Here is a 144,179-nt window from a genome sequence, read left to right as displayed (position 1 = left end):
GCGCAGGTTCAATTGTACACTCCAAAGAAAACAGCAAATTCTCTGCTATTCAAAGGAAACCAGAATGGCTCCACGTGTTGCGTTCACCACAGGAGAGGGGTGTCATGAGCTCCGTTGTGACCCGTGAGAACACGCCGTCCTCTCCGCAGTGGGTCCAAAGCCTGCTGCTTGGAGCCATGTGGCTTTCTCTGCAGCACCAAGAGAGGTCTCCTTCACGCCACATCCGTACCGACACTTTGATTGGAAACCCAGCCCTTGATTAAAGAGCATCTACAAATAGGGACTGACGTATTCCTCCCATGATGGCCGGCAATGAAGAAACCAAGTGCTCTCTTGAACTGACCGTCTGACACTGACACTAGATAATCCCTTTAGTCCCCCCCCTCCCCCCTCTCTCTCTCTCGCTCTCTCTCTCTCTTTGTAGCGTCGCATGTCATCATCATAGGCGAACATTCAAATAAATCAGGCAAACAGTCAGCAGAAAAAAACACAGTATCTACAGTAGCCTACAAGCTCACAACGCATGTTGTGGCGCGTTGTGAACCTGTTTTTTAAAGGACCATTGACACCCCTGCGGGGGATGCTAGTCAATGCAGTATGGTTTAAGCTGTTAAAGTTCCCACAGTCATGTGAACTGATGGTCTGACTTCCTGCCTGTCTGACAGGCAGTCTATACATTCCCAGCATTTGTTATAAGCTACAGTCTACTTGTCCTATAGGCTACTCCTGCAGTACTAATACACAGGGTTTGGTTTGCTGACAACAACGTATACAACTGACCCAAGTGCTGACTAGATGTCAATGATATAGCCTACAAGCAGTGGTTCCCAAACTTCTTTTCAGGTCAAGGACCCCCAAATTGACATGTAGCCTGTTTGTTCTGCAGACCCCCATTTGAAAATGTTTTGTGCCCAGGGACCCCTCAAACATTTCCTAAAAATATCAGATGTACACAATGTGACACGTTGTGAGCTTCTGTATCTGCATGTTTTGAAAGGCCATAGTATGTAATATGGATAGTGTGGTTTGATTTGGGGCGTGTAAATTGGACCACAATTGGGGGAAGGATATTATTCAATTTTAGCTCTGCAATGCAAGTCCAGTTTCATGTGTCCATGACCTTAATCTGTGGCCAACTCTCTCACAGTGCTGTTAAGTAAGAGCTGAGCATTAGCAGAAAGCTAATTGGATAATTCAGCAGAAATAACGCCAGGCCCTGTTAGCTAAGTCGTTGTTCCAGAAGAAGCCTCAGAGGTTAAAGTACCACAAAAATTATGCTATAATAATATTCATTGGTGGATTTTCAAATTAGCATTATCTACTGGCCAATGTGGCCATAGGTGACATTTAATTTGGATTTTTTTATATCTCTGTTTTGTTGAGCCATGAATCTAAGCAAAACTTGTACCTGCAAATGTGTCCACCAGAGGGTGCTGAAGTGAGTTCCCACAAGGTTGCTTTTGCGTAGGGGGGGGTGGCAGTGGCTCAGGGGTAGAGTGGCCGTCTTAGAACATGGACGGTTCCTGAAGGGTTCCCAGTTCGATCCTGGGCTCCCCCAGAGTTAGTGTCAAAGTAATCTATCAAGATAGATTCTCTGATAGAGAGGAGGGTGCTGTTTTTTACTTGATGATGGGTTCCCAGATTGGTGTCCTTGAGAGGAATTGTAATTTGGCTACCCTCAGTGAGATTGGAACTAAGAGACACGTCTCTTAGTAATGAGACGTGTCATTTAACGGTGCAGTAGTCTATTTCAAATCAGCAGTTTAATTTAAGAGAGTACAGAGGGGGATTAATCCTCATGGTGCCTGGTGCAACGTCCTGTTTCAACCCCTAATTTGTCAGTAGGGGAGCAACTTATTTATGTCTACAGCATACCTGCCAACCCTCGCGTTTTAGGAAGAAGTCTCCTGTTATTTGACCATGTCTCCTGTTCCAGAATGTACCCCAAAACAGGAGATTTTCACCCTTTTTCATATTTGTAAGTAGCCTTAGTAGTAGTTTCTTCTTTTTCTTTTACCATTTCTCAGTTCACACTTTTTGTGTGATAATTAGGCTAATGTGTCAAAGACCCACTGATATGCAGCCACGGCCATTATACTGTAGTTCCTGTGCTATTTGATATGGGGGGGGGGGGTATTTGATTGTTCTTTTTGTTGAAAGGTGTGAGATCTAGCTCTCTCTCTAAAATCAAGGCGAAACACCTGAAAAAAGTGAGTCCCATCAAGGCGAAACACCCGGAGGAAAAAAATACCTCATGCAAATGAGGTCCAAGTCAGCCTAGAATCTCTCGATTACAGACAGATTGGCCTTCTAGAGGTCTGACTTGGACCTCATTTGCATGAGTTTTTTTTTCTCCGGGTGTTTCGCCTTGATGGGACTCACTTTTCTCCGGGTGTTTCGCCTTGATGGGACTCACTTTTCTCCGGGTGTTTCGCCTTGATGGGACTCTCTTTTCTCCGGGTGTTTCGCCTTGATGGGACTCTCTTTTCTCCGGGTGTTTCGCCTTGATGGGCACTCCTTTTTCCAGGTGTTCCGCCTTGATCTTTTGGGACTCACTTTTTGGGGATTTTTTGGTATTTTGGGACTCACTTTTCTCCGGGTGTTTCGCCTTGATGGGACTCACTTTTCTCTACTATGTTACATTTTTTCTGGGGGAGGACCCCCAGACCCCCCCCCCCTCCCCCCCCCTTAAAGGGTGGGGCCATTGCATGCCGTCGTACAGATATTCATCATGACTGCATTATTATTAAAGATGGGTCTTACATTGCTTAAGTCATCAAATCAATTTCTGTGTGCCTACTTTTTGCAGTCATCTCCTGTTTTCTGACGGGCTGAGGTTGGTAGGTATGGTCTACAGTGAGAAATAGTGTAGTGGTCTTAAGGGCAGTCTTTCAGTTCAGAGGTTCCATGTTAAAATCCCTGTTCCCAATTCACTTCTGGAGTAAACTTTGACATTTCCAAGGCTAAAATACAAGAGAACAATTCAAAAGCACCAGAAAACATTGTATTGGCGCTGTGAGAGATGGTGTGTAGTGGTTTAAAGATCAGTCACTTTCAGCTTAGAGGTTCCATGTTAAAATCCCAGTCCACCTAGAGTTCATTGCTGGAGTACTTTGACATTTTCAAGGCTAAAATACAAGACCCTGTTTCCTGAGAAGTAAAGGTGTAGGCCCAGGGTTATGTCTGAAAGAACTCTGTCCAGCCATTCAGTTCAACCGACTTTTTTCTGGATTCCAAGAATTGACAGTCACCTGAAAAAAAGTCAGCTGAATTTCACCAATGGTCCTCCATGTACCTTGACAGCATGGGACTTGAACCTGCGATGTGTCTAGCAGAGGCTACCGATCAAGCACATCACCCCACTGAGCCAACTAAGGCACCTTGGAAACTCTGCGTTGAGAGTCTGAGCTTTAGACCAATACAACATTTATCACTGCAAGTGTATTCTGGTGCTTTTATGTAATTATTTTGTATTTTAACCATGAAAATGTAAAAGTTCTATAGCAACGTGGGAGGGACTGCGATTTGAACATGTAACCTCTGCAATGAGAATCTAATCTTTAGACCACTACACTATCTATCATGGCAGGTGTTTCCTGGTGCTTTTGAGTAAATCTTTTGTATTTTAACCTTAAAAATGACAAAGCACTATAGAGCGATGTTTTGTAGGAGGCCTTAGATTTGAACATGGAAACTCACCGCTGAGGGTCTGATCAGCTCTATACCATCTCTCACTGCAAGTGTCAGCATCAAAGGGAGGAGCGCAGTTCAGGAAGTGACCTCACTAATCGTCACGTAAAAGCTCAGATAGGTGTCATTTCTTTCCATCCTGAATGACAAGCATTACATCAATATAAGTCTCACAGCCTCGATCTACCACTCATCTGGATACAGCCTCTATTAGCGACCCATCTGGATGGTGTATTATGTTCGTCATTCAACTCTCAGTCTGATGTTCCCGCTAGTTTGCCGGTTCGAATCTCACTTAGGGTAGCCAAATTCCCATCTGCTGCGCTGCTTATTGATTTGGGATTTTGTATCCAACATGACAGCCATGTAAACAAACACACAATGTCATGCAGCTAAACACTGCTTTCAAGAATGTTTTTGGAAACTTTTGAAGCGAGAAATAGACGATGCAGTAACCGAAAATTAATTCTATTTGATCAACACTTCCTGACTTCATGTTGTTTTCTGAAGCAAAGTGTTGCGCAGGACAGTACGGACACACCTGGAATAAATTAATTGAATACTTTTTACCATAAGCGAGGGAATACTTTGTTTTGTTGTAACTTTTGGGTCAATGTATTAATTTAATCTGGATAATCGACAGCGACCCGGTCATTCCAGGGCAATTAAATCCTTCTGCTTCGTGTCCAAAATGAGGTTTACTGGTTACTGGTGAGTTGAGAGGTGTGTTAGATCTGGATAATGACTGCTGAGCTCAATAACACACCACGTGCCTAATTAATCATACCCTATTTGTGACTCAGTCTAGCTGACGGGACCATTTAAGGATACATTTGAGAATGTGTCATTGTTTGCCATGAGGGAATTGCAACAAGGGAAAAAAAACGAAAGAAGAAAGAAAAAGTCCCCCCACCCCGGGGGGACATTCATCAAAAAAAGTAGCAGCTTTACAAGCTGAAACACTTTGTTTTGAGCTTATTGGTCAAGACATGGGTCTTCAACAGGGGGTCTGGGACTCCTAGGTGGTCCTCAGCGTTGGGTTAAGAGATTGCCATCTTCCTTGGGAAACATACTGGTGACCAGGCTCAACACAGATGCTCAGAACAAATACTTACAGTGTAAACATTAACCATGCCTTAAAGGTGATACACCATGAAATTTCACTTTTCCTATTTTAAAACCTTTTTTTGGGGTCCCACTAGCACCTTCTATCCTCACAAAGTCCCATTTCTGGTTTTGAGAAGGCGAAGGTTAAAAGTATCCCACGGGTTCTCAAAACAGGCTATCCAGATTTGCTGCCGATTGTGACGTCATCTGCCGATTGTGACGTCATCATTAAAAAAAAATAATAATATTTTTTTTTCAAAAAAACTTTTTAAAAAAAACATTTTTTTTTCAAAAAGATCAGGTTCAGGCCAAAGGTGGTACTGCAGCTGAAATGCTCAGAGCCATTCAAAAATGAGAGAGGCTCTCTATTCAGGAGTGGTAATTTAGCCTCAAACCTTTTGAAAAACGTTTTTGGGACATAAACAATATGACATAAATACTTTTTAAATGCATGGTGTATCACCTTTAACTAGGACAATTGAGATTCCTTACATGAACATAAAAAATTCTAACGTTTTAGCGCACCACCAAAAATCAGGTCATGCCCCATTTATTGCAGACATATTAAGCCTAAGAGAGTCCTGTGTGCTATTAAAAGTTTGTGAACTGGAGAGGGGCACAGAGGTGAGGTCAGGATGAGGTCTCATCTGCACCTGCACAAAGGAGTGGGATTAAAAGTCAACTTGAAATTGAGAACATTTTCCCCCAAACATGGGGAAAACTGCATTTTGCTGCCACCAAAATGTGTAATGCCCTATAGCAGTGGTTCTCAAACTTCGGTTTTACTGCTAGGCGTTGGGAGCTTGTAGTTCGGCTATTTTCACAATATTTACCTATGGAACCGAGTAACGCTAAATGTAATTCCAAGTGCTTGTCAGGTGGTTCAAATATGTTTATTTTGGGGGTCAAGGCCTAAAAAGTTTGAGAACCACTGCCCTACAGCACCAGCCATTAAATATCATCCCTATCCACACAGAATTCCAGAGAAGCCTTTTTCTTACCTTAATCTCAGAATGGCAGACATCTGTCGTTTATAATAACTTAAATCTCTCCACAGTATTTTGTTTCTCAAAAGGGAACTCTGGATGAAATGACGGGTGAAATCTCACTTTGCAGGACTTCCAGAAGTACAAACACTGTGGAGATATTTAAGTTACTATATGAACGACAGATAAAAAGGTCGAGTGATATAAATAAGCGATTTACTGCAGAACCCCACCGCTCATGCTCGGAGCTGCGGTGGACCCGGGACGGCGTTATAAAAATGTTCAATTGTAACTGGGATTAGATTATGGTAAGAAAAAGGCTAATATGAAATTCTCCTTTAAAACCAGTAATGCTATTATGTCATTTATACTTTGGGTATTCAAAAACAGCAGATATGCAATCTCATAGACCACCTTCGAGCTATCATATCGATTTTTTTTTTACAGCAAGCACTTTCAACTCAAATCTTTGCTTCTGGGAGGTTCCTGGAACAATGTATTTTGAGAGTAAAATGTGAGCAAATGGAACTTTTGGCCTAATGGTGGGGCTAGAGGAAGGGCCAAGGGGGTCACCAATACTGTGAGGCCATCACATCAGGAACATTAAACTACACAGAAAATTGCATGGCAATCCAGACCTTTTTTTTATACTAAATGTTCGGTGAACGATCAACACCATCAAGCAAGAGTTTTCAAACATATTGCAGGTGGTCCCTGGCCATGCATTCAGAAAAAAATAATAATAATAATTTGAAATGTATTTGCAACTCTTCTTCATTGCATGTGATTAATAATATTTTGAGAGAGGACTTGGGCTGTCCAGTGCTTAGTCCAAGTAAAAAAAAAAAAAAAAAAAAAAAAACTTTTGTACATAGTTGATTGTATTCAAATGTGGCTGTAACCAACAAAAATGTTGTGCTTCTTGCCAAACGATATCCCTGCTCTTTACTGGTAATAAAATGATCCAGCGACACAACAGTGGTGGTCCCCAGATTGCTTGTAGTCAGGATGGTGGTCCCTGGGTCAAAATCAGTTGAAAAGCCCTGTCTTAAGAGCCCCACTCCTAGCTAAAGTATTGGGCAGATATGAATGACAGCTGAACTCTCAACAATGTGTTACAAATATTTATTATGAATTGATGCTGCTAAACCAACAACGGGAGGACCTTTGATACCTGACACTGCCTTTTGATGTGCAAATATAAAAATAGATCATTTGCCAATATAAACTGTAATACAAGTCTAAAATGTGTGACCAGCTCTGTACATGAGGATACTAAAAGGCTCACTTATAGAACATCAGCATTTCACAGTTTAACCCATTTAGAATGCTTTAACCAGTGAAAAATAGCAGATATACAAGCTCGAGCTTGTAGATCTGCTATGTTTTAAAACGTCTTGAAAATGTGTACAAATCTTTGAATATATGTATTTTCAAAGCGAACGTTTGTAACTCAAATTTTGCTTCTGGGTGGTCCCTGGAACTAAATATTTTGAGATGGGGGTCCGTGGCCAAATAAATATCATTTTGGGGGTCCACCACATGAAAAAGTTTGAGAACCACTGACATAGTAGTCCCTCAAGAACAGACTAACTGAGCTCCATTTAAGTGAAAAGGACCTTTTCTTTGACGATGGCTGGCCAGATTGCTGACATAGAAACATAGGTTTTTCAAAAAATCTTATAGAATTGAGTCAAAATTCTAATTTTCACGATTTTTCAAAAATAGCAGATCTACAAGCTCGCAGCACGGCACTTGGTGCCACGCTGCGAGCTTGTATATTTTTCAGTAGTTAAAGCATAAAATAATGATACACAATAATGTGTACCCATTCTAAATGGGTTTAAATATGTAATAATGGCCAAACAACACAAGTAAATTAATTCTGCTTCCAATAACTGATGTCTAAACATGTCTAACATGTTGCACCATCCATAGAAATGTATTTTAACACCCAACTGATGTTTTCACCTGTCAAACGTAGTGATACACCACCCACTGAAATGTGTTTTTTCTTTTTTACAGTTACAAAACTCTTTCAAACCAATACAAAGACAAATGCAGTGTCAAAATAAATGCAAACTCAATTCCTCCTTGGGGGAAAAAAAAGGATAAGAATAAGAAAATCCACTGTGAAATACTGACATCTAGAATACAAAACAGAAAAATAACCGTACACCCTGAAACCTTGACCGTGCTGCCTTGGATTGTGAAATGATTGCAGATTTCAATAATAAAGTGCAACAGATTGAAAATTGCGCTTCAAAACAAAAAAAGAAAAAAAAAGAAAAAAAACACCTAAAATAAAATCAAACCAAATTTCAGAAAAACTAAAAATATTACTAAAACAAATCTCCAACTGTATTTTATGAATGAGATCACTCAGAGAATTAACACTACTTCCAATAGCAGTTATAAGTATTAAAACAAAATAAAATAAAAAATAGACTTAAAAGCTGATCCTAGCGACTATTAATTAACAAAGCCACACTTTAGAACATTCAGAATAGTTTGGATAGCTGTGTTGCGTTTCTTCCACTATCACCGCTTGCTATGGCTGGCAGACCTGTACTTGTATTACTTAACTGTAGGAACAGTGACGTGTATGTGATTTTGAGATCACACGTTTGTTGGGTAAATGCTATTAGTTGCATTTAAATTGAGACATGTGTCTTCTCTGGACTCTGGAGCGCAAGCATGATTCCTGTTCTTGTGAAATGTCGTGAGAGCTGAGCAGATGACAATGCTACCCAACTCTTCATTTGAAATTACAAGATAAATAAATGCAAGCAAAGTCCTTGGGCTGTGTTGTTGAGTTTGTCTAAAGAAAAGTTGCCTCCTCCTTATTCTTTTGTTCAAGCGCACTCCAACAATGATCAATGAAAATAAAAACACAGCAAATTAAAAATTAAAAAGAAAAACTACAGTCAAATCACTTCTGCACACTCTTCTTCAGCTTCTTGACAGCTGACTAGCGTTCTCCCACTCTGAAGGAGATCTGAGAAATGAGCAGGACCACAGCAACTGAAGCGTTGCCATCATAATGCAAATATCCATGGGTACTCCTTCCTTCCTTGCCTCCTTCTGCCAGGGGCAGCGCTCCAATTAACGTCACTTAGTGTCAGGGGAGCTCCAAGGACCAAGATCCCAAATAAATCCTCAAAGGCGGAAGCACAAAACGAGGTAAAAGGTTTCGCTCAACTATCCCAGCTTCAACCGCTCCCTTACTGAAATGATACAGATCGCAATATACAGGAACCGACAGATCCTCCTCTCAACCAGTGTCCGCATTGTCTGTCCGCACGCCTGCACACGTACGGTTTTCATACTGAAATTATATAAATCGCAATTTATAATGGCTAGTTGGGCTGAATATGTTAAATGAGCAGGTTCTCGGCATGTACTGTTGTGTTCAACAGTTGCTCACTTCAAGATATTCTGGGGTTGCGTTCAAACGAGTTGGCAGCTTTTCAGTGTATTCATTCGCCTGGTCCTCCCCCGAAAGGGGAGGAGGCAGGAGGTGCTGATCCTTGTCTGCTCCTGTGTGTAGAGCGGAGGTTACAGTAGGTCCAGAGCAGAGCGTCCAGGCTAGGAGGAGGTGTTATAGGAGGCGGGGACGCTGCTCCTGGCCTTGCGTTCGTAGTTGACCAGCCGCTGGCCCACCAGGTACCTGGGATGAGAAGAGGTCATGTCTGGTTACTGGGATGCAATCAGAGGCGTCATTTCAGAAAGAAACAGGGGGTTCGGGATGGGACGATAATCGTTATTATCGTTTATCGTGATAAAAAACTCGTATCGTGGCGGTTTACATTTATCGTGAAATTATCCTCCGTCATGCACTGGGATCAATTCACCTTTTATTTGCCAAGCTGCATATCGGGTACCATTTAAACCCTCTATAATTGGTAAAACGGACGTGGAAATAAGGTACTTGATATAGTCTTTTTTTCACTCTCTATCAAATCACTTTGCCAAACAATAGACGATCTACAAGCTTGTAGATTGGCAATTCTTTGGCATTAATGTTCCGCCCCAGGATAATGGATGTTGCGGATATTTTGATTATCACAATTTCTTTGGTCACAATAATCGTGACATGAAGCTTTCATATCGTCCCATCCATAATAGGGGGCGACAAAAAATAAGATACCATAAGCCCATTTCTAAAATGGTGAAAATTGTTGATCTACAAGCTCTCAACACGTCGCCAAACGACACATTGAGAGCTTGTAGATGAACTATTTTTACTATTTGTTTAGGGGCGAAAAGAGAAAATGTTTGAAAATGTTTTCTGGTTATGATCACATTCCCAAAATTGGGATGCCACGTTGACAGTGGTTAATAAATGAATGGTCGCATACGATAAAACGCTTAAAATTATGTAGAAGATGTAGAAGACGATTGTGATGGCATACAATATTTGCGTGGTCCGTGGCCAAATGCACAATAGTTTTGGGGTACTTGACGTGAAAAGGTTTGAGAACCACTGCTTTACCGTTGCATCACAATTATAACCGCTGTGTTTGTTTGTTTGGTCACAGGGTCTGTCACAATTATTACATAATCGTCTAATCCCAATTATTTGAGGTAATCGCAATTATTTTGCATAATCGTCATAATCGTTTCCATGTTGAAAAATATTCATATAGTTTCAAACATTTTCAAAAAAGTTGTGGAAATAGCAGATCTACAAGCTTTTGGATCGGCTATTTCCACTATCAATATTCTTTTTTAAGTATAAAGTTGTCAAATATGTCGGTAATTTCTTCGTATGTTTAGGTTATGCGTTGTATCTGCCATGTTGAACTTCAAAGTCTACAAACCTAACAGAAATGTAATTGTCAACTACAAAAACACAATCGCAATTATTTGAGACAATAAATCGCCTTGTAAAATGTCATAATCGTGACAGACCTATTGGCCGCCTGTGTGCGCGTGTGTGCGAGCACGTGCGTGCGATGGCTGTACTGACTTGTCGTTCTTGATGTGCTCATACAGGCGCTTGAACTGACGTATCTGGATGTACAGCACGGCCAGCAGGACGGCCAGCATCAACAGGCACGGATAGATTCTCCTCTCAACCAGTGTCTGCATGTCTGTCTGCACACCTGCACACGTACAGTAGGGATTATAGAGGTTTGTGGGGGGGGATCAAATGAAAATGGAAAGAAACAAGAGAAGAAATTGGATCAGGGTTCACACTTGGGTGTCATTTCATGAAATTTAAAGTTATACCATGTAACTTTTTTTATAAAACAAATCTTAAAATTGTCCTAACTGTTAAATTGCTAAAGTTTTAGAACACCCACTCTGTTATTTTCAGCTTCTGAAGCCTTCTCTTTATATGTTTTCTATGAGTCGTGAGGGGGGTAGAATTTCCCGGCAAAATGATGTCATCTCCCACATGATACACTACCGGCCAATCACAGCGAGTCTTGCTGTCTCTAAAGGAAGTAGCTTCCCTCAGCAACTGTGTTTACATTGGTGAAGGAATCTCCCTCAATCCTGGTCTAAAAATGACGGAAGACGGCTCTACGGATGCGTATCGGCGAGGCGGAGGTGCTCGCGGCGGCCGCGGTGGTCCGCGGCGACTCCGGCCGAAAAAAGCAATACCGCTACTGACCACTAGTTGAGCAGCTTCCACAGTACAGCTTTAAGCACAAGCTGTAAATGCCCAAAACGTCTCAACCCAAAAAAAGGACTCCTTTAGATATTCATTTGTCTACTGTAAAAAACTGCTGCATCGGTTTTTGGTCAGAAATTAGTTCTTGCCGATTCACTATCTTTTAGGTGCTTATCTTTCGTTCAACTCGACAACCAAAGCTCAACTCGGCTTGTAAGACCACAAAAATGTCTGATAAGAACGTCTAGACTCGATAGAAGTCTCAAACCTACTTCTTTAGTGTTACATCAATCAACTTATAACAGCTGATACAAAACTCAGAATATTCTTTTGACAAAAAACAACATTAAACGTGTAGTCATGCTTTAAAAAGGTTAATGTTGCGGCAACAATATAATTGTCTTTTATGTGAAATTACACTTACGCCGAAAGTGTGTGACGTGTACTGTCAAAATAATCAGGTTTCAATTGTATCAGCATAGTACTGTATGTTATGTTGCTGTAATTGTTGCAGTCATTGATTACGGTTTATGGATAGTATCATGTCAGATATAATAGAAGGTGGAGGAATCAGTCACCATGGAATCACAAAAGGGCAGTTGCAAAAAAGGTCACATTACAACAGCATGACTAATACTTTTAGAGTGCTACAGTTTGTACTCCTAACCTCCTAATCTTCTCATGACGCATTTGTGATCTTCTAGATTGTCTACTTTCGTTGTTTTGGGGGAAAATAAATAAAAGATAAATATTTGAAACTTTCTGAATGCGCAAAACAGGCACACAACAGTGGAAAAGTGTTTAGCAATCCATAAAACGCACAATGAGAGATATCTCAAGTATTCTTCCATCACCCATCAAACTATAGAAAGAGAGATATGTGAGTGAACTCTGTCTCACCCAGCAGTGGAACTATTCCTCTGGAGATGGTGTAGGGCAAACACAGGGCCAGCAGCAGGACACCAATGACTGGGGCAGCCAGCCTTCGCACAATGAAATGCAGGTCAATGTGACGGATACCGTTGGCATAGACCTACAGGGGGGGAAATACAAAGAGACAAACAGGCTCATTTCAAATACATTCCAATTCAATTGGATTCTGTACCATCAGAAAATCAATCAATCAATCTTTATTTATATAGCACATTTCAGACAACGAGCCGGTACTCATTTTGAGAGAGACAATTTGTATCTGATTGTCGACGGTGCTTTGCACTAGATTAGAAACACTAAGAGGTGTTGACAGTTAGTTACTGCCAAAAGAAGACATTGTGGTGTCAAAACATTTTTCAAAAATATCCTAAAAGGGAAACTCAATTCTTGCTTCTAAAATATCATTATCGTGGCTAACAGATCTTCGAGGACACCCAAACAAGACTCCACCATAATAGATTAAAAGTGAGACAGACGAACGCAAGTTCTTAACTGCTCAATGACGCCATCTCTTACGTACCTGCTCAATGACTGTTTTGAGCCACCACTGAGGCCCCATGAGAGTGATGGCAGCGATGATTTTGGCGTGGAGCACGCCTAGAGCCCAATCCTGCAACACGATCAAAGTCACATGGTTTATTAGCTTTGACTGTCAGCCTGTAAATGTCCCCTTTAAAACCCGTTTAGACTATTGCATATTATTATTTTATGCTTTGTAACTATAAAAAAATAGCAGATCTACAAGCTCACAGCGCGGTGCGAGCTTGTAGATCTGCCATTTTTAGAAAGATCGTGAACATTTGAATTTTTACCCGATTTTGACCCAATTCTATAAGTGTCTTCTAAATCCTTCTAAGGTTTTTTAGAAAACACATGTTTCTACGTCAGTTGTTCTCAAACTCTTTCATGTCAAGGAACCCTAGAATTATATGTAGTTGGCCGCTGACCCCCGTCTCAAACTATTTTGTATCAGGGACCCCCCAGAAGCAAATATTTGAGTTACAAATGTTGATGAGACATTCAAAGGTTTGCACAAATGTTCATGATTTTTCAAAAATAGCAGATCTTCAAGCTCGCAGCGCGGCACGAGCTTGTATATCTGCTATTTTTCAATAGTTAAACCATTCAATAATTCTAGGCCTAAATGGATTCAAAAGGGGTAAAAAGTGTTGTGTATTTTTTCCGCCTGATCTGTGTTTGTGTGGAACAAACAAAGTCTCACACAGCCCTACCTGCCAGGGGTAGAAGAGGGGCGTCTGGTCTAGGGGGACTCTGAGCGGAGCCACGATGACCAGCTCAAACAGCAGACCCAACAGAAGAGGAATCACTCCAGCTAACATCACTGCCACTGCCACCGTCTTTACGATCTACACACGCACGCACACGCACACGCACGCACACACACACACACACACACAGGGTCAAAACGTAATACTACTAGTTATAGCGCATGATAGTTGAAAACCATGTAATTCTAGTACAGGGGTCTTCAACGTTTTCAGGCCAAGGACCCCTTAGTTGAGAGAGAGATGAAGCAGGGCCAGGGACCCCCAAAACCTGTTAATAGATTCCATGTAGTTTCATTTTTGACAGTACAATCATCGTTTTATTTTGGATTCATGTCAATTTGTGTGTTCAGATATTTAACCACTTGAACAGTCAATACTTAATAAACTTGACCTTTCACTCTGTACTTAGTCTACTCTTTTTCCCCCTCTAAACCAAACCTCTTTGCTGAAAATAGCTGATCTACAAGCTCACAACGCCTCGCCTCGCAGCTCAAGGCATTGTGAGCTTGTAGATCTGCTATTTTTGGCATATATAAAAGGGGGGATTTTTTTTTGTATCACACAAAGATTTGGAGGACCCCCTGTAGTAACTCTGAGGACCCCCTGTTGAAGACCCTTGTTCTAGTATTTGTGGTTTTCACATCCATCAACCCTCAGGCCCATGAAACCCTTTCAAAAACCGCAACAAGATTTCCTATAATGTCATTATCCCCAAATTAAGGAATTCCTGAAATACAGCATGTATACTATTTACACTTATCACAACAACGTCCGACAGATAAGATGCATTTGATCTAAACCAGCTACATTCAGGGTTCCCACACATCTTTACCAATTCATTTCCAAAACTTTTCCAGAATATTTAACCCGATTACCAGGACTATATAACAATAATTCAGCTCAATAACGAGTCGCTTACTCTTATGTGCAATGCCCAAAGACAGGTAGTGTATGCCAGTGGTTCTTAACCTTTTCAGGCTGTGACCCCCGAAATAATCATATTTGAAGAGTTGAGCAATTCTGTATAACACGGTTTTATTGTAAAAATAGCCGATCTACATGCTCACAACGCCTCGCAACGCGAGGCGTTGTGAGCATGTAGATCTGCTATTTTCGCAATTTCTGCCTCTAATATTTGACAATTTGGCCAATGTTTAATTTGACATTAACAAAAAGTATTAACAAAAGTTTTAACAAAATCAATAACCGAAGACAATGCATAGCTATTTTTTCCAGGACCTTCCAGGACCCTTGATCAATTCCCAAACTTTTCCAGCACTGGAAAAATATCTTTCTAATTTAAAAATATTTCCAGGAATTTCATGACCGTGGGAACCCTGTACATTGGTGTCCATAATGCTGCGCAGTGTGTGCGTTACCATGAGCGTCCACTCGTGCACTTTGATCCAGATGATGTTGGGTCCCTGGGGCATCCAGGCCAGCAACACGGTGATGCCGCGTATGGACAGCCAGCAGATGTAGAGGCCGCTGGCCGCCGTGTACAGCTCATGGACCTTGGCCCCGCCCATCCAGAAGGACATCAGCCAGCGACCCGCCGACACTGGAACGGAGACGAGGAAGATACAGAAAGGACAGCTCATCTTAGTTTTTATCCTTTTTATTCTTGCACTTTTGTATTTTTATTATTATTTATTTTTTCACCTAATGAGTTGGTTCCTCCTTTCACTTATGTATAGAAACTTTGGGTACTTAGAAAAGTGAAATATAAATCTGATCTATTATTATTAATATCGAACTAGTCTCGCGTAGCCAGACAACTATTCCACAATCTCCGAATGCTATATAGAGTCTGGAACGGCAGCTCCCGAACGGCGAGTATCAGAAGTAGCCGCTGCTGCACTGAACTGTAGTCCCATTGGAAACATAACAGAAACACAAAAGCTCAGACAAAGTCATTCGAGCGGCATATTCTTGTTATGGGTGTATAGTAAACGTTTGAAAACATCATGGAGGTAACACCAATAACACCAGAGAAAGACGAAATAACGCCCCCAGAAATATTGAAAGGAGACTTAACGCTTCCAGTAGGACATGTTATTGCTACTGCACCAAGGGAGCGGTTGCGTCACATCCGCTTTATCTCGCACTCATCGTTTCTATTTCCGTGCCCCAGACTGTTGATGGGAGCATTTCCCAAATCGCAGACTCAACAGTCTGGCCACGTGAGACTAATATCGAACTAATCATAAATAGTCAAGCCTAAATGACAGAGTAGCCTGTCTTCGTATTATGAAAGTAGGACTGTGTGAGAGATGATGTTTATAACCATTTAATCGATAAAGGATCATCTAAAATAAATGATATCGATGTTTTAGTAATCTTCAATCTATTCTCCAAAGTATATAATAGGGCATAAGTAGTTAAATGATGTTCATTGATAAAAACATCATTGGATTTTTCATCTTTTGATGTCTTTTCTTCTTTTTAGCATTCTAACAACATCATACTCCTTCGCTGCGGCAATGACCCAATTCCTCCCCGTGATCAATAGCGTTTATACAAAACACAGATCTAATAGAGACAGAGAGGAGCAGAGATGTGGCCGGAGGAGAAAGCATGATGGGGAAAGAAATGAGATGAGAGGAGGATGGAATGGAGGAAGACAGAACGTGTGAGGATGGATGGGAGAGGAGGGAGGATGAGGAGAAAGCGGCGAGCTATTAATCAGACCACTCCTCTGTGCGTGTGTGTGTGTGTGTGTGTGTGTGTGTGTGTGCGTGCGTGCGTGCGTGCGTGTGTGCGTGTCTGTGTGTGTGCGTGTGTGTGTGCGTGTGTGCGTGCGTGTGTGTTAGGGCATTCACGAATAGTGATTTTTAGTATTCAAATTATTCGACCTCAAAGTATTCGAATATTCGACAGGACTGGCCAAACTGTCAAATATTAACACTTATGTTGCTATGATTTTTTCTCTTCAATGTCCCACGTTGCCATGGTTACCATAGACTTCCATGTAATTGCGCAATTGTGTAAAAAGTGCACGCCCATGCCTAGATGATGCACCACGTGTGTAGATGCTGTTCACAGCTTTCAAACAAAAACATCCGCTTGGAAATCCGTCCGGCATTCATGATTTATGGGCCATTATGTTTTCTTCAGATGTAAACAAACATGGCTGCCATGTTTGAAAGAATGGGTTGGTATGGGGGTTAAACATGCAATTTCGCAATCGCGATCATGCCTAATACATTTCTGGAGGTCCAAAAAACTTTTTTGAAAAAATCTTTTTTTGAAAAATTATTATTATTTTTTTTTTCAAAAACGGCCCAAACTCGGGAAACTCGGGGTTGGCACAGCGTTGGTACCAATACAAACTCGGGAAACTCGGGGTTGGCACAGCGTTGGTACCAATACAAACTCGGGAAACTCGGGGTTGGCACCAGATATGTTAAGTAAGCAAGAGGCGAAGATTGTGAAAATAGCCGATCTACATGCTCACAACGCCTCGCAATATCTATCTGTGGAACCGAGTCACATTAAATGTAATACCTACAATTCCAAGTGCTTGTGCGGGTGGGAGGTCCCCAGTTCAAATATGTTTATGTTGGGGGTCACGGCCTAAAAAGGTTTGAGAACCCCTGGTAGAGCATTAACAAATTCACCCACCAGGGGCATTGACAACTCATTCTTATGACTTCCTATTTAGCCAAGCTTTATAAACTATATATTTTTTCAAAGAGAAAACAATAAAAAAATAAAAATAAGCAAACATTCGACTTGTCGAATAGTGACTTTGATATTCGAATATTTGGTGAATGCCCTAGTGTGTGTGTGTGTGTGTGTGTGTGTGTGTGTGTGTGTGTGTGTGTGTGTGTGTGTGTGTGTGTGTGTGTGTGTGTGTCTCTCTCTCTCACCTGGCAGGGTAAGGCATGTAAGACTCGCCAGCAGCAATGTCACACACATGAAGACAACCAGCAGCAGGATCTGGAAAAACAAGCCTTCGTGAGTTCTTTATGGCCGTAACCATTAGGAAACACCGAGCCATTCATCTGGGAGCATTTCAATTACTGAGCTATCACGTTAATTGATGTGTCTTGTAAAGAGTGCTACATAAACTAATGTTGCATGACATGCCATAAAGCAGGGGCCTTCAACGTTTTCAGGCCAAGGACCCCTTAGTCTACTCTAGAGACAGATGAAGCAGGGACCTCCACAACCTGTTCATAGATTCCATATCAATCATCAGCGTATTTTGGATTCATGTAAATTTGTATTTTTTAGATATTTAACCACTTGAACCGTCAATACTTGATAAACTTGACCTTTCACGCTCTACTTACTCTTTTCCCCTTCTACACCAAACCTCCTTCCCAAAAATAGCCGATCTACAAGCTCACAACGCCTCGCGCTGCGAGGCGTTGTGAGCTTGTAGATCTGCTATTTTTGGCTAAAGTTCTCAGAATATGGACACTAGGGTTCAAGTGGAAAGGAGAAAAAAACTTTCTATCACTCATAGATTTGGAGGACCCCTATAGTAACTCTGAGGAACCCCTAGGGGTCCCGGACCCCCTGTTGAAGACCCCTGCCTAAAGCAAGATATCCACCAACAAACATTTTTTGCCAATAAAATAACACACAGCACAGCATTTAAATTCTGTATGATTACTTAAAATGATTTAGTTATTTACACAAAATGGCATCGTCTACATTTGAGGGACATCGAATTGTGCATTTCAGGGGGATCATTTCGTCCCAGATAGATGAATAGCGCTGAATTTCAAAGCACTCCAGATGGTCTTAGAAGAACTGAGCGAATGGAGGCTTAGAAAACTGGTTTCGCTCAAACAGCTTCACACGCGGTCTGCTTTTCAAGCTGGATCATGGTCTGCTTTTCAAGCGGGATCATGCCACAGCCAACAGCACTCATAGAGCATTCATGCTTTGCTATGATAACGTGGGCTTAGACATTCAAAACGTGGGCTCAGACACAAATTCAATAGCTACGTGAGAAAACCTTCAAATGTACTGCCATTCAAAATAATCCTGCCCATACCAAGTGCATGTTGTTCACACAAACTAAGTTGACACAAGCTTTCATTTGACACTGAAAAGAAACCAAATATGTTTTTTTTCCTAGAGCTCGATGATGCCAGATCCAACAGTTGGGAGAGTCCTAGTCCTAATATAATGATATCCTGAGCTAACCACTTGTACGTCAGCATCCATATTCTGGGGGAACATTAGTCAAAAATAGACAATCTACAAGCTCACAACTTGTCTCACGCTGACCGGTTATGAGTTTGTAGATCGACGAAAAAGATTTGGTGTAGATGGAAAAAAGCAGCCTATAAGCTTACTAAGTCTATAGGGTTTAAATCAGGGGTCGTCAACGTTTACAGGCCAAGGACCCATTATTTGTGAAAGAGATGAAGCAGGGACCCTCACAACTTTTTCATAGATTCGATATAGTTTCATTGTTTGACGGCACAATCATCATTGTATTTTGGATTCATATCAATTTGTGTTTTCAGATACGTATTTAACCACTTGAACCGTCAATACTTAACTTGACCTTTCACTCTGTACTTAGTATGCTCTTTTTCCCCTCTATGCCAAACGTCTTTGCCAAAAATAGCCAATCTACAAGCTCACAACACGCGTTGTGAGCTTGTAGATCTACTATTTTTGGCTAAAGTTGGTTAATATAAAAAGTGGTTAATATAAAAAAGGAGAAAAAAGTTTCTACCACACAAAGATTTGGAGGTCCCCCTGTAGTAACTCTGAGGACCCCCTAGGGGTCCTGGACCCCCTGTTGAAGACCCCTGCTATAGGGTTTAAGTGATCAAACATCAACCACTGTACGTGATTGGCTGTCCAAGCCGTCACTCACCTTGAGGGGGAAGTGGATTGGTCTGTAGTAGGGCTGAAAGCCCACCGGCCCGCCTTGCTGCAGGATGGCCTGATGGGCAGCGTGAAGCCCCTCCCCCAGGCCGGGGATCCCGTTGTCGTCGTGGCGACCAGGAGGGTTGTTGTTGTTGTTGTTGATGAACTGGTTGTCCTCTTCGTCGTGGTCTCCCAGCAGGTATGAGTGGAGATCACTACGGAGGAAACACACAGTGAGCGCTAGGGCATTCACCAAATATTCTAATATTCGAATATCAAAGTCACTATTTGACGTTGTTCACCGAAGTCGAATATTCGCTACTTTTAATTTTTTATTGTTTTCTCTTTAAAAAATATATAGTTTATAAAGCTTGGATAGATAGGAAGTCATAAGAATGCCCCTGGTGGATTAATTTGTTAATGCTCTATACCAGGGGTTCTCAAACCTTTTTAGGCCGTGACCCCCAAAATAAACATCTTTGAACTGGGGACCCCCACCCTGACAAGCACTTGGAATTGTAGTTATTAATGTGACTCGGTTCCACAGATAAATATTGTGAAAAAATCTACATGCTCACAATGCCTCGTAACGCTTAATATTTGACAGTTTGGCCAGTCCTGTCGAATATTCGACTATTCGAATACTAAAAATCACTATTCGTGAATGCCCTAGTGAGCGCCAGAAAACTTTTGCGTGATTTACTCCTGAAGGATGTGCACTTTACAGCAGTGCTACAGAGCTCGTGAGACTATGCCAAACACAACTATAACTTGTTGCAATAAAGTGCTCAATTCCTTTGACACGAGTGTGTCTCGTGACTTCTAGGGTTTAGTAGGGTGTTACTCGTCCTCACAGCATGTATCCAACGGTGAACGTCCAGGCGTGGACAAGGCGTTTGAGCCACTGGCGTGTGTGACCCTGTTCCAACAGCGCTGGCAGGACCACCTGCAGTAACAGCAGCTCCAGGGACAGCTCACTGACGGGGGCGTCACTAGGGAGACAGGAGACAAAGCAGAGGAAGGTCTTGTTCACTTCATAATGTTTAAACGGAAATGCAGGTTCATCTTTCTCTATGGCAAAATGGCACAATCAATTCTCCATAATCTCTTCATCGCCTTGGTTTACGACCATGGAACATGCAAAAAAGAATTTCACTTGAGGCCTCGGATGCCGGCCAAGATTTAGTATCCCGAGTTGTAAAAATCTCATACATTTTTCATCGGTCCACACCGCCAAAGATGCGATTATCGTTTTTAATTTTATTTCAGTGGTTTATGATAGTGGGCGCTACCCCGCGAGTGACAACAGAATTCAAATCCCAGAATACAACAGGAAATTACGTCATCCCAAAATTCTCCGCCCCGTCTGCCTCCATGTAAATGGATTTAGAAGAGTCTATTTATCTCAGATTTTTTCCCTAAGGACCCTAACTAAAGAACAAAGATCACAGTTATGATGTCATCTTTCTGGTGGAAAGAAGACATCACGCAAAAATCACATAAGAAAAGGTATGAAAATCATATTTTAGCGCGGCGAAAGTCGCTGTTTTTTCTTAGCAATCAAGGAGTTAATTTGGGGATACTAAATGGCTTTGGTGGGTGCAACTCATGTTTCTTTTCTTTTGCCGTCAAAGCGATTTCCATCCCGGGAAATCCATCAGTACAGAATGAAGTTGTAGAAGCGTGGTGTTTCTTGTACCTGTAGAGCATGACGTTGTACGGCAGGAAGTCTGGCAGGAACAGCTTAATGATCCTCACAGGAAGCCACAGCATGAGCAGAACTATGGAGCCAAACACCACCTGAAAATGATGCACACGCACAATAAATCTAGCTATAATGTAATCTAGTAGGAATACAGCCATACAGCAACACAAAATATACAGAGACTAGTCCTTGCCGGTTCGAACTTATGTGCTTCGAATTAAGTGCAATATGGGGTGTGCAGAAACTGTGCACAGTATAAACTATGAGGGATTGAATGTAGGAGTCTCAGAAGTAATGTTGGAGAACCCAGACGTATCAGTGATGTCAGTCATCTCCAAATTTGGGCACTGTTTAGTATCAGTGATGTCAGCATGCGTGTATATCAGACAGCAGACATTCGGTAGTTTATTAGTAGGATGAAATTAAATAAAATACTTGCACTATTTTTAGTCACACACACATGCACGCACACGCAAGCAAACACACCCACACACGTACAAGAATACCTTGTGTACACTTATACACACACGCACGCACGCACGCACGCACGCACACACACACACACACACAGAACTGACCACAGAGAGAAGGAACCTCCGGAGGTGTCTGTACACAGGGAGGTGGATCATCTCCTGGACTGGGTTGAAGTCTGGGTCATTAAGGTTCCTCAGGAACCATAGCACGCCAGGCCGCAGCACCTACGTTAAAACAAAAATAAGTCAAGCGTGTGACTCCATTGGAAAAGAGAAAAACACCTCTCCAAAGAAGAACTACAAGTATAACCTGACTTTGCACGTCTACGAGTAAAAAAAGTGGCACATTCACAAAAAAGCTAAATATTTCATGAATTATTTTCAGTAATTTCATGAAGAAATCAAAGAAATTCCATACACAAATGGTTACAAATACTGAAAATAGACGATCTACAAGCTCACAATGCGTCGCGATGTGATGCATTGTGAGCTTGTAGATTCGCTATTTTCAAAATATTTTTAGACATTTTACACAAACTGTGAAATGGGACGTCCTGCATAATGAGTACATTCTACATTTGGTATTTAAGTAGGATGTGTTCCAGCACAGGAAAGTGTCTGGAGCAACACTCACCTCTCTCAGCAGAAGGATGAAGGAGGCAAAGTAGAAGACGTAGACCATGCCGACCAGCCAGTGCAGGAACATGGTGGTACCGGGAGCAGAGTCAAAACTCTGCTCCCTGTCCTTCAGAGTCGCATCGAACATCTCCTGCAATGGACATGGGACATTTTATATACTGTAGGTACATTCATTATAGAGTTTCATCATACTTGGCACTAATTAGTTAGTACATAGTGTATGATCATTCAGTGTGTCAGTGAGGTTAACCACTTACACCCTCTCATTTGAGTAAACTGGGCCTGAGTTGTCTCTTTACTTGGACCACTTCTTGCCAAAATAAGCTGAAGCTCAGAATGCGTCACATTGCTACGCATTGTGAGCTATCTTTTGACGGATGTTCCTGCAGGTGTTCAAGTGATTAAACCAGCGGTTCCCAAACTTTTCAGGTCGAAACCCGACGTTTGCCCGGGACACAAACTGGTGAAAACAGCAGATTTACAAGCTCAGAATGCGCTGCGTTGTGAGCTTGTAGATCATCTATGTTTTTGAATTTATAGAATTGCTTTGATTTTTATTTTATGTATTAATGAAATTACTTTGAACAATCAATGATTTTTTTTTCTTTTCATGAAAATGTTAGCTTTTTGGGTAATATTTTTTGGAAAGGTTTTGAATTAATAATAGTTCAAAACAAAATGTAGGAAACCAAAAATTAAGGGACCCAAAAAGATGTGTCCACGACCAACAAATGGGTCCCGACCCAGTGTTGGGAAATGCATGAAACAGATGAAGTGAGTGATTGAATTACCAGAGAGCAGATATCAAGCCACCAGCCACAGATGAGTGGGAATAAACCAATCTCCATGACGACGAGTAAGGACACCTGGCATAAGAAAAAGAAGAGGAAAAGAATTGCCCTGCTGTGAAACCCTCAAAGTTAAATAACAATACGGTGCTTCAAGTTCATGCTCTTATGATATTTAGTCGACTAAAACTAGACAAAAACTTTTCAGATAACCAAAATGTAACTAAAACTAAATACATTTTTTCAAAAGGCTATGACTACATCTAAAATCATCATTTTCTCCCTCCTGTTTACCTTGACAACAATGTAGCAGACACCCAGGAGACGTCTGGACCTGTGGAACCTCACCAGTGAAGCTAAGGCCTGGGACAGACAACCGTTAAGGAAGCATACGATACATCATCCTGGAGCACAACCACCACCAACATTTACAGAGTGTCACAGAGGAGCATTTCCCTGTGTCGATGGACTCCTCATAAAGGAGCAGAGGATTTTTTATTTTTGCAGTTTTACCCCTTTTTCTGCCCAATTTAGTCCAATTATTAGTGCCAATTATTTCCTTGCCACACACATTTCTGTGTGTGTGTGTGTGTGTGTGTGTGTGTGTGTGTGTGTGTGTGTGTTGTCACTGCTGCTGTATCCCATTGGCAGGTGAGCCAATAGGGGAGCCCCCACCAGGAGGACATAGAGCCTCCGTCCTACTCCTCCCGCCCAACACTCCCTGCTGAGAGGCGCGCAGAGCTTGAAGATCGGACTATTTCACAGAGGGGTTTTTTACAAGGTAGTTAAACTAGCTGTACGGCAATGCAACTCTTTTCCCCCAGGATCTAGTGCTGACCTTCACAGGTCCTTCTCTATTCAGAGAAAGAATGGACCGTAATGGAGATACAGTACATAATACAGCCCAGTGTTGCTCTAACTATGAGCAAGGACTAAAAATGGGTCACAGGCTTCCCTGTTCCTCCTGGATACCCATATGACAATAATGCACATTTAATAAGCCCCCGCCATGAAAAGACACTACATTTGCTTCGGTTTGGGTCTCTCCATGTTAGACTACTAGCTTGTTAAATGAGCCTGGGTTCCAGAGCAGGACAAGACATTAGTTAAACTTTGGTCCCCCGATGACAAGACTAGAACGCTCCAATAGGCCTGACTCACAGTGAGTCACTAGATTAGCTCCATTAGCTTTTTTTAAATATAAATATATAAATCAATAATGCGTTGTGTGTGCATAATCCTATATTAAAATTGCGTGGGTATAAGCCTAATTTTATAGACATTACAACACTGGATCTCTCTCTCTCACACACGCATGCACACACACACACACGTTTGTCCAATGTAAAGGATACATGGCAGAAGATGAGGGAGCCAGCTAGAAGGATGTATCCCAGAATGGTGGTGATGAGGCCATCAAAGTGGGACGCTCTGATCTGCAACAACAAGAGGATATGACATCGTCAAAACAGTGTCCATTCAACCAACGCACAAAAATCGATCCAAAATAGCACCAAACGATCGACGCCCGATCGATTGCTCAAACGGTGCGACTGGTGTTTGCCCTCGTGCGGTGATGCTGTGCACTTACATGTTCCTCAAAGCCGAGTCCCACAACCGAGAAGTGGCCAATGTGATACGGACAAAAGGCTACAGTAGAAAAAAACAGAGGTAAAGGTCAAGATCATCACTGTACTTCCACCCACTCAGGAAGGTGTCAGCACATCCACCCAAGTATCACCACACCGAAACGTGAAATCCTATAACCGCTGTATACTATGGTGATATGGATGTATGTACTGTATGTGTGCGTGTGTGTGTGAATTTAATTGCTCTGCACCTACCAAACACCAGAATGAAGAGAGTGTTCAAGGACACGACCCAGAATACGTGCTCCTGCAGAGGACACCAAGAACACACAACAGCATTCATTCAATGTCTTGTCTAGGCCTAGAATTATTGAATGCTTTAACCAGTGAAAAATAGCAGATATACAAGCTCACAGCGCGGCACCGAGCCAAAGCGAACGTTTGTAACTCAAATTTTGCTTCTGGGTGGTCCCTGGAACTAGATATTTTGAAATGGGGGTCTGTGGCCAAATAAATATCATTTTGGGGGTCCTTCACATGAAAAGGTTTGAGCACCACTGACATAATAGTCTCTCAATAACAGACTAACTGAGCTCCAGTTAAGTGAAAAGGACCTTTTCTTTGACGATGGCTGGCCAGATTACTGACAATAGAAACATAGGTTTTTTTCCAAAAATCTTAGAAGGATTCAAAAGACACTTATAGAATCGGGTCAAGATTCTAATTTTCACGATTTTTCAAAAATAGCAGATCTACAAGCTCGCAAGCGCGGCACTCGGTGCCACGCTGTGAGCTTGTATATCTGCAATTATTTTATATTTAAAGCATAAAAATATTGCGTCATAATGTGTTCAGGCCTAAATGGGTTAACATCACTATTATATTATAGGTAGTCGTACAACAGCATTCAGTTTGAACATCACTAAATAGCTCGTGGCACAGCAGCAACCACGGATACAATGTGTCCTCTTACCAGAAAAACTAGGGAGCCGTCCAGACCCAGCATCTGATTAAAACAAAGACAGAGAACACCGGCTCATTAATACTATCTCAATTTACAATCACAATTTAGGCATTTAGCCGACGCTCTTAATTCAGAGCGACTTACAATAAGCACGGTCAGCGCAAGGTGATACATAAAATAGCATAGAATAGTCATCTAGAATTGTAGATAAGCCAAACTGTTCATTCCACAGTTTGGGGGCCAAAAGGAAGAAGAGTCTGGGACGAGTGGAGCGCTGTCCCGGTTGTTTAATCTCATAAGATCTACATCAGTCACATGACATGACGTGTTCAAGGTCACTATTGTCATGTCTTTCTTTACTCAGTCATATTGACCCGGTGGAGTGGAGGGTCGAACAGACCAAAGAGATGTGGGAAAACTAATGGAAAACTGAGGGAAAAGAACCAGTGAATAACACAACACACACAGTGATGCCCACCCTTTCCCAGGTCAGTTCCTCTGCTGCACGGTCCCACTCCAAGGCATTCCAGTTCAAGTCATCTGCAGGTAGGAGAAACAGACACAATGTAAGCCAGTGGTTCTCAACACAAGGCAACCATGTATTAAATAAATGGTACCAGGGACCCTCAACATAAGGGAAGATTTGTCAAAATTGTCAACATTTCTTTTAAAAAATAGCCGAAAAAGAAAACAGGGCTTCCACTTCCAGTCTTTTAACTGTTCCCCCATTTTGCTGGAGAGTGTTGGGGACCCCCCTCGAACCCACTCAATTCAATTCAACTGACCTTTATTGGCATGAGAAACATACGTTTACATTGCCAAAGCAAGTGTCACAAATAAAATAAAAACTGTTGAAAATGGGGGACATATATACAGTTGGAGGGGGTACAGCATTGTGTAAACAGAGCTATGTCGCATTGTGTCGCATTTATATATATATATATACAGGGCATAAAGCTTTTGGAACAAATAGCTGCATTGTTTTTTTCTCAATACAGTTTAAATAGTATAAGAAAAAATAACTCAGATTTGAAATGCATTTTAAGGTAGCAGCTCTGTTTCATACTGTATGTGCATTCAAGGACCCCGCTTTGAGAACCCGAGAAGTAGGCAATTGTGTAGGATTTGACATAAACGAGGAAAGGTAATGCCAAGTGCCACCTTACTTGCAGATTGATACCGGTAGGTAATCTATGTATGGCCATGTTTAGATGACAAACGGGAAAGACCCTTTGTGTTATCACTTTCTATTCTGCATTTAGACCACTGGTCTGATATTTAATTTTACTGTTTCCTCTGGAAACAAATGTCGTCCAAATGGGGCCTACATCAACCAAAAAATATGTCATTCGGGTCCTCTGATCAAAAAGACACACTGACCTTGACCTCCATTGTTGCCATCGGCAGCTTCATCCTCCCTCCCCTCGTCTTCGTCGTCGTCGTCCTCCTCATCTTGGTTGTCCAGGTCGGCCTCGTCCCCCTGGTCCCCTGCTTCCTCTGGGTCATGTGGGGCGGGGTCCTCAGGGGGGTGGGCTGCTGCTGCTGCCGGACCCTCGGGGCCAGCCTGGGGGTCTGCGGCTGCATTACCGCCTGCATCCTGTGGAGGACAGCAAAGATGTCAAGGTCTCCCCTTAACTCTTGACAGTTAATGAAAGGGTCAATTTTGTCTCCTTAGTACCAGTCTCCCCGGGAGAAATAAATCCTAGATCAACAAATCCTTGATTAACCCTAAACTAAGCTTTATTTGAACCGTCTTGGTGCAAACCGCCCTCAGTCGACTATCTTCCCTTACAATAAATACCATTGTCGTGTTTCTGATGCGGTCGGAGCGGAAATAACTTTACATCATCACATGACCTGAACCAACGACTGGAACCGTTTTATCCGTGTTCCTTATCAACATTCGCTCAATAGTCAGCAACAACATGATAAAAACAGAATGGGAATGTATTATTAAAAAAAACCCTATGGGACTTTGCTTTTATTGTATTGTATGTGTTGTTTTGTATGTATAAAAAAAAGAAAATAAACAGATTGTTTAAAAAAAAAAAAACCCTATGGGTTCCTCCCTCCGCGTCACCAGCGCCCACACCCTAGGTGGGGTTGGCAATAGGGCCTTTCTGTGTGGAGTTTGCATGTTCTCCCCGTGTCTCCCAGGGTTGATGCCCTCAAAAAAACATGCAGTAATCCTGGTCTCAATAATGCCTCCCCCTGGCCAGCCGGGGCGCCTGATGGAGGGGAAAGGAACTGGTTGGAATAACGTGTTCCTTCCACGCGCTACGTCCAAACCTGGGAAATCTCCAGTCAGGTGAAAAGAAGCAACTTGGACTCCTCATGCATAAAAGGAAGCATGAGGTGAGTCCGTTGTCTCCCCAGGCGCGGCAGAGGGAGAGCAGACCCCAGGATTACATAGACAATTGGCACTGGGTGAGAAAATGGGTTACAAAATTGTGGGATAAAATTCTATAAGGGAAAAACCCTATGGGGAGTATAAAGTTAATCTCACCTTAATTCATAACAGAAATGCAAGAGAAATTGTAAGTAATCCTAAAATAAATGGCAACATATTAACTTTTTCGCCGCCGTTGACAGTCCTCACCGTCATTGAAAGGGTTAATACCATGGCGCCGTTGACGGTGAGGACTGTGAATCTTACTGTATATACAGTAAAGATATTATTACTTACTTAATGTCGCTCCGGTCCCGCTCGCATCGGTAATGTCGGCGATTTGTTTACAACGCACGTTGGGCGTGCACGCGAAGTGAAGCTCCTCAATGTTAAGTCAATGGAGAGGCCCATAAAGAAACTTCATTTAAACAAAATAGCCATTTTGAGACATTTTGCAGCAGATCTAAATGTAAACAAGGCACAAGGCAGGGCGCAGCCATCTTCATCTTCTTGTCGCACACTGTCATGTGACTAGATGACGTAATCGTTGCCGTCAAGTGATAATCCAAAAAAACAAAAACAACCCCCTTCCGGCCCTTCAAAATAATAGCGGCGGCCGACGGAGGAAACGACGTGGCGCCGAGGCACCAAGCAACCTTCAGATTAAGAGGCAGTAGATGTGTTAAGTGGAAAATTACATAGATACACAGTATAACATTAGAAAAGAAAAAGAAAGTGCGTGTGTTCGGGCACAGACCTGTTGGGGCCCCTGGTGTTTGCAAACAGAAAAGATTAACTGGGGCTCACCTCATTGTGTGGCGCAGCAGCAGCAGGGCCGTTTGGGGGCTGGTTGGGAGCAGCAGCAGCAGGCTGCTGGTTCTGCTCCAGCCACTGGGGGGCGCCGCCGTGCACAATCTGCTCCCGGAGCCACACCAGACTAATGAAGGCACACAGTGTACAGGTCACCACGAAACAGCCCTGCAAGCAGTCTGCTAGCAGGTTCTCCCTGTGGGGTGGGGGGGGGGGGGGGGGGGGTAGAAGATGAATTACGCTTCTGGCAGAAAACACATGTTACCACAAGACGGTTTTCTTTTTTTTTTAAGCCATTTAGAGCTAAACACAAATCTGTGTAATGTTAGATGTGAACCGCTTTAACCATTATTTTATGCTTTAACTGTTAAAAAAAATAGCAGATATACAAGCTCACAGCGCGGCACTGAGTGCCGCGCTGCGAGCTTGTAGATCAGCTATTTCTGGGAAAAAAAAATTGTGAACATTTGTGCAAGTCTTTGATTATTTCTGACCCGATTCGATAAAATGTCTTCTAAATCCTTCTTCTAAATCGGTGGTTCTCAAACTTTTTCATGTCAATGGACCCCCAAAATTACATATATTTGGCCGCGGACCCCCCATCTCAAAATATGTTGTTCCAGGGACCCCCCAGAAGCAAATATTTGAGTTACAAATGTTCGCATTTAAAAAGATATATTGAAAGACTTGCAACAAAAAAATTATCAAGATTTTTCAAAAATAGCAGATCTACAAGCTTGCAGCGTGGGACTCGGTGCCGCGCTGTGAGCTTGTATATCTGCTACTTTTCAATAGTTGAAGCATCAAATAATTCTACGCCTAAATTTAATAGAGGGATGGTGAAGGGGAGGAAGAGAGAGAGAGAGAGAGAGAGAGAGAGAGAGAGAGAGAGAGAGAGAGAGAGAACTAGAAGCAGTGCTCTTCCGAGCACAGGTCTCCACCAGGCCGTGCGTCCTGGTGATGCTACTGTATAATAGGCCAATGTAAAAAGGGTGGCATATGTTCTTCACCTTAGATCTTTCATGGCAATCGGACGCTGCATGCATGATTTGAAGCATTGTGTTCCAAAAATGTGTTTTGCTAAAGTCTACCTGCTAGTGGCGCTATAACAGGCCAATGTGAAAAAGGTAGAAATTGTTCCTTGACCTAGTGGGAATATGTGTGGCAAATTTCACGGTAATCGCAAGCTGCGTTGATGATTTGAGGCATTTTGTTCAAAAACGGAGCAATCCTGCAAACTTTGGAAGCTAATATTAGCCAATCAGGATGGAATATGAAATATCAAACGGATCGGACTTGATCACATGACTATAGAGATACTGTGTACCGATTTGCGTGATTTTTGGATAAAATCTCAAGGAGTAATATCCAAAAATGTGTTTTACATAAGTCGGCCCAAAGGTGGCGCTATAAAAGGCTGATGTGAAAAATGCAGGGCAAAGGTTTATCCTTAGCCTCTAGGGAGTGCACTTACAAAGTTTGAAACTGATCCGAGACAAAAATAACGACTAAAGTATAATTCTAACACTTTCCTTTCAACAACAAAGAGAAGAAAAATGTGTAAATAGTAAAAATAGTAAAAAGAATCACGGAAACTGGGGGCAGAAATTCTCCTCTGCCTACAAAATGATGTCATACTTAACAGCCCCATAGGCACAGCACTTTGGACGACTTCTGTTGTTTTAAATGTGCTATATAAATAAAGTTTGATTTGATTTGATTTGATTTGATTTGATGGACAAATGGGCGGACAGAGAGAATGGCTCTGTGGCGCATGGACTAAAGCTAAAGAATATCTCACGGCTGAAATGTAAAACACAAACGAATCAAGGATAGCGTGAAATGAAATATGGAGGAAAGAAATGCGGAACTTACGTTGAAAGCATGTCTAACGGCAGGGTAAGAAGAGAGCTCACAGAGCCTGTAAATAAACACTTGTAGATGCGACCTGGTGACAAGGAAACAGATACACAGTTGATGTTGGTGGTGGTGTTGTTTTTTTGGGGGTCTAACATCAATATCAATCGAGCACCACATCAGTGATGATTTTGTCGACTAAAGCTATAAAGAAAAAACGTTTGTCGACTACCTTTGTTCGCTGACAAAAACTAAATAAACGATGACTAAAACTAAGACTAAATATATTGGCAATTTCGTCAACAAATAAAAACTAGACTAAAATGTTAGGGAGGGATTAGTGAAGAAGATATAGTCATTTTAGGTCTGGTTGCGCTCTGAAAATAGCAGATCTACGTTGTGAGCTTGTAGATCGGCTATTTTCAGCATGCAACCAATTGTAAGGTCAGGCATTTCGACGCCATCAAGGCCCGCCAAAATACATCTTTGACTAAAGTCTTATGCTATTTAGTCGACTAAAACTAGACTTTAAAAACAACAAAACATTTCAGGTGACTGAAATATGACTAAAACTAAATGGAATCTTATGCAAAAGACTATGAATAAAACTAAATCGAAATTCTTCTGTCCAAATCAACACTGCACCACGTGTTCTCAGCCACGGTGTGATGTGGCAGCACTTACACGCTGTGAGGGGCACCACCCCCAGCCAGGCAAACGCCACCAGTGTGTAGTGGAACCAGTATCGGATGGCCGTTCCCACGCTGGTCACCAGCCCCGCAAAGATGTCCTGGACGGGCAGGCGAGACGGCATGTCTGGAGAGTAGACTGAAGGGAGGGAGGGAGAGAGAGAGAGAGAGAGAGAGAGAGAGAGAGAAGGGCTGAGTTTAGCATTTGTCTTTCACCTTCATTTATTCAGGATGGTCAATTGAGAGCCAGCGCTCTTTTCCAATGACGCACTGGCAGTAAACATAGCATTCAATTTAACCCATTTAGGCCTAAAATTGTTGGATGCTTTAACTATTAAAAAATAGCAGATATACAAGCTCACAGCGCGGCACTGAGTGCCGCGCTGCGAGCTTGTAGATCTGCTATTTTTGAAAAAGTCATGAAAATGTGTGTATTTTTAAAGCGAACGTTTGTAACTCAAATTTTGCTTCTGGGGGTGGTCCCTGGAACTAGATTTTTGAGATGGGGGTCCGTGGCCAAATAAATATCAGTTTGGGGGTCCTTCACATGAAAAGGTTTGAGAACCACTGACATAGTAGTCTCTCAAGAACAGACTAACTGAGCTCCATTTAAGTGAAAAGCACCTTTTCTTTGACGATGGCTTGCCAGATTGCTGACATAGAAACATACGTTTTTCAAAAAATCTTAGAAGGATTCAAAAGACACTTATAGAATCGGGTCAAAATTCTAATTTTCACGATTTTTCAAAAATAGCAGATCTACAAGCTCGCTGCGCAGCACTCTGTGCTGCACTGTGAGCTTGTATATCTGCTATTTTTCAATAGTTAAAGCATAAAATAATAATACACATCAAACACTAACACAAATAGATGACAGATTACAAACACAAATGGATTACAGGATAATCGACATTGCAGACTGTTCAAGTACAGCCAGAAGCATGATTTATACTTGTGTAGCGCGCCGGAGTCATGCACTGAAAATGGGCGATCTACAATCTCACAGCACGTTGCAGCGTGACATGCTGCGAGCTTGTAAATAGGAATGCTCGATACAGGTTTCTTCAATTTCGATCCCATATATATATATTTGGATATTTCCCGATACTTTACCGATACCCGGTACAGTAGGCTTCATAGCAAGTATTAAAAAAAATCATCACCTTTCAATTAAAGCCATTCATTAATTGTAGGATAGGCTTCAGTTCAAATAACAGAGTGCAGTCAGTGCAACTGAGTGCAAAATGCAATGGCAACACGTGTCTCGTCTCAAGAGTGGAGGAGCGACGAAAAAGGTTTGCTGGATAAGATTGTGGGATAGCGTTTATTTTATAAGTATATGCTAAAATGTTTGGTTATGGGCTTACAATTGCGTGATTATATTGCATATTTATACGCAAGAGACTTTAATATTATTATTTTGTGTCTGTGACTTGGATCGGTGACGTTGGGTCCGATAGCCGATATCCCAATATGACTCCGATACCGATAAGATAACGGTGCTTCCCTACTTGTAAATCACCTATTGTCCGGTACGCGACAAAGAATAACACTAGGTGGGGTGAAACATCACCTCAATCCTACGCATTTCCTAGCATCAATGCACTGAATGACTTTGAATGTAATTGAATTGAAATTGAATGACTTTTAGAGTGAATACAAAGAAAAGAGAAGTAACACTTACTTGGTGTAAATGCAAATCGGTGTTTGCATAATTCACAGTATTCTTTCCGGCTGTGCTTGAGCCACTGGAGCAGGCTGTGAAAGAGAATGCATAATGAGTTGTGTTGTCTGCCTCCTTTGGCACATTTCCATGACTAAGAACTGTTGAGTTCCTCCCTGCTGTCCAACATCTGCAGGGAGCACTGCATGCATCACAACACCAGCCAGGGAGAAGGTGCTAGACTCTACTGATCTGATGTAGTCTGGAGAAACTATGGGTGATGACAGCCTAATTAACACATAATACAGGTTTGGCATCTTCCTTATTTGGCAAAAGCATGGTTCTGTCAAATTAAAAAATATAGAAATAACCAGTGGTATAAAGTAACTAAGTAGATTTACTTAATTAATGTACTTAAGTACACTTTTGAGATATTTGTACTTTACATGAGTATTGTACAATTTCCAATAGTTTTACTTCTACTCCACTACATCTCGGATCCAAATATTGTACTTTTACAACACCACAATTATTTGAAAACTTTAGTTACTAGTTACTTTGCAGATATTTTAAAACATCCATAAACCACTTTAGCGCTATTTTATACTGTGGCTATTTTCTACTGTGGCTATTTTCTATTTCTACTGTGGCTATTTTCAAACATTTTGTACTTACTTAAGCTTAAACGGTCCTCTGTGTACATTTTCCTGTTAAATCCTATTTAACGGTCCTACCTCCTATGTACAAGGGTGTAAATGTATATTCTGTGCATTTTGTTTGTATGTGTATGTTACGTGTTTTTTGTTTTTTTGCTTTTACCTGTGCAGCACTTTGGTCGACTAAGGTCGTGTGAAATGTGCTCTATCAATAACGTTTTGATTGATTGATGCATGGCTCCAATGGAAAGCAGTATATCTGTGTGTATTGATATCTATGGATGAAGACTAGCTGGTGGTGGTGAGCTGAACATACCACTCCTGATGGATGAACTTGATGCTGCCGGTGCAGACGCAGGGGTAGAACAGCGGCTTGTCGTGGGTCCCCTCCGACCGGCACACCCGGCAGATGTCTCCTGTTGGACAGCGATGGGAAAAGTGTTACTTAAAGGACCTATAGTCAACTTTTTCTTGAAAAATGGATGCTAAAATAAAATAAATGTTTCGAAAATATTTTATTAAAAAAATAAGCTTCATATGTGTTTCTATTCTAAAACGACCACAAAAAGCGTAAAATAATTACAAAATAATCATTTTGGCCATTGTCAGACCGACACTTTGTTTACATTCTAGTCTATAGACTAGGATGTAAAAAAAGTGTCGGCCCTACAATGAAAAAGTTGACTATAGCTCCTTTAAGTAAAACTATCAATACTGCAACGTAGAAGTACTCTGTTAGTAGTAGAATTTAAAATGTACTTGGGTAAAAGTACAAAAGTATAGAGCATCGCAGTGGACGTGGTTTACTGGTCCCACAAAAAAATCTCCTGTTCATTTCCTCATAGACTTTCACGAAGATATTTATAACAATTATGTTAAGCCTAGATCCAAGCCATCCAGGAGTGCAGGGAATCATGAACATGAAACCTTTGTTTCTATGAAAAGAACATTTTGAAAATCGCTAAACAAAGGATATTTATTAAATGTAGTATATCAAATAATTAAAATTTAAATATAAAAATATGTTTTCATATAGGATCAAAGGTTTTATGGTCATGATTCACTGCCATCCTGGATGGCTTGGTTCTAGGCTTAACATAATTGTTATAAATATTTTTGTAAAACTCTATGGGGAAAATGAATGGGAGATGTTTTAGTGGGACCAGTAAACCACTTCCGCTGCGATGCTCTATTGGTATCAAAATGTACTTAAAGAAAGTAGAAAGGTATTTTTAGGAACCCAGGTCCCTGACTTAGGAGACAGATACAAAACATTCTCACTGTGCTGTAAAGTGACACCTGAATTTCCCTTTGAGTGTCAATAACGACTCTTAATAGGCCTATATGATCACAGCATATCTCATGTTAAATGACAGCCACTTGACAACGTAATCTGAGTGATGCAGACTGCATACAGGGTGACAATGCAAAACACCACTCCTGAAGGATGATCTAATCAGCCCCAAAAGGGAGCAAACTAAGAATATTCCCTTCAAATCGAGATAATAAACCCCCACACAGCCAAATTGTTGTCGCTGTATTCCTTTGTAACTCTGTCGGTGTACAGAAGTAACCAAATGGACAAATAAGGGTAAGTACAGACAGACTGGAAAGGTCAAGTTTATTATTGACGGTTTAAGTGGTTAAATATCTGAAAACACAATTTGACGTGAATCCAAAATACACTGATGTTCGCGCTGTCAAACAATGAAACTATATGGAATCTATGAAAAGGTTGTGGGGGTCCCTGCTTCATCTCTCTCTCAACTAAGGGGTCCTTGGCCTGAAAACACTGAAGACCACTGTCTTATGGTGTTCACATTTAGCAAGGTACTAAACACATTGCAGAGAAACAGTGCAGTGCAGGCTGCAGTGCCTGGGTAAACTATAGGGTCACAGGTCAACCACGAACCTGCATGGCAGCTAGTATCACACTGTTCACACACAATCACACAGTTAACGGGGAACATGCCAACGGGTAGAACGTGCACTGGGTTGAATCCAAGCCGGGTTTGGTGGTTGCAGTTTGCACAGAACTTAAAAACATAACAATAACAATAACTAAATGATGTGTTATTGGCATTGATTGATTGATTGATTGAAGACTTTATTAGAAGTTTGCATAGGAAAAGGTACAGTTTCATGACGGTACAGTTCACTGGTACAAGGTCTACTAAAAGGAGATCCATGAAAAGACTAAGCTTATTTCCACTGGAAACCATTGAAGTATCTCATATAACATTGAATGACAGACAAATAGAACACAGTACTATGCAGTAGATATGTAAAGAAAAACAAAATAGAAGACAGTAAGTCAAAACAAACAGTATATACAAAGAAGGGGCAGGGGAGGGTAGGGTTGGGCTAGATTCTTTTTTTACCAGTTGCGAACGGCTGCTGCCTGTAAGTGGTTTTTCAGGGCAATTTTAAAGGATGCTAGTGATCCACACTCCTTTGTGGCCTTCGGTAAGGCTTTCCACATTTTGGTGGTATAGCAGAAAAAAGAGTTTGACCCTTTGTTGGTTTTGACTCTGGGTTGAAAGTGATCTGTGGCGCTGCCTCTGGTGTTGTAATTATGGACATCCTTAATGTTTATAAAGTATTTTGACAGGTACTTGGGTATCATAGTGGTGTAGTGTATCTTGTACACCAGGCCCATTGCAAGTTGCTGTACTCTGTCAACTACTCTGAGCCACCCCACTCTTAACTGGTGAGTAGCGGTGAGGTGAGTCTGATAGGGAAGTCTAAGCAGGACCCTAATTAGTTTATTTTGGGCTGTTTGTAGTTTAGTTTTCAGGGCTTGTGGGGCGTCACAATACCATACGTGGACTCCGTAGTCAAAGAGGGGCTGGATTATTGCACCAGCTATGGTCTTCAGTGTGTTGGAATTGACCATCGGGGCGATCCTCTGTAGGAAACGAGTTCGTTGGTTGATTTTATTTATTACTTTAGAAGTCATCTTTTCACTGGAAAGATTAGCTTCAAGGATACATCCTAAGTAAGAGATTTTGTTTTTTCGTGTTATGACCTTGTCACCCACTTTGATTGTGAAGTTATCAACTTTTTTGAGGTTATGATTTGATCCAAAGAGGATGGACTCTGTTTTACCCAGGTGAATTGATAATTTGTTGTCGTTAAGCCATGTGCAGATCTTACTTAGTTCAGAGTTAAGTGTCTTCTCAACCTGCAAGTGGTCCTTGCCCGAGACTAGGAGAGCCGAGTCATCCGCGAACAGGAACAGGTTGCAGTCACAAGCAGATGCCATGTCGTTCACGTATATTAGGAACAACAGAGGTCCCAGTATGCTACCTTGAGGAACACCACAGTTTACCGGGAGGGGGGGGGACAGGGTACCGTTAATCTCCACCACCTGTTCCCTCCCCACCAGGTAAGACTGCATCCACCTCACTGCTGCGCTGTCAAGACCGATGGCTTTTAGTTTCTCAATCAGAATAGAATGATTTACGGTGTCAAATGCCTTCTGGAGGTCCATCATGACCATGCCGCTATATTTGCCGTCATCCGCTTCGCGTTTGATTTGGTCAGTCAAATAGAGAAGGCATGTGTCAGTGGAATGAGATTTTCTGAATCCAGATTGGAACTCGTAAATCAGATTATTCTCATCGAGATATCTTGCTATCTGTTCGTAGACTATTTTCTCCATGACTTTGGATATGGAGCTAAGAATGGAAACGGGACGGTAGTTTCCAGGGTCTAGTTTGCTACCTTTTTTATGCAGGGGGGTTACTTTTGCTAGTTTGAAGTCCTGTGGGACATGACCCTGTTCGATGGAAAGGTTAATTATGTGGGTAATTATTGGAGCAATGGTGGCGGCTGAATCTCTGAGAAATCTAGCTGGAATTTTATCAAGGCCAGTGGCCTTGTGTTGAGGTAGGGTTATATAATGTGACAAAGGACGTTTGTGTGCTTGTCTTCTCATCTCTAGCACATTGCAGAGGAGATAATATAACAATCAGAATCATAAAACACAACACAACAATGGATTAAAGACAGTGGTGGAAAGTAACCAGTACATTTACTTAAGTACAATTTTTAGGTATTTGTACTTCACTGGAGAAATTTCCAATAGTTTTACTTCTACTCCACTACATCTGGGATTCAAACAGTGCTCTTTTACTCCACTAAATGTATATGAAAACGTTAGTTAGGCTACTATAGTTGCTTAGATTTAGATTATTATTCATTTATAAAACATTAACCACATCGTCCCTATTTACATGTCGGACATCTGAAAGTCGCAGATCTACAAGCTCATACGTGTGAGCTTGTAGATCAACTATCTATCTACTTTTAATATAGGCCTACATTTGAAAACTTGAAATGGGATATTTGCAACTGGTAAAAACAAACATGGTCCAGACTCCAGCCCTACCCTCCCCTGACCCCTCTTTGTATTTACCTACTGTATGTTTTTATTTTGTTTGTTCTTTTTTCCCTGACTATATAGACTGCATAGTACTGTGTTCTATTCGTCTGTCATTCAATGTTATATGAGATACTTAAATGGTTTCCTATGGAAATAAGCTTAGTCTTTTCTAGGATCTCCTTTTAGTAGACCTTGTACCAGTGAACTGTAGCGTAATGAAACTGTACCTTTTTCTATGCAAACTTCTTCAATCAATAAATCAATGAAAATACTTGAAATGGGATATTCTGCATGACGATTACTTTTTACTTTTGGTACTTTAAGCACATTTCGATACCAATGCCTTTGTACTTTTACCCAAGCACAATTAAAATTCCAGACATTGAGTATTTCTATATTGCAGTATTGACACGTTTACTCAAGTAATTACATTGTAACCCTGATAAACACTAACACACAACAATGGATTAAAGAACAGCTGTTAGCCCAGCATGGCTACCAGATAGCAACACACACACATAATTAGCCACCGTTAGCTGGCTGTCTGGGGCAATAACCAGGGCCCGTTAGCATGCCAGCACATTAACACCAATAACACAATATAACATGTTCAACACATCAGTACAGTACAGTATAGGTTTCGGCTGACGGCACGCTAGTATTATTAGCATGTCGAGGCTAATATAATCATAATAAAGTGTACTACCAACCTTCATCAGCGGTGTCCATCTTGGCTGCTGTGGTCCGTCCTCTGACTCTCACACTGCTGTCCACATTCAGTCAATAAACACAAATAAATAAAAAAGAAACCGATATACGGCTATGTGAAATGTAAAGACATGTCGGGCTGCTGCTCCACTCTGTGTTTCAGCGACTTGTCATGGTTTGTTTTGGGACGTTAAAGCCCACACAGAGACGGTGTGTCTCTGTGGACCTACGGGTATGATAATGAAACGTTATCCGATCCGCGGACATATCTTATAGCCCCGCTTTAGCACATGCACGTCTGCAGTTTCGCCGCTAGATGGCAGCAAAGTACGCAGGCATAGTACATCATCACAGAGCCAGTTATAACCCGTCTATGGTTATAACACTCGCATGACTAAACAGATCATTTTGACCTGTTTTTGAGATTTAGAAATGGATTTAGAATGCTCAGGATGGAAACACTCAAAACATTTTATTTCATATTTACAAAATGTCTCAAATGGTAGGGGAAAAAAACAAGACTAATTGCTTGTATGATAAGGCCCAAAAACCCAGCCCAAAACAAACTAATTAGGGTTGTGCTTGGTCTCCCTCCTCTGACCCACCTTACCGAGCATCACCACGAAAGCGTGGGGTGGCTCAAAGTAGCTGACAGAGTACAGCATCTTGCAATGGGCCTGGTGTACAAGATACACTACACCTCCAAGATTCCCATGTACCTGACAAACTACTTCTTAAAGGTCAAGGATGTTCACGATCATAACACCAGAGGCAGCTCCACTAATCATCATCAGCGTAGATTTAACACTAAACAAGGCGCTAACTCGTTCTCCTGCTATACCATCAACATGTGGAACGCCCTTCCACAAGCCCTAAAGGAGAGCAAATCCCTAGCCTCCTTCAAAATTGGTATGAAAAGTCACCTTCAGACAGCAGCTACCCGTGACTTGTAAATAGACTAAGCCCCCATGCTCCCCCCCCCCTTTTTCTCTGTATTCTGCCTTTTGTATTTGATGTTATGCTTTTGAAACTGATATTATCCTAGATAAAGTACTATGTTCTATCCGTCTGTCTTTCAATGTTATATGAGATACTTAAAGTGTGGTTCCTGTGGAAATAAGCCTCGGCTTTCTAGGATCTCCTTTTAGTTGACCTTGTACCAGTGATTTGTACTGTCATGAAACTGTACTTTTTTCTATTGCAAACTTCTAATAAATTCTTCAATCAATCAATCAAGGAAAAATCATGAAAGGGAACATTTCTCAGTTTCCTGAGCAAACACAAACCACCTCAAAATCTCAAAATCAGGTTCAGTCATGCGAGCGTTAAGTCATGGGTCTTCAACAGGGGGTCCTCCAAATCTTTGAGTGATAGATCATAGAACGTTTTTTCCCCCCTCCTTTTTTATATTAACCCCTTGAACCCTAGTGTCCATATTCTGAGAACTGTAGCCAAAAATAGCAGCTCTACAAGCTCACAACGCCTCACGCTGCGAGGTGCTGTGAGCTTGTAGATCAGCTATTTTCTGCAAAGAGGTTTGGTGTTGTTGTTTCTGAAAACAAACATTGACATGAATCCAAAATACACTGATGATTGTGGTGTCAAACAATGAAACTATATGGAATCTATGATAAGGTTGTGGGTGTGCCAGCTTCATCTCTCTCTCAACTAAGGGGTCCTTGGCTTGAAAACGTTGAAGACCCCTGAGTTAAGTGTCACATTGTTGTTACGTTTTTAATAGCATGAACACACAGCAAAATCGATTGTGGGAAGGAAATGCACATTTCTTGCACAAGTATTGTACGGAAACACACATATTGGCATAATCTCTTTGGCGAGATATTTTTATTTTTTTTATCTGTTATAATTTACAATTTAGGGATTTAGCGGACTTAAAGAGTAGTTCACCCTAAATGTTTTCCCCCTATTGATTACTCACACCATGGAGACTTGAGTTCAATATTATGTCTTGTATTTGTCTATTCCTAAGACTATCATTTGATTAAAATAAATGTACCCCCATTGATTTCCGGATGGGGACCCAAATCCCCATAAATTTACTATAATCACATTTTTGTCTTACGAAAACGTTGGTAGACCAAGCACCTTCAGTACCTGTTATATAATTTGTTTAACAAGACTATGTCATTTATATTCCTTATACATTTCCAGTCTCATACAAATTCTTAAAATAGTCAGGAATGGGCACAATCTATAAACAATACAACATGCACTGTCTGCAGCTTGCACATTTGATTTCAGTTGTGACAGATGTGTTATAAGATGATGATGATCTCCGACTCCATGTTTGCAATCTAGGAACCCATTTGGAAAAAGAAAAATTATCGTTTTGCTCCTGGGGGGCACCACTTTTTATACCTATTTTTAGAAACAGGAACGTGGTTTAGCTCCTCCCATCTCTTAGTCCACTTCCTTCCAGGTGTTTCTGTGTTTATTCCTACTAACACCACCCACTACATCAGGGTTCCCCAATAGGCGGCCCGAGGGCCATTTGCGGCCCGCGGGGGGCTACTGTCTGGCCCACACCAACCCCAGTAATAATGGTGGTATAAGAGCAGCAACACAACACTAGTATATCGTCGTTGTCGGGTGGAAATCTCGTATCTCCAAATTTATACGTTCTTTCGCAAATCATACAAGGCAGTCGCACAAAAGTAGTGAAAACAGCAGATCGGCTGTTTTCACTAGTTTAAATCTTTTTTTAAATGATAAGTGCAAAACGAACGGTTTTGGACATACAAGATTTTCACCCGAAAAACGACGATATCTGAACTTTCGCTGGTGTAGCGGGAACGCCACCGTCGCCCCCTGCAATCTTGTGGCCCTCGGCTTGGTACCCTAGACATAATTCGGCCCTTGGGGAAAACTAATTGGGGAACCCTGCACTACATGTTTAGAGGCAGTATAGCAGTGCTGACGGAGAGTCTTGAGAGAGATTTCAATGTTTGTTATTATCTATTCTACACATCTGATTGTGATGTGTGATCCGGTTCTGTTGCTGTGGTTCCGTTGCGTGATTTAAAGGTTTTGGCGTCATACACCCAGACAGTGTCGATGCCCTCCCCGGCGGTGTGGTCTGGAACCCAGGTGGGGAAGGGGAAGCGACAGGCCACCACCTTGGCCGTGGGCTGCAGCTCCCTGCCCAGCTTCAGCTCCAGCTCATCCATCTGTCAACACAGTGACAGAGAGATAGACAGTGGTGTATAAAGTAGACCCACACACTTTTACCAATGAATTTCCAAAACTTTTCCAAAACTTTTTCAGACTATTTAACCCAATTTCCAGGACTATATAACAATAATTCATCGTAATAACGAGTCACTTACTCCTATGTGCAATGCCCAAAGTCAGGCAGTGTAGCAAAATAAAGCGTGCACGCTGCGAACGGATCGTGGCGTGCATGCGGATCATGCACGATGGACACGTACGTACGTGCCCACGTCAAAAGGTAAGAGAATTGTGTCAGGGAACCCTCAAAGTCGATTTATGGTGGCAGTAAATGAGTTAACAAAATCAATAACCAAAAACAATGCATAGCTATTTTTTCCAGGACTTTCCAGGACCCTTGATAAATTCCCAAACTTTTCCAGTACTGGAAAAATATTTTTCTAATTTAAAAATATTTCCAGGAATTTCATGACCGTGGTAACCCTGGCAATCGCATAATTTCCCGCATAATCAGCCAAATGAATATTTCACAACTTTTCGCATATTTCGCAACTTTTCGCATATTCCGTAACTTTCCGCAATTTCACTGCATAAAATCACATAAAACCCTGGATATTTCATCGCAAAATCAAGAATTGTGGCCCGCATAATCAATGATTTTAGTCTGCATAATCCAGATTTTTGTCTGCGTTTTTCTATAGTAACTAAGGACATTTACCCAAGGACACTTTTGAGGTATTTTTTACTTTACTGGAGTATTTGCGATTTTCAGTGCTTTTACATCTACTCCACTACATCTCAGAGACAAATATTGTACTTTTTACTCCACTACATTTATTTGAAAACTTTAGTTAGTTACATTGAAGATTTAGATTATTACAAAACATACATTAACCACTTCGACCCTATATATACTTTGGCTGTTTGAAACTAGCAGATCTACAAGCTTGTAGATCTGCTATTTTCAAAAGATGTTTACATGACGAACTTGTGAAATGGGACAGTGCATAATGAGTACTGCATACTGAGTGCGTAATTCTTCAAACTCTGTAGTATGACAGTATCTCTGGCCAACCAGAACTGAAGATTCCTAAAGATTGAAGGATTTAAGAAGCAGCCCAGCCCGGTCCAATTGAGACACTCACCATTTGAGGGACTCCAAATATGACAACGTTAGTGTACTGAGAAAAACTGACCTAGGAAGAAGGAGACAGTGAAAAGATGCTTAGTCAGTATTCTTATTCTTATTAATAATAATGATGATGAATTCATTTACAATAACACACATGTATCACTGTGTGCTACTGAATACAACAATATAAATAGTAAAAAATAAAAACATTGAAAATACTGTATCTAGTAAGATATGAGCAGTTTAATTAGTCAATATTCAAATATGATAATTAAAAGCTCTGTTCTGGTCTGTTCTGTTCTGTTCTGTTATGTCTGTCTCTCTTTCTGTCTCCCACTGAAATGGCACTTTTAGCAGAATCCGCCCTCTTAAGTAGAATAAAAGTGCGTGTGACTGTGCCCTTTGAGATCACTTGTTATTCCTAGATCAGTGGTTCTCAAACCTTTTAATTTCAGGAACCCCATGACTCTGATGGGTGACAGACCTGTAAGGGTCCATTTTGGAACACACTCACAGAAAGGAACCCTGAGAGTCCCTGGACCACCCCACTTTGAAAACCACTGTCATAGAAATGGTATCGGTTCATCTCTAGTGAAATCAAGTAGCCTCTCAATCCATGACAAACTGCACAACTGTGACGATGGGTCCCCAGACTGTATTATTATTGAGCCCTCCTCAAATCATCGTCTTTTACTGTCACTGACCTTCCAAAGGTCAGAGATGTGGAAGGAGGTGGATGGACGCACCCCTTCTCTCCAGGCCTTGTAGCGTGAATACCACACCAGCCAGGGGTTCAGCTCAAAGCCAGATGCTTGAAAGCCGTGCTTAGCAGCCGCTATCACCTGCGGTAAATGGATTTATGACAAAAAGGAACAGTAGTTACCACTGACTGAGGTATATATGTTTTTACTGATCAGGTGAACTCATTGCATAAACATTAGAATAGCAACAAAAACTAAAACGTACTATCCTCCCATCTCCGCTCCCGATGTCCACCAGTGTCCCTGATCTGCTCTGGAGGACCTTGAAGACGTTCTGGACCTGCGCGGTGGTCGCGGGGACGAACGGAAGACACACTCTCCTCAGAGCAGGGGCGACGAACGGCGCTGTGACCGCGTACAGGGCGACCAGCGAGCCGCCCACTATCCCTGTTACCACCAGGCCTATCCTCTGCTTCATCCCACCTGCTGGAGAAGTGCGGACACGTTTTACTTCAGTAAAAGTATCAATTATTACTGCACAGTAGAAACACTCTGTCATAATGTAGTACGGTGACGCCACACTTTCATTCTACCTTTGTAGGTGGATGCCGCCCTCATAGGTCGAATAAAAGCCCTTAAAATTTAAAGTCCAGAATTATACTTGAGTGTAAGTGCTAAAATATTAGTATAACTGCACTTAAAGTACAGAAAGTAGAGAGTACTCAAATGTATACTAATCTTTTGAAAATGGCAGATCTACAAACTCACAAATTGTGAGCTTGTAGAGCTGCTATTTTCAAATGGCCGAAATGAAGTGGTTAATGTATGTTTTGTAATAATAATCAAAATCTGAAAAGTGAACTAGTTACTAAAGTTTTCAAAAAACTGTAGTGGAATAAAAAATACAATGTGTGCCTCTGAGATGTAGTGGAGTAGAAGTGAAAGTACTGAAACCTGGAAATACTCCAGTAAAGTAAAAGTAATAGCGGTTTCATGCTAGTAGAAGATTTCTGCAAAAAAAAAAAAAACGCTCCATTCTCATTGAAATGCATTGGGGGGGAATGTGGAATCCACTCTCATAGGTCCCTGGAACTACATATTTTGAGATGGGAGTCTGCGGCCAAATACATATCATTTTGGGGGTCCTTGTCATGAAAAGGTTTTGAGCACCACTGACATAGAAACATAGGTTTTAAAAAAGAACCTTCAAAGACTTTCACGATTTTTCAAAAATAGCAGATATTAGGCAAGCTCGCAGCGAGCACTGTGAGCTTGTATAACTGCTATTTGTCAATAGTTAAAGCACAACATAACGCAGTGAATCCTTATCCTTGTACCCAGGGCCCAGAAGTTGGTGCGACACCCCTGTATTTGAGTAAACTAGCCCTTACCCGTTCAAAGATATGAGCTCTGAAATGATGTGCAGTGTGTGGGTTATGGGGTGGGGTGTGCACTGTGCACACAGTATATGAGGGATGGAAAGTAACTTTAACTGGTGCTTACATGATAATATGTAGGAGCATCAATGTAAGAAATACCCGTTTTGTTTAATGGCTACAGAGATACTGTGTACCGATCTGCATGATTTTTGGACAACATCTGTAACAGGGCCAGACAACCCCTCCCCCCCCCCCCCCCCCCCCCACACACACACACACACACACACACACACACACACACACACACACACACACACACACACACACACACACACACACACACACACAGCTAGTTAAACATGTTGCCTCATGCTAGATGCAGAAGAGATAAGCCTCATGCTAGATGCAGAATAGATAGTATATACACCATAAAAATGCTAATAAACAGCATACGATTTGTGAAAGTGACAAACGGGCTTCACAGTTATGTTAGGTGTGTTCATATGCTAATGGTGATGCGATTTCAGATCAATTGCTCCAGCCACTGAGGAGAAACGCTGTTACAGACACTCAGACAGACAGACAGATATTTGGAAAATTATATGTTTGATGTAGACCCTATTAGTTACAGGAACTCACTGTCAGTGGAGCTGCTGCTGGAGGAGGCAGGCGGCGGATCTGTGTCCAGAAACACTTGTTGTTCTTGTGACATTTTGTCAAGTTTAATGTCATTCAATCATTCAGCATGTCTACCACAGTCATTACGTTCGTTCACATCCTTAATGGTCACCGTCAACTTCTTCTCAGCAACAAACTAAGAATGGACATCATCACGAACAGTGCATCCTGGTGTTGATTACAAAAAACAGTATTGTTTGAAAATAATCTTACATTTATTCAAAAAGGAAAGGTATCGAAAACACGGTTCAAGATCACTGTAGGACAGTATTCGTACGTCGCTGTTATTAGTCCGAGTAGATACTGTGACTATTAAGCATTGGTTCCTACGAACCAGACTGCTCTTCCCTTTCGACTGATGAAGCCATGAAGGGCAAAAAATAAACAAATAAATAAATAAATAACTGATATGTCATACATTTGTTATTCCGCACAACAAATGTATTTATGATATGAATAATGCATTAGCCTATAGGCCTATTAGCCTTAGATCAAGACTCTTATCATGTATTTTATCAAGTCTGACTCCATAAAAGACATCTATGATAGTCTTGGTCCAATGCTAGCATTAAACATCAAGTAAAGTGTTACAAAGACAAGGAGCCCAGAGAAGGAAAATAATAATATTTATTGAAACAAACAAATTCACTGTCAAATAAACCAGGCAATAGAAAGGGTCAGATTCAGGTAAAATAAAACAAATAAAGCGGCACATACATGAACAAACGTAATACAATTTCACTATTACTCAAAATCAGTGGTGTAAAGTAACTAAGTACATTTACTTAAGTAATGTACTTAAGTACACTTTTGAGCTATTTGTACTTTACTTGAGTATTTCCAATTTCCAATACTTTTACTTCTACTCCACTACATCTCGGTTCCAAATATTGTACTTTTACTCCACTACACTTTTTGAAAACTTTAGTTACTAGTTACTTTGCAGATATACATTATAATATTATAAAACACGCAAGGACCACTTTAGCCCTATTTTATAACTTAGCTATTTGAAAATAGCCGATCTACAAGCTCACAACGCGTCGCATCGCGACGCGTTGTGAGCTTGTAGATCTGCTATTTTCAAACATGTAGTACTTTTACTTTTGGTACTTTAAGTACATTTTGAAGCCAATACTTTCATACTTTTACTCAAGTACATTTTGGATTCTGGACATTTACTTGTAACGGAGTGCATCTACAGTGCAGTATTGATACTTTTAATTAAGTACAAAATGTGTGTACTTTTTCCACCACTGCTCAAAATCGCTTTATAGAAACAAAAGACACAGATACAGATCATCATCATCAGTCAGTTGGTCTGTTATAACATGTCGCAGATAACTGTGGTTCGTGACCCATTTGTGGGTCACAGACCAATTGTTATGGGTCACAACTCAATTAAAAATGAAAAATTATTTTCCTACAAAAACTTTAATAAATATTTTCAAAGATATTCCCCTCCCCCTTATTAAAAAGAAGAAAAAGAAAAAGAAACAAACACATCTAAGAAATTCCATACAAAATACAATAATAATTAGGAAGTAGTGAAAATAGATAACCTACAAGCTCTCAACACAGCCACGCCTTGTGAGCTTGTAGATCTGCTATATTCGGGCGAATGTGTAATTTCTCTTTTGGGTCACACAGGCTAAAAAGTTTAATTTGAACCCTCCCATCAGCCTGGTTCCAGATTTCATTACAGAGCTGGCCTGGTAGGGATTTTGAGGTCCAGCGAGCCCGATTCAGCGCAACTGCGACCGAACCAGGCTGAGGTGGAAAAACCAGCAGAACCTGTACTTTACCATGCCGCCCGTACCATGCCGTGCCTTGCTCAAAAGCTTAGGGGAAAAGGATTCTAAGGTGGTTCCAATCATACAGTTACTTAGCTGAACAGAACAGAAAGTATATATTAAACAGGGCTGGCGAGGTCCTTTCGATCCCCATTTCCAACAGAAAAGGGAGCCGAAACCCTTACCAGTACCAAAGCTTACCAGTATGGCAAGATTCGTATAATGCTGTCAAGCACACACCTTTCTCTAAGTTTTAAAATCAGTTTCTGATGATAGACATGGTCAAAGGCCCGGGAAGGGTCAATAAAACCAACTAAAACAGAGGAATTCTGTACTCTTTCAGAGCATGAATACATACAGTAGATCAGTACCATGCTTGGCCTTGAACCAAAACCGATTGTCTGTGGTACCAAAAAAGGAACATATACCGGTAGTATTAGTCAATCTAATAAAACTCTTTCTAGGACCTTGGACAATACACTTACTAGTGCTATTGGTCCAAGCTTCCCACCTTGCCAGCTTTGTCATGATGTCATAACCAGTCATATTCTCCAAATACCCCTAATATGTACCTTCTATTCTATTCTGAACAGACCACAGATAAATAACTCACTCAAAAAGGGCAAGGCCTTGAACACAGTGTCTTCCCAGCAATGCTACAAACAAAGGTGTAGGATTATATGTATTTGTATGTATTTTCTGTCTCGTCTGTATTTTCTGTCTTTTAAATCTAAATCTAAATGCTGACCCTGGGAGCTGAGCTCCAAGATTTCCAATGCATAAAGTCTATTCTAGTCTATTCCTACTAAGCCCTCTACTGTTTTTGCTCCACAATAAATATCTTCGCTGAAAATAGACAATCTAAGCACTCACTATACGCGTGACACGTACGTTGCGAGTAGATCTGCTACTTTTGCAGAATGTTGGCCCCCAGAATATGGATCAAGTGGATCTCTTTCTTTCCTTGATCTGTTTGAATCGTGACACGGTAGCAACGTCTCACTTTGCGTTTGCGTTAGAAATGGTTGGACATCCCGTGGTGCTCCTCCGTCCCTGATGAGCCCAGGTGGAGCTGATGGTGTTGGACGTGGTGATGGCTGGTGGTGGGGCCGTCGTCCAGCATCAAGTCGTCCTCGTCCTCGTCTGGCTCGCAGCCGTTCACCCCATCCTGGGAGCAGGGATGGGACCATATGAAAATGTCACATCACGATCAAAAATACCCCCGACAACGATTATTCGAGGGCGGAACATTTTCCAAAACATCAACAAGCTCACAACGCGTCGCAGCGCCACACGTTGTGAGCTTGAGATTCGTGGCAAAGATTTGTGACAAAGAGATTTGGTAGAGAGTGAAAAAAAGACTGTATCAAGTACATAAGTACGTTTAAAATAAAAGGCAAATAAAAGGTGAATTGATCCCAGTGCATGACGGAGGACAATTTCACGTCCGGATCAGGAATCCATTCCCGATCCGGACGACCTTTGCCGCATGTCACTCCCCATCTCTCCCCCCATTTCCTGTCAGTCTACTGTCCTATCAATAAAGGCATAAAAGCCCAAAAACGAATCTTAAAAAAAGAAAAGATATCGCTTATCGTCCCACCCCTACCTGGGAGTAGCTGTGCTTCATGACCAAGATGCTCCTGGGGCCAGCCGGCGTGGCGTGCTGGGACCCGGGCGCAGGCGGCGGCAGGAGCACCGTAGGCCCCCCGTCGGCCTGGATGCTGGTTTCCCTCACGCTGAGGTTGCTGCGGCTGCCGTGCACACTCCCGTGCACACTCCCGTGCACACTCTCGTGCTGGGAGCCGCAGTGGTGGTCGCGGATGCACTTTGAGGACGAGCGGCGGATCTTTTGGAACTTCTCGAAGTCCGAGGCCATGGCGGCGTCGGCGAGGTCACCTGACGGGCGGCGTAGAGTGCAGAGCTCGTAGTGTGGAGGATCGAAGTCCGGATGGAGAGCGTCAAAGTCATCTCTGTGGACGGAATCGGACAGAGTGGAACGTGCATGCACACACGCACGCACGCACACGCACACGCACACACACACACACACACACACACACACACACACACACACACACACACACACACACACACACACACACACTTGAGTTTCAGTTTAAACAAAAGTTAAATAAAAAAAATATTGATTTATTGATTGAATACTTTATTAACAGTTTGCCAAAAAAAGCACTGAATTACAATTTCATACAAAAGGATGCTAAAAGGATTAAAACCCAAGAAAGCACTATGGCTTGATTCCATTGGGGTCCTTTGTATTCAATTCATCGAACGCAGTGAACAATTTACTCTACTGTTGCTTGATTTGGAAAGTCTAGCTGAAAATAGTCCCTGGGGAACATATTGATTTACGAATGACATTCAAACATTCATTCAGACTTACAGTATTAACTGTGCATTTATGTTTGGCCAAGACCAACGTCAATATTCAGCTAAGTATAATTTTTTAATAACTTTGGAAACGTCACCAAACACTAATTCTAAAACTAAATTAGACATGAACAGAATAATGTTCTATGTTTATGTAGGCTACGGTAAATTGGCCAAAGCTGTGAATAGAGAAGGACAGGTATGGTATGGTCCTCCCCATTATACTACCTGACCTGTGTATGATGTATTTCTTGCGCGGCTGTTTGATCTGGATGATGCAGGAGATAATGAGCATGATGACAGTCAGACCACACGTCACCCCAATGAAGGTGAGGTCGCTGTTGTCCAGCTTGTCCAGGAAACTGGGCTTTCTCTTCTCTGGTTATAGGAGGGAAAGATTCCTTTGTTCCAAATATGACACTTCAACAATAATACAGCAAGAGTGTGACAATTATTTGGTTTACCAGATAGTGGATTTGTCATAACTTTCAGGGACACTTTTCCATTTAGTAGTACATGATAAGATACACATTATACTCGATATAACTACTGTACAATACTACAGGTGGCTAATTCCCTCTTTTGCACTCACTTTCACTGGGTACCCGTGGCTTAAAACGTGATTTGATAATTGTACAGTTTGTTTTTAATTAAATCACTGAGCATTTGGCATAAGGCCTCCACATGTGTGCATTAAACTTGGTAGTTAGGCAAACTACCTTCTTCTTATTCCATTGTGGTCCTATGTATTAAATTCATCAAGACATAAAAGACATATACTGCTGCATATTTAAGGAATTACCCAGTATCAAAACTAGGAGTGGTAAAATCTACAGAAAAACAGTGGTGGGTAATTTATTTTTGGCAAGCTAGAGAAGACTTGTCCAAAGGTCCCGTTGCAAATTGCAGACAGGTGCACTTTTATGGCGGTTTCGAAGGGAGGGAGTCACTATTATTCATTTGCTGATGTGGAGTGTCACATTACCTTTACAGTGGTTCTCATCCCAGGGATAGACACAGTTCTGGATGCCATTGCACACCAGTGTTTTGTTGATGCACATGTTACTGTGACAGAAGAAAGTGTCATCGTCACATGGCGCTGAAAGGCAAGTAACAAACAAACCAATGTGGAGGCTATAAAGTCACTGATTGAATTGTTGACTTTATTGACATTTTGGGATTCTATTGGGTGGCACAATAATGGACAGTGGACCGGAGTCATTTAACCCATTTAGGCCTATGAATTATTGAATGCTTTAACCAGTGAAAAATAGCAGATCTACAAACTCACAGCGCGGCACTTTTGAAAAAGTCGTGAAAATGTGTGCAAATCTTTGAATATATGTATTTTCAAAGCGAACGTTTGTAACTAAAATTTTGCTTCTAGGTGGTCCATGGAACTAAATGTTTTGAGATGGGAGTCCGTGGCCAAATAAATATCATTTTGGGGGTCCTTCACATGAAAAGGTTTGAGAACCACTGACATAGTAGTCTCAAGAACAGACTAACTGAGCTCCAGTTAAGTGAAAAGGACCTTTTCTTTGACGATGGCTGGCCAGATTGCTGACATATTATTGTCCCATCCCTACCTTGGAAAATTAATACATTTGAAAATTTGTGAAATGAGACATTTTGCATAATGAGTAGCCTACTTTCGACTACTGGTACTTTAAGTACATTTTGATACCATTACTTCCCGACTTATTTCTAAGAGTATTTCTACATTGCAGTATCAATATGTTCTCCCAACATTGAATAGTAGTGTGTAATCTTTGCCCCGGTAGCGGCAGGGCTCTATGGATACAGAATGTCACATGTTTAGTCTGTCTGCTCATCCAAAACTTTGTTTTGGGGCTTTTATGCATTTATTGATAGGACAGTATACTGACAGGAAATGGGGGAGAGATGGGGAGAGACACGCGGCAACGGTCCGCCGAATCGGGAATAGAACCGCCACCAGGCATCTATGCCTATGTGGCAATGCCTAAGTGGTATGTGCCTGGACCAGTAGGCCAGCGGGTGCTCCCAAAACTTTTCTTAATAAGATATTGCTTATATGAAATTTGGAATTTCGTCGTTGTCGGGTGGAAACCTTGTATCTCCAAGTTTCAAATGTGTCCATTCTTTCGCAAAGTAAAGCCCCGCTTCATCACACAAGGCCGTCGCACAAAAGTAGTGAAAACAGCAGATCTACAAGCACACTTGTGTGCTTGTAGATCGGCTGTTTTCACTAGTTTAAAATCATTTTTAAAATTATAAATGCAAAACAAACAGTTTTGGACCTACAAGGTTTTCACCCGCCAACGACGATTTGCTGGTGGAGTTTGTAAATTATCTGCAGCCTTTCATCCAAAGCCACTCACGTGAATGGAAGGTGGTAAAGAGGATTTTGGCCCTGCTCTTCCTGCTCCTCTCGTCGGCCCACAGCCGCACCACACCCACGGACGTGTCCAGCATCACGTCGTTGGCCACGGTGGAGCAGAACTTGTTCCTCAGGTGCTCCACTGAGCTGCTCCCGTCGTAGATGGCCACAAAGTTCCTCTTGCAGTCGTTGGAGTTGTGCATCTCGTACTCCAGGAAACGCACGTAAACCTGGAGTCGTGGACATTAGGGCATTCACCAAATATTCGAATATTCGAATATCAAAGTCAATATTCGACGTTGTTCACCGAAGTCGAATATTCGCTTATTTTTATTTTTTTATTGTTTTCTCTTTAAAAAATATATAGTTTATAAAGCTTGGCTAGATAGGAAGTCATAAGAATGAGTTGTCAATGCCCCTGGTGGATGAATTTGCCCTTTATACCAGGGGTTCTCAAACTTTTTTAGGCTGTGACCCCGAAAATAAACATATATGAACTGGGGACCCCCACCCTGCCAAGCACTTGGAATTGTAGGTATTACATTTAATGTGACTCGGTTCCACAGATAAATATTGTGAAAATAGCCGATCTACATGCTCACAATGCCTCGCAAAGCGAGGCGTTGTTCGCCTCTTGCTTTCTTAATATTTGACAGTTTCGCCAGTCCTGTCGAATACTTTGAGGTCGAATAATTCGAATACTAAAAATCACTATTCGTGAATGCCCTAGTGGACACGATACAATGTCTCCACGATATGCCTTTTCAGAGATGTCATTAATACCGCCTGACACTGTGGTTCCCCTGACACATCACGGTGACATGTGATGTCACCTGTGATGTCACCGTGATGTGTCAGGGGAACCACAGTGTCAGGCGTATCACTGTGATGTCATGGAAACCACTCTAACATAATCCATTGTATGCCCATATATGGAGATCCCTGATGTCATCAAGATTAAGCCCATATCTAACTGGACTTCATATGGGAATGCCCATATATGGAGGAAGACAGCCCTTATCTGTGTGGCTGGTTCAGACAGGAATCTCCATGTATGGGCATAAAAGGGATTGTATGTTGTGATGTCATGAAAACCACTCTAAGAGAATCTCTTTTATGCCCATGGAGATCCCTGATGTCATCAATATTAAGCCCATATCTAAGGGATCTCCATGTATGGGCATAAAAGGGATTGTATGTATGGTGTCAGATGTCATAGACATCATAGATCTTTCACATAACAAATAACTCTCACAGCATATCTCCATATACAGTACATGGATCTCCATATATAGCTACCAGGGGTCTCCATATATGGGTAAATGGTCCGATATACATCATTTGCGAGATGGCCAAGACATGGCGCCCTGAGGCGTCTTACTAGTATATTCTGCCTCATTTATATTTTCTATTTTGACCATCAGACCATGTACCTTATGTATATTTGACCACGTCCTTTTATCTGACTTTGTTTCTATCCTCTATTCTCATGTCTATTTCCAAAACGGCTAAATATTGGTAATAGCGATGACCCCTGAACACATAAACTATTTTAGTTTAGCCTCAACTTTAGCAAACTGTAGTGTATGTCATTTTACTCATTTACACACAAATACATCAGGAAATGTGCCCCAAACATCAACAGTCAATAACCACAGCAACAATAACTAGTTAACATAACATTGCATACATACCCTGGCTCCTGGTGGAGCCCTAATGTACCATCTGCAGTCAACAGCATCCTTCTCCAGCGCCGGGTTAACTCTGCTGATCTGGACAGAATCTATGATGCCCTCTGGACCGCTTATCTCAAAGTCACACGCTGGGGAGGACAGTGTTGTTTTAAGTCATGTCGACCAGTGATTCTCACCCTTTTTTCAAGGACTCCCTGTTTGATATTTCGTTAGGTCATACATCCTCTAGGGCAGGGGTTCCCAAACCTTTTTGTCTCAGGGCACCCCATAAATATTGTTTTAATCCGAGGCAACCCTACATTATAATTTTCACTCCCAGCACCTTATATTTATAGCATATCATCGGTGTCGGGTGGAAACCTTGTATGTCCAAAACCGTTCGTTTTGTGTTTATCATCTATAAAATGTACTAAACTAGTGAAAACAGCAGATCTACAAGATGTACTAAACTATCTATAAAATGTACTAAACTAGTGAAAACAGCAGATCTACAAGCAACGCCTCGCGATATCGTCTGTTTTCACTAGTTTTGTGCGACAGAGGCTTCTGCCTGACAGTAATGATATTTTAGTGATTATGTTGCGAGGAAAACGTTGAGATAATAGCCATTTTGGTTAGAACTGACTGAAAATAACTGTGTACTTCAAGTTTAAAATGATACTAAATATTTTTTCAAGTGTCCAAATAAATTCCAAATATTATCAAATTATCTCGCGGCACCCCTGGACTGCCGTCGCGGCACCCCAGGGTGCCCCGTCACCCACTTTGAAAACCCTTGCTCTAGGGCCCTAGGGGATGTACCCTCACAAAAAGCAGTAATCCTGGTCTCTATACTGCCTCTCCCATGTCAGCTGGGGTGCCTGATGGAGGGGAGAGGAACTGGTTGGAATAACGTGTTCCTTCTACATGCACGTCCTACCAGGGAAACCCCCCTCACTGTCAGGTGATAAGAAGCGGCGTGCTCACACCTCATGCATTGAAGGAAGTATGGGCTCAGTTTGGGGCTCTCCCCAGGTTGGCAGAGGGAGAGTAGTGCTGCCCAGGATTACAGTTTAGGCAATCAGAACTGGGTGAAAAATGGGTTACAAAATAATGGGATAACGACAAAAAGACAACAATCTATGTCAATGAAATGCACCTAGGGTGCAAAGAAATTCTATTTGTTCTACTGTTGAAATACTGAATGACAGTATTATACAATTTTGACCTTGATTGTGTCTTTGAGACATAACTGTATTATGCAATTTTGACCTTGACCATGATTTTGGCATTGACCTTTTGTCTTTTTGACCCAAAAGTTACTTAGCTTTTTGGGGAAGCATTGTACCATGTGTAGGCAAAATCTAAAACATTGATCAGGAAGCAGAACTAAATGTATGAAAGTCAAGTGACTTTTATATTTTGTATAAAGCCCTAGTTGTGCAGTATGACTAATGTAATAACTGATACATAACAGGTAATATTTGCACATTCTTTCGAGATATCTTGTGTTGTCTACTTACGAGGCAGAGGTGGGACTTGTCCAATATCTTTGAAGTCAGGGTCTAACAGCATGGAGGACATCAGAGTTAATAAAGACAATAACTCACTTAAACGAACAACAAGGGTTCATGTTTTAAATAGTACGTAGAGTAAAGAAAAGATGAGTGTTCATTTCTTTTTGCATTTACTATTTTCTATTGTTTTAGCTATTTTACAGACTTTTATGTGAGTGGGTGGGAGCATGCGTGGCTAATTATGCCTTTTTAGAAAATAAACCGGCGACTTAAAAAAAAAAAAAAAACTATTTACTGTAGGCCTTCTAGCTCCCAATAAGTCACAATATCCCATGAAAGTGGTAAGTGACCTGACCATAGGCTCGAGCCCTACACAGTATAGCCTACTGCAGGGTTCTTCAACGTTTTCACGCCAAGGACCCCTTAGTCAAGAGAGAGATGAAGCAGGGACCCCCACAACCCATAGATACCATATAGTTTCATCGCTTGACGGTACAATCATCAGTGTATTTTGGATTCATGTCAATTTGTGTTTTCAGATATTTAACCACTTGAACCGTCACTACTTAATAAACTTGACCTTTCACTCTGTACTTAGTCTGCTCTTTTTCTCCTCTACACCAAACCTCTTTGCCGAACATAGCAGATCTACAAGCTCACAATGCCTTGCGCTGCGAGGCGTTGCGATCTTGTAGATCTGCTATTTTTGGCTAAAGTTCTCTGTCTCTCTAAGAATATGGACACTAGGGTTCAAGTGGTTAATATAAAAAAGGAGAAAAAAAAGTTTTTATCACACAAAGATTTGGAGTAACTTTGAGGACCCCCTAGGGGTCCCGGACCCCCTGTTGAAGACCCTTGGCCTACTGTGTAGCGGTCGAGTCAGTGGTCACCTCCCACATTCCCAAGATGCCCCGCAGACTTTCATGGGATTGAAAGAAGAAGGGTCCCCAGTCCCCACACCACACTCATTTGGTTTGTGCACTAACTGCCAACAGACCAACAGACCCCACTTCTAATGACATGACATTTGTATTCATCAGCAGCATAGCCAGAATGAAATGACAAAATAGAATAATGACAAAGAATATTACAAAACATAATAAAACAGCAACATCTGGGTACATGGGTTGCATAAGATTCCTGTTTAAACCACCAGTAAAGATGGGGCAAAAATGTGTAGTGTGGAGAGAGGATGGAGATATTATCGAGTCCTAAACCTTTGTGCTGATGAATCTGGTATAGCTATAGGTGGATTATTACTCCAGCTTAGTCCAGGACAGATTAGGGTCCACCAGACATGAAAAATGTCATCTCCACAGATGCTACTGGCTCCTGGCTTGATATTGTGTGAGAGTGAACAAGTGTTGCACTACCCTATAGTACATTTATCTTAAATTGAAATATATTATCTTTAATTTTTTTCACTCTTTTTTACGCATTGGTTTGGAGAATTGGAGACACCGGTGCCGTACCTCTAGCTTTTTTGCAATTATTTAGTATTTTGAAAAACATTTTATTTTTGGAGCGGTGAAAGCGCTCCCAATAGACAGGTATGTCCGTGGGTATGTCCGTGGCTGGGTGGCTGGGTGGCTGGCTGGCTGGCCGTGTCCGTAGCCTGGCAATACCTTGAGTGGCCACACACAACACACTAGTTAAAGGAGGGGCGCTGTTTTGTGCAGGCCAGGCACACTCACCACTCACTCACACAGACACACACACACACACACACGCACGCACGCACGCACACGCACACACACGCACGCACGCACGCTCAGATTCACCGCTCCACTTCGAACCGAGGTTTGATTTTTTATATATCTTTTAATTCAAATAGCCGATCTACAAGCTCACAACGTGTCGATGTAGATCGTCTATTTGAAGTATTTTAAAATGTTTTTCAAAATAGTAAAAAAAAAAGGCAAAGAATTTTAGGGATAAGGGGGGGTAAGGCTCCTTGAAAATAGGACAAAAAGATTGTTTTTGAGGGTAAAATTAACCAGTCAGGGTTCTTTATTAATCCTCACATTTTTCTTAATTTACGCAATCTAAGCCATTTACTTTTGCTTGATTCAGATTATTCAAATTTTAAACGGTGTACATCTCTGTGTGCGGATGTGCATGTACGTGCAAGTGCGTGTGAGTAATACACAAGGCTTAATCTTTGCATTGTGTGCATGTGACAAAGGGGAAATGTGGGGCGAAAAAAGGTTTAAAATGGATCCTGTAAATCTTCTCTTAATCTCATTCATCCTGAAACAAATGCTCCATGTATTTAAGGATTAACGATTAAAATGCGGACGAATATTTCAATATGTGTTGCCTTAATTAAGCAGTAAAACTACTGTTACAGTACAGTACAATACATTATTTTAACCATTAAGGTGCACCAACAACGACCCAATCATGAACACAAAATAATCTAGAACCTTTTGAGGTTTAGAACTGCAATTTCTGTCCAAATTATATACAATGTGTATACAGTCAAAGCTCTTGTTTTAAGGCTGATCTGAGCGTTAATCCTAACTTGAGTCAATTGTATAGTATTTTGTCAAAATAAAAGCACATAAAATCTGTAGCGTGGAGAGAGAGAGAGAGAGAGAGAGAGAGAGAGAGAGAGAGAGAGAGAGAGAGAGAGAGTTAATTCATTCTCTATCCTAACTAAGTTACTTCGAGGTAATGCTTACGTTCTGGGCTGGTAACCCGGAGCCGGAAAAAATATGTTTTTGGTCGGAGCGAGCTGTTTCTCTATACGCTGTTTCTTACTGTTTGCTTACTTTGTAAACTAACTCTAGAACCACAGCTCGGATTCACATGCTGAGCGTCGTGCAAGATCTGTGCACGATGATCGTGCACGACGGACACGCACGCGCCCACGTTAAAAGGTAAGGAAACCGTCACAATTTGACCTGATAATATTTTTTGGGTGGCAGTAAATATTAATAGTAGGCCTAAGCTAAAAAAAACTAAAACTAGTCATTTATTTTTACCACTCACCTTGTGTGAAGTTGTATCGGGCAGAGAAGCCGATGGCCTCCAGCTCGCTGTCGGCCACAAACTTGATGTAGAGATACCGCCCGGTGGAGCGCACATACAGAGGGCTCTCCCTGCCACAGTAGCGCCCGATGATGGGCGAGAACCCAAAGGGGCCGTCGCGCACCTCGATGTGGTCAAACTGACAGTCCCAGGAAGCCTCAATGAAGAACTTCTCTTCAAAGAACAAGTCGATGCACTGTCGGGGGGAGGCTGGGGAGAGGAGGAGGAGGCTTCTTTTTTTACCAATTGGAAAAACTGTTGAATCAAATTTTTTTTCACCAACTAAAAAATATATATTGTTGGTTATCGGGTGGAAACCTTATATGTCCAAAACCGTTTGTTTTGTATTTATCATTTTAACAATGTCTTAAATTAGTAAAAATAGCTGATCTACAAACACACAATGCCTCACATTGAGGCGTTTTGTGCTTGCAGATCTGCTATTTTCACTAGTTTTGTGCGACAGTCTTGTATGATGAAGCAAGGCTTTACTTTAAGAAAAAACGTACAGATTTGAAACTTGGAGATACGAGGTTTCTGCCCGACGATATACGGTATAACCTCAGGGTCCTATCTTCCACCCAGCACAATGGCCATGGAGCAGCACAATTATCATTGCTATTTTTTCAACCGACACACAATTTTACAACAACTGCACCCAGTGCCCAAATTCTGGGCCCTGGGTACAAGGATTCACTGCGGGCCCCCCATGAATGTTCTTCATAGGGGGAGGGGGTTTAACCCATTTAGACTGGTAACGCATTAGTATGCATTATTTTGTGCTTCAACTATTGAAAAATCTTGAAAATTTGTGCAAGTCTTTGAATATTTCAAATCCTTCTAAGGTTTCTTTTAAAAACCTATTTTTCTATGTCAGTGGTGCTCAAACCTTTTCATCTGAAGGACCCCCAAAACGATATGTATTTGGCCATGGACCCCCATCTCAAAATATTTAGTTCCAGGGACCCCCCAGAAGCAAAATTTGAGTTACAAATGTTCGCTTAAAAAATACATATATTCAAAGATTTGCATGCATTTTCATGACTTTTAAAAAATAGCAGATCTACAAGCTCGCAGCACGGCACTCGGTGCCGTGCTGTGAGCTTGTAGATCTACTATTTTTCAATAGCTAAAGCTAATTAAGGCCCCTCCACCTTGGGCCCACTCAGTCTCACTTTTCCCTTGTGACACCTCTGTCATTCCCTACCAAACATGGGTGATGCCTCACCTTCTATGATGTAGACACATTCCCTGTCTGGTGGGTATTTCTCTGGGTAGTTGGGTGAGCTAAAGGAGCCGCCATCAGGCTCTTTCACCCAGGTCTCGCCACACTCTGCCGCCGGTGTCACCCCTGAGTTATTCTTCACTGCAAACACAGGAATACAATGAACATTGCACGCAATTGCACGAACACTTGTTTTCTAATCTGTAACATGATTCTAGGGAACAACAGATTCAAGGTTCACTAAGGTTCCTTTTATTTGTCATTTACATGCTTTACATGAAAACTAAATGGAACAATGGAAGGGTTTTGTTAAAGGGATGTAGTAAATGCATGCACAAGCATAGTCCCATATCTGTTATAGTCATAGAGTTATAATAAGTGGTTATAGTCGCCTTTGACGTCTGTTAGAAGTTAAGGCTATCACTATACTTATGTATGTACGCTTCCTGGTCACAGCGAACCAACTTCCTGCCATCAAAGGAGAAAGTGCCCTTTTTGTATGCCTTTACATAATTTCATGTGGTCTTTTGGTTAGCTCTCTGACACTGGCACGCTCAACTCAAAGGTAGATAGATAGATAGATACCTTTATTATCCCAAAATTCAGGTCTTCACAGTAGGCTATGATACAGGATAACACTTTTATCAATGCACAGCAGATTCTCGAAACGTGGGTAGGTGTGAGAGGTTTCGAGTTATGTGAATGTCTTATTGGGAATACAGAATTGGGAGTTTGAATATATGGTTTTATAAACACTGTTAGAGACATGTGTTTTCTTGTATGCAACCATAAATCAATTAGCCTACACTTTGTGTAAAAATAAATCTGACAAGAAACCTCTGACTCCACACATTGCTAAGTGGTAAGTAACAGCAATTATGGAAAAGATAGGAATGTTGCAGGCATTGGGGATTAAAAGGTTATCTTGAATGAACACACGTGCACGCGCACGCACACACACACACACACGCACACGCGCGCACACACACACACACACACACACACACACACACACACACACACACACACACACACACACACACACACACACACACACACACACACACACACACACACACACACACACACACACACAAAAGATGCATGATTTCTCAAATAATATATGCCTTGGTGAAGTTTTGCGTGCAAATCATGTTATTGCAATTCACATACTGTACCTTGAGCTTTCTTTTTAGTAGCTGTGGTAGTAGACAACCCAGGTATGATGAGACATACGACTATAGCTGTGAGAGTAGAGAAGATATTCATTTACAATTAGGCTGAAGATGTAAAGTAAGTGTCCCTTACTTAGTAGTCTATTTGTGATTTAGCAGGTATTTGATGAACGTTGTTTCACTTTGATATGTGATCATCTATTCTACAAACAGGCTTTAGACATACACTCACCAAAGAGCAGACATTTGTGCACCATCTCTGTTCCGCGAGCATACATTCACTCTAATATTGCCATTCAATTCTTGCAGAGACACTCACAAGGTTGCTCAAGTCAGAGTTGTTTGATCGGAGTCTTACCCACGCCGTGTTATACAATATGGATAGTGATAAATCACCAGCTTCGTAAAATGGGAAAATAAATCCAGGCCGATATGTCTCATAAATCCACCATGAAGATATTCAGTCTCTGCACCGAGAGGTTCATCATGTTACCCTGTCTGTTGACTTCCAGCGCTGTCCATCCAGAGCTCAATGGATTAGACTCCTGATCACCACAAATCTTCACTATAAAGCTCCACCTATAGTCCAGATAATCCTATAAAATATACCCATTTGTGTCCAATTCAGAATGAAACCGAGGGATCATCTGAGATATCATTCGGCCTTGTATAAATCTAATTAAAACCCTAGCCCTATTAGCTAAATTATTATATTATTATTATTAAATCCATGGAGTGAAAATAAAATATTGTAACTCATGAAATACCGGTACTCAAAAAGATAAAAGCCTAATATTGTCATTTTAGTGCTGTAGAAATCTGCAGGGCCTACATTAGCCACAACAGAGGAAGTGTAAGCTCTGTAACCACAACTCAGTTTGCAGCGGAAGAACACTTGCCAAGAACTCAGCTTTTGTTTAAAGTTAAAGTTGAAGAAAGGTTAGTTACACAGATGAATGCACTATTGGCGGTCAACTTCATGAATGAGAGTCAAAGGACGTGTTTTGCTCTAGTTACCAGACATGGATAATCCAGGATGTGTTAATGGTCTGAACCCTGAACTCCATCGACCATCTACACCAGTGGTTCCCAAACTTTTTAGTTTGTGTGACCCAAAATAGAGATTATTAGACATTTGCCCGGAACCCAAACTAGTGAAAACAGCAGATCTACAAGCGTTGTAGATTGGCTATTTTCACTAATTCTTAACCGCTTGTTTTCTAATTTATGGAATGTCTCATATATTTGTTGTTCAAAATTTTTGGGGATGTTTTTGAAAAACATCTTTGAAATAATAATTAACTCTTATACTGCCAGATTATTTATTTATTTATTGGGTCTGGTGCCATCAAAACGCGGCTTACCTTTGCAACGTTATAGTAGATTGATAGACTTTTTTTTTTTTCTTTTTTGCCTTTCATGCCTGCCTGGTCTGCACTTTCACAGACCAGGCAGCAGAGGGCGGCGTAATGCCATTAATGTGAATTTGGCCGTTCCGTCTTGCCATAGATTGGGAACACACATTGGCCACAAAGCCCCAGGGCCAGAGAATATCAACACGGAAGAGAATTGGTCTCCGTTGATGTTAACGCATAATGGATTTTTAAGACCATCACTGCTCGCCATGTGATTACAGTACACGGCGGCGCGACCCCTCATCAGCTTAAGGACATCAACAAGGTAAACGAACGAACGGCCGTATTGGCGCGGCTCACTCTCTAGAATTGGGGCGAACAGGAACGTCCAAAGCAGTATAAGAGTTAAAAACAAAATGTAGGAAACAAAAAATTAAGGAACCCATAGAAATCTGTCTGCGACCCACAAATGGGTCCCGAACCACTGCTTGGGAAACAGTGATCTACACTTCCCTCCGTACCTACATATACAGCCACCACCGAGGCCAAAAACACCACGACCATGAACTCAGAGACCCTGCGTGATCAGGTTGAAAACCCTAATAGACAAGGAGTCACAGTCACACACGCAATCAACCACTGAAAAGAGATGTTGTTTACAAAATCAGTGTTAGATAACTGTGATCTCAATATAGATTGTAGACCAAAACAGTTGTGAATGTGATTTTTGTAAAACCAAAACATCAAAATCAAGCATCCCTTGGAAGATACATTCAAATCAAAACACATCCAGGTCAACCCGCACGCACGCGCACACACACACAGACACACGCACATGCGCACACACACACACACACACACACACACACACACACACACACACACACACACACACACACACACACACACACACACACACACAATAGATATTTTAGGACTGTTTTTACAAATCCCATTTTCTGTTGCCATTTTTAACCCCAAACCCAAGAACTACGAGCTCACAACTTGCCGTGCTGCAGCGCAAACTTGTAGATTTGATATTTTCAGTACACAACGGCGGTGTGCGATTAAGTTTAAATCCTAAAGCCTAACCCCACAACGTAACCTCTAAATGATCAATCCTAACCTTAAACTCAACCCAAATGAAATGTTGAAACTGGTCCTCCTTTATACTATGACGTTTGGCCCTCACAAGTGAGTAATACAAGTACCCCACCATGAACATGAAAGTCATTTCTGTTACAATATCAACTATTATTATTTTCTTGAACTATTATTGTTTTCTCTCAGGTGCATCTGTGAAAGAACTTCGGATTAGCCAGACAACAGGTAAGATCTTTACTCTCTGATGTATAGCCAACAATTACAGAGTAATCAAATGGATAATGAGATAATGAATGTTTAAGGTTTTCTTTTCCCCAGTTCAGTGCACCTCTAGTTTTCTGAGGCCAGAAGTCAAGTCTGCATGCCTTTTCCTTTGACAGACAGGAAAGCTGAATTTGTGGGGAATAACAGGACCGCTCTAATCCAACGCGTCAGAGAGGTTCTGTGTCTACCAGATGACCTTCTTGACAACCACATTTTCTCAAAGGGGACGTACGACTGCATCAAGGAAGCAAAGACCAGTGAAGAACAAATGAGAATAATGTTTGACGCTGTGCATCCTAAAGGAAGAAAAGCAATGTCAGTATTCTACGATGCTCTGCAAAAGTATGAATCCTTTCTTGTTGAAGATCTGGGTAAGAAACGACTACTTAAAATTCCGCTTTCAGTCCAGTTTGTTAGAATTCAGTTTGACATGCTTTTACCTTTTGTTTGTTTTCAAATTCCAGAAGAAGCCCAGGGCAGATAATGATGCGTTATTATCTCCCGATTGGAGCTGAAAACCTGATGACCTCCTGGACAGATCCATACAACCTGATGGGTTCTCTCTAAAGAGCAAAGAGAGAAATGAGAGGAGAGAGAGGGAGAAGAGACACAGACAGGACATAGAGGACATGAGAGACTTACGAGGCAGAGGCCAGAGTGGAAGCAGAGAGAAACCTGATGAAGGTTCTTCTGCCTGCAATACAGAACATCATGACTTCAAACACAAAGATACTGTACAGAGAGGGACATTTGAAACATACTGGACAGACATGAAGATGAGCAGTGTGTGAGTTCAAGTCCAGGAATTGCATCAGGCTACTTCATTTGGAAAACAAAATCATTTTGTAATGTGAAACCGTATCACATTTTAACTAAAACATTATGTTACACCTACATAAAGGTCATGGACATGGTGAAAAACATTGTGAATAAAGTTAGCTTCCATACCATTATGTTCAGAAATGTACTATGGAGGTATGAGAAGATACAAGATATCTACTTGGTAACTTGAGTGTGTAACATGTTTAAAGTTTAACATTTATTTTTTTAAATCTAATTATGATATTATGGTTACATATTGTCGTTGTCGGGTGGAAACCTAAAAACCTTCCTTTTTTTGTTATTATTTTAAAAACTATTTAAAATAGTGAAAATATCTACAAGCACACAATGCCTCACGTTGAGAGGTGTTGTGGGCTTGTAGATCTGCTATTTTCACTGCTTTTGTGCGATACTTTTGTATGATGAAGAAGGTCTTTAATTTACGAAAAACATACAAATTTGAAACTCGGAGATACAAGGGTTTGGCCTGACAGTGACGATATCCTCTTATTAATGGCTACTGTACAGTACCTCCTACATGTGGTTCCTAACCTTTTCCTCTATCAGGACCCACTTGAAAATGTTCACATCTTAATTTTAATGTATCATTACTGTAGTAGGCCAAACATCTTACATTCTCCAATACCTATTGTTAAAAAAGTTTTCAACATTTATGTTAACTAAGATTTGCGTCTGCGACACATTTATTGGCAAGGCACCTGCCCTACCGTGAATGCAGTTTTTACTATGGTGAAAGAAATGTAGGCTAAATGCCCACTTTTCAATGCCATACCTGAAGGCAGTATTCAAGAGAATTGCCTTGTCCAAACTCTCCTGGACTTAAAAACAGCAGCGTTGAAAGAATTGCAACCACTGTGTAGAAATTAATGCTGTACATCACCTCTTCAGTATTGCCTTTTTTATGCTTAGTTTAGTGTGGTATCAAGTTCCGAAAATAGCCGACCTCCAAGCTCACAACGTGTCGCACTATTTTCAATATTTTCACTAAAAGGCCCTTTTAGAAATTTCAGCCCCTGCCTCTCTACAGTATGTAGGGGAAGTATTCGCACATCCACTAGATTCAGGTGCAGGTGCGTAGGACTGTGAACACTGAAGAAATCATGAAAAGATATTTCATGAACAAAAACTCCCGCACTCAGCTCTTGCTCAGCTGCTCATCTTTATTTCAATTGACAGACGTTTCGGTCCCCCACTAGACACTCTTGAAGTAGACACTCTTGAAGAAGGTCCAGGGGGACCGAAACGTCTGTCAATTGAAATAAAGATGAGCAGCTGAGCAAGAGCAGAGTGCGGGAGTTTTTGTTCATGAAATATCTTTTCATGATTTCTTCAGCCCCTGCCTCTCTAACATTCTCTGCATGTCCCTGTAACTGAGGAAAACAGAGAATGTAATAGTTTGCGGACAGAGCTAGTCGTTTGCTTTCACTGCCAATGCTGCTGGATTACATGTAGCTCTGGTGAGTCTGGTCCATAGATTTGAAGAGGAACTCCTGTGTTGCATTAAATTTGTGTCTGTCATTCAATGTTATATGAGTTTAAAAAAGGGACCCCTCAATTGGGTCAATTGTGATCTACTAGCTCACAACACGTCGCAGCGCGACGTGATGTGAGCTAGTAGATCTGCTATGAAGGCTTTCATTGATCTTGTATGGTGTTTATCCTTTAGTTGACCTTGTACCAGTGAATTGTACTGTCATGCACCTTTTCCTATGCAAACCTCTAATAAAGTCTTCGATCAATCAATCAATCAATCAATCAATCAAATATGTTTGTAGCTCCAGACAGATACATACTATTTATTGTTTTAGTTCAAATGGGTCTTTTGACATTTAAGGACCCCATGGGAATCTGGGATATAGGGGTCATTTCCGGTGATAAGCTTAGACTTTTTACTTTTTACAAATTGCAGACACCTGTAGTTTTTGAAGGAAGGTAAGGAGTCACACTTTTTTTATGCCTGCTCGTAGGGCATTCCACATTCTGGCGGCATAGCAGTAGAACGGATTTGGCCCCATTTTGGCCCAGAAACTGGGTTCAGTGAGATCAGTGGTACATGGGTATCCCTGTTTTCTCGCATATCTTGAATGCCAGGCCCTTTGCAAGTTGCTTTACTCTGTCCTGAGTTCTGGGTCTAAGGCCTCTTAAGTAACCTGACCAATTTGTTTTGAGTGGATACGATACAATTCGAAACATTGCAAAATGCTGCAATTCTGATATTCAATCAAATTCAGATTATTATTTTTGTATATATATTTTTTTTCCATAAACATTGAAGCTTTAGTTTGGGAACCTTTTGCTGTGGATGTTTACAGTAAAGCATTTTATGTCCAGTAGTGGTATTTGTTTGAGGTTACAATATGCAATTGCAGTTTTATTATTAGGCTACATTGAAGGCTGCATCCTGAACCTGAGAAAGAGTAGTAGGTTAGATTTGAGTTGGCCATGATGTCAAGCAATGGATATGTATTGCCATAATTGAGTTGTCATGTGGGGGACTACATAGTTTTTTTTTTTTTTTTTTAAATATAGGCTGTGTGTGTGTGTGTGTGTGTGTGTGTGTGTGTGTGTGTGTGTGTGTGTGTGTGTGTGTGTGTGTGTGTGTGTGTTTGTGTACGCGCGTGTGCTTGTGTTATCCCACCATAATTAGGGTTGTGCTTGGTCTCCCTCCTCTGACCCACCTTACCGAGCATCACCACGAAAGCGTGGGGTGGCTCAAAGTAGCTGACAGAGTACAGCATCTTGCAATGGGCCTGGTGTACAAGATACACTACACCTCCAAGATTCCCATGTACCTGACAAACTACTTCTTAAAGGTCAAGGATGTTCACGATCATAACACCAGAGGCAGCTCCACTAATCATCATCAGCGTAGATTTAACACTAAACAAGGCGCTAACTCGTTCTCCTGCTATACCATCAACATGTGGAACGCCCTTCCACAAGCCCTAAAGGAGAGCAAATCCCTAGCCTCCTTCAAAATTGGTATGAAAAGTCACCTTCAGACAGCAGCTACCCGTGACTTGTAAATAGACTAAGCCCCCATGCTCCCCCCCCCCCCCTTTTTCTTTGTATTCTGCCTTTTGTATTTGATGTTATGCTTTTGAAACTGATATTATCCTAGATAAAGTACTATGTTCTATCCGTCTGTCTTTCAATGTTATATGAGATACTTAAAGTGTGGTTCCTGTGGAAATAAGCCTCGGCTTTCTAGGATCTCCTTTTAGTTGACCTTGTACCAGTGATTTGTACTGTCATGAAACTGTACTTTTTTCTATTGCAAACTTCTAATAAATTCTTCAATCAAAAAAAAAATGTCGATGAAAACCTTGTGGTCCCTTTGTGTAGCTCCACAGTCCATCCAGGAGGGGGCACCAATGGCAAGTAGACGCTCACGCTACGAGTCTAGACTCTCCTTGAATGAAAAGCCTGGATCCCGAGGCTAAAGAAAGAAGACCATAACTAAAGATAGATGATGACTCCTGGAGTCCTTTAAGTTTGTTGTTGGGCAGAGTTGGCAAACATTTAAACTAGTGTCATTTGGACAAATCTAACTGAAAACAAGCGGTCTAAAATAAATATGGATTAAAAAAACTGCCACGTGCACACATTGTGTGCGCATTTCCTTTTTTAATTTAGCACAAAGCATGGAAAGGGAAACATCAATAACCGTTCCATAAACGATAACAAAAGCTGCCTTGTTGGCGCGTGTTTGCTGATTATGCAAATAAACAGACAAAAGTAGCCTACCAGGAAGTTTCGGTGTATTAAAAAAAGTCCCCAGTTAAGTTCCTCATTCTGAAGTGTAGTGTGTTGTTGGTCATTTAACCTGACGGTCTGTCAGTCAGTCCACTCTGATCAATGAGACGCAGCTGACCGTCGCTCTGAGGACTTTTATCATATTAAACCCTTTGGATGAACACATCGCCAAGCCAGGGAACACAGACAGGTAGGAGGAGACGTTACCTTCACGCGTCCTTAAGTGTCATTACAATACTTGGCTTTTACATCGGGAGCGAACCACAATGTGCATAGCTGTAGTAGCCTATTCTATTATGTGTTGATATTCTGGATGCCTAATAGTAGCCTACTGTAGGTGCTTGCGAGTGACACGCACAGAGAGCAGTGGTGTAAAGATTAGATCCTGCAATGTAGAATTTAGAAACACTCTGTTACTGTTACTTAAAGCAGAAGTAAAGACATTCAAAATGTGTAGGCCTACTTGAATAAAAGTACAAAAGTATTGGCATCAAAATGTAATTAAAGTAGGCTATACCAAAAGTCAAAGTGCTCATTATGCAGAATCCATAATGTCCCATTTCAAGTTTTCAAAATCTTTTGAAAATAGTAGATCTACATGCTCACTATAATTCATAATGAATGATGCATTGTGAGCTTGTAGATCTGCTATTTTCAAATGGCCAAAATGTATATGTTGAAGTGGTTAATGTAGCCTATGTTTTGCCTATAGATGTAGCTGCTGACCTGTTGTGACATCACATTGTTGTGACATCTCATTGTTGACATTGTGACATCACATTGTTGTGACATCACCTCATCATAGATCAAACCCTGGCTATCCATAAAGGTAGACTGGATTATCATCACCTAGATCTCCATCTCCAGTGGAGATCCCTATAATGTTGTCAATATTATGCCCATAGCTTGGAATGCCCATATAGGCCTATCAACATTATGTGATTCTCATGTGGTCTATAACATAAGACATCTATCATGTCAGATGTCAGTATCCATATTTGGGAAAATATTTTGTCCACATTTTGTCCAACTTAAACAACCAACTGTAACTCAAATCACACTTGCAAATTCATTCTGCCCTGTGCGAATTCCCTCCTCCCTTTATGGTGAGGTCGCTTTTCGGCCTTAGGCGTCTTACTGGTAATTTATGTTTTCAAATGTAATGCGGTAAAAGTACAATGTTTGGATCCGAAATGAGTTGGATTAAAAGTATTGGAAATACTCAACTCAAGTAAGGCCTACTAATACCTCCAAATTGTAATTAGGCCTACTGTAAGTAGGCTACAGTATAAGTAAATCACTTAGTTACTTTACACCACTGACAGGGAGCCTATATCTATTGATCGATAAACATGATCTGAGTGGTGACATTCAATGTAGCGTGCAGACAGAGCTTACCAGGGGTCTTTAACGTTTTTCCCCACCTACATAATATTGTATTAAATTGTGTTGCAGATTAAACATTTTCATAGATTATGGCGTCATGGACTTCATGTCTGTTTTCAGACATGTAACCACTTAATACTCAACACAAACTTGACCTTTCACTCTGTAGCCTACTTGGTCTGCTCTTTTTTCCCTCTACCCCAAACCTCAAAACAGCAGATCTACAAGCTCAGCGTTGTGAGCTTGTAATGTTGGGCCTTATTGCTGGTTTGTCTTGAAGAGTAGGTCACACACTACAGCCATATATTATAAAACTTTGTAACAGGTATAGTTAGTTGCATACAAGAGTGGGCACTATAAGGAAGAGTGCATGGTTGCCTCAATGTAAAATTTGTTATATTGTTTCATATCTTAAATAATTTAATATTAGAAAAATGGTTTTAAGTACAGTACATCATTATCAGACTTAAATTACCCTTCAACTTCTTGTTTATTCACCAAAATGACTGGATAGGCAGGTTTTGTAGCAATTTGCCGCAGTTGTAGGAATATTCGACGAATTGTCAAATGTTCAATCGTGTTTTAGTCATGTATTGTATACTTTAGACCATGTTCCAAATGTTGGACCAAATTGCCAATTTTACATGGGGGTGCCCACTTTTCCTTAATGTCCACTCTTCCTGTTGCCATTTAGTTTTATTGGTAGGCTTAGCAGGCTATTAACCACTGTGTCAATGTTGTAATAATCAGGAAGTTGGTCCTCATTGAATATATATTCGATCTTCATATAAGTCATAGTTTAGATAAGGATGGTACATTGGTATGTGTGTGTGGCGTGCGTGTACGTATGTGCGCATGCGTGTGCGTGTGTGTGTGTGTGTGTGTGTGTGTGTGTGTGTGTGTGTGTGTGTGTGTGTGTGTGTGTCAGACACAGTGGCTGCTGCCTGCTAATCTCTCCAGAACTTCTCTTCTCTCTGTCAGTGGTTTCCTGACGGTCGTGCAGTGCCTAAAAAGTGCTGACATGTCGCTGATGTTGTCTACTGTTTGTTTGTTAATGTTCTCTGTTATGAAGAACAGAAGAAGGCCGTCTGAGGGAAGTTCTTTCTTCAGGTTGTCAGTCAGGGACAGTTCACTGTCAACCATGCGTAGCTGTAGCACATTCTGTTCCATGGCAATGCTCATTTGTTTTTTGGATGCAACATTTTATGAACTGACATGTGATGCAATTCAACACGGATATGATATAATATGATACGATGCATTGAAATGCAATACTATTTGTTCTGACAGTGTATCTGTCTGTCTGTCTTTCAGAATTTCCCATGAGATTAATAAAGGTCCAACTTCATCACATGTCTTTGAGAATGACTAAGCGTTAAATAAATTATACTTTAGTGCAACCATGTTCCTTATAATAATCTGCCCATATATGGAGATCCCTGATGTCATGGTCTATGACATCAGACGTCTATGATGTCACATGCCCATATATGGACATATTGTGTCATCAGTCTCATGTGGTCTATGACGTCAGACATCTATGATGTCAGATGTCCGTCATCTCCATATATGGCCCTGTCTGTCTGGCTCTCTTTTATGCCCATGTATGGTGTTCCATGTCCAGGCACGTCTGTGACGTACTATTACGTCAGAGTAGACGGACATCAGGCAGACAGACAGACATTCTGTAAATTAATATAGATTTAGATTAATTACATAGTAAATGCCAACTGAATACAGGTGTGCCGGGCTATCAACTGTACCAACAATTCTTCTATTTGATTAGATGTGTTTATTTTGAGCCCTGGTTTTTGGCATGAAAAACTGCTTGGCAGGTTAAGTCTGTCCCACAGACACTATTGAACTACTATAGAATTACCATTCTGTAGGCCAGTCCAACCTCATTGGGAAAGCCTACTTATTTTAGTGATTTGTCCCACAGTAAGCACGAACAATGAAGAATGCATATACGAGAAAATGCGACATGGAACACATACAGTAGCCTACAAGGCCAGGAAGGATGCATAGTTTATACTGTATGTTAAAAGGGAAATAATTATTAAACATTTAGTCAAGGATTGGATTGGCCAATACAATTTGATTTTGCTCAGGAAGAAAAATAAGTTATTATTTTGTTCTCTGTTGGGTCAAAAGTTTGAGGAAACAGTAAATGTGTCAAGCTTCCTCAAGGGAGAAAAAAAAACAATAGCTTTTCCGGGAGGCGAACTCAGATAGAAATCTATTTTGACTATTATTTCTACAACTAGAACGTCAGGACACAATAACAGATTAATAGACTGTCAGAGCTTCTTCCTCTCTGCTCTCCCCTCCCCCCGAGTCTCTCTCTCTCTCTCTCTCTCTCTCTCTCTCTCTCTCTCTCTCTCTCTCTCTCTCTCTCTCTCTCTCTCATTCTCACTCTCCGCTCTGTGTATTGTTTCCTCCGTCTCTCTAGTCTTTCATTAAAGTAATGAAGAAATGCCTGGCATGTTTCCAGTATGTGTATTTACGGTAAGCGCTGGGGAAAGGGAGCATTTTCTGGAATAGGGAAACTTGCTTTTACAGCTTCACCCAGCAGACGGCTGCTCAGATGATCTTGCTCAAGGACACATTGACATATAGATTGGGTGAGCCGGGGGAGGGTCAAACTGTGAGTTTCTGATTCCCAGACCGCCTTTCTACCCACTCAGCTACGGCCGCCCCATTGGAGACCTGTATTGCACTGTGGAAAACGCATTTCACTGACCTTTTCCACTCCACTGACAGTAGGGAAGCTGGGAGGGAGACGGCATAGTCCAGCATGGAGTATTTTCAACCACTGCACCATCGCCTGTGGCTTACTATCTATCTACTATAGCTACAGTATAGTAAGTACAGTACAGTATAGTATAGTAATCAGAAGGTACCGGTTCGCCCCCCGGTTTCCCTGCCTAGAACAGTGGCTTTCCAAACGAAGGACCCCCAAATTGATATATATTTGGCCGCAGAACGTGTGAAAATGTTTATGTGCCAGAGACCCCCGGAAGAGTAGCCTTGATTATCTGACTGGGAGCCAGGCTATGAGAAGAGAAGATCTCTGTTTTAAAGAAGAAAAAAAAAAATCAAACACTTTCAAGATTCTTCGAAAACATTCCAAAATAGCAGATGTACAAGCTCGCAGCGTGGCACAGAGTGACGTGCTGTGAGCTTGTAGATCTGCTATTTTTGAGTAGCTAACAAATGAAACGGGGATAAAGTGTTGTAACACATTTAGCTGGGGACCCCCTGAAACCCCCCCAAGGACCCCTGGGGGTCCCTGGACCCCACTTTGAGAACCAATGCCATAGAATACATGTCCAAATATCCCTGAGCAAGACATTTGACCCCTAACAGCCAGCCAGTCTGAGCAAACCATCAGCTGGGTTAAGCTGAAACAGATTTTGATATAATACATAATATAATATAATATTTTAATCACGCTTAGTTCTTTGCGCCACAGAACCTTTCTCACTTGAAGAATGTCAGGCGTACCGATCATACTGGTGCACCAACCACCAACAGACAACAAACCCATAGCAACAAACCCCAGAAAAATAGCAAGACACGCCATCTCCGGTTTACTTCCCGTGTCTGCGTGAAGTAGGTTGACACCTTGTTAGGAGACGGGAAGCAGGTTGGAGTCTATTCTTTCAAGCCGATCAGACCGCTTTGCTTGGCCCAGATGATGGAACATTTTGATAAAAAAAAAAACTCACTCCCAAAATGTAAAAAAAAGAAAAGAAATATATATATATATATATATATACCGGTATATATATAGGCCTATATATGCGATTAAACATCTAATTAAACAAGGCCTCTTAAACTGATGAAAAACTACAACTTCATATTTTTGGGGGAAACTAACTATACCCATTATAAGAAGCTGCTCTTCCTTTTGATTTGCTGCGTTGAAGTCTTTCTCAAGATGGCTCATCATGAATCACTGTCTGAAGTGTTGAAATAGTGCCTACACTACTGTAACACACACATCCAGTTAATGTTAGAGTTCACTTTGTAACCCTGAGAGAGTAGTACAAATGTAACCGGTTGCATGTGTACACTCTCTGAGTGAAATGAACACTGAGAATGAGTATGGTGGATGATGATTGGTTGGCCCCAGGGGGGGTCCCCAAATTATTTTGGGGGGTCCCCAGATTAATGTGAAATTGTTTTCTCTCTCAACAGTAAACAAACAAACATAAAGTTTAAGTGTATAGAGGGTATCTACACATTTCTAAAGTGACAATTTAAGGACTTTTTAACACCTCTAAAATGTCAAATTAAACATTGGCCAAATTGTCAAATATTGGAGGCAGAAATTGTGAAAATAGCCGATCTACATGCTCACAACGCCTCGCAACGCGAGGCCTTGTGAGCATGTAGATCTGCTATTTTCACAATGGAACCGTGTTATACAAAATGTAATGCCTCAACTCTTAGTGCTCGTCAGGGTGGGGGGGGGGGTCCCCAGTTAAAATATGATTATTTTGGGGGGTCGCGGCCTGAAAAGGTTGAGAACCACTGACCTAGGGGAGGCCATGAGGTGGCTGTCGTCTTTTCCTCCTTGCTAACGTCAGCCTAGGCAGGGTTTGAATCACTCACCTTCCGCATTAAGGACATATGCACTAACCACTACACCAACTTCACATCCTCAGTGCTGATAAAGATCACACAGTCATTGTTGCCTTCTCATTATACTGCTGGCTGGTACAGTAGCACCCGTTGTGACACAGGAAGACTGTGAAGACAGTGGTCCGGGGACCACCAGTGGTCCTTTGAGGGGGTTCCAGGTCTTCCCCCAGCTAAATGATGGAGAGTTGGTAACCAAATGGACCATTATAGATCTTTAACTATGTCAGTGTTTATGTCAAGAGTTAAATTATTAACATGCATCTTCAATCGTAAGTCTACACATTTAGAGAATTTAGAAGAATTGTTATTTGGATCAATGTTTGCCTGTTATCTCATCTATGGTACCACATCAATACAACATGGAATTGTGGACAAAGTCTTATCCAACGACAACAACATTTCGTATTACATACGTTTTGGGTCTGAAAGGCTAAATGTCATCAAATGGTGGTCCTTGGCTCAAATGCTGAATAAATAATGGAACTTGATATGAATTGAGTTGAAAACTAGTAACTACTGCTCTATACAGTGTTTCACGCAGAGTAAATATTAATTTATACGCATTGGAAGAGTAGCCTTGATTATCTGACTGGGAGCCAGGCTATGAGAAGAGAATATCTCTGTTTTAAAGACAAAAATAAATAATCAAACACTTTCAGGATTCTTCGAAAACATTCCAAAATAGCAGATGTACAAGCTCGCAGCGTGGCACGACGTGCGGTGAGCTTGTACATCTGCTATTTTTGAATAGCCAATGAAATCTTTGACTATAAATATTTGAGGTGAACATTCTTTAACTCAAATCTTTGCTTCTGGGGGTGCCTGGAACAAGATATTTTGAGATGGGGTCCACGGCCAAATACATATACTGTAATCACTGGTCTGGGCATGACAGCCAGTTGTATACATCAGCTTCCTGCAGAGGTGGACCAGAGGAAACCACATCTGAAACCACAGCAACACAATATCAATGCAGCAAATGGACAGTAGCAAGCAATGTCTGTATGCCCATGAAATACGCCCTTCACCACACCAGAGAGAATAGAGGCTGATAGAAACAGAAACAGAATTTAACTTCCTCAGAGTTACAAATGGATAAATTAAGAATGTGACTGTTGTTTAGCATGTAGATCAGTTAGTTGTTCTCAAACATTTTTGTGCCAACGACCCCCAAATTCCTATGCATTTGACCAAGGACCCCCATCTGAAAATATTTTGTGCCGGGACCCTCAGAAGAGAAGATTTGTGTTAAAAAAAAATCTAATTCATTCATCATTCATTGTCCATTGTCTTTTTACATCAACAAGTTAGCACAGGTCTGCTCTCTGAACGCCTCGCGCTGCGAGGCGTTGTGAGCTTGTTGATCGGCTATTTTCGGTAAAGAGGTTTGGTGTAGGGGGGAAAAAAGAGCACACTAAGTACAGAGTGAAAGGTCAAGTTTATTAAATATTGACGGTTCAAGTGGTTACATACAGGGACGGATTAACCCCCAAGAGGGCCCCTGGACAATAATCTTTTAGGGCCCCCCCACCCTCCACCATAACCCAAACTCCCTTCCGACTTATGGTCATCCAAATAACATATTTGGGCTAAAAACGGACCCATAGAACTATGGTTTAGTGATGAGTCATCACTTTTCTGGGGTCATCTCCGTTTCGTGGTGTCCGTTTTTAACCCGACGAATGTTTTTTGTGCAAAACGAATGCTTGCAATGGATTCAGGACCATGAAAAACCCCTAGTTAGACCCCTCACATGCTACTTAAAGAAGATTTTTTGGGGGGGTCTTTTTTTCCTGTATAGTAAGTGAATGGACCCAAACTTGAATCCCCTAAATTTACCTTGATCCACTAAATATATAATTCACAACTTTTAATATGTTATTTGGATGACCCTAAGGATCATAAAAAACCTTGAACCATTACTATTGCAATTTCTTTTGGGTCAAACCTTAGATTGACTAGCCTACTACCCAGCTCAGATTTTAAGCCATGATGATCATCTGTGGGTCAAGCAAGCACCTGTAGACAACAGAGAAGGGGCCCACACATTTGATTTTTAATTAACCTATACATTTAACTTTAGGAAATTGTCAATGACCACATGGCCCAGTTCCCCCAAGGGCCCCTGAGAGCCAAGGGCCCCTGGCAACGGCCCCACCGGCCCAATGGTTAATACAGCCCTGGTTACATATGTGATAACACAAATTGACATGAATCCAATGTCAAACTGATTGTGTCAACGATGAAACAATATGGAATCTGGGGGTCCCTGCTTCATCTCTCTCTCAGCAAAGGTGTCCTTGGCCTGAAAACGTTGAAGTCCCCTGCTTTACCAGATAACTTGGTGGCTACATGCACACAGTTATAGGCTGACTCCTCAAATACAGGCACAACAATAAGCCCACTGTCTCCACCTGTAGCTGTTAGAGCAATGACATAATACATGCTGGTTAGACACAATGTAACACAGAATCACCAGTAAGACTCCCTAATCGGGAGATAAGCGACCGCCAGGTCACATGTATACACCGCTTTGCGTGATTTTAAGGCAAAATCTGTAGGAGCGCAGTGTTTAAAAATGTGTTTGAAAAAATCTGCCTGATGGTGGCGCTAAATGGGACAGATCCATGTTGATGCCAGGACTCTAGACATACTGTGTACTGCTTTGTGTGATTTTAGGGCAAAATCTGTAGGAGTAGTGTCCAAAAATGTGTTTTGCAAGAATCGGCCTCATGGTGCCGCTAGAAGAGGGCCATGTGATGAATGAGGGGTGGAGGTTGTGGTTTGGCAGCCAAGGAGTGTGTGTGCAAATTTTGTCATGGATAGGGGCAACGGTGGCGGACATATGAGTAGGGGAAAAGTGTGACGTGACTGACAGACAGACAGACTGACTGACTGACTGACCCCCCTGGCCACAATATGACTTCCGGTTGGTTCTAGCGGAAGTGGCGGAAGTGCTGGGTTTAGCGGAAGTGCTGGGTTTAACGGAAGTTACGTCATCCGTTGCAGTCTCCAGTGAAAATCTCACGGCGGAAGTTGAACAGTCTCTGCCTGATATTGTCACCAGGCTTTTCTCTTCGCAGATGAGTAAGCCTGGCTAAGCAAGGCTACTGACTGACTGACTGTAGTTTATTGCGCAATAAACTACAGAAAATACAACATGTTTCCTTGTTCCCCTACAATACATAATAATACATAATACTCACAATATATCATTATGCTAGCTACATTATAGTTTTCTCTTGTGGACGGTTTTCTAAGCAAAAATGTGTAGTTTGGAACTTGGATTCAGAAATCAGGGAGAGGGGATAATCAAAGTAAAAACATTGAAAGTTGTATAATTCAGTATATTTACCTCTCCACTCTCCTGTCCTTTCTTCTCCTCTTCTCTCCTCTATTCTCCTCCCCTCCTATCTCCTGTCCTCTGCTCCACTGTCCTCTCTCCACTGTCAGAATGGGTTGTAAGAAGTCCAAGCTGGACGATGGTCTGAGCGGTGGTGGTGTGGCGGATGTGAAGAACGGCCGTCAGCCTGCAGGGCGTACCGACCAAACCCACTACAGCAGAGACCCCACCTCCACTAAAAAAAGGGGCGCTGTAAGTAAAGTAGTCAGATCCCCGTCTGAGCAAACAGATACAGTAGCCATTGGTTGTTTTTGTTCATTGTATTTTGCGGTACTGTATGGATGCATAGAAGTCAAATTAACGTGTATGTACGTGTGTACAATACTGACAACATAATATAATATATAATATAATGTACATTAAAAAGGTAAACTACCATGATGTTTCACTGTATTGGAGAGTACACGATTAAAAGTACCAATCTCTTAAGCCCTGTTCCATTAAGTATTTTTTTATATAATGAAATACACGATTAGCTGTCATATGCATGTTTCATAATGAGTTTGTACTTCCTTGTTCGATAAATAGTGGATTGCAATAAGGAAGAAACATGTGAAAGTGAAAGTTCTGGAAATATTATGTACATGAAATTGCGAAGTTGCACCAATCCATGATTGCTTCACCATTTTGCGCACAGATATACGTATGTGTTAAATTCTCTGAACTTGTTATGAAATCCTTTTTGGTTTATTCTTGGTTTCATTCTGAAAAACATTCATCTGTGCAGAATACCTCTGGGCTGGACTCAGGACTGCTACCTGGGCAGGTGTTCATGAAGTTGGAAGGTACAGAGCTAATAATAATAATAATAATCTTTATTGTCCCCGAAGGGAAATTTGTCTTCACAGTCTGTTCAAACAAGAAACAACACATGGCCAAATAACAACACAAACATATCACATAGACAAATCATCGGTACCCCACTGTACACAGAAAAAAACCCTCTTAGCGACGGGGGCGCTAAATGACCATATCGTCGACAGAAACCTTGCATGTCCAAAAAAATTGCTTTCCAGGAAATGATAAAAAAAAAAGAAACCTGTGTTTTGATGGATCCAATGTAGTTATTACTTTAGCCATAAGCTCTTGTTAATAGGTTGTATTGGTTAAGTACAGTTTAATTAATAGCTAAAATAGCCGACCTACAAGCTCACATAAGACATTGCATCACAATTCTGTCATACGACGAAGTATGAAAAGAAAAAAAGCTAGATGGAGATGGACAAGGTTTCTGTTTGGCTGCGACAATATCAATAAACTGCAACACTTGTGAGAATGAGATCTATGTTCTCTTTTGTCTTTTTACCCTTATTACCCTCATACCCTCCTTATTCGCTTTTGTTTTATTGCCGTTTAATCCCGAATTCTTCCCAGACATAAGAATATTCAAATATTGTGTCATTAGTAACCCTTTGCAATAATCAATCATATTTTTTTGAAATTTTCATGAAAAAGTAGGTGAAAAGGTGTGTTTTATGTTCGGTCACAATTGTGACCGGTGGGATAATGTGTTGTATCAACCTTTTAAAGTGTATATAGTAAATATAGTTATCCTAGAAAGTTAAAATCTTACACCAAAGGCCATAACTACCTACCTACCACCATACTGCATCCCTCATTAAACTACCTACCAGTAAGACGCCTAAGGGTGAAAAGCGACCTTGCCCTAAAGGGCGAGGTCGCACCATATCTTGGGCATCTAGCCAGTGATATATATCGGACAAGTTACCCATATATAGAGACCCCTGGTACCCATAGATATTCACAGATATGGGCTTAATATTCATGACATCAGGGATCTCCACATAATGGGTATAAAAGGGATTTGGTTCCCCTGGCATCACAGGGATCTCCATATATCCATATATGGGCATAAAAGGGATTTGGTTCCCCTGACATCACAGTGATGTCAGAGCGTGAGAGTGAGCATGATCAGAGCGTGAGAGTGAGCATGATGTCAGAGCGGCAAACCCATAGACCATAAAAAAGCGTGACGGATGGACAGACATGGACATGATGTGCCGTTTCTCATAATAAACTGTGGTTTCAACCATCCACCATCTAACTATCTACATACCATGATAGTGCATCCTTCATTTAAAGACCTATATCTACCACCATAATGGGTCCCTTATCTAACTACCTACCTACCACCATACTGCAGCCCTCATACAACTACCTACCTACCTACCACCATACAGCATCCCTTCATCTAACCACCTACATACTGTACACACCATTCACCATATTGCATCCCTCATCTAACTATACCACACCATACCGCATCGCTCATCTAACTACCCTCTTACCACCATATTGCATCCATCATCTAACTACCTACCTACCTACCACCATAATGAATCCCTCATCTACCTACTGTACATACATACATACCTACCTACCACAAAACTGCATCCATCATCTAACTACATACCTACCACCTTACAGCATCTATCACCCACCTACCTACCTACCTACCTACCTACCTACCTACCTACCTACCTACCTACCTACCTACCTACCTACCTAACATACTGCATCCATCATCTAACTACCTACCTACCACCTTACTGCATCCATCATCTAACTATGTACCTCCATACTGCATCCCTAATCTAACTATCTACCTACCAACCAACACAGCAGTATGGTCTACCTACCTACCTACTACCATCATCTCTCATCTAACTATCTACAGTACCTTCCCACCAACATATTGCATCCCTCATCTACTACATACCTACCACCATACCGTGTCCTTCATCTACTAACTACCAACCACCATACCGCATCCATCATCTAACTACCTACAGTACTTACCATCCACCATACTGCATCCCTCATCTTATTACTTACCTACCACCATCTGTGTGGCTGGTTCTACAGACAGGGATCTCCATATATGGGCACAAAAGGGATTGTATGTATGATGTCAGATGTCATAGACGTCATAGGACTTTCACATAACAAATAACTGAGTATAAGCATGTTGGGGTCTCACAGCATATACATGGATCTCCATGTATGGGTACCAGGGGTCTACATTATGGGTAACTGGTCCAATATACGTACATAACTGGTCAGATGGCCAAGACATGGCGTGAACTCACCCTTCACGGCAAGGTCGCTTGTCGCCCTTAGGCGTTTTACTAGTAAGTCATCGTTCCACTCATCTACTTGCATAAATTCAGCACGTGCATTCAACAGCCTGGCTTGCCCCTAATAACCTGTTTGCCCCTAATAGTCCATGTCTGACACATCACTATCACAATCACTGAGGACAGTATCTTTCTCACTTTGATACACTGCAATGTTGCATGCCTTGTCTGGGAGCTATTTTTCATCCAACATACCAGTAAGACTCAATAATTGGGAGATAAGTGACCGTCAAGTGGCTCGGGGGGGGGGCGAGTTACGGCCTTTTTAGCGGGCTGCAGTGGCGGGGGTCTGCCACAAGGTGGCGCTCTACACACGGCTGTCTCAGCACCGCCGAGGCCGAGTACCGGCCCCAGCTCTCCCGTTCGCTCCTAGCCTGAGTTACGGCATTTTATGTGCGCTGCCGGCATTTTATGTGCGCTGCAGTGGCGGGGGTCCTCCACTAGGGGGCGAGACGACTTTTGCAACCGTTCTGGAGCACCAGGAGTCGGTGGTCCCCGGGAATTCCCCAGTTAAAGTAAAAGAAAACAGCAGAAAGAGAATAATTTGCTATGTGTATTAGTATGTGTATAGCTACAGTAGTTGCTAATGTATTATCCCACCGGTCACTATTGTTGCCGTCGATATGTTTGTTCGTTTTATGACCACACTGAACACATTTGAGTAATTGCAAAGGTATACATGAATACTAGACATCTTAAAGAAGACGTGTACCAAAAATCATGGTCCCATCTTTATGTTAAGATACTTTACTAACATTTTCTTTTGGGGCTTTGATGCTTCCATTCTCTCCTCTTGGTGCAGACAGGAAGTAAACAGCTCTGGTCATGTGACAATTTATAGTTAACATGTGACACTGCACATATTTGATTGGGACCCTTTAACCTTTTCAATAATTGCTGGAAATGCATGAATGAATCATTCAATAACATTTTATAGCCTCATAAATGAAGAAAATAATTACGGTCACTATTGTGACCGGTGGGATTAAACGGTAGTTCAGCTATCCAACTATATTTTTACTGTAATAATTAAAGCATGGTACTCTCTTCTGTTCACCCGCAGAGCAAAATGATTCTGGTGAGAAGATCGTGGTGGCTATCTATCCATACCAGGGCCAGCACCCGGATGACCTGGGATTCAAGAAAGGAGACAAACTGAAAATTCTAGAGGAGTAAGTCCATATTTGTATCCACTCCTCTGATGGAGTCAGACCGATTGAAACTGGGACACCATTATAATGCATTATGTATCATTCTTTTGTGAGAAACGTCTTCGCCGTGACACACGGCAGTGAAAGTAAATGGCATCAGAGCTCAAAAGTAATGAGGTTTAAAATGGAGTGATTGTCTTGGCTCTCTCCTCCAGACATGGTGAGTGGTGGAAGGCCAAGTCGCTCTCCACCCGGAAGGAAGGATTCATCCCGTCCAATTACGTGGCTCTGGCGGACACCATGGAGACCGAGGAGTGAGTGAGCTCATGTCTGAACTAGGGCTTTAACGAAAGAGTCGACAAGTCGACTCAGTCGACTTCATTACACAAGTCGACTCCCACCAGAGAAAGTCGAAGTAAAAAAAAAAAAAACTTTCTATTGTGAAAATAGCAGATCTACATGCTCACAACGCCTCGTATTTTGCGAGGCGTTGTGAGCTTGTAGATCTGCTACTTTCACAATGTCTGCCTCTATATATTTGACAATTTGGACAATGTTTAATTTGTCATTTTAGAGGTATTAAAAAGTCCTTAAATTGGCACTTTAGAAATGTGAAAATACCCCCTATACACTTAAACTTTTTGTTGGTTTGTTTACAGTTGAGTGAGAAAACAATGTTTCACATTAAGTTAATCATCTGGGGACCCCCCCAAAATAATTGGGGGGTCGTGTGTGATGTGAAGACGTCATCAAACGATAAAGTCGACTTCAATTCAACTTTTTACTGAGTCGAGTCGACTTGCAAAAATCACCAGTCGTTAATGCCCTAGTCTGAACACTGGACATACTGTAGATGCCTATTGTTTATTTCTCTCTCTCTCTCTTTCCATTGTTGTAAACACAGCTAGTTATTATAACTTATTAACTCATTTACCCCCATTTTAAGACCCCTTCTGAGGGTCCACACCGCCAGGATTTTGCCTACCTTTAACGTGGGCGCGCGCGCGAATCCATTGCGCGATGGTTCACCGATTCCATTCACAATACGATCCAGTCACGGTAAGCTACGACGGTAAACAGCCTGCCATTTCCTAAAGCGAAACCGATTGAGCCCAGCGTGGGTGTTGCATAACATTAAACCGGATGGGATTTCGGCAGACAGGATACAGGCGTCGTTGTCCCGCCCCCCCCATTTCCGGTCTGGAACATCCAGATCCGTTTTTTGTGAATAGCGGCCTTCCATAGAGTGCTATGGACGGCGAATCGGCGATCATACTTTTTTGTTTTATAGTTATTAAAGCTAATTGATAACTCGTCATATTCGTCATAAGCAGAGTGGACCCATGAATATAGCTCGTCATAAGCAGGGGATGAGTTAATACATACGTTGTCACCCTATAACACTGGAATATTGTTGGAAAAAAATCAAAAAATAAAATGTGTCTGTTTGTAGGTGGTTTTTCAAGGAAATCACAAGGAAAGACGCAGAGAGACAACTGCTGGCACCAGCAAATAAACCTGGAGCTTATCTCATACGGGAGAGTGAGACATCAAAAGGTACATAATGATTTTTATGGCATACAGCTCATGAAAACCAAAAAATCCATATCTCAAAATATTAGAATATTACACACGACCACTCAAAAGAAGGATTTATAATACAGAAATGTCAAACTTTTGAAAGGTTATGTTAATTTATACACTCAGTACTTGGTCTGGAATACTTTTGAACAAATGTCTTCATCAATGGGTTTGTGGCATGAACGTGGTCAGCCTGTGGTACTGCTGAGGTGTTATGGAAGCCCAGGTTTGCTTTGATAGAGGCCTTAAGCTGTGTGGTTGAGTCTGGTGTCTCTCATCATCCTCTTGACAGTACAACACAGATTCTGGTCAGTTAAGCCCAGTAATGCCATGGTCAGTACAACAGTTACTAGTAGTTTTGGCTCTGTGGGCAGTTGCCAAGTGCTTCTGGCTAAAATAAATCATGATCTCCATAAAGCTTGTTGATGAACGGAAGCACACAGTGCTTTAAAATCCCCCGATAAGATGGCCGTGTTGACTCTGAACTTGATTAAACACAGTGGACCAACACCACCAATACAATGCAATGCTGATTTTTCTGCATACATACAGTACATACGTCGCGCGCCGCTCTAAACTGTTTTCAGAGAGACCACGTGACTTACTGTATGATAACATGGTCATTTCGGGCCGTGTCAAAGAATGTGAGTACTTTCCCCATCACTCTCTCTCTCCCCCCAGGCAGCTACTCGCTGTCCCTACGAGACATGGACCCCCAGGGCACGGACGGAGTGGTCAAACACTACAAGATCAGAACGCTGGATAACGGTGGCTACTACATCTCCCCCAAGATCACCTTCAATGACATCTCCAGCATGATCAAACATTACCACAGTGAGTTTACATTAACCCCGGTGGTGTCCGTACTTTGGGAAATATATATATTTCTTTCAAAATGTACCTTTTTTTGTCCCATCCCTTTTTAGTTAAAGAAATACATGAAAAATAGCTTGTAGACCAGCTATTTGTCATTCAACAGTATACACGGCTTAAAGTGGTTAACACCAGTATGAACAAACATTATCACCTCGGCTGGCGTAGCCGTCTGCCCACCTAGGCTGGATTTGACAGCGTGTCGCGAGTTCGAGTCCCGATCCCGACGACCTTTTGCCGCGTGGCACCCCACCCCCATCTCTCACCCCATTTTCTGTCAATCTACTGTACATCTATCAATAAAGGCAGAAAAAGACACACAACAGTTGCCTTTATTGATCCTGCGGTGGAAATTCAGTCTCCAGAGACAGCACAGCAGTGAAAGTTACTTAGGAGAGTGTGTCCGGGAGAAATCAGACATGGGAGAAGACCTCAAGAGGTTCAGGCTGTTCACAGTGGAGTCGGTACTGCTGCTGTATGGGGCTGAGACAAGATATTGACCCTCACATCACTACAGGAAAGGGCCCTGGATGGAGTCTACAAATGTGGTCTCAGTCTACGGGGACCTACCGCGGGTCACAGAGAGAGTCAGAGAGAGAAGGATGAGGCAGGCAGGGCACTGCATCAAGCACCCAGAACTGTGGGAGCCAACCAGGGCAAAGCCAAGAAAGGCAAGAAGCGCACCGCCTACGTAGATGCACTGCGGCTCGACAGCTTAGCTAACAACACTGTAGAGCTCAACACCCTGATGTTTGATTTAGATATTGTGGTGGACTTACTTTGGCCACACTTTGTGTGATGATGGAGGCGAGTGGGTGCAATAATGCCACAACAAGGATTATCCTAGTCATCCCAGTCAGGACGTTTACTGGCAGAACGGCAGGTTACACTTTCACAGGATGGCAATAATAACAGGACTTCACAGGTTGGCGACATACAGCAGCAGTACAGGTAGGATGAAATAATTCAGTCTCATACACTTTAATGTAATAAGTCTTTGGTGGTCGGTCCGTGGTTCCCTGGTAGAGGTGGAGGAAAGACACTCAACGTCCATACACTTTGAAAACCGGAACACGACTGACTTGAGTTGGCGGGCTGAACCAATACACAATACAACCTGCTCTACCTGAGAGCCAATAAGAATGCACTACAAACACACACACCATAGGCTGATAGCAATACTGTAGCTGGATATAGGCTGGCATTTCTTCCCGCATTATAATATATAACACAATATGTGTTATATGTGTGTGTGTGTGTGTGTGTGTGTGTGTGTGTGTGTGTGTGTGTGTGTGTGTGTGTGTGTGTGTGTGTGCGTGTGCGTGTGTGCGTGTGCGTGTGTGTGGCTATACAGAACAACCAGACGGCCTGTGCCGCAAGCTGGAGCGTCCGTGTGAGAAACCCAAGGCCCAGAAGCCGTGGGATAAAGACGCCTGGGAGATCTCTAAAGAGTCCATCAAGATGGTGAAGAAGCTGGGAGCAGGACAGTTCGGAGAGGTCTGGATGGGTGAGTGCACAAATGACAGCTTTCTTCTCGTGTTACAATGTATTTTTGTGTAACGCTGTGTAATCAAATCTAGCTATAGGTTTACAGTCAATAATGCAATGACGATGATAATAAATATGTTAGATGGCACTCGCTTAGTTCTTGTTTTGGAAAACATCTATTATTTGTTGGGGATGTTTCTCGATATCAAAGCAAAACGCAATGCGGCTTTGCGCTTTGTGCTTGTAGGCCGGCAATTCTTTTGCTACTGTTGCGTGACAGTAGAATGATGGAGAAGATAAAATATAAAAATCTGCAGGTTTCTGTCGACAGCAACAATATGCAATGTGGTCTCACCCAATGTCTTCGCCGAAAATGGCCAATCTTCAAGCTCACAGTAGATCTGCCATTTTAGCCAAATGTCCACCTATTTTGGCAGGCCTAGAAAAGGGACGCTAGCTAGGGTTCATGTGGTTAAATTCATGAAGTGATGTCTTCCTGAAAACACACAAATGAGCCTTGCTTATTTAATATAATATTTATTCTGCATATCAGTAAGCTATTAAGCTACTATAGAGTAGATTGTCGTTCACTGGCACCCATTCAAGCTTGGCCTATGGGCATGTGTCTGCCTCATATAATATTGGCACCAGTGATATCTGTACATCTATGGAGGAAACAGGACAGGAGATTTGCATTGATGCCTTGGTGTTGATGCCAATGACACATAATAAACGCACACGCCTAGACAAGAAATACGATCACTCAGAGATGCGAGGTGTGTGTGTGTGTGTGTGTGTGTGTGTGTGTGTGTGTGTGTGTGTGTGTGTGTATGTGTGTGTGCGCGCGCGCGCGCGCGCAGATATAAGCACCGACTATGTACCGGTATATGCACTGCAGCGCGACAGCTTAGCTAACACTGTAGAGCTCAGCACCCTGATGTTAGATAGGAGGGTGTGGAGGGCAGCCATTCAGATGTTTCACACAATGTGTGTGTGTGTGTGTGTGTGTGCGTGTGCGTGTGCGTGTGCGTGTGCGTGTGTGTGTGTGTGTGTGAGTGTGTGTGTGTGTTAGGGTTGCCACCCGTTCCGTATAATACGGAATCGTTCCGTATTGGACAATTAAAAGATGCGTTCCGTATTGAACCAATACGGAACGCGGTTTGTTCCGTATTTAACCAAATGCCCCATAAATGTCTGTCACACAAACCTCAACACAGAATTTAACAATAATGAATGAAATAAAACACAGGAAAAGACAGCAAAAGGAGGGAGAGGCACGAAGGACCGCCTATGGGGCGGCTCGCAGTCGCTGCGGCTGTGGTGCGCTCTACGCTCTGCCTATAGTGGGGTTCCGTGTACATGTAATTTTTGGTTTTCATTTTAAATTTGTGTTAAAGTTTATTTTTCACTTCCAATTTGTAGATTATAATCTATAGAACAATTTTGGTTCGAGTGTCAAGACAGTAGATTGTAGACAGTAGACACTTTATAAAATAGGCTATGCTCAGGTTTAGGCTAGTGAAGCCTATTCAGCCTAAAGTAAAAATGTTCAATGTTCATAAAATAGGCTATGCTCAGGTTTAGGCTAGTGAAGCCTATTCAGCCTAAAGTAAAAATGTTCAATGTTCATTGCTAATAAAGCACTTTAAACTAGGCTATGCTCAGGTTCAGGCTAGTGAAGACTATTCAGCCTAAAGTAAAAAATGTTTAATCTTCGTTGCTAATAAAGCACTTTAAACTTTAAGTATATGACTTAATGGTTTCTTGACTACCTTCTCTTTACTGACCACCAAGTGACCCAATACAAGAGCCAGGTTCAAATCATTCATACATTGCTTTATTTCATACAAAATTAACTTATTCATATTTTAGAAACAATTGGCCACTTCAAACTGCAAAACAATATAGGTTATACCATGTTGTGTGTTATAGTTATAACTATTCTATGCATTTCATGGGTTTGGGACTGCATTTTTTCGCCGGCCGGCGGCTGTGCCACGCGCACGGAACGCACGCATCGCGTGCCCGGAAGAGGTCCTTATTTCAATTTCTGAAAGGTGGCAACCCTAGTGTGTGTGTGTGCGTGTGCGTGTGCGAGAGAGAGAATAGAAGTGTAGAAGTACAGACATACAAGTCAAGTTTCATCTGCGCATTTGTATATTTGCAAAGCTGAGCTCTTCCTGCTAATCTCACAGGCTAACAATGAGATGGGTGACTGTTGTCATAGATGGACACAGTCCAATGTGTTGTTAATACAACCTGAACTCTTAATACGACGCCCAGTTCAGTGCACTGTGTGCTCTCTCTCCCTCTCTCTCTCCCTCTCTGGGTTTTGCCATGCTCTCATCTGGACATGATAGTGTACAGTACGTGGGTCGGGAACATTTAGACTCATCACATTTAGTAACACGGCGAGGACAATCAGTGACAAAGCATGAAGTGACCACATCTATCTGCCAGTCCACCGGAACCTTCAGAATATCTGTTGCACAGTAACAGATATTGCATGCACAGTAAAATGTTGCTGTCGGGACAGAAACCTCTCGTCTCCATATTCAAACTTTTCTGTGTTTGTCTGTAAATGAATGTCCCACTTGATCACACAAGAGCATCAAAAGTAGCAGATCCACAAGCTCGAAACGCAGTGCGAACTGCGAAGTGGCGCCTTTTGACAAACTTATGGGGGTCCTTGTAAATAAAACGACTAGTACTACTAGTGGACTCATAATGTGCCATACATAGTGTCATTATAAACCAGTGTCATACAAATTCTGAAGTAAACCTGGAGACTGACATTCAGTAATTGATCAAAATAAGAATAAAATGCAAAAAGGAAATAACATTTCGTCTACGGACAAATGTTGATGTCATCCTGCGTGTGAGGTTTCCACCCGACAGAGACGAAAATCTAGAGCGAAGATAGCTCACAACGCGTCACATTTGCCTATATTAATGTCATGTACAAAACAGGGACAGCAGGCTGAAAGTGGTTCTGTGTATGAGCACAACTATAAATGGCTGTCAGAGTTTTGCATGTACACATGGGTGTCAGAGGCAGAAACACCGCTACAACGCTCATGTTGCATCCTTCGTTCCCAGGGGCGTCGCACCAAATTCTGGGCCCTGGGTACAAGGATTCACTGCGGGGGACCCCCATGAATGTTCTTCATAGAGGAGGGTGTTTAACCCATTTAGACTGGGAACGCATTAGTACGCATTATTTTGTGCTGCGAGCTTGTAGATCTGCTATTTTTGAAAAATTGTGAAAATGTGTGCAAGTCTTGAATATTTCAGTTTTTTTTTTATCTGTTTCTATGTCAGTGGTGCTCAAACCTTTTCATGTGAAGGACCCCCAAAATGATATTTATTTGGCCACGGACCCCATCTCAAAATATTTAGTTCTAGGGTCCCCCCAGAAGCAAAATTTGAGTTACAAATGTTCACTCAAAAAATACATATATTCAAAGATTTGCACACATTTTCACGACTTTTCAAAAATAGCAGATCTACAAGCTTGCAGCGTGGCACTCGGTGCCGTGCTGTGAGCTTGTAGATCTGCTATTTTTCAATAGCTAAAGTATAACATCATTAAGGCCCCTCCACCTTGAGCCCTAGTAGGCCTAACTCAGTCCCAACTTTCCCCCCCTTGTGACGCCCCTGTTTGTTCCCAATGGTGCATGGGTCCCATGCTGGTGTTTTCCATATAGCTGGATATCAGGAAGCTTCAATCAGCTTTGCAAATATCCAAATAGCACGACGAGCGGGCGGCTCTTATTTGCGGCTAATCCTCTTTACTTTGGAACAGTGGTGGAAAAGGTACTCAAATGTTTTGCTTACTGAAGTAAAAGTATCAATACTGCAATGTAGAAATAATTTTACTTTACATGTAAAAGCCTGTAATTCAAAAGTTGCTTAATTAAAGTACCAAAAGTAGAACGTACTCATTATGCAGACGTAAAGACATTGTATGAAAATCTTTTGAAAATATCAGATCTACAAGCTCACAATGTGTCGCATCGTGACACATTGTGAGCTTGTAGATTGGCCGTTTTCAAATGGCTGAAATATACAGTATATAGGGCTGAAGTGTTTAATTGTTTTCTGATACATATAGATAGACCTTCAGTTGTCAATGGCAGTAAAGCAGTAGGAAATACAGTATGGCAGATACACTGACCTGTGTAAAGTACATTGTGGTCGTGTAGCTGTTGTGCAGTGGTGGTAAAAGTACTCACACTTTTTACTTAAACCAGTAAGACTCCCTAATCGGGAGATAAGCGACCGTAGGTGGCTTATCTCCACAAATAGGGCAAAAATGTGTTTTTCCAAAATCTTCCTGATCCATGTTGATGACATGAGTGTAGACATGCTGTGTAGTGATATTCGTGATTTTAGGGCAAAAACTGTAGGAGCAGTGTCCAAAAATCGGCCTGAAGGTGGCGCTAGAATAGGGCCATGTGAGAAATGAGGGGTGGGGTCTCCGCGTTGCCTTGGAGAAAGTACCAAACGTACCAAACGTAAAAGTACTCATTGTGCAGGAATGTCCCATTTCACAGTTTTCAAATGTATAAAAATCTTTTAGAAAAATAGCCAAAGTTTATCCACCTGTTTCCGCAAGAATTTACTGTAGAATTATCTGTGGGACACTTCCGGAGAACAGCAGACATACAAACTCATGTCGCGTCGCAGATGTAACCGTTGTGAGCTTGTAGATCACTCGGCTGCGGCGCCGGAAGCTGTCGCACACCTTCTGCGCAATGCACGATGGGACGTTGGAAAGTTGTGGATACAGGGCTGAAGTGGTCTATGCATGTTTTGTAATAATAATCCAAATCTACAAAGTAACTAGTAACTAAAGTTTTCCAATAATTGTAGTGGAGTAAAAGTATGACATCTGCCTCTGAGGTGTAGTGTAGTAAAACTAAAAGTATAAACAATTGGAAATACTCCAGTAAAGTAAAAAAAAGAAATACCTCAAAATTGTACAGTACTTTCCACCACAGCTTGTTGTGTATGAACATCAGGCTCATCAGCCACATTTAGGGAGAAGAAGATGAAAGAGATTTTTTATTATCCTTTCATTTGCATGCAGTGACCTTAACGACTTTCCAAGGGGCATTCCTTTTTTTGGTCATGTTTTATAGGCAAAAAACAATAGTTCTTTTGTTTCTTCTTTTATAAATTGTTGTATTTCGTGTCATTCAGCGGGCTGAATGACACGCACAAAGCCCCCAGCCCCTGCTGCACCCGTCCCCAGACAGTTGGTGTTTGTTCGGCGTTCATTCATGCTTGAACTAGAGTTAAACGGAGTCTTTGTTCCTCATACTTGTTTTTAGAGCTGTCAAACATGACTTTCCCAGCTGTTCTCAGCACCTCTCAGTTCCTCTCTTGGGTTTGCACAGTGAGTATACGCGCTGTAGAGGAAGTGAGGGGACCATGGGTAATTGCTTATGCTATAAACTACAACCCAACTGCCTCTTTGGCACATTGAAAGACATACGGATAGAACATAATATCAGTTTCAAAAGCATAACATCAAATACAAAGGCAGAAAAAAAGAAAAAGGGGGGAGCATGGGGGCTTAGTCTATTTACAAGTCACGGGTAGCAGCTGTCTGAAGGTGACTTTTCATACAAATTTTGAAGGAGGCTAGGGATTTGCTCTCCTTTAAGGCTTGTGGAAGGGCGTTCCACATGTTGATGGTATAGCAGGAGAACAAATTAGAGCTAGTGAATAATAGGCCCAGACACATAGAAAGTGTCAGACGCTCACGTCAAGAAATGCACCCACTGCTTCTAACAGCTGTAGATGTTCTAGAACAGGGGTGCTCAAACCTTTTTAGGCCGTGACCCCCAAAATAAACATATTTGAACTGGGGACCCCCACCCTGACAAGCACTTGGAATTGTAGGTATTACATTTAATGTGACTCGGTTCTACAGATAAATATTGTGAAAATAGCCGATCTACATGCTCGTTGTGATTATGTAGATCTGCTATTTTCACAGGGAGCGTTTCGCTGTTACTACGTGTCATCTGTTCGACACCCAACTCAACCCTTACCCTAAACCTAACCTCCGTGGGGTGACCGTGAGTCGCTAACCCTCCCGACGCTCCTTTGTCAAGTTTGGCAAGTTTGGTATTAAAACAGTCTTGAAAGTCCTTAAATTGTCACTTTATAAATGTGCAGATACCCCCTGTATACACTTATACTGTGTGTTGGTTTGTTTAATGTTGAGTGAGACGGTTCTATTTTTGAGACCCCAAAAATACAATGTAAAACTAACCAGTAAGACTCCCTAATCGGGAGATAAGCGACCGTCAGGTCGCAGCGTGATTTTAGCGCAAAATGTGTAGGAGCAGTGTCCAAAAATGTGTTTGAAAAAATCGGCCAGATGGTGGCGCTATATGGGACAGATCCATGTTGATGACATGAGTGTAGACATACTGTGTACCGATTTGCGTGATTTTAGGGCAAAATCTGTCGGAGCAGTGTCCAAAAATGTTTTTGAAAAAATCAGCCTGATGGTGGCGCTATATGGGACAGATCCATGTTGATGACATGAGTGTAGACATACTGTGTACCGATTTGCGTGATTTTAGGGCAAAATCTGTAGGAGCAGTGTCCAAAAATGTGTTTGAAAAAATGGGCCTGATGGTGGCGCTATATGGGACGGCTCTCTTGGCGCCGCCGAGGCGGACGCGTGGGTACCGGCCCCGGCTCTCCCGGTCGCTCCTAGCCCGAGTTACGGCATTTTATGTGTGCTGCAGTGGCGGGGGTCCTCCACTAGGGGCATCCATGCTGGAGCACCAGGAGTCAGTGGTCCCCGGGAATTCCCCGTGAACAGCCCCGTTTGGGTCTTCATTTGGTCATTTTTGCACTTTTTGGCGGCGGCGGAAGGGGGTCCCTGGAGCTCCGGGGGTCCCTGGTGGGGTGGAGGTTGTGGATTGGCAGGCAAGGAGTGTGTGTGCAAAGTTTGGCATGGATTGGGGCAACGGTGGCGGAGATATGAGTTGGGGAAAAGTGTGACGTGACGGACAGACTGACAGACTGACAGACTGACGGACAGACTGACGGACAGACTGACAGACAGCCGGTGGAGGTTTTGGTAGTAACTGCGACCTGACGGTCGCAATAATACGCCGGCATCTCGGCATTAAGGGTTTGACCATTCTACATACATGCTCCTTTGAGAAACACAAGTCAACATCTCAAGGACATAGACAGGTCTGCACTCCTGAGAAATGTCTGTCTGTGAAACCGCAGTTGTCTTGTCTTCCTTAGCATGTATTAGTTGGCGTGTCAGTGCATTCAGCTGGCAGCAGCATAAATATGGGATGAGGAGAACGATGTACGAAAGTACCCTGCGTTACTGGCGTGAGCATAATTGACGCAAGCTGTGGCTAACGGCTCTGGGGTGGGGGTGGGGGTTCACAACAGCGGAGAATTGCTGACCATGACGAAAGTACAACTGTGAAGGAAGTAAGGCCACCAATGTTTTGACATGACAAGTAGGCTGTGTGATGATCATTCCCAGCAAGCACGATCAGGACCTGGACCAAACAGTGACGTCTCAATTGTGGCCAGATCAAGTCAAACCATGACTAGTCGGAATATCACCTGATTTCAACCAACATAAATCCTGCCCACGAAAATGGACGTCCTGGATTAATCAGAGAGGGTCCGATCGAGGCCAGATAAATATCATAACTAGTCAGTTATGTCCCAGAATATAACCTTACGTGCTCATGTTTCAACATTACAAACAATAACAATAATCCTATAGTCCATATGACATTCTGGTAATGAGGTCAAGATCATCCCCATATGGGCTGTGATCTGGCCGAGTTCTGAACGCCACCGAAGTCACCGGAGGACGTTATCATAACGTCATCATGACGTCATTTTGCTTGCAGGGTTCCATTTAGGGTGACGATTAAATGTGCCAAATGGGGACGCCAAAGCGTGGACAATAGGGAAATCATGATGGATGATGGATTTCTTTTTTAATTTCATCAAACATTTTATACAGATTAATGGAAAGAATTCTTGTCTCTCTCTCCAACAGCTTACTATAACAACGCCTTGTCTCTCTCTCTCTGTCAGCCTACTATAACCAGGGGCGTCACTAGAGGGGGAAAATTGGGACTGAGTTACTAGGGCCCAAGGTGGAGGGGCCTTAATTATTTTATGCTTCAGCTATTGAAAAATATCAGATATACAAGCTCACAGCGCGGCACCGAGTGCCGCACTGCGAGCTTGTAGATCTGCTATTTTTGAAAATATGTGCAAATCTTATATGTATTTTTAAGCAGACATTTGTAACTCAAATGTTGCTTCTGGGGGGTCCCTGGAACTAAATATTTTGAGATGGGGGTCCGTGGCCAATTACATTGGGACATTCATGGGGGGCCCGCAGTGAATCCTTGTACTCAGGGCCCAGAATTTGTTGCGACACCCCTGCTTGTCTCTCTCTCTCTGACAGCCTACTATAACAATGCCTTGTCTCTCTTTCTCTCTCTGACAGCCTACTATAACAATGCCTTGTCTCTCTTTCTCTCTCTGACAGCCTACTATAACAATGCCTTGTCTCTCTTTCTCTCTCTGACAGCCTACTATAACAATGCCTTGTCTCTCTTTCTCTCTCTGACAGCCTACTATAACAATGCCTTGTCTCTCTTTCTCTCTCTGACAGCCTACTATAACAATGCCTTGTCTCTCTTTCTCTCTCTGACAGCCTACTATAGCAATGCCTTGTCTCTCTTTCTCTCTCTGACAGCCTACTATAACAATGCCTTGTCTCTCTTTCTCTGACAGCCTACTATAACAATGCCTTGTCTCTCTTTCTCTCTCTGACAGCCTACTATAACAATGCCTTGTCTCTCTTTCTCTCTCTGACAGCCTACTATAACAATGCATTGTCTCTCTTTCTCTCTCTGACAGCCTACTATAACAATGCATTGTCTCTCTTTCTCTCTCTGACAGCCTACTATAACAATGCATTGTCTCTCTTTCTCTCTCTGACAGCCTACTATAACAATGCATTGTCTCTCTCTCTCTCTGTCAGCCTACTATAACAATGCATTCTCTCTCTCTCTCTCTCTCTCTCTCTCTCTCTCTCTCTCTCTCTCTCTCTCTCTCTCTCTCTCTCTCTCTCTCTCTCTCTCTCTCTCTCTGTCAGCCTACTATAACAATGCCTTGTCTCTCTCTCTCTGTCAGCCTACTATAACAATGCATTGTCTCTCTCTCTCTGTCAGCCTACTATAACAATGCATTGTCTCTCTCTCTCTGTCAGCCTACTATAACAATGCCTTGTCTCTCTCTCTCTCTCTCTGTCTGTCAGCCTACTATAACAATGCATTGTGTGTCTGTCTGTCTGTCTGTCTGTCTGTCTGTCTGTCTGTCTGTCTGTCTGTCTGTCTGTCTGTCTGTCTGTCTGTCTGTCTGTCTGTCTGTCTGTCTGTCTGTCTGTCTGTCTGTCTGTCTCTCTCTCTCTCTCTCTCTCTCTCTCTCTCTCTCTCTCTCTCTCTCTCTGTCAGCCTACTATAACAATGCATTGTCTCTCTCTCTCTGTCAGCCTACTATAACAATGCCTTGTCTCTCTCTCTCTCTCTCTCTCTCTCTGTCTGTCAGCCTACTATAACAATGCATTGTCTCTCTCTCTCTCTGTCAGCCTACTATAACAATGCCTTGTCTCTCTCTCTCTCTCTCTCTCTCTCTCTCTCTGTCAGCCTACTATAACAATGCCTTGTCTCTCTCTCTCTCTGTCTCTCTCTCTCTCTCTCTCTCTCTCTCTCTCTCTCTCTCTGTCAGCCTACTATAACAATGCATTGTCTCTCTCTCTCTCTCTCTCTCTGTCAGCCTACTATAACAATGCATTGTCTCTCTCTCTCTGTCAGCCTACTATAACAATGCATTGTCTCTCTCTCTCTCTCTGTCAGCCTACTATAACAATGCCTTGTCTCTCTCTCTCTCTCTCTGTCAGCCTACTATAACAATGCCTTCTCTCTCTCTCTCTCTGTCAGCCTACTATAACAATGCTTTGTCTCTCTCTCTCTCTCTCTCTCTCTCTCTCTCTCTCTGTCAGCCTACTATAACAATGCTTTGTCTCTCTCTCTCTGCCAGCCTACTATAACAATGCTTTGTCTGTCTGTCTCTCTCTCTCTCTCTCTCTCTCTCTCTCCCTCTCTCTCTCTCTATCTGTCAGCCTACTATAACAATGCTTTGTCTCTCTCTCTCTCTCTCTCTCTCTCTCTCTCTCTCTCTCTCTGCCAGCCTACTATAACAATGCTTTGTCTCTCTCTCTCTCTGCCAGCCTACTATAACAATGCTTTGTCTCTCTCTCTCTGCCAGCCTACTATAACAATGCCTTGTCTCTCTCTCTCTCTGCCAGCCTACTATAACAATGCTTTGTCTCTCTCTCTCTGCCAGCCTACTATAACAATGCTTTGTCTCTCTCTCTCTGCCAGCCTACTATAACAATGCCTTGTCTCTCTCTCTCTGCCAGCCTACTATAACAATGCTTTGTCTCTCTCTCTCTGCCAGCCTACTATAACAATGCCTTGTCTCTCTCTCTCTCTGCCAGCCTACTATAACAATGCCTTGTCTCTCTCTCTCTGCCAGCCTACTATAACAATGCTTTGTCTCTCTCTCTCTGCCAGCCTACTATAACAATGCCTTGTCTCTCTCTCTCTGACAACCTACTATAACAATGCTTTGTCTCTCTCTCTCTGCCAGCCTACTATAACAATGCTTTGTCTCTCTCTCTCTGCCAGCCTACTATAACAATGCCTTGTCTCTCTCTCTCTGCCAGCCTACTATAACAATGCTTTGTCTCTCTCTCTCTGCCAGCCTACTATAACAATGCCTTGTCTCTCTCTCTCTCTGCCAGCCTACTATAACAATGCCTTGTCTCTCTCTCTCTGCCAGCCTACTATAACAATGCTTTGTCTCTCTCTCTCTCTGCCAGCCTACTATAACAATGCCTTGTCTCTCTCTCTCTCTCTGCCAGCCTACTATAACAATGCTTTGTCTCTCTCTCTCTCTCTGCCAGCCTACTATAACAATGCTTTGTCTCTCTCTCTCTGCCAGCCTACTATAACAATGCCACCAAGGTGGCAGTGAAGACCCTGAAGGTTGGCACCATGTCGGCAGAGGCCTTCCTGGAGGAGGCCAACCTAATGAAGACCTTACAGCACGACCGACTGGTCCGCCTCTACGCCGTGGTCACCAAGATAGAACCCATCTACATCATCACTGAATACATGTCCAATGGTGAGAGGGCCACACCCTAGCCCAGGGTTCCCCAATTGGCGGCCCGCGGGCCATTTGCGGCCCGCGGGGGGCTACTGTCTGGCCCACACCAACCCCAGTAATAATGGTGGTATAAGAGCAGCAACAACACTAGTATATTGTCGTTGTCGGGTGGAAATCTTGTATCTCCAAATTTGTAAGTTCTTTTGCAAAAAAGTAGTGAAAAGTAGTGAAAACAGCAGATCTACAAGCAGATTTAAACATTTTTAAAATGATAAATTCAAAACGAACGGTTTTGGACATACAAGATTTTCACCCGACAACGACGAAAACTGTCGCTGGAGTAGTGGGAACGCCACCGTCGCCCCCTGCAATATTGTGACCCTCGGCTTGGTACCCAAGACATAATTCGGCCCTTGGGGAAAACTAATTGGGGAACCCTGCCCTAGCCTATGATAGTGTAGAGGGGGAAAAGGAGGGGGGCTAGTATAGAGCCCTGGGGAACTCCGGTCAACCAAGTATATAGGGTTTAAGAGGTTGAACACAAACATTTACTCCTCTTCCACTGTCTCTCTATATTTTAGGAAGCCTCCTGGACTTCTTGAAGAGTGAGACAGGATGCAAAGTGCAATTACCAAAGCTCATCGATTTCTCAGCCCAGGTAATTTCCACACTGACTGGAATTTGGTTCACAGCTGCTTGCTTCACTATACTAATTGGCTCTTTCTTGACATGGGTGTTGTGTAAGAGATGATGGTGTCACTTTTTCCACTGGCCAAGGCAAAAAGAGGAACAGTAACTAAAAGTAACACAATTAGCACTTAATCTTTCTGCTTTCATGTATGAAATTCTTGCAGTGGGCTTGGGGTTCAGTTCCCTTTGGCTACGGCTGCAAATAATGGTTATTTTCATAATCGATTCACCCGTTGGTTCTATTTTTGGATTATTTGATTTATCCCAAATGCTCTAATCCCAAAGTCTCTTCTCTCTCTCTCTCTGCCCTTGGCTTCCTGTCTCTCCACACATTAATCATTATAATTATACAAATAATAATAACATTTCTTGTACAAGATTGGCAAATGTTGTAGTTGCACTTCCTATTGAGAGGATGAAAGAGGATGTATTCTTGGAAATATTTTTTCACAACAAATGACAAGAATACCCCATAGATAGATAGATAGATAGATACCTTTATTATCCCAAGAGGGAAAATCAGTTGCCCAGAGGCAGCACAGCAGTTTAAGGTTACAAGTTTAAGTAGGGCATTCACGAATAGTGATTTTTAGTATTCTAATTATTCGACCTCAAAGTATTCGAATAGTCGAATATTCAACAGGACTGGCCAAACTGTCAAATATTAAGTAAGCAAGAGGCGAACATTGTGAAAATAGCCGATCTACATGCTCACAACGCCTCGCAACATAGATCTGCTATTTTCACAATATTTATCTGAGAAACTGAGTCACATTAAATGTAATACCTACAATTCCAAGTGCTTGTCAGGGTGGGGGTCCCCAGTTCAAATATGTTTATTTTGGGGGTCACAGCCTAAAAAGTTTTGACAACTCATTCTTATGATTTCCTATCTAGCCAAGCTTTATAAACTATATATTTTTTTAAAGAGAAAACAATACAAAAATTAAAATAAGCGAATATTCGACTTTGGTGAACAACGACGAATAGTGACTTTGATATCCGAATATTCTAATAGTTGGTGAATGCCCTACTAAGAAGTAAGAAAAAGGAAAATGCAGTGAGAGCGCTGAAACACACAGTGCAGCGCTGGGGGAGAAGCTCCTAACGTGTCTTTACCATTAGAACGGTTCAGAAACGTGCTGGCAGCTGAAAATGCTTTCTTCTACACAGCTATTATTCTGTGTCCTAGTATGAACGAATAGGGGAAGGGGATGGGGATCAACGTCACATGGTTCCCTTGTTTGGCCCGGCAAAAGGAAATGAAAAGCATATGATTATTGTCAGAATTGCGGAAAGTTTAGAATGTTTGGAGGTTCCGTTTTCATTTTTCACGAGACCGGTAGTTATTGCAATTACCCAATACTTCAATACTTCACCATATGTTATCCTATGACAAAATACACCCATATAAAATGTAACAATGTGTACGTTCCCTAATGCAATTCCAATGGTATGTGAAAGTTGTGTTGTTTCACCCAGCGAAGGAATAGCGAATTCGGCCAAGCCCCCGAAATACCCGTATTTGTGTCTCAAAGAATGGTACACAGCACTTTGATTGGGCAAGCTGTTGTCCAACCGTAGGGAACATACAGTATGGCTTTGCTGATTGGTCAGCCGCCGTATTAGCCATAGGGGTTATACGGAAGCTGACTAATCACCTCTAACAGATTTACACATACACACAAGGGGTCACCAGGGGTCATCGCCATGTTGGCTTGACAAAATTAGTGGACAATAATATGACCAGAAACACAATGTGCTAGCCCTGAATGACTATAACAGGTCTGTAACTCTGGGAGTGTTCAAATGGAACCAAATGGACCCTTGCAGGTTCATTTGGTTCCATTTGAACACTCTGAAGGGCCTTTTCCACCGGCAAAGAACCGGTTCTGGTTCTTTCTCCAGCCTATGGGATGAACCAGAGGTGAGCTTTTCCACCGAGAACTGGTGTTGGTTCTGAACCGTAAAAGTTGGTTCCGAACGGGAACCACAAAATCCTTGGTTCCTCTGGTTCAATCATGGTTCAATCTGGTGGGAACGCAAGCCGGTTCGCAAGAACGAACCAAGGTTCCAAGAAGGTTGAACCGGCACTGGTTCTGGAACCGGTTCTTTGCTGGTGGAAATGGCCCCTTGCAAATAAATTCTTTGAAAACCAAATAGATTCTTTGAATACCACTATAGTACTAGTTGGAATACATATTCTGAGGAAAACCGGGAGACTTGACATTTAGTAATTGGGTATTATGATCAAAATAAGAACATTATATAATAAATATATGTAAATATAAAATGTAACAAGGACAAGACCAAGTCTTTGCTAACCTCGCCTGTTCGTTCACAACAGGCCGTTTGGTTTCTGCCTAAAGCACGGAAACCACTAGAAGAAGCATTGATTTGGTTCCCCCCGTTTGTTTCCCCAATCCCTATTAAAATGCTTGAGTAGCCTAGTGTAGTCTTGCCAGTCGCTAACAGTTGGACTAAAAGATGCTTATACCAAACGATTTTTTCAAAAGCAAAACTACTCCGCATCAAGGAGTTTATTAGGTAGGCCCTAAAAGTATGTCCTTGAGCGCAGGGGAATATTTTGGGTTAAAACTGAATCCGGTTTGATAGTTCCAGCAAATTGTAGTCCTTTGAGTACTACAACATGACGTGTTGTGGTTTCCGCTCCAGACCGGTTACAACCCCGAAAAGTGAAGTGATCCCAGACTAAGTCTTTGCCATGGACACATTTGTCCTTGTACGGACAGACATATTGATGACCCCTGACACACGCTGGTGGGATTGGCCAACTATAAAGCAGTGTGTGTGTGTGTGTGTGTGTGTGTGTGTGTGTGTGTGTGTGTGTGTGTGTGTGTGTGTGTGTGTGTGTGTGTGTGTGTGTGTGTGTGTGTGTGTGTGTGTGTGTGTGTGTGTGTGGTCTCAGATAGCAGAGGGCATGGCGTACATAGAGAAGAAGAACTACATACACAGAGACCTGAGAGCAGCCAACGTCCTGGTGTCCGAGAGCCTCCTGTGCAAGATAGCCGACTTCGGACTGGCCAGGGTCATAGAGGATGACCAGTACACTGCCAGAGAGGGTAGGTCCGCACCGTGTGTGTGTGTGTGTGTGTGTGTGTGTGTGTGTGTGTGTGTGTGCGTGTGTGTGTGTGTGTGTGTGTGTGTGTGTGTGTGTGTGTGTGTGTGTGTGTGTGTGTGTGTGTGTGTGTGTGTGTGTGTGTGTGTGTGTGTGTGCACGTGTGCGTGTGCGTGTGTGTGTGTGCGCGTGTGCGTGCGTGCGTGTGCGTGCGTGCGTGCGCGTGTGTGTGTTGTGTGAGAGAGAGAGAGATGGAGAGAAAGAGGCATACGTGGTGGAAAGTAACTAAGTACATTTACTCAAGTACTGTACTTAAATAACATTTTGATGTATTTCTTTTACTTTACTGGAAATACTTTTGTACTTTTACTCAATTACATTTTCAATACCAGACTTTTACTTGTAAAAGAGTATTTATACATGGTGGTATTGATACTTTTACTCAAGTAAAACATTTGAGTACCTCTTCCATCACTGGCTAATGTGTGAGAGCATGTGTGGAATTACCTATAGATGACAACTCTGTCCCTCTTTAAAGAAAACTGTCTGCGTGCGTCGATGCGTGCGTCGATGCGTGCGTGCGTATGTGCCTGTCTACTCCTGTAATAGCTCATTCATTGTATGAGCTGTTTCCATGGGTTTATTCCCATGATGACTCGTCTTATCCTGTCTTTCTTTTGTGACTTCATGGATTCCTGAAACACAGGAACATAGAGGGAATGAATCAGACAGGATTTTCACAGGCTTTCCCGGGATGGATCTGTCATCATTGTAAATTCCATGCAAACGTCATATTACCATTATCAAGGGGACCCACTTAGGAAACCGAGTCCCTTTGATAAATGACAATCCAAGAATGCCATTTCCTTGTAAATGGCAAATTGAGGTCAAGATTCATGTCACTGTATATGACCAGTCACTGTGTGAGTTGACCAGTCACAGAAGACAATAAACGCAATAAGCCCGCCACAACAATGTGCTGTGGTGGGCTTATAGATCGGCTATTTTGCGACACGATCATACGATAATGATAAGCTGTCAAAACAACAAAGCTTTTTGCCTAAATATTGTCACCTCATTTTATCATAAACAGCGAAAAGGCTAGCACATTTACTTACAAAAGTGCAAGAAGTGAGTGTTGATGATGGTCTGAGGACTGAAACATCCACTCTCCGTGTCACTTACTCACTTTATGCACTTTAGTAAGTAAATGACTATTTTTTGGCATCTTAAAGAGCCTCTGTTTTCATATTTCAGTGAGCACAGGCTTTTGTTGTTTATGGACATTCATGCTGGCTTCCTGCTCGCAGCCTCGCACCTGTGTTCAGCCCTATAGTAAGCCTTGAGTTTAGAGCGCAAACTTCCCTAACTCTTTCACCTCATTTTATAAGCAATGCGAAATCTCACAGTGTCTGCGTGTGTGTGTGTGTGTGTGTGTGTGTGTGTGTGTGTGTGTGTGTGTGTGTGTGTGTGTGTGTGTGTGTGTGTGTGTGTGTGTGTGTGTGTGTGTGTGTGTGTGTGTGTGTGTGTGTGTGTGTGTGTGCTTTTTCAGGAGCCAAGTTTCCCATTAAGTGGACCGCCCCGGAGGCCATCAACTACGGCTCGTTCACCATCAAGTCGGACATGTGGTCGTTTGGAGTGCTGCTCTATGAGATTGTCACCTACGGGAAGATCCCCTACCCAGGTGACTGATTAACTGGACTTTATGGGTTTTTATATCATCACATCTTCCTCAAATGCTGCTATGTGGTACTGAAGTTAATAGTTATAGGTCTACTCAACTTGTAGTACTTACAACTATGCTATAACAAAGCATTAAACAGTTGCGTGCTGCCTTCTACTGGTCAAAAGTGTATACTGCACTAGACCTTTTTAACCCAGTCAGAGGCTTGGGTATGGCTGCCATACCTTGGCTGGGGGGGGGGGGGGGGGGGGATTTACTTCTTAAAATAAATTAATCATGCCTGTTGCTACGGTATGGCAACATGACTGGTGTCTTGCATGCGCGCGAATGTTTATGCTTTTGCTGAACTGACGCCACTCGAGACCCAAAAAAGAAGTTTGATATTTCCCCGGGACCCAAACTAGTGAAGGAAGCTCACAGTGCATTATGTAGATCAGCTATTTTCAATACTTTTATATATATATAAAATAATAAATTGTTTTTAAGTCATGAAACATTTTGAACAAAATGCAGGAATTATTTTATAATAATAATAATTAAAGACAAAATGTAGGAAACAAAAAAGGGACATTTACTCACCGCAACCCACGAAAAGATATGTCCACGACCCACAAATGGGTCCCGACTCAGTGTTTGGGATACAATGGTTTGGTTTAACTATAGAGGGTATGGGCATGCATAAAGTGATGGCAAATCAAGTGGTAAAGTGAGTTTAACGTTGTTTAATGTAATCAGATAGGACTTTTCTGTTTGGATTTATGGGCTGTCAAGGCCAGAAAGTCGTTTTTCTGCCACTCAGTAGGCGTTCCCGAATAACTTTCGGGTAGGATGACCCCTCTATACATCTTTCAGACAGCGTCTGTGTCACATTATTATTATTTTTACTTTTACTGTGACCGCATGTGTGTTATGTGCCACTATTGTCACTGTCAGACAGAAACCTTGTATCTCCAAGTTTCAAATATTAGTTTCTTCGTAAAGTAAATTAAGCCCTGCTTCATCGTGCAAGACTGCCGCACAAAACTAGTGAAAACAGCCGATCTACAAGCACACAACGCCTCGCGGTGCGAGGCGTTGTGTGCTTGTAGATCAGCTACTTAAATCATTCGTTTTTTAAATGATAAAAACAAAACAAACGGTTTTGGACATACAAGGTTTCCACCCGACAACGACGATATACATCTTGCATAATACACAGGCCTTCATCTCCCATGTCATTCTGCCGTGAATCCCCCTAAACTAAAGGTATGAGCAACGGAGAGGTGATGGCGTCGGTGCAGCGCGGCTACCGCATGCCGCGGCCGGAGAGCTGTCCCGCCGAGCTGTACGAGGTCATGACCACCTGCTGGAAGAACAAGCCGGACGACCGGCCCACCTTCGACTTCCTCCAGAGTGTCCTGGACGACTTCAACACCGCCACAGAGGGACAGTACCAGCAGCAGCCCTAGGACTGGATGGGGGGAGGTTAAGCCATTAAGACCTGGAACGCAAATCTGTGTCACTTTTTGATTTGAACCACTTTAACCATTATTTTATGCTTTAACTACCAGTAAGACGCCTCAGGGCGACAAGCGACCTCGCCCTAAAGGGAGAGGTTGCGCCATGTCTTGGCCATCTGGCCAGTGATGTATATGGGACCAGTTACCCATACATGGAGACCCCTGGTACCCATATATGGAGATCCATGTACTACTACTGTATATGGAGATATGCTGTGAGACCCCAAACATGCTCAAACAGGTGAAAGTCCTATGACGTCTGTGACATCTGACATCATACATACAATCCCTTTTATGCCCATATATGGAGATCCCTGTCTGTAGAACCAGCCACACAGATATGGGCTGTCATGGCCATCTGTCTTGGCCATATATGGATTCTGTTAGTGTGGTATGTGGCCAATTATATGGGCATTCCCTGGTAGGTTCTATTTATGAAAATAATATTATTAATAAGCTTAAATGATTAAATAGCCTAACAGCATTTCCCCAACCGGCCACGGTGGCCGGCGGTCTTTATATTTAACGGCCAATTAAACATTTTAACGGTCAATGGCCGGTAAATGCCGGATAACGGAAACGGCAGTGGATAAATATTTCCATGTTGCTGCACAGCTGCCTGCTGCCGTGCTGCGGGTGCATCGTGGCTTCCTATTGTGCACTGCACCGGCACCAGGTGTTTATTTATCAAAACTCTGGAGAGATATCTTGACTAGCCGTTTCAACTACAAGAGTTGTACCCCGCTGTGCGCTGATTTTCAAACTTTTGGTTAATGTCAGATATTTTCTACCGTCGGGAGGGTTGTAAAAAGGGTTGTAAAAAGCCTATTAACATAATCGCCAGGCTTTTCACACTACGCAAAAAACTGTGCACCATGAGCGATTTTGGGCTGTTTATCGTCAAGGTCATAAATTCCTCAAATCCCACAACATCGTGCACAAAGTCTTGTCATCTGTGGAGGGCCTTAGTGTGGTTCCCCTGACATCACAGTGATGTCAGAGCGGCAAATCCATATACCGTAAAAAAGCGTACCCGGACAGACGCCCGGACGGATGGAGACATGATGTGCCGTTCCTCATACTAAACTGCGACCTTCGGTCGCAATTAAAAAATAGCAGATATACAATCTCACAGGGCCACGCTTCGAGCTTATAGATCTACTATTTTTGAAACATCTTGAAAAAGTTTTTTGAAAAACGCATGTTTCTATATCAGTGGTTATCAAACCTTTTCATGTCAAGGACCCCTATAATTATATTTATAATTTGGCCGTCGACCCACATCTCGAAATATTATGTATCAGGGACCCCCCAGAAGCAAATATTTGAGATTTCTCTAAAATAGCAGATCTACAAGCTCGCAGTGAGCTTGTATATCTGCTATTTTTTTAATAGTTAAAGCATAAAATAATGGTTGGGAGTTAGAAAGAACAGTCTCAGGGTTGGGATACGGAAAAACGCACCGGTTCTCATCCCACCGTCAGATGCTGGTTATGTGTGGACTTCACATCTGCTATACAATTATATTACAATAACCGTGGTTCTCAACCTTTTACAATTTCAAGGACCACCATAACTCTGAGTGTGTACAAATGGAACGGGAATGGGTCCATGCGGTTCCATTTGTACACTCTCTTGAGTTACAGACCTGTATGGGTCCATTTGAAACAAACAAACAAACCTAGCCTCCCAACCCTACCCTTAGCAAACATTTATATTAGGAAAGACTCAAATTATTAAAGGCTTTTGTGGCAGTAATGTAAACTCAACCTTTGACATTTCAAAGAAAGGCAGGTTTGTTGGAATACTGCTATAGTGGGACTGATTCCAGTTGCAGCCTAAAAATGCTTTCTACACAGAATAAAGGACGCATAGTGTAATGATGAACACAGAGGGCTGTATTTTGATTGTCTTAAGTACCAGCTCTTATGCCTTATAAAGGCCTGTCCATACTGTCTCCGACCACCGAACTTTTCGCCAGAGAGTTCCAACTTTCGGATGTGCAGCTAGGGTTCCCACTTTCGGACGTGCAGCTAGGCTTTTTCAGAAGATGTGAGTGACGTCATTTTGTAGTTGAACCGGACAGAACTACTGACTCAAGATGAAGCACAGAGTTCTGTAGCTGTTCAACAGACCAGTCCCCTCAAATGAGCTCACAGAAGAACTCAACTGAGTTCTACGTTAAAAGGTGAACAGCAGAAATGTTGGGCACTGTGTGGCACTTCTGAGCATATACCAGGTCATCCTATACAGTAATACATGTCTTGTATCACGTTTGACAGCAAGTCAAGGCAAACGCAAGTTCATTTGTATATAGCCCATTTCAACTAGGCATTTCAAAGTGCTTTACGTGAACCACTAAGATATTAAGAGAGACACAGAGCATTAAGGCTGTGCAAATAATATATTATTAAAGTTTGAATACAAAAAACATGTAGAACTAAAAAGAAAAAATGAAAAGAAAAATTATTTAAGAATACAATTACAGTACAGAAGGAAAAAGGTAAACGCTATTAGCAAACAGAAAGTCATTACCATCATCGTCTTAATAATTTGTATTTACCAATTCACAATCATCAAATACATTTCTCCACTGACACAGACAGGCCATAACTGCAGACTGGTTAATAAGAGAGTTACAAAAAATATTAACATTGTTTTTGTTCGTCAGTTTGTTTATTTGTTTAAGTAGATGGTAAACATTTCATGAATTGTTCTAACAATATCCATCTTTGAAATTGATCATTCGCTGAAGATGGTATAGCTTAGATTAGTAGATTAAATGATTTTTTGTGATTTCAGTCTTGTTTTTATTAAAGTGATCCCTGACTAATACGACAAATATGCCTTAATACATTATAATTGTCCTCTATAACTACAATGTAAAATTAAAAACACCTCAATTATTTTATTTCTTCTAGAAATAGCTAATCTTTCACTCAATAGGGGAAATGCCCGTCGCAAGTTGATGATGTCATAAATGTCAAGTGCGATCTATCCCTATGGAATTTATGGCATGCATGTGAAAATAAAAACAAACTTAATACTTCCTAATCTATGGTTAATATGAGCATCAAATCAATATTTCAAATGTGTTTGTGTTTTGTTTTTTTGCACATGCATGCCATAAAAATGACACATGACATTTATGACATCAACTTGCGACAGGCATTTCCCCTACTGAGGCGTGATTATGGATCCCACTGGAAAGATGGATGGAAACGGCATAGAGCGCTTGTTTTCACAGTTATTGTCCACGACATTGCAAGCGGCGCGAAGGCCAGAGCGGACCTTGGTCCTGCTCTTCGCCCCCGAGCGCCCAGGCGCGAGTGGCCGCGAAGAGCGGGCCAGGGAGTTACGAAGCCGTGGTGAATGCAATCGTTCTATTTATGCCCAGGCCGTAAGGCCTGGGCAAGCGCACGATAAACGCCATGATAATTGGGGTTTGGTGCACCTCGCGCAGTCCAAGTGACTACAACGGAGCGCTCCCTACGTCCGGTTCAGCCAATCACAAGCTCAAAATGAGCCCGGGGGCGTGGTTATCCATCTTTCCCAGTGGGATACATAATCACGCCCTACTGAGTGAAAGATTAGCTATTTCTAGAAGAAATAAAATATTTAAGGGGTTTTTAATTTAGTTATAGAGGACAATTATAATGTATTAAGACTTATTTGTCGTATTAGTCAGGGATCACTTTAACAAGTGAAGGGTTGGTCACTTTTAAATTCAACTTCATATTGAAGTGATGTAACGACTCCTACTGGTGTGCATTTCAACTGTTTGTTTTTCTTTTTCAATTTAGGAAGTGTACAAATCCTTCAATTTCACTGAGCCGTTTCATTTCCTTTCATTTTTGTTAAATATATAGCCTACTGTAATTCCACAGCCTGTTTATAGTGTGTGGTAAATAATGTTCAATGCTATGTTGTTCTTTTAATAAAGGTACTGTAGGTTTGGTGTTAGCTGAGCCTAAACGATAACCTGACTCCGCCAGATGGTGGCAGCAGTGCGTATGCCTAACAGTGCTTTTTAAAATGTATGAGGCTACATAAATGTAAGCTGTAGTTTTAATATTTGAATAAGTCTATAATAACAGAATTATATCAAAATGTCTGCTATGATAAATGTGAAAGATTCTTCAAGCTGTACATTTAATTTAGCTTTTTATATCTATATATCTATATGTTTTCTTACGGTTTGATTATGCAAATGTTTGAATTAATGTACATTTTTTATTAAAAATAAATGTCATTTTGATCAATTAAAAAAACGATATACATTGTTTGTTTCTTACAAGGACCCCTACAGACAATAACACATTCTTAGACAGAGACATATAGCCTAAACACACACACTTCTTATTATTTGACAGATGAGTAGAGCTTGATTGAATACTTTATTCGCAGTTCGCATAGGAAAAGCACAAGAGAGTACAGTTCAGATACAAGGATTTAAATCCAAGAAAGCACTATGGATTGTTTATATGCAGAGTCTTTTGTACTAATGTTAAATCGAGTGACAAAGTGAGTTTAACGTTGTTTAATGCAATCAGATAGGATATGTTTGGATGTATGAGCTGTCAAGGCCAGAAAGTATTTTTTGCCACTCAGTAGGCGTTCCCGCATAACTTCCGGGTATGCTGATGATGTCATGCGCATACCCTCTATACAGCCTGCACAGCCATCACTCACATGCCCTCTCGCGGTGAAAGGTTGTAAGTGCTCCGTTTGTACTCACCCAATAATTAATTATTGCGACTTGGGGTCAGCTGTCAAAGTGGTTTCATATCCATTTGAAGGTTCTGGCAGAAAACGTGTAGCCTACTACCGATGGTGGAAAAAAGCACTATCAATACTGCAATGTAGAACAGAAATACTGTTACCCCACTCGACACCAGGTTGATGTGGAGGCATGAAGGCCGTGTCATACGACCGTCATGTTTCAGGGCTAGGTCTTGCGCAGCTTTCAGCGTGCCGCGCGTACCTTGCGTTTATTCTTGAAGCAATTGAAGCACAATGCATCGCATCGCAGCAACGCATTGTGAGCTTGTAGATCAGCCATTTTCAATGGCCATTTGAAAATGTATATACTGTAGCCTAGGGTTGAAGTGGTTAATGAATGTTTTGTAATAATAATCAAAATATATAAAGTAACTAGTAACTGTAACATGTAACAGCAGCAAAGCTAGACAAAATATATTCAACCACAAGTTAAAACTTGCAGTAATACTGGTTTCTATACTGCCCCCCCTGGCCAGCCGGGGCGCCTGATGGATGTTTCTTCCACCCGCCATGTACAACCGGGGAAACTCCCCCCTGTTAGGTGAAAAGAAGCGGCTTGGACTCATGCATAGAAGGAAGCATGAGGTCAGTCCGTTGCTCTCCCCAGGTTGGCAGAGGGAGTGTAACACCCAGGATTATATTCGATAATTAACACTGGGTGGAAAAAATGGGTTACAAAAATTGTGGGATAAAACACTTTTTAAAAAAAGGGCACTTTGGGCATCAGAGGCAAAGGGAAGCACTTTACACTTTACAGCAGGGGTCTTCAACAGGGGGTCTGGGAGCCCTAGGGGGTCCTCAGAGTTACTAAAGGGAGTCCTCCAAATCTTTGTGTGTTAGAAACCTTTGTTTCCCCCTTTTCTATATTAACCACTTGAACCCTAGCATCCATATTCTGAGAACTTTAGACAAAAATAGCAGATCTACAAGCTCACAACGCCTCGCGCTGCAAGGCGTTGTGAGCTTGTAGATCGGCTATTTTCGGCAAGAGGTATAGAGTGGAAAAAGAGCAGTCTAAGTACAGAGTGAAAGGTCAAGTTTATTAAGTATTGGTGGTTCAATTGGTTAAATATCTGAAAACACAAATTGACATGAATCCAAAATACACTGATGATTGTGCTGTCAAACAATTAAACTATATGGAATCTATGAACAGGTTAGTTGAGAGGCATCTCTCTCTCAACTAAGGGGTCCTTGGCCTGAAAACGTTGAAGACCCCTGCTTTACAGTGAAGCTCTTCCCTCCTCTGTGTGAAGTGAAGGTCTTCTCTCCTCTGTGGTAGGTCTTCTCTCCTCAATGTTCAGTTCTCTGGTGACGTTTGAGAGCACCGGCCCTCCTGAAACTAGTCCCACACTGGTGACAGTGATAGGGTTTCTCTCCTGTATGAATCCTCCGGTGAACATTGAGAGTACTCCTCTTGGTGAACCCTTTCCCACACTGGTCACAGCGGTAGGGCCGCTCTCCTGTATGAATTGATCTCTGGTGATGTTTGAGACTACCACTCGCGCTGAACCTTTTCCCACACTGGTCACAGGAGTAGGGCTTCTCCCCTGTATGACTCTTCTGGTGTTCTTTTAGTTCACCGTTTCTGCTGAACCTTTTCCCACACTGGTCACAGGTGTAGGGCTTCTCCCCTGTATGAATTCTCTGGTGTCTTTTTAGAGTATTTCTCTCGCTGAACCTGGTCCCACACTGGTCACAGTAGTAGGGTTTCTCTCCCGTATGAGTTCTCTGGTGATTTTTTAAACCCCAGTTTGAGCTTAATCCTTTCCCACACTGGTCACAGCGGTAGGGTTTCTCTCCTGTATGAATTATCTGGTGTTTTTTTAGAGCACTGTTTGTGCGGAACCCTTTCCCACACTGGTCACAGTGGTAGGGTTTCTGTCCTGTATGAGTTCTCTTGTGATCTTTTAGAGCACTGTTTGTGCAGAACCCTTTCCCACACTGGTCACAGCAGTAGGGCTTCTGTCCTGTATGAATTACTGTGTGATCTTTGAGATAACCGCTCCTGCGGAATCGTTTCCCACACTGGTCACAGGTGTAGGGCTTCTCTACTCTATGAATTATCTGGTGACGTTTGAGACTACTGCTCAGGGTGAACCTGGTCCCACACTGGTCACAGCGGTAGTGCTTCTGTCCCGTATGAATTATCGTGTGAACTTTGAGATGACTGCTCCTGCTGAATCGTTTCCCACACTGGTCACAGGTGTAGGGCTTCTCTCCCGTATGAATTATCTGGTGACGTTTGAGATGACAGTTTCTGCTGTCGGTATGTTTCGTCAGTGGCAGTTGGGCAGGAAATACATCTTCAATGAGGAGAGAGAAAACAATCATAACATCTTTTGAAATAACATGATGTAAGCTGTGTTGCATCACCAACTGAAAATGTTCTAAATGTAAAAGCACCTCTGTACTCATGTCTTTCTAGTCATTGAGTCTCTCTTACATACAAGCAAGAGGCTCTAAAAATATATACAGTAAATACATTTATATTATAAAATATATTAATATATTTTGAGCACTGCTAAGCGCTCCTACAACTGGCTTTGTCTGTACGTATGTATGTCCCACACTTTGCGGGACGCTTAACGAAATTAACTCATAAAAAGCACCGCTCACTTCACACTGGGTGGGATTGTTTTATAGGTGCCATGGCATTGGTCCGAAGGTTCATTAGTCCGAAGGTTCATTAGTGCGAATTTGTTAAGAATACTATGCCTAACTCTAACCCTAACCCTAACCTCAGTAACCCTAACTAAATTCGGACTAATGAACCTTCGGACTAATGAACCTTCGGACTAATGAACCTTCAGACTTAAGGGCAGTCCCCGTTTTATATACTGTAGGGACAGCAACAGCAACTGCCAGGCACAAATTGGCCATTGGACAGCATATGCGGTTGCTATCATTTATATATATATATATATATATATACACACATTTCATATGTCAAATAAAAGATGCCTACCACTTCAACAAATCACTTCTAAGAGAGGTGATTGTAGACCCCCCCCCCCCCCCCCCCCGACAAACACTTACAGCCTTTTGCCAAAACAACCTCCCCTATACTGTGATGATTGGACCACAGCGCAGCTGAATCCACCCGTCCGACAAGTTGGCCCCTCCTCCCATTGAACCTATGCTATTTAGCCTTGTTTCAGAAGATGATTAGTTGTGGGCTCGCCTATAAGGCGAGCACACTTTAGATATTGTCATTATTTATTGTGGGCTCGCCTATAAGGCGAGCACACTTTAGATATTGTCATTATTTATTTGTTTATTTATCTATCAGTAGACGGGATCTTCGGTTCCTTTCTACTCCTACATACTTAGTGAGAAAATGAAAATAAAAACATCAATGTGTTCAGCTGGCGAAGTGTGCTATTATTTATTATAGCAATCGGCCAAATGGTGGCGCTGTAGGAAGCCTTCGAAAGTGTGAACTTTGAACAGGTATAGCTCATGCTGTGTTTTAGGTACAGCCATGAAACCTGTATACACTTATGCGTCTCCTCATGCCGAACAACTTTTACCCTCTAACTTTTGACCTCTGACCTTTAGGTCTCCCACAATTCGGAATTATATGAAAAACAGTAAAAATCTATCTCCTCCTGGGATTTTCGCATCAAGTGCACAAAACTTTTTTCACATGAACTTTGGACCAATACGGTCAGATTGATCAACCAGATTTTTTTTAAAGTGAAATATAATTTTTTAATAATTCAATCAATATTGCGGTTTTATGCAAATTATTCTTCGGCCTCTAAATCATACATGCAAAGTTACACGTTCATGGCATTTGGCAAAGATGTGGAGGGTTAGTCAAAGTATCACTGAAACCAATTTTATTCCAATCGGCCAAAGGGGGGCGCTATACGAAGCGTTTGAAAATTCAAACTTCAAACGGGCATAAGTCATGACTCGTTTTGTTTGAAGACATGCAACTTGTTACACGCGTGCTTTGACTCGAGCGGAAGACATCTGTGTCGTTGTTAAGTAAGCTCCGCCCTTCGATTTTCCGCCATATTGAGCAGTTTGTAAAACGCGTAAACCCGCTTTTATTCTGGAATTTTCGCTCCACGTGCACAAAACTTTTTTTACGTGAACTTTGGACCGATATCTAAAGATCTGTCAGATCGGATTTCTTTAAAATTGAAACATGCTTTTTTAAATAAATTCAATGAATATTGCAGTTTTATGCAAATTATTCTTTTGCCTCTAAATCATACATGCAAAGTAACATGTTCATGGCATTTGGCAAAGATGTAGAGTGTTAGTCCAAATATCACTAAAACCAATCTTACCCCAATTGGCCAAAGGGGGGCGGTATATCATTTTGAGCAGTTTGTGAAACGCTTAAACCCGTTAGGATTTTTTTTTTTGCAATTTGCATGAAACATTCTACACACAATCTAAGGACCTTTATCTAATATGCCTATGAAGTGCACACACACAAAAAAATTATAATAATGAATATAGCTGCAAGCAGCGATAAAGTGGCCAAAGCCAAAAACACCTCAAATCATGAACACAGCCTGCAATGTGCGTGAAATCTTGCAAGCACATTCCCAATAGGTCAAGGAACAGATACCACCCTTCTTACATTGGCCTGTTATAGCGCCACCAGCGGGTCAACTTTTGCACAACACATTTTTGGAACAAAATGGACCAATCGTTGACGTCAGTAACGTCAAAGAGAGCACTGCCTGCGATCTTGACATTTTGTACTTTTATAGCCATTGTTTTCTGGCTTGAAGCGAGCCCACAATTGTTTCGAAGGAACAATATTTTTCTAGTTGTGGGCTCGCCAGTACCTGGCGAGCACACTTTAGATATTGTCATTATTTATTAAGTGTGCCTATGCATAGCATGGGCAGACTTATTGTTATCGCTCATATTTACTTAAGTCTGTCCATACTTTTCCCCAAAGTTTGGCACGCTACTCCTCCCACAGTTTTTGCACCACACACTCGCGCCATATGTCAAATCGACCGGCTTACGCGGGAATCGTGTGCTATCAACTTGCTAAGAGAAAGGTACTATAGTTTAATTGATATGAATTTATTAGTGAATTAATTTTCCCCATTGACTTATAATGGGAATCGCATTCAATTATTTTTCTCTCGCAAACCATAGGGGCTACAGTTTCAAGACTTGGAGAGGAGGTTCATAATGATGTCAAGGATTAAATAAAAAATAATAGTGTATTTTGGCCTCATGGTGGCGCTATAACAGCCCACTTTACCTTTTGGCCTGTAACTCTTGAACCATAGGTCGGAAAATTAAAAATCTTTTTTCCCTGGATTCCTTGGGTCATGACGCATCTCCCCATATAGGCCACGCCCATTTGCGCCAGGATAGATTTTCCGCCATCTTGCATTTTCTCCAAAACACACTTTTTGCTCCTTTTACAACATATTTTCTTCAAATGGCACAAAAAGCGGTACACATGATCTATGAACCCTTACAATGAACATACTCAAGGGATATTTTGATAGTCCATATCGTTCGTTCGTAACGCGCTTCTAAAGTTAGTGGGAGGAGCCCGTTTCGCAAACAATAGCCATAAATCACAAACAAAACGTCGAGTCAACACTGAATTTCAACCAAAGGTCAGGGGTGGCATACTCAACGAATCCCCAAAAGCATTTCCACTCGGCCACATGGTGGCGCTATAACGGACCACTTGCCTCGTAACTCTTGAACCGTAGATCGGAAAATGAAAATTATTTTTTCCCTGGATTCCTTGGGTCAAGACGCATCTCCCCATATAGGCCCCGCCCATTTGCGTAGGGCTAGATTTTCCGCCATCTTGCATTTTCTCCAAAACACACTTTTTGCTCCTTTTACAACATATTTTCTTCAAATGTCACAAAAAGCGGTACACATGATCTATGAACCCACCCGATGAACCTATTCAAGGGATATTTCGATAGTCCTTACCGTTCGTCCGTAACGCGATTCCAAAGTTAGCGGGAGGGGCCCGTTTCGCAAACAATAGCCATAAATAACAAACAAAAGGTCGGGTCAACACCGAATTTCACTTAAAGGTCGGGGGTGGCATACTCTACGTATCCCGTAAAGCATTTCCACTTCGACCCGTAGGGGGCGTCACAAGCGCGCGAAACGTAACCCTTTCGGGCCAAAACGCGTTTTTCACGGGGAACGACCCTCTCACAATGAAACGCAGACGACTCGGCGGATGGTCTCACGGTCCGAACCGCTGCACGAGGTCGCGCATTTAGCGAGCTGCACTGCAGGCACACTTGTCAAAATTGACTCTGTCAATTCTAGTTTATTTATTTGTTTATCTAGTAAGTAGACGGGATTTTTGGTTCCTTTCTACTCCTACATACTTAGTGAGAAAATGAAAATAAAAACATCAATGTGTTCAGTTTACAGTGGCGAAGTGTGCTATCATTTTCTATAGCAATCGGCCAAATGGTGGCGCTGTAGGAAGCCTTCGAAAGTGCGATCTTTGAACAGGTATAGCTCATGCTGTGTTTTAGGTACAGCCATGAAACCTGTATACACGTATGCGTCTCCTCATGCCGAACAACTTTTACCCTCTAACTTTTGACCTCTGACCTTTAGGTCTCCCACAATTCGGAATTATATGAAAAACAGTAAAAATCTATCTCCTCCTGGGATTTTCGCGTCAAGTGCACGAAACTTTTTTTCACATGAACTTTGAACCTATATCTACACAGGCTATGTGGTGAGAAGTTTGTACGTTAAATAATGATTTTTTAATAATTCAATATATGTTGCGGTTTTATGCAAATTATTCTTCGGCCTCTAAATCATACATGCAAAGTTACACGTTCATGGCATTTGGCAAAGATGTGGAGGGTTAGTCAAAGTATCACTGAAACCAATTTTATTCCAATTGGCCAAAGGGGGGCGCTATACGAAGCGTCTGAAAATTCAAACTTCAAACAGGCATAAGTCATGACTCGTTTCGTTTGAAGACATGCAACTTGTTACACGCGTGCTTTGACTCAAGCGGAAGACATCTGTGTTGTTGTTAAGTAAGCTCCGCCCTTCGATTTTCCGCCATTTTGAGCAGTTTGTAAAACGCGTAAACCCGCTTTTATTCTGGAATTTTCGCGTCACGTGCACAAAACTTTTTTTACGTGAACTTTGGACCGATATCTAAAGATCTGTCAGATCGGATTTCTTTAACATTGAAACATGCTTTTTTAAATAATTCAAACAATATTGCAGTTTTATGCAAATTATTCTTCTGCCTCTAAAACATACATACAAAGTCACATTTTCATGACAAAATAGTGTAGAGGGTTAGTTCAAATATCACTGAAACCAATCTTACCCCAAATGGCCAAAGGGGGGCGCTATATAATTTTGAGCAGTTTGTAAAACGCTTAAACCCGTTTTTATTCTAGGATTTTTTTTGCAATTTGCATGAAACATTCTACACGCAATCTAAGGACCTTTATCTAACATGCCTATGAAGTGCACACAAAAAAAATATAAAATAATAATAATAAATCTAGCTGCAAGCAGCGATAAAGTGGCCAAAGCCAAAAACACCTCAAATCATGAACACAGCCTGCAATGTGCGTGAAATCTTGCAAGCACATTCCCAATAGGTCAAGGAACAGATACCACCCTTCTCACATTGGCCTGTTATAGCACCACCAGCGGGTCAACTTTTGCATAACACATTTTTGGAACAAAATGGACCAATCTTTGACGTCAGTAACGTCAAAGTGAGCACTGCCTGCGATCTTGACATTTTGTACTTTTATAGCCATGGTTTTCTGGCTTGAAGCGAGCCCACAATTGTTTCGAAGGAACAATATTTTTCTAGTTGTGGGCTCGCCTATAAGGCGAGCACACTTTAGATATTGTCATTATTTATCTATCAGTCAGTCAGACAGTAGACGGGATATTCGGTTCCTTTCTACTCCTACATACTTAGTGAGAAAATGAAAATAAAAACATCAATGTGTTCAGTTTACAGTGGCGAAGTGCGCTATTATTTTTTATAGCAATCGGCCAAATGGTGGCGCTGTAGGAAGCCTTCGAAAGTGCGAACTTTGAACAGGTATAGCTCATGCTGTGTTATACATACAGCCATGAAACCTGTATACACTTATGCGTCTCCTCATGCCGAACAACTTTTACCCTCTAACTTTTGACCTCTGACCTTTAGGTCTCCCACAATTCGGAATAATATGAAAAACAGTAAAAATCTATCTCCTCCTGGGTTTTTTTCGTTACGCGCACGAAACTTTTTTCACATGAACTTTGGACCAATACGGTCAGATTGATCAACCAGATTTTTTTTAAAGTGAAATATAATTTTTTAATAATTTAATCAATATTGCGGTTTTATGCAAATTATTCTTCGGCCTCTAAATCATACATGCAAAGTTACACGTTCATGGCATTTGGCAAAGATGTGGAGGGTTAGTCAAAGTATCACTGAAACCAATTTTATTCCAATCGGCCAAAGGGGGGCGCTATACGAAGCGTCTGAAAATTCAAACTTCAAACGGGCATAAGTCATGACTCGTTTCGTTTGAAGACATGCAACTTGTTACACGCGTGCTTTGACTCAAGCGGAAGACATCTGTGTCGTTGTTAAGTAAGCTCCGCCCTTCGATTTTCCGCCACTTTGAGCAGTTTGTAAAACGCGTAAACCCGCTTTTATTCTGGAATTTTCGCGTCACGTGCACAAAACTTTTTTTACGTGAACTTTGGACCGATATCTAAAGATCTGTCAGATCGGATTTCTTTAACATTGAAACATGCTTTTTTAAATAATTCAAACAATATTGCATTTTTATGCAAATTATTCTTCTGCCTCTAAAACATACATGCAAAGTCACATTTTCATGACAAAATAGTGTAGAGGGTTAGTTCAAATATCACTGAAACCAATCTTACCCCAAATGGCCAAAGGGGGGCGCTATATAATTTTGAGCAGTTTGTAAAACGCTTAAACCCGTTTTTATTCTAGGATTTTTTTTTTGCAATTTGCATGAAACATTCTACACGCAATCTAAGGACCTTTATCTAACATGCCTATGAAGTGCACACAAAAAAATTATAAAATAACAATAATAAATATAGCTGCAAGCAGCGATAAAGTGTCCAAAGCCAAAAACACCTCAAATCATGAACACAGCCTGGGATGTGCGTGAAATCTTGCAAGCACATTCCCAATAGGTCAAGGAACAGATACCAACCTTCTCACATTGGCCTGTTATAGCGCCACCAGCGGGTCAACTTTTGCACAACACATTTTTGGAACAAAATGGACCAATCGTTGACGTCAGTAACGTCAAAGAGAGCACTGCCTGCGATCTTGACATTTTGTACTTTTATAGCCATTGTTTTCTGGCTTGAAGCGAGCCCACAATTGTTTCGAAGGAACAATATTTTTCTAGTGACAATATCTAACCGTCATATCAAGTTCTCCTCAAAACTTCGGTTCCTTTCTACTCCTACATACTTAGTGAGAAAATGAAAATAAAAACATCAATGTGTTCAGTTTACAGTGGCGAAGTGTGCTATTATTTTTTATAGCAATCGGCCAAATGGTGGCGCTGTAGGAAGCCTTCGAAAGTGCGATCTTTGAACAGGTATAGCTCATGCTGTGTTATACATACAGCCATGAAACCTGTATACACTTCTGCGTCTCCTCATGCCGAACAACTTTTACCCTCTAACTTTTGACCTCTGACCTTTAGGTCTCCCACAATTCGGAATTATATGAAAAACAGTAAAAATCTATCTCCTCCTGGGATTTTCGCGTCAAGTGCACAAAACTTTTTTCACATGAACTTTGGACCAATACGGTCAGATTGATCAACCAGATTTTTTTTAAAGTGAAATATAATTTTTTAATAATTCGATCAATATTGCGGTTTTATGCAAATTATTCTTCGGCCTCTAAATCATACATGCAAAGTTACACGTTCATGGCATTTGGCAAAGATGTGGAGGGTTAGTCAAAGTATCACTGAAACCAATTTTATTCCAATCGGCCAAAGGGGGGCGCTATACGAAGCGTTTGAAAATTCAAACTTCAAACGGGCATAAGTCATGACTCGTTTCGTTTGAAGGCATGCAACTTGTTACACGCGTGCTTTGACTCAAGCGGAAGACATCTGTGTCGTTGTTAAGTAAGCTCCGCCCTTTGATTTTCCGCCATTTTGAGCAGTTTGTAAAACGCGTAAACCCGCTTTTATTCTGGAATTTTCGCTCCACGTGCACAAAACATTTTTTACGTGAACTTTGGACCGATATCTAAAGATCTGTCAGATCGGATTTCTTTAAAATTGAAACATGCTTTTTTAAATAAATTCAATGAATATTGCAGTTTTATGCAAATTATTCTTCTGCCTCTAAATCATACATGCAAAGTAACATGTTCATGGCATTTGGCAAAGATGTAGAGTGTTAGTCCAAATATCACTAAAACCAATCTTACCCCAATTGGCCAAAGGGGGGCGCTATATCATTTTGAGCAGTTTGTGAAACGCTTAAACCCGTTAGGATTTTTTTTTTTTGCAATTTGCATGAAACATTCTACACACAATCTAAGGACATTTATCTAATATGCCTATGAAGTGCACACACACAAAAAAATAATAATAATGAATATAGCTGCAAGCAGCGATAAAGTGGCCAAAGCCAAAAACACCTCAAATCATGAACACAGCCTGCAATGTGCGTGAAATCTTGCAAGCACATTCCCAATAGGTCAAGGAACAGATACCACCCTTCTTACATTGGCCTGTTATAGCGCCACCAGCGGGTAAATTTTTGCACAACACATTTTTGGAACAAAATGGACCAATCTTTGACGTCAGTAACGTCAAAGAGAGCACTGCCTGCGATCTTGACATTTTGTACTTTTATAGCCATTGTTTTCTGGCTTGAAGCGAGCCCACAATTGTTTCGAAGGAACAATATTTTTCTAGTGACAATATCTAACCGTCATATCAAGTTCTCCTCAAAACTTCGGTTCCTTTCTACTCCTACATACTTAGACAGAAAATGAAAATAAAAATATCAATGTGTTCAGCTTACAGTGGCGAAGTGTGCTATTATTTTTTACAGCAATCAGCCAAATGGTGGCGCTGTAGGAAGCCTTCGAAAGTGCGAACTTTGAACAGATAGAGCTCATGCTCTGTTATACGTACAGTCATGAAACCTGTATACACGTATGCGTCTCCTCATGCCGAACAACTTTTACGCTCTGACTTTTGACCTCTGACCTTTAGATCCCCCAGAATTTTTAATTATATAAAAAACAGTAAAAATCTATCTCCTCCTGGGATTTTTGCGTTACGCGCACAAAACTTTTTTCACATGAACTTTGGACCAATACGGTCAAACTAGTCTGGTCGGATTTCTTTTAAAGTGAAATATATTTTTTTAATAATTCAATCAATATTGCGGTTTTATGCGAATTATTCTTCGGCCTCTAAATCATACATGCAAAGTTACACGTTCATGGCATTTGGCAAAGATGTGGAGGGTTAGTCAAAGTATCACTGAAACCAATTTTATTCCAATCGGCCAAAGGGGGGCGCTATACGAAGCGTTTGAAAATTCAAACTTCAAACGGGCATAAGTCATGACTCGTTTTGTTTGAAGACATGCAACTTGTTACACGCGTGCTTTGACTCGAGCGGAAGACATCTGTGTCGTTGTTAAGTAAGCTCCGCCCTTCGATTTTCCGCCATATTGAGCAGTTTGTAAAACGCGTAAACCCGCTTTTATTCTGGAATTTTCGCTCCACGCGCACAAAACTTTTTTTACGTGAACTTTGGACCGATATCTAAAGATCTGTCAGATCGGATTTCTTTAAAATTGAAACATGCTTTTTAAAATAAATTCAATGAATATTGCAGTTTTATGCAAATTCTTCTTCTGCCTCTAAATCATACATGCAAAGTAACATGTTCATGGCATTTGGCAAAGATGTAGAGTGTTAGTCCAAATATCACTAAAACCAATCTTACCCCAATTGGCCAAAGGGGGGCGCTATATCATTTTGAGCAGTTTGTGAAACGCTTAAACCTGTTAGGATTTTTTTTTTTGCAATTTGCATGAAACATTCTACACACAATCTAAGGACCTTTATCTAATATGCCTATGAAGTGCACACACACAAAAAAAATAATAATGAATATAGCTGCAAGCAGCGATAAAGTGGCCAAAGCCAAAAACACCTCAAATCATGAACACAGCCTGCAATGTGCGTGAAATCTTGCAAGCACATTCCCAATAGGTCAAGGAACAGATACCACCCTTCTTACATTGGCCTGTTATAGCGCCACCAGCGGGTCAACTTTTGCACAAAAAATTTTTGGAACAAAATGGACCAATCTTTGACGTCAGTAACGTCAAAGAGAGCACTGCCTGGGATCTTGACATTTTGTACTTTTATAGCCATTGTTTTCTGGCTTGAAGCGAGCCCACAATTGTTTCGAAGGAACAATATTTTTCTAGTTTAAATTGTTTTTAATCTGATGAAACTAGGGTTGCAATACCTCCCATAGGGATTCTGCTTTCTATAAAAGATGGAGAAAAGTTTTCATGGACATAAAACATGGACACACCTATTCTGTGTAACTTTATCACAGGCTGCTTCAGCATGGCTCACTGGTAGACCTGTAGCTGTTCCTCCTCTGACACAGTAGCTGAAAAGCTGTTGGATGACTTTTCTCTTTTAAAACCCACAAGTAGTTCATCTCCTTCGATCCACTTTGACGGTGGACATTTGAGGCCTGGTTTGACCGTTTGGGATCTGACTTTACTTTCTGACATGTTGTGGTCTTGAGTTCAGTGAGCTGCAGTCCTCTGCTCCGCTTCCTGGATAAAATGGATAAACAGAAACAGAGACACAGTGAGGCAGAGAATGAAAGACAGAGACAGAGATGCAGAGACATAGTGAGAGAGTGAGAGACAGAGACAGCAGACATTTTGTATTGCCAAATTATTTGTCAATAAACATGTACTGTTGTAAGAGGACCCTGTCCATCTTTTACAGAGTCATAAAATATAAAGAGAAAACGTTACAGAAAATATATCCTGTATTAATCACAGGCTCTCAAGGTGTGGTCCACCAGGGTTCTTTACAGTGGTGTAAAGTAACTAAGTAATTTTACTTAAGTACTGTACTTAAGTACAATTTTGAGGTATCTGTACTTTACTTGAGTATTTCCAATTTCTAATACTTTTACTTCTACTCCACTACATCTCGGATCCAAATATTGTACTTTTCCTTCGCTACATTTTTTGAAAACCTTAGCTACTAGTTACTTTGCAGTTATACATTATAATATAAAAAAACATATATTAACCACTTTAGCCTTATTTTATCCCTTGGCTATTTGAAAATAGCCGATCTACAAGCTCACAACGCGTCGCGATGCGACGCGTTGTGAGCTTGTAGATCTGCTATTTTCAGACATTTTGTACTTTTACTTTTGGCACTTTAAGTACATTTTGATGCCAATACTTTCATACTTTTACTCAAGTACATTTTGAATTCAGGACTTTTACTTGTAATGGAGTAGTTCTATAGTATTTATACTTTTACTTAAGTATAAAATGTGAGTACTTTTTACAACACACACTGGTTCTTTAAGGGCATTACAGGGGGTCCAAGCAAGGCTAAATGATTAAAGGACGGCAAATGAATAGACCGCGTTTTCTCAGCCCCTACGAGCGCTCAACTTCAGTCACAATAAACAAAACTACTTCACTACTCAGTACTCACCAAACCAAAGGTAGTTTTGCGTTGTTGAAAGTCTATTCTCCACGGTGGTGAGCCCCTCAGCACCCCACCCAATCTGCAAAATACATTTACATTTTTGGCATGCAATAAATCCAACTCGACCGCCGCTTATTTCCGGGTTGAGGTTGAGAACAACCATTGTATCTGATGATCTGCGGTGGCCGCTGCCTGGGTGACTCGAGGTGGGTGCGTTTTTATTTCAACTTGCACAACTTCCCCCCAGGGTTCTGGGGGCTTGGTTGAACCCCGCCTCCCTGTTCCTCCTCCCAGTCCAGTGTTCATGTGCATGATCACGTGACCGTGCAAAGATGGCCGCGCCCTGAAGCAGAAGAGGGGGGAGTTGTGCAAGTTGCTGTCAGTTTGAATGACAGTGTGGATTCAGTGGAGGCTGTGGAGTGCAGCATAGAAGAAGACTCATCATCTTGTGGAGAAACCATCTGTGTTGTTGTTGTTGTTGTTCTCATCATCATCACCACCATGGACAAGGACGACCTCATTCTGTAAGTACACAGACATCAACAGCTTGATAAACATCTGACAGAACGTCATGCCATGGTAATAGTAATACTACACCTTATCGTTCTGATGAAACACTTTACGCCGGTGAGTGACCACTTGTTGGTGTAATTTGTCATAGACATCGTATACATGGCTGTCATATCATGACAGACGACTGTGATGTGGCTGTATTTACCAAAGATATTCAGATTCTGTATTATTCTTATCATTATAGCCATGTGCGGCTGTGCCTTAGTTCTGCACCGTGAATTGAATTGAATTGAATTGAATTGAATTGAATTGAAGAATGTATTAGAAGTTTGCATTAGAAAAAAGCACAGTTCATGTATCTCATATAACATTGAAAGACAGATGGATAGAACATAGTAGTTTATATAGGATAACATCAATTACAGAAAAATGTGAGGGGGGGGGGGGGACATGGGGGCTTAGTCTATTTACAAGTCTCGAGTAGCAGCCGCCTGAAGGTGACTTTTCAGACCAATTTTGAAGGAGGCTAGGGATTTGCACTCCTTTAAGGCTTGCAGAAGAGCGTTCCACATGTTGGTATAGCTGAAGAACGAATTAGAGCCTTTTATATTGTTAAATCTAGGTTGAACATGATTAGAAGAGCTGCCTCTGCTGTTGTGATCGTGGACATCCTTGACCTTTAGGAAGTAGTTTGTCAGGTACATGGGTATCTTGGAGGTGTAGTGTATCTTGTACACCAGGCCCATTTCAAGATGCTGTACTGAGTACTCTGTCAGCTACTTTGAGCCACCCCACAGTACAGGTTTCACTATTGTATTAACTAGTGGTGGTAGCAGTCTGAACCAAGTTAATCAACCCAAACCATATCATGGAGCCCCAGCTTATTACCGCCTTACATCACATGTACTAAATGTAAAGGATGTGTCCTGAAACTAACACTGATTGCACAGTACGTCATACTACTATAATGATATAAAGGCATCCTCACATCTTCTCATTCAACCGTTATTCCACTGCTGGTGGAAGATAAGAGGGGAGACGAGTTATCTGTCGTTCTGAGCTCTTTTTGCAGGATGACCAGAGTGATCGTTAGGGAGGAGTTGTTGGCCCACAGTTCAGATAAGGGACATTTCACTTTCAAACATGTTTCTTTGGAGTAATTTTAACGTCGACTTGGGCTCTTGTGAGCACTCCAGACAGTTTGTAAGTGGTTTGAATCAGTATTTAGTCTTTTGATAATTTTTTTTAACAGACTTGCCCCCTTCCCAAACAACGAAACCCATAACCTCAAACTCAATTTTAACCATGGTTCATTTAGATTTGATGATTGAAGCTTCTTTTTGAGAACACCCAACTTGAATTTTCCGCCATGGTAACAGCCACATGCTGAAACAATGCCCGACATCACTGAATGACATCACTGACTGACATCACATTACATATATGGAACACCATATATGGGCATAAACGTGAAACGGTCTGAATGCTGACATCACTGATAATAAACATGTCGCCACCATGGTAACAGCCGCATGCTGAAACAATGCTCAAATGATGTTTGTCTGACATGATGAAACAAGTGACCAAAATTGGAGATGACTGACATCACTACAGTGCCCAAATTTGGAGATGACATCACAGACTGGCCTGGACACGGAACACCATATATGGGCATAAAAGAGAGCCAGAGAGACAGAGATAAGAGATCTCCATATAATATATGGGCATGAAAGGGTCACAGACAGACGGATACAACTGGGATATTGGAAAACTGGACGTCAATGGTGACTATTCTGCCCAACGGGCACCGGTCTGGGTTCTCCCAACATTTCTTCTGAGACTCCTCAGGGACATTCAGTGTTCAGCACAGATAAAAACACACAGACAGAACACATCTAAGACAATACACTCAGGACATGATATGATAAAAAACTAAGAACTATAATATACGTGAAGCATCGTTAGAGTCTTTAAAAACATTGGAGTACAAACTAGCTAACAAGAACAACGGGGGGTGGTGGCAAGGTCCTTATTGAGGAGGGACACGGCCCTCGGGAAAAAACTATTCAGGTGACGAGTGGTCGTGGTCCCTATGGCACGGAAGCGTCTTCCTGAGGGGAGCTTCTTAAAGAGTACATTACCAGGGTGAGAGGGGTCAGAGAAGATCCTCCCTGCCCGTTTCCTTACCCTGGCATCATACAGCTCACTAACAGACAGCTGCTTCTGTCCCGTTAGCTTCTCCGCTGTGCGAACAATCCTTTGCAGTCTGTTTTTTGCAAGGGCAGAGACAGAGCCAAACCACACAGAGATGGACGAGGAGAGAATACTCTCGGTGGTGGCTCTGTAGAATTGAGTCAGGACTGAACGGGAGACGTTGAGTTTCCTCAGCTGTCTTAGAAAGAACATCCCACTGTGGGCCCTTTTAATAATGGAGCAGGTGTTCGTCTCCCACTTGAGGTCATTGGTGATTGTGGTGCCGAGGAATTTAAAGGCTTCCACTTCCTTGACCACCGCGCTGTTTATTATCAGAGGTGCCAGTGGGGGAGGGGATTTACGAAAGTCCACAACCATCTCAACCGTTTTGAGTGGGTTGAGCTCCAGGTTGTGCTCAGAGCACCACAAAGCCAGGTCGGTCACCGTCTGTCTATAAGCAGACTCGTCGTTGTCCTTTATAAGACCTACCACGGTCGTGTCATCCGCATATTTGATCACCCTGATGGTCGGATTAGTGGATATGCAGTCATTAGTGTACAGCAGGTACAAAAATGAGGATAATACACATCCTTGGGGTGCCCCTATATTTGGTGACCCGAGGATCAGACAGATAGGGGCCTAACCGCACCTGTTGGGTCCTGTTGGTGAGGAAGTCGTTAATCCACTGGCTGATGGAGGGGTCCACCCCCAGGGCTAAGAGCTTCTCCCGGAGCCGCTCTGGTAGAACAGAGTTAAAAGCAGAGCTAAAGTCAATGAACAACAGCCTCGCATAAGATCCAGAGGTGTCCAGGTGTTTCAGGATGTGATGTAGGCCAATGTTAACTGCATCATCCACTGAACGGTTTTCTCTGTATGCGAACTGTGATGTATACAGTAACAGTATATATTCAATCCCTCATATACTGTGCACTCATATACTGTGCACACCCCCGGGCACAGGACTAGTTTATTTAAACACTTAGAGAGGCCCTATTAGAAAATGGTCAAAAATAGCCGATCTACAAGCTTGAATTATTCTCAAAGCTTTTGAACATTTTCACAAATGACATGACCGAAATATATGGACAGAAATGTTGAAAGTGGTATAAAAAAAAAAAAAAAAAAAAAGGATCTGGATGAATCGGCTGTATAACTGCCGATACCAATGTTGTCAAATAAGTCAAATAATGACCGATGTATCGGCCAGACCGATGTAGCGGTCGCGCTCTACTTGCAGCAAGACAGGTTTGCATTACGCCACACTTGCGGTTATGGGTTAGTGCATGTCATTCATGAATGTATGTGTCTATTGTCACTTTTGTCTCTCCAGTCCCAAAGACTTCCCCCAGCTGCAGAACGACGTGTTCCTGCGCGCTGCGCGAGGAGAGGAGACTCCCTGGGTCCCTGTGTGGTGCATGAGACAGGCTGGACGCTACCTGCCAGGTACAACCACATCCCTATAGGGGTGGGCAATATGGTGATAATTATCATTGAGACGATACAATGTCTCCGTCTCCACGATATGCCTTTTCAGAGGTATCGTATATATCGTGATACAATAGACCGTTTGTCAGCCTTCTGATTGGTCCCTCAGACTCCCTGACTGGCCAACCAGAAAAAAACATTCACTTTTTGCTATCGGGGGTGGAGTTTGTGCAGTGGAGAATGTTAAATGTGGCTTTCAAAACTGTCCGCAGTGCGCGACACGGCGATCGCCCGGTACGGCCGCGATCTCGGCCGTGATCTCGCTCATCATAATGAATAAGCTTCAACAAACTAGTTCACATGGACCATATCAATGGTCTAAGAGTCACGATTGGGTACATATATTTGAAATGGGCAGAATTACGAAAAGCCAGCCTATTATGTGAGGTTAGGATTATAGTTCTGTCCTCTTCCTACCCAGGATGCAATGCGCGGTCTATTCTCTTTCTGATCCAGAGGATTAAACTAATTAAAACATTTATTTTCGGGGGGAAAACTACTGTTTTGCTATGTAATTACTGTACCTTTTTCTTCCCTTTTTATTAATATCACGTAGATGTGTTTTTTGTGGTACTTTATATAGCTGTAATGAGGCTATGAAGGGGGAAAAAAATCCCATCCACTACCACTATAAAAGAATCTGCAAAGAGGATTCTGTCCCACTGGGATTAAACAAATTAAAACATATATTTTCGGGTAAACCCCCTGTTTTGCAATGTAACTACTGTACCTTTGTCTTCCCTTTTTATTAATATCACCTAGATGTTTTTCCTTTGGTACTTTATATAGCTGTAATGAGGCTATGAAGGGAAAAAAAATCCCATTCACTGCCACTATAAAAACAATCTGCCCAGGGTTAATGTCCCATCATAGTAACAGGGCAGAATGGGGCGGGATTTGCAAAAGGGTTTATTGAGGGAGCCTTGTAAGAAATCCTGTTGAATCGTTAATACAGAGATTCTTTGCAGAATTCATACAAAGATTCATTGCAGAATTCAATTTAAACCTGCATTTTGGTCTAAATTAGTAGCTCTCAAACTTTAAAATGTCAAGGTCTCCACTTAAACCAAATGGACCCTTACGGGTCCATTTGGTTTTTTTTGTATACTGTCAGAGTTACATACTTGTAAAGTATGACCTCCCAAAAGGAACCCAGAGAGTCTAGTTTTGTCAAGTAACTTGAAAAATAACCAACCAATGTGAAAAAGAATCGTGATAAAACCGTGTATTGTGATACAGCTTGGGGAAATTTTGTGATATTGTATTTTTCCATATCGCCCACCCCTACCTCCCTGTCTCCCTCTCTGCTCAAAATACCTGATGTAAATTAGGGATGGGACGACATGAAAACTTCATGTCACGATTATTGTGATCAAAGAAATTGCGACTTACGATATCATCGCGATATTCAAAATACCCCCAACATCCATTATCCTGGGGCGGAAGATTTGCCAAAAAATAGCAGATCTACAAGCTCACGATGCGTTGTGAGCTTGTAGATCAGCTATTTTTTGGCAAAGAGATTTGGTAGAGAGTTTAAAAAAAAAAGACTGTATCAAGTCCGTCATTTCCAGGTCTGTTTTACCAATTATAGAGCGTATAAATGGTACCGGATATGCAGCTCAGCAAATAAAAGGCTAATTGATCCCGGTGCATGACATACACATTTAAATCTCCATGATACGATTATTGTGAGTGTTTTTTTATCACAAGCCATAACCTTTTAGGGAAACATTATTTTTGACCAATCTGTGTAGTAGACTTGAGAATGATAATAGAAAACCACTAACACGACTGCTGTGATTGTATTTAACTACAATGCCTGCTACCTGCTCTTGTGATCATGTGGTAGTACTACTAGGTAGGGTAGGACCTCTGCTGGTTGACAAGAGGTATTGCATGATGAGGCTCAAAGCCTAATTTCTATCCTCTGCCCAAATGGGCTTTCCATTATAGCTCAGCCGAAGACATTTCTGTGCTCACTTTGGGGAACCAGGGTTCAAATCCTGAGTAGGATATAAAAATAAAGAATTGCAGCTTTAATAGTACATTACAAAATGAAGGAACGGCAATTTGTTTTGTTTGGAACACCTTTGTCATCATCTCCTTTTGAAGTAAATGGTAGTGTTTCATTGTGATGTAGAATTTTGGGCATTCAATAATTTTCTAGTGGACACATTAGTTACACTGTTAAATTAACACATGGGCTTTCAGTGTATAAAGGTGATTGCGACCGTAAGGTCGCAGTTTAGTATGAAAACCTCCACCGGCCGTCCGTCGGTCACACGTGCGGTCGACCGCACGTCACACGTGCGGTCGACGTGTGATGAGGTCACGATGAGTCATCTATGCCCAAATATAGATTTCTAGGTCAGATGGCCCATAGAGTTTGTGATGTCAAACCTAGCAACCCAATATAAACAAACCTGATGTCAGACCTGAAGTATCCTTTTATACCCATATATGGAGATACAGAGATCTCCATATATGGGTATATTAGAAAGCCCATATATGGGCATATACGGATGACATCAGGGATATCCATATATGGGCATAAAAGGGACAAGGGCTTACAGTTAAGAGATCTCCATATATGGGCATATCAGAAAGCCCATATATGTTCATATACTGATGACATCAGGAATATCCATATATGGGCATAAAAGGGACAAGGACTTACAGTTAAGAGATCTCCATATATGGGCATAAAGGGACAAGGACTGTTACAGTAGATATAGAGATGTCCATATATGGGCATAAATGAACAAGGACTGACAAACACTGAGATCTCCATATAACCTATGGGAATATAAGGGACGAGGACTGTCAGCTTGTAGACCTATTTTCTAAATATTGTTGTACATTAAAAGCTTGAAATGGGTCGTTCTGCATAGTACTTGGGATTTGTTGATGTAAATGTTCACATAGAGTGTAATAATTGGTAAAACAAACTTTTGGCCTATTTGTGGAGTATTATTATAATCTATTGACTCACCCTGCTCTGTGTGTGTGTGTGTGTGTGTGTGTGTGTGTGTGTGTGTGTGTGTGTGTGTGTGTGTGTGTGTGTGTGTGTGTGTGTGTGTGTGTGTGTGTGTGTGTGTGTGTGTGTGTGTGTGTGTGTGTGTGTGTGTGTGTGTGTGTGTGTGTGCGTGCGTGCGTGTGTGTGTGTGCAGAGTTCCGTGAGTCGAGGGCGGGAAAAGACTTCTTCGAGACCTGTCAGTCTCCACAGGCCTGCTGTGAACTCACATTACAGGTACAAGAGGCATTTTGACTGGTTGCTCCACACTTAAAACATTTTCACAGTTTCACCCATTATCCCCAAGTTCAATCACTTCAATGTCGTTGTTGATTGGTTCACAAAATGCTTTATCATTTTCCACCTCTAATCTATTATTGCGACCGTAAGGTCGCAGTTTAGTATCAAAACCTCCACCGGCCGTCCGTCCGTCGGTCGGTCGGTCGGTCGGTCGGTCACACGTCACACGTCACACCTTTGCCCTGCTCATATCTCCGCATCAGTATGACATCACACCACATGTGTACACAAACCTTTGTGTACGTTGCTGTGGCAACAGTCTGTTTGTTGTTACTTCTGTTGGTTTCTGCACTGATCATTTATACAATTCAGCTGTGTTTGCTCGTGTCATCATGATGAGGTCATAAATCAGCCATGCCCAAATATAGATTTTACGGGTTTACATGCTTACTCAGTTATTCGTTATGTGAAAGTCCTATGACGTCTATGATATCTGACATCATCATACATACATTCCCTTTTATGCCCATAAATGGAGATCCCCTCTGTAGAACCAGCCACTGACATCACTGTAATGTCAGGGGAACCAAATCCCTTTTATGCCCATATATGGAGATCCCTGTGATGCCAGGGGAACCAAATCCCTTTTATGCCCATATATGGAGATATGGAGATCCCCGTGTTGCCATGGTAACCAAATCCATTTTATGCCCATATATGGAGATCCCTGTTAAAGGGCCTACACCATGCTTTTAAAGGGATCTCCATATATGGGCACAAACAGGTGACATCACACTGATGTCAGATACTCAGAGCAGGGATTTCTCCATAATATATGGGCATAAAAGGGATTCTGTTAGGGATCTCCATATATGGGCATAAAAGGGATTCTGTTAGGGATCTCCATATATGGGCATACAAGGGATTCTGTTAGGGATCTCCATATATGGGCATAAAAGGGATTCTGTTAGGGATCTCCATATATGGGCATAAAAGGGATTCTGTTAGGGATCTCCATATATGGGCATAAAAGGGATTCTGTTAGGGATCTCCATATATGGGCATAAAAGGGATTCTGTTAGGGATCTCCATATATGGGCATAAAAGGGATTCTGTTAGCTGTTAGTGATCTCCATATATGGGCATAAAAGGGATGCTGTTAGGGATCTCCATATATGGGCATAAAAGGGATTCTGTTAGGGATCTCCATATATGGGCATGAAAGGGATTCTGTTAGGGATCTCCATATATGGGCATAAAAGGGATTGTATCCCAGATGATGCCCTGTTAGGAGATCCACACTAACAGGGCATCTGATGTCATACTGATGTCAGCAGTGTGACAGGAGATAAGGGAGTCCCGATTAGGGAGTCTTACTGGTTATTATGACCTTTATTGAAGGATAAACCCTTTTAGAGAGGGTCCCTATTACAAAAACAAAGAGAATACAGTAGACAGAACAATACATTACATAACATTACTTACAATAACAAAGAACACAATACATTCTTACAAACAGACAAGACAAGGTCTCTCCGAAAGGCTAGCCGCTCCCACCCCACCAATTCAACCCTTACATAGGGAAATGACTATATTTCCACATCAGCAAAATAAAACTAAAGCAGAAAACAAAACAAAATTAGAAGCATGAACATGGTGTTTGAAGGTGAGTGAGAAGAGATTCTTTTAACAGGTTAAGGGAGGAAATTGATCTTTTAGAGATTTAGTTCATGAATCCCTCATCCACTGTTATCCAAACGTTTTCTTTTGACTTTTAAGCTAAAGAATGCGAGATCCGGGCACTCAAAGTTTAAATAAAAGAGGGAACAGCCTTTATTATGCCAACATGTTTCCACCTTACTCTGTCTTCTTTGGACTGTTTCAGAACATCTGGCAATAATGTCTACATCTACAGTAGGCTAGGATACTTAGCCGGTCACTCAGTGGACGACCATTTATCATCCTGCCAGGGTCAATCCTATCATGTTAATTCATGCCGCTGTTGACACTCGCCAGCTTTTGTGAACGTTGGTAAGAGGTGTGAATGGTCGTTTCTGATTGATGCGCGAGGTAGACACACTCCCACATGTGCACGTGCCCACGGGTAGGCACGTGCACATGTCCATGCATGTGCGGGCGCGCATGCATGGATGCCCCTCAAACAACTAGTCATGGTTGCTTGTTTGATTTCTCATTTGTATGTTTATTGTCCTCCCTCAGCCTCTAAGACGTTTCTCCTTGGATGCTGCAATCATCTTCTCAGACATCCTGATTATACCACAGGTAAACGACCACGGACGTCCTGGATATACAACATTTTCAAATGATCTTGGAAGCTGTGTCAAATAAAACACTGGTTCTCAACCTTTTCAGGGCGCGACCCTCCCCCCAAAAAAATCATATCTGAACTGGGGACCCCCCACCCCGACAAGCACTTGGAATTGTAGTAGTCGGGGCATTGCAATTAGTGTGATCTGGTTCCACAGATATATTGTGAATATATTTGATCTACAAGCTGTTTTTATTTCTCCATTTTTCATTTTGTGGGGGTCGACCCACAGGTTGAGAACCACTGACATAAAACCATCCTTCAATACGTATTCAGCAAAGACAGACAAAGTCTTATTTCCCATCTCCCTCCAGGCCATGGGTATGGAAGTCCAGATGGTGCCGGGTAAAGGCCCCACCTTCCCAGAGCCTCTGAAGGAGCCAGAGGACCTGCAGCGGCTAAAGACCAAGGTGGACGTCAACAAGGAGCTGGGTTACGTGTTCAAGGCCCTCACCCTGACCAGACACAAGATAGAGGGCAAGGTGCCGCTCATTGGCTTCACTGGAGCACCGGTAAGACGCAACTATAAATGCGTAGACATACACATACAAATAAGACTGCATAAATAACAGTCCCAGGTTTCCTTGTCTCGTGGGCCAGACTGTTGTCTCCCTCGATTTTCAAATGCTTCCGTCATACAGTCTGGAGCAGCGGAAGCTCTGAAAATGATAGGAGGATAAAGCAGATGTGATTTTCCGTTTTCTTTAAAGTCACTCACATTTTTCCTAATATAAACCGTAATAATCTAACCATATATAGCTCTCTATCAGAAATGCACATTTTGATTTAGTTTTAGTCATAGTCTTTTGAACAAAATGTCATATTTTCTCGTTTAGTCGACTAAATATCACAAGATTTTAGTCAGCAAATTCTACAGTACATTTTGTCGACAAAAATGTATTTTTGCGGGATGGCGTCATAAATAATGCCTGATTTTACACTTGGTTGCATGCTGAAAATAGACGATCTACAGTACAAGCTTGTAGAGCTGTAGATTGTCTATTTTCAGAGCGTAACACCTGAGCACAACTTGTCTTTCAGTCCTACAGGATCTCTTCTCCACTAATCCCTCCCTAACACTTTAGTTTACAAAATTGGCAATATATTATTATTATTTAGTCTTAGTTTTTTATCATCCTAGTGTAGTTTTAATTTAGTTCTTATTTAGATTCCGTCAGTGAAAAAAGCTAATCGAACATTTTATTAGATGAAATCAACACTGTACTAAAGTGAATCTCAATCTACATCAACCCCTGTAATGAATCTTTTGTTTAGTCACGTGTTCCCCCTCCTCTCTGCCTGTCCCTCCACAGTGGACGCTGATGTGCTACATGATAGAAGGTGGAGGCTCCAAGACGCTTTCTAAGGCTAAGCGTTGGCTCTACCGCCACCCGGAGGCCAGCCACATGCTGCTGAAGATGCTGACCGACGTGGTGGTGGACTATCTAGTGGGACAGGTGGCTGCAGGGGCGCAGGTGAGGGACATTACTGTCTCCAGTCCCATTGGGTCCTACGGTCTGTGCAGAGCTCATTAGAGTGATGGATCACAGCCTGTTGTTTCTTCCCTTCTGTTTTTAACTCGCTGACTGTGCAGATTAAAATCGTATTTCTGTGCAGATTAAAATCGTATTTTCCGCTTCACTGCCGAGGTTTTCTTACCTTTTATGCAGCGCGTGTGCGTGTAGATCCAGCACGCTGGTCCACAGATCATGTATCGGAAGTGCTTTTTATAAGGTGAAATCGGAACCAAATCTTTGTTATAGGATAATTATTTTAAATTAACAACTTGAACCCTCGCATCCCTATTCTGAGGAGAACTTTAGCCAAAAAATATCAGATCTACAAGCTATTTTCTGCAAATAGGTTTGGTGTAGAGAAAAAAAAGAGCAGACCAAGTACAGAGTGAAAGGTCAAGTTAAAGCTATACTGTGTAAGTTGCTCAACTAGTGGTCAGTAGCGTTATAGCAAACCGCGGTCGCGTCTGCTTTTTTCGGCCGTTTTTCGCCGCGGACCGGGCCTTCAGACCATCGCGTCCGCCTCGCCTCACCGAGACCTATCCATAGAGGTCTTTCGTGTCCCTCTACGAGCCTCGGTTGGGGAGCTACATGCTAAACTCCTAGCCCAGTGTAAACACTGCAGTGTATTTCCTGAAGAGCTCGGCAGTGTATGATCTGGGCTTTGATTGGCCGGTAGGGAGACACGTGTACAGAATGATGCATATGACGTAATTTTGCCGGGAAAAGCAGCCCCGGTCACGGCCACCAGGGCTCAGTAGAACACATATAAAGAAAAGGCTTTGGGAGCTGAAATGAACAGAGTGGGTGTTCTAAAACTTTAGCGATTTAATAATTAGGACCATTTTAAGATTTTTTTATTGAAAAAGTTACATAGTATAGCTTTAACTAAAAACTGACTGGTGTCTTGCACGCAAGACACCAGTCATGTTGCCATACCTTAGCAACAGGCATGATACATTTATTTCAAGAAGTACATTCTATTTTCCCCCCTGTTTCTACGGTTTCTTGGGCTGTATATGGCAGCCTGGCAACAGTTGTTCAAGTGCAGCTCAATCTGGAAAAGGTTGATCCTTTTCATTGAACTAAACTGGAGCTCAGTTTTAACTCGAGCTCAGTTTGGCTGTTCTTGAGAGACTAGTGCAGCTAAACTTGGCATGTTAGTAAACGTGCCACAATCAACAATAATGAATTGCACCTGTGCATCTGACCTGCAGAACCTGGGAATATACCATTTTGTCAAGATGGGGAGAATACAAGTGTGGAGAATATAATTATAATACCTTGTTAAAGTGACCATTTTGTAAAACTTTGCATTTGTTGTTATTTTACTGTCATTTAACAACATAATAACCAGTACAGATAGAAAAAGAGACATTCATGGATTTATATTTAAAAGTAACTTTTATTTTTCCCCCCTGGACCCAGGGTATGGCAGCTGCATACCCCTGCCATACCCAATTGACGCCCCTGGATGACAGTGCTGTCAAACATAACTATGAATCCATCTATATCGATGAAGATCTGCACCACACATTTATACAATATGTAGTGGGGTCCCTGCTTCATCTCTCTCTCAACTAAGGAGTCCTTAGCCTGAAAATGTTGAAGACCCCTGCAATAGTGTGTTGTCTATGGCAACCACACACTGACTACAGATAGCCAGATAGCTAGCAGTACAAACAATAGTTCTATCTAAATAACATGATCTCATAGTGGTTCTCCTCTGGTTGTTGTTGTCCAGGCTTTGCAGGTGTTTGAGTCGGACGCAGGCATCCTGGGACCGGTGGAGTTTAAGGAGTTCTCCCTGCCCTACCTACGAGACATCGCACGCAGGGTCAAAGACAAGCTGAAGGATTCAGGCCAGGACGTACCCATGGTGAGAGAGAGAGACAAAGGAGGACAGACTGTAGGCTACTCTATTGTACTGTAACTGTACCAGTGTAACTAAAACTATGACAAAAACATTTTCGTCGACTACCTTTTTCCACAGACGAGAACGAAATAAAAATAACTAATATAAATAATAAACTAATATAAACCAGACCAAAATGATAGGGAGGGGCTAGTGGAGAAGAGATCCAGTAGAACTAAAAGATCAGTCAGTTTGTTATGCTTGGTTTGCGCTGTCCGTCTGTCTGTCTCATGCTCCATATATGGCCAAGAAAGACACTTGCAAATTGACGTCTGACAATAGATTGACGTCATAGACCACGAGACTGACACAATATGTCCATATATGGTCATTCCCCATAGACCACATGAGACTGACACAATATGTCCACATATGGGCATTACCAGAAGATGCCCTGTTATAGGGCAACCACACTAATACAATCCTTTTTATGCCCATATATGGAGATCCCTGGTGTCATCAACATTAAGCCTCATGTGGTCTATGAAGTCAGACATCTATGATGTCAGATGCCCATATATGGACATATTGTGTCAGTCTCATGTGGTCTATGATGTCAGAAGTCATCTCCATTATGGCCAAGACAATTGCAAATTAATTTTGTCCTTTGCCACGACACGAGGTCACTTCTCACCCTTAGGGCGTCCTGCTAGTATACAGGTATAGTCAACTAAAACTAGTAAAACATTTCAGATGACTAAAATATGACTAAAAATTAACAGAATTCTATTGAAAAGACAATGACTAAAACTAAATCAAAATTACACACTTCGGTCTCACACCAGCAGGTGGAGCCATTGTACCAACAATAGTTCATATGTTGGCAGGAGGAAAATATTGGTGAAGCATCCTCTGTAACTTCTCTTTTTGTGCACATGTGCATGCCATTCATGCGTATGTGGCCTGAAGTTTAGTCAATCACTGTGTGTGTGTGTGTGTGTGTGTGTGTGTGTGTGTGTGTGTGTGTGTGTGTGTGTGTGTGTGTGTGTGTGTGTGTGTGTGTGTGTGTGTGTGTGTGTGTGTGTGTGTGTGTGCGTGCGTGCGCAGATTGTCTTTGCCAAGGACGCGCACTACGCTCTAGAAGACCTGTCTCAGTCTTACTACGAGGTCGTCGGACTGGATTGGACCATCGATCCTTCATCAGCACGGTAACACACACACACACACACACACACACACACACACACACACACACACAGCGACTTGCGTTAAGTCACTCTAGTCTAATCCCACATTATTCACCACACCAATGAGACAGAGGTGTGTTGTGAAACGGTTAGTCTACTCTTTCAAAGGGGAAACCTCATCTTGTTTCTTCATGTGCTCCTATGAGAGACATACATGTATGTATGCGTGCAAGGTCCAGAGGGTCAATTCAAAGCCAAGACTGGTTTATCCTTCTTTAATTAAACCTAGTCAAGAGTTTTTACTCTGACTAGTGGAAATGCGCGCGCGCGCACACACACACACACACACACACACACACACACACACACACACACACACACACACACACACACGCGCGATCACATCTTACAAGCCACTGTGATCCCTTCTACTCTCTGTGTCGGCGCTCGGCTGGTATGTTGGTCACAGGTTGACCTGCATTTGACCGTTGAGAACTGTCCCGGTCTGTCAGCTGCCTCTCGGGGCGCTCGTTAAATCCTACCAGCCAACCCTTCCTGTACCCTTCCATCCCACCAGGCTTTTTGCTCCGGCTTCTCCCAAACACAGGTGTTTCCGTCCCAATCCCTGTGCACATGAATCAGTTCTGATCACTAAGCTGTTTGTCAAAACGGTTTGAACTTCAACCAAAGTGGTGAAGCCGTGCACCACCGCAAACCTCCACTAGTTAGCGCTTTGTCAAGCCCTTAATACATCATTGTGATGAATGTTGAAAATAGCCAAATCTAAACTCACGTGTTGCATCGCAAGTCTGTAAATCTGTGAGTTTTCGCCATACCCAAAATAGGGACGCAAGTTGACAGTTAAATATTGACACAGATAATATGTATTTAGATCAATAGATAAACATAAAAAAAAGAAATTACAAAAAAGGAATAATCAAAGATATTATATATAGGATAGGAACAGTATAGGAATGAAACCTGGTATACCTGTAGGAACAGCTATCCAATCTCTTCACACTGATAAGTATACGTATACAAGTCTTAAGTATTCAAAATAGCAGTACATTTCAAAGTAAACAGTAAAAGGTTCTGTTTAAAAGTGCAACGGGTCAGAATGTGAGCCTGTCCACACAAGCAGCCAGGTGTACTAATACTGACCGTAGTGGTTGCTAAATGGTTAACGTGGTTCCTGAGAATCAGGTTAACCATTTCTGACCGTTCCTAAAAGGCTCAGCTGCCGCACTGTAGTAAAACATTTGTTTCAGCATTTCCTGGAACAAAGCAACCACTGTACCAACCAAGATACTTCACACTCAGGCTGCTTTTGTGTGCGGCGGACCGCTCGCCCCAGCCGTTCTTGTATTCTTGTATTGTTTTACTGAGGTTAAAGGACAGCAAGGGTTCATATTTTAGATTGTAATTAGAGAAAAGAAAAGATGAGTGTTAAAACATTTTTCATTTACTGCTTTCTATTGTTTTAGCGATTTTAGTGTTTTGATTTCAGTGGGAGGGGGCATGCGGACAAGTGGCTAAATATGTTTTTTTAGACACAATAAGCCAGCAATTTGTTTGTTACTATTTACACCAGCCCCCATAAGTCACATCTGCCCATTAAAGATTGCGGTGCATCTTGGGAATGGGCTTATTGTATCTAAAAAGACATATTTAGCAACTATTTAGCAAGCATGCATGCCCCCAACCTAGGGGCATGCATGCAAATAAAATAAAAAATAACCACTAAAACGATAGAAAGAAGTAAATGAAAACATTTTAACACTCATCTTTTCTTTTCTAAAATATGAACCCTTGTTTAAAAAAAAGAAAAGTTGTCCCTTAAGGTCAGGAATATGTTTAGGCATAGTTTTACTGAGGTTACATTTAGGAATAAGGTTAGGTTTAGGCATAGTTTTACTGAGGTTACATTTAGGAATAAGGTTAGGTTTAGGCATAGTCTCACTGAGGTTATATTTAGGAATACCTGGTGGCGACCGCACCGAGGTCACTGGATTTGACCCGGGGCGAGTGCTCTTGTATTCCGCCCAGTGCGCGCTGGCTCAAATGAAAACACTTTTGTGTGTGTACTTTTTCAGGGAACGCACAGGGGGCAGGGTCAGCCTGCAGGGCAACATGGATCCATGTGCCCTCTACTCACCCAAGGTAACCTCCAACACTTGAATTTGTACATCTGCATGGTTTAAATAAGCAATACATAACGATTGTTTAATGTGCCTAATCTGACCCAGGAAGCTATGTAGTTATTTTAAGTCTAGTCTCATCCAAATAAACATCTTGTTTTGCCATGTGGGAAAGCTATACTGTCGTGCCTCGCTGCTCTTTAGAACGTTTTCAGTGTATCAGGTTTTATTTTGACACTTTAATCCAGGGTTTCTCAGAGTGGGTGCTGTGGCACCCATGGGTGTCGGGATGCAAGTCCAGGGGTGCCGCAGGACACTTTGATGATATTTGAATCAATATCACTTCAGTTTAACCACTTAGACCCTCTATACGTATTACTTTCACTGTACTTAGTGTGTTCTTTTTCAATCTACACCAAATGTCTTTGGCCCAAAAATAGCTGATCTACAAGCTCACAACGTGTCGCAATTTCCCAAAATTGAAATGCCACTTTGAAAGTGGTTAATAAAGTAATTGTTGCATTGAACAATGAAGCGCTTATGTAAATTATAACACAGGTCACATTTAGATGGACGGACGGCCATCGATTGCGGTGAAATCTGCTAAAACAATTCAGAGCTGGGGACAATATGCATAAAATAACTGAATTTGAGGTTAAATGTGAACACAACCGACGGCCCTGTAAACCCCTGGTTCTTCTGCCTCCAGGAGCGTATTTCAGAGATCGTGAAGAGGATGGTGGAAGGTTTCGGGACCAGAGGCTACATTGCCAACCTGGGCCACGGCATGTACCCCGACATGGACCCAGAGAGCGTGGGAGCATTCGTAGAAGCCGTGCACAAACACTCTCGCCAGATGATCCTCAACAAGAACTAAAAGAATAAATATCCAAGAATTGTTTTAGTTCACGTTCACACAAACACCTCACAGCACATGTACCCAATAAAAAAATAAATGTGTACAGTGGTAGAATATTGTAATGGTGTTAGCATTAGTGAATACTAGTATTCATGAATGTCAGCCAAATGAATTTGCCATGCGATATGAACATAAGCCCTCCGAGGCTGATCGACTCATAAACAACATCATGTATAAATCCATATCCAATGTACTCTTCTGTATAAACGGCAACGACAACATGTTCTGTGCGCGTGTGTGTGGCGGAGGGGGGGTTAAAGGGGTTTAGGGAAATGACATTACTCAGTTTATGTGTAATACAGATTTTAAAAGGATTTTTCTTTCGTTGGTTGACTTAGCTATAGATGGGGATTTGTTTTTGAAATTCTCGTTGAGACAGTTATTAGACAAAAAAAATAATTAACCTTTTTCAAAGTTGGAACATATTTTTTTTATATATGTATATGCAAAATATATTACAAATTTAGCTGCCAGTATTTATACCTAAAATTCAAGACCATAATTATAATGAAAGTACATATGGACCAAAAAAAAAAAACAACATAACAAAACATGGACATTTTCAAGCAAAGAACCTCAAAATGTATAGAACCGATTAAATGGCTTATTAGGGCACTGTTCTACTGTTCTATTATTCTACCAATGAGGGCGGATTCTGCTAATGCTTTTCAATGGGAATGGAGCAGCGAACCACTTCATTCCCATTGAAATGCATTGGCACAATCTGCCCTCGTAGACAGAATAAAAGTGCGGTGTTACAGTGCTGTTGCAACTGCTTAACCACCCATTTAGAACAGGTACACATTATAGTGTATCATTATTTTATGCTTTAACTATTGAAAAATAGCAGATCTACAAGCTCACAGCGCGGCACCGAGTGCCGCGCTGCGCTGCTATTTTTGAAAAAATCATGAAAATTTGAATTTTTACCCGATTCTATAAGTGTCTTTTGAATCCTTCTAAGGTTTTTTGAAAAATCAAAAATGATATTTATTTGGCCACGGACCCCCATCTCAAAATATTTCATTCCAGGGACCACCCAGAAGCAAAATTTGAGTTACAAACGTTCGCTTTAAAAATACATATATTCAAAGATTTGCACACATTTTCACGACTTTTTCAAAAATATCAGATCCACAAGCTTGCAGCGCGGCACTCGGTGCTGCGCTGTGAGCTTGTAGATCTGCTATTTTTCACTGGTTAAAGCATTCAATAGTTCTAGGCCGGAATGGAACATCTATAGAAACACTGTACCAGTCCAGCACACTAATTCTATGTACACATTTCCCATCAATAGTCTTGAAACTCGGTGCCATGATGTTCATTTTCACCCCCAGATCTGTTTGTGTTTCTTTTTTTGTTTTGTTATTCATTTATATTTCATCAGCCCAAGTGCAGCATTTGGGGGAGGGGGGGACAAGTGGTTTATGTAGTGGGAATTACACGCTGATCATCCCGAGAGCAGAGGTTGCTGTGTGAGACTTAGTGGACATGATCACTGCTGCCTTATTATGCTGAACCACATTAGACGCTGATGTACTACAGGATAAGTAGTGTGTGTATATTTTTTGCTTTTTCTCCATTCTATCCAGTCAAAACCAAGGATTGTATTTTAAATTGGTTAAAGAAAAATGTTACTTTCAAATAAAATGGGTCAAATAAAAATGTAGGCCTATGCTGGATTTCACTCCTTTCATATTTGACATCGTCTCTGTTGGGTGGGAAATCATGTACAAAACTCACTTTTCAAGATTCAAATAAAAAAATTGCTACACTTGCAGCTTTACAAGCTCAAAATGTTTCGAGCTAGCAGATATACAAGCTCAAAATGTTTCGAGCTAGCAGATATACAAGCTCAAAACGTTTCGAGCTAGCAGATATACAAGCTCAAAACGTTGCAAGCTAGCAGATATACAGTACAAGCTCAAAGCGTATCGAGCTTGTAGATCTGCTATTTTTGATACTTTTGCGTGACACTCTAGTTCTAGTATGATCAAGTAGGGTGTTGGGGAAAAAAATCATATAGTTAGAATATGGAGATAAAGAGGTTTCTGCCTGATATCTTGCTTCCATTGGATTCCCCCTTCCTGCACTCAATAACCACAAAATCTCATATTACGGTTCTTGGTGCATTTCTACTCATTTTATCCCATGGCCATCTTAAGCTGACCTTAAAGACTGATAAACCTGATTAAAATGCACCAGACTGAGCCTCTTAAAAACAGCCAGAGCACTGCAAGCATCAGTGATGTGAACCCTTCTTAATATATAAATTGGAGAGAGAAACGGACTGACTTCATGCTTCCTTCTATGCATGAGGAGTCCAAGCCGCTTCTTTTTACCTGACGGGGGAGTTTCCCCGGCTGGACGTAGCACGTGGAAGGAACACATTATTCCAACCAGTTCCTTTACCCTCCATCAGGTGCCCCAGCTGGCGGCAGCATAGAGACCAGGATTACAGCATTTTTTTTTTGTGATGGTACCTACCCTAGGAGACACGTGGAGAACATGCAAACTCCACACAGAAAGGACCTTTTGCCAACCCCACCTAAGGTGTGGGCACTGATGACACGGAGGAGAGAACACGCCCCCAGCACCCACAGCTTCCCCAGCGGGAATCGGTCCCAGGACCTATCTGTGAGGCGACAGCGGTACCGACTGCTGCCATCGTGGCCCCATACATCTGTTTTCTGAGCTTTATTATGTGCTTCTCAGGTGAACTGGGAAGAGAACAAGCCCTCATACATGGGCCTGCTCTGCTGTGTGTCAAATATCATCTCGTTGAGTTTGTTGTGGGTCCGTCCAGCTGCTCCATTACTGCTCCAGATGTCAGGGAAACCTGATCATGAGTGAGTGTGACGGTAACTGAGACCTGACAGACGGCAGGGAAAGTTGATCCACTTTCAATCTAGCGTAATCCCTTTATTTTGGCCATGCTATTGTGGGTGAAAGTATACAAACGTTTAGAAAACATTTGACATTTTAAATCTAAAGGATTTGTTGTCTAGAGACTTGAAGCAACCTCTTGCTGTATTCTTTCTATTTCACTGTACACTGGCAACTTAAGTATAACTTGCATCAATTGTCTCTTTTTAAAGGGTATTATATCGATCTTTGGACCACACACCCTTCAACCAGTGGGGCTCTGTTTAAACATTAACCTTTCACTAGCCACTCATCATGAAGTCCTGTTACCACAGGCTTGCCTCGACAACTTAGTTACTCCCACCAGTGGTCGACCTAATAATATAAGGAAGAGGCAACCTGGGCCGTGGTCTAGTGGCCCAGGCACTTAAGCACATAAGCCTGGCAGTGCAACGTGGGTTCGAGTCCCGTTCCCGATGTTCCACATGCATCTCTCCCCTGTTTCCCATCTATCTCCACTCTCAAACTATAAATAAAGGCAGAAAAAGACCCCCCAAAAAATCTAAATGTATTTTCACAGTTTTGAACTGTCAAAATAAATGTAATATTATTCAACTCCTACAATTCCAAGTGCTTTTCAGGGTCCCTAGTTCAAATATGATGATTATGTTGGAGGGAGTCCCTAGTTCAAATATGATGATTATTTTGGAGGGAGTCCCTAGTTCAAATATGATTATTCTGGAGGGGGTCCCTAGTTCAAATATGATTATTATTTTGCATTTATTTATAAGGGGTCCACTGGAATAGGATACCAGCAGTGAGGACGGATATATTTGGGAGAAGTGATTAGGTTTGAACATTTTAGTCCAATCGCAAGCTCATGGAATTTAAAATCGCTAATGAGACTGGTGATGATGAAAAGCTCAATTCTATTTGCACACACAACTTGGCATTACATTTCTGAAATGACACATGTTGTAAGGATACAGCAGACATGATTGGTTGGGTGGAGACTAGTGAGTCTTAATCCCAAATGGTTGTTTTTCCTGACAGGAAGCCAAGCCAGAAGCTCACCAGATAAGTAGATTCTAGTTCTGTAAATCCAGTTGTTGTTGTTGACGATGTTG

At 41.8% G+C, this 144,179-nt stretch overlaps 6 protein-coding genes across 6 annotated transcripts; 2 read left to right on the top strand and 4 right to left on the bottom strand.

The window, feature by feature from the left end:
* Nucleotides 1-6,893: 6,893 nt before the first annotated feature.
* LOC308286156 (E3 ubiquitin-protein ligase MARCHF6-like) lies at nucleotides 6,894-38,924 on the bottom strand. Its single transcript, XM_080727112.1, has 26 exons — nucleotides 38,789-38,924; nucleotides 34,008-34,107; nucleotides 33,057-33,130; nucleotides 31,368-31,511; nucleotides 30,702-30,774; nucleotides 28,824-29,022; nucleotides 27,008-27,224; nucleotides 26,106-26,167; nucleotides 25,637-25,669; nucleotides 24,919-24,970; nucleotides 24,666-24,724; nucleotides 24,430-24,510; nucleotides 23,369-23,437; nucleotides 23,078-23,152; nucleotides 22,282-22,416; nucleotides 21,753-21,872; nucleotides 21,169-21,269; nucleotides 20,324-20,461; nucleotides 19,477-19,684; nucleotides 17,501-17,570; nucleotides 15,008-15,189; nucleotides 13,572-13,706; nucleotides 12,860-12,949; nucleotides 12,307-12,439; nucleotides 10,756-10,891; nucleotides 6,894-9,453 (listed from the first exon to the last, which is right to left on the bottom strand). The coding sequence occupies exons 1-26, from the start codon at nucleotides 38,805-38,807 to the stop codon at nucleotides 9,372-9,374; spliced, it is 2,787 nt and encodes a 928-aa protein (XP_080583238.1). The 5' UTR covers nucleotides 38,808-38,924; the 3' UTR covers nucleotides 6,894-9,371.
* Nucleotides 38,925-41,637: 2,713 nt separating this feature from the next.
* On the bottom strand, nucleotides 41,638-46,133 carry atpsckmt (fATP synthase c subunit lysine N-methyltransferase). Its single transcript, XM_080726505.1, has 5 exons — nucleotides 45,827-46,133; nucleotides 44,074-44,294; nucleotides 43,812-43,949; nucleotides 43,121-43,171; nucleotides 41,638-41,974 (listed from the first exon to the last, which is right to left on the bottom strand). Exons 1-5 carry the CDS (start codon nucleotides 45,897-45,899, stop codon nucleotides 41,768-41,770), a joined length of 690 nt encoding a protein of 229 aa, XP_080582631.1. The 5' UTR covers nucleotides 45,900-46,133; the 3' UTR covers nucleotides 41,638-41,767.
* A 2,540-nt stretch (nucleotides 46,134-48,673) lies between these two features.
* Nucleotides 48,674-61,291, bottom strand: LOC308284856 (neuropilin and tolloid-like protein 1; the record flags this gene model as incomplete). The annotated part of the gene is made up of 11 exons (XM_080725582.1): nucleotides 48,674-48,826; nucleotides 49,268-49,631; nucleotides 50,283-50,427; nucleotides 51,035-51,148; nucleotides 52,413-52,641; nucleotides 54,106-54,233; nucleotides 55,608-55,649; nucleotides 58,596-58,844; nucleotides 59,863-60,000; nucleotides 61,038-61,103; nucleotides 61,267-61,291. 11 exons carry the CDS (start codon nucleotides 61,289-61,291, stop codon nucleotides 48,674-48,676), a joined length of 1,653 nt encoding a protein of 550 aa, XP_080581708.1.
* A 16,555-nt stretch (nucleotides 61,292-77,846) lies between these two features.
* On the top strand, nucleotides 77,847-107,480 carry lyn (LYN proto-oncogene, Src family tyrosine kinase; the record flags this gene model as incomplete). The annotated part of the gene is made up of 12 exons (XM_080725581.1): nucleotides 77,847-77,987; nucleotides 78,523-78,580; nucleotides 82,017-82,125; nucleotides 82,320-82,418; nucleotides 83,558-83,661; nucleotides 84,367-84,519; nucleotides 85,913-86,065; nucleotides 97,138-97,320; nucleotides 97,884-97,960; nucleotides 100,922-101,075; nucleotides 102,624-102,755; nucleotides 104,001-107,480. 12 exons carry the CDS (start codon nucleotides 77,847-77,849, stop codon nucleotides 104,201-104,203), a joined length of 1,566 nt encoding a protein of 521 aa, XP_080581707.1. The 3' UTR covers nucleotides 104,204-107,480.
* Nucleotides 107,481-110,166: 2,686 nt separating this feature from the next.
* On the bottom strand, nucleotides 110,167-122,954 carry LOC308285851 (uncharacterized protein). Its single transcript, XM_080726737.1, has 3 exons — nucleotides 122,805-122,954; nucleotides 121,642-121,894; nucleotides 110,167-111,342 (listed from the first exon to the last, which is right to left on the bottom strand). The coding sequence occupies exons 2-3, from the start codon at nucleotides 121,676-121,678 to the stop codon at nucleotides 110,330-110,332; spliced, it is 1,050 nt and encodes a 349-aa protein (XP_080582863.1). The 5' UTR covers nucleotides 121,679-121,894; nucleotides 122,805-122,954; the 3' UTR covers nucleotides 110,167-110,329.
* Nucleotides 122,955-123,162: 208 nt separating this feature from the next.
* On the top strand, nucleotides 123,163-140,408 carry urod (uroporphyrinogen decarboxylase). The gene is made up of 10 exons (XM_080726110.1): nucleotides 123,163-123,322; nucleotides 126,835-126,947; nucleotides 130,163-130,242; nucleotides 132,466-132,528; nucleotides 132,889-133,086; nucleotides 133,888-134,049; nucleotides 135,833-135,967; nucleotides 137,051-137,151; nucleotides 139,224-139,290; nucleotides 139,978-140,408. The coding sequence occupies exons 1-10, from the start codon at nucleotides 123,300-123,302 to the stop codon at nucleotides 140,143-140,145; spliced, it is 1,110 nt and encodes a 369-aa protein (XP_080582236.1). The 5' UTR covers nucleotides 123,163-123,299; the 3' UTR covers nucleotides 140,146-140,408.
* Nucleotides 140,409-144,179: the final 3,771 nt, after the last annotated feature.

This window comes from Nannobrachium achirus, assembly GCF_963921795.1.
Source record: "Nannobrachium achirus genome assembly, chromosome: 5".
Classification (NCBI taxonomy): Eukaryota; Metazoa; Chordata; class Actinopteri; order Myctophiformes; family Myctophidae; genus Nannobrachium; species Nannobrachium achirus.
The sequence above is the reverse complement of the archived record's forward strand: the minus strand, read 5'-3'. Positions and strand labels throughout refer to the sequence as shown.

Coding starts and splice junctions, on each gene's coding strand:
- LOC308286156 (XM_080727112.1), bottom strand. Junction 17,571..19,476: donor CAATCCACTTCCCCCTCAAG/GTGAGTGACGGC, acceptor TTGTTTTTCCAG/ATCCTGCTGCTGGTTGTCTT. Junction 10,892..12,306: donor AGGAATAGTTCCACTGCTGG/GTGAGACAGAGT, acceptor GTACGTGTGCAG/GTGTGCAGACAGACATGCAG.
- atpsckmt (XM_080726505.1), bottom strand. CDS start 45,899: ATGTCACAAGAACAACAAGTGTTTCTGGACACAGATCCGCCGCCTGCC. Junction 44,295..45,826: donor CAGCAGCAGCTCCACTGACA/GTGAGTTCCTGT, acceptor GCACTTCTCCAG/CAGGTGGGATGAAGCAGAGG. Junction 43,950..44,073: donor GGAGCGGAGATGGGAGGATA/GTACGTTTTAGT, acceptor CATTTACCGCAG/GTGATAGCGGCTGCTAAGCA.
- LOC308285851 (XM_080726737.1), bottom strand. CDS start 121,678: ATGCTGAAGCAGCCTGTGATAAAGTTACACAGAATAG. Junction 111,343..121,641: donor GATAAAGTTACACAGAATAG/GTGTGTCCATGT, acceptor TCCTCATTGAAG/ATGTATTTCCTGCCCAACTG.
- urod (XM_080726110.1), top strand. CDS start 123,300: ATGGACAAGGACGACCTCATTCT. Junction 123,323..126,834: donor GACAAGGACGACCTCATTCT/GTAAGTACACAG, acceptor TTGTCTCTCCAG/TCCCAAAGACTTCCCCCAGC. Junction 126,948..130,162: donor GGCTGGACGCTACCTGCCAG/GTACAACCACAT, acceptor GTGTGTGTGCAG/AGTTCCGTGAGTCGAGGGCG.